Genomic DNA, 144,179 nt, shown 5'->3' on the forward strand with positions numbered 1-144,179 from the left:
ATTAAGTTATTTTAATATTTAATTGATTAAACTAAAGATTTAAAGCTTGAACATAGTAGAACGTTCATGCTTTCAAATAATATTATGTAATGGGTTAATTGTGCAGGGGAAACAGTTTCTCGCAATTTTTTAATTTTTAAAACTGTTTATTGTATCATAGACAGTCATATCCGCGGATAGGAAAATTAAAAATTGTAATCTTAATTTTGTTTCTATTCTATTTTGCATGGAAATTTATCCATGCTTTACATGTATTTCTATTACAGTTCAGAATCAGTGAGAATTAATCGGCCTCGGAGCTGTAATGGGAAAAAAATTAAATAATTTACAGTAGTTTGAATTCACCAACGCGTTTGACGAACAATAATATACTGTCAAATGGATATAGGATATACGTGGATAAATTGACAGATAAAAATTTGTCGTCAATTTAGCTTTATGGACCTTATTTATTTGATAGTTCGCTCATCCAGTAGGAGGGGAGGGGAGGGGAGGGGCTAAAGATAAAGGGTGTACGCTTTATCTTAGCTAGCTACAAATTTTACTTTATGTTTAATTTTTTTTTTTGGGGGGGGGGGGGGGTAGTCGACCCCACTATTTTAATTTTAGTTTGAAAAAAAAAATTGGGGGGGGGGGTAATTTTCATTTTTTGGGTGGGGTTAGGGGTGTCCCATCCCCCAAGAAAATAGTTATAAACCTTCCCAGGACCTATGAGAAGCTACCCTGTAAAGGAGAACCCGATCGGTTCAGTGGTTAGCGAGATCCTTCGCTACAAACAGACAAACAAACAGACAGACAGACAGACAATATGTTTATATTTTTTCTGGTGTAAAATCCAAGTAATAATAAATCCATTTATAACATACTGTCAATAAACTGGTATAACATGTAGGACAATTATAATAATTTAAAAGGTTCATGTAGTAAGATTTTATTCTATCCGTTGAGAACACGTTAACTCTGGGCTGATTTAGTTCTTCATTTTAGAGTAGCTTCACTTGGGTCTGGGGATTGATTTGGTCTTATTTATTATTGCACTCTTTAAGTAAAAATAAAATCCGATTTTTGTGTGTAAGTACTATGTAGACAGTCTAGTAAAATACGCCACTTTATCCCTCAAATAAAGCAATGAACCCTTTGCATTTATTAATTTGAATGTAGCATTGTTAACACAAAATATGCATGACTATGCCCAACGCCTTTGTTAAACCTTGGAATATTTTGTTGACATTCACTTTCAATTTCGACAAAACTTATGAAAGCGGGAATAACATATTATCACCTATGGTGCACTTCCCTCTTATGTTGTTTATAAATAAATTTAAAAATATAGGGAGGGATGGATGGTATCTTTTCAACTCTGCCTATTCAATAAGTGCGGGGTTACCTAATACCCAGTACATTATATAATCTAACCTAACCTGACTTCAAGTAATAAACAAATTAACTAAAAGCTACTACCAACCCCCTTATTTTCACTTTATTTCTAAAATAAGAGACCGGGGATTAATTGTGCTCAACAAGGAACATTAAGGGAAAACGCCCGCCATTTAATAGAACATTTTTCACCACCTTTAAAGCGTTTTATTCAATGTTAACCTATTTTAAAAGTATTACAAAAAAACTGATACACCAATAGCAGGAAAAGTTTAACATGATGATGTCGGCATGCAAAATATTATTAATTACATGGTAAGCAAGGAAGGGAAGCTGACTGAGGCACAGAATTGCTAAATTTCCTTGCATTTATCCAAGTTTGCTGTACTAATAGTTCAGAAAACAAGGATGACAACATCCATAAGTAGCGAAGCACAAAAAATTGTGGATGGGAATACGTAGAAGTAGATTTAAAGTGTATTTATTAAAATCAAGAATAGATTTATTGGAGAAAATAAACACGAAACCTTGTTTTATTTTGTATGATGAAGACGGTTAAAGTAAATTACATACTAGATGCACATAACAATGGGGGAAAAAATTTGAAACTGTTAATGCAAAAAAGTTTCAAAATTGGACCAAAATTACCAAAGATATGGGGAAATATGTCAAACATATAAAAATAGCCAAAAACCTGCTAAAAGGCAGTTTGGCCGCCATTGTTTCTTTTCTTAAAACACCAGAAATTTAATGTTAGTATCTTTAACTGAAAAATGTTTGAAAATTGGACTATAAACACCAAAGATGTGGGTAAAAATGTGATAAATACAAAAATAGCCAAAAACCTGCAAAAAGGCAGTCTGACAGTCATTGTTGTTTTCTTCAAATGACAGGAAATTTAATTTTGATATCTTTAACTGAAAAAATTTCGAAAATCGGACCATAAACACCAAAGATATGGGGAAAAATGTTAAAAATATAAAAATAGCCAAAAAACCTGCAAAAAGGCAGTCTGACCGTCATTGTTGTTTTCTTCAAATTACGGGAAATTTAATTTTGATATCTTTAACTGAAAAAATTTTGAAAATCGGACCATAAACACCAAAGATATGGGGAAAATTTGGAAAATATAAAAAATAGCCTAAAACCTGCAAAAAAGCAGTCCGACCGCCATTGATGTTTTATAGTTAATTGTGCTCCTTAATGATGGGAATGTTGTCAAAAAATTTCAGCTCTCTATCTTTTATAGGAGCCGAGAAAATCACGTTTCCCCCAATTCATTAATTACGGACGGACGGACAGACGGACGGACGGACAGACGGACAGACGGACGGACGGACGGACAGACGGACAGACGGACGGATGGACGGACATTGTGAATTATAGAGTAGCTTCGCTACTAAAAAACAGGTTTATTTAACCCTTTACAGTCGGGCCCCTTGCCGCACCTTAATCAGTCGGGGGGGGGGGGGGGGGGCGTTCAACGCCCCCCCTTATTATCTCAGTTCCTATTAGAGCTAGAGGGCTAATTTTTTTTGTGCAAGTCCCCTGTTTGATAATGAATTTCCGACCTTTTATAAGTCTAAGTCAATTTTCGCTTCCTTCACCCTTTTATTTAACAACCTTTGTTTTTAGGTCCTTTTTTACTTAAAAATTTCAAACGGCTGTAATTTTTTTATTTTTAAAGCTAGAAGAAAATCTTTTTGCAGAAAATGTTTATTTTTGTGTAAATTTTACATTAGAAATATCAAAATATAAATTTCAGCGGCCGCAGCTGTACTTGGCAGCTGCCAGCCGCCGCAGTCGGCGGTCGGCGGGAAAACGGCGGCGGATCTTCATGAAATTTTAATACGTTATGTAGACATGTAAGAAAAGCTTAAGTTTAAAATTTGAAGTCTCTAAGTCAAAAATTGCAGCCACAGGAGCCTTTTAAAGATTTCTGGAGACCTGGAGGATCAGGACCTGCAGGATCATACCTGGAACCTGAAAGTTACTTGAACACCTGTAAGGATGTACTACTAGAGGATTTTTTAGTATTTTGGTATGATAAAATGCTTTGTTTTAGTCAAAAAAATATTTTTGCTCTTTACCTGGATGACCCTGCCAGGTTTGCTGGCATCCTGTGCCCGCCAGGATGGAGATATTCAAAAAATTCCAACTCTCAGTTATGTGTCATACCCATACTTTAAAATTCAAGCAGTTTGGGCTCTTTATCTTTCACACACAGAAAATGAGATAGAAAAAACCGGAAGGGGGGGCGTTCAACGCCCCCCCCCCCCCCCCCCCGACCGTTAAGGGTTAAAACAATTACATAGATATTGTTCTTTGAAGACTTTGATTTTTTTTACATGTGATAGAATAGTCGTATTAATTTTCAACCTTTGAAAAATTACCTCAGAAATTAATACTTGTCGTTCTTTATTTGCTTTTCAAACTTTAACATTAGTAGTAATATAAATTCTGGATAAATTTATTGAAGATGTCTTAAAAATAACAATTGTGTGGGCTATTTTTTTCTCTTGCCAACATTTCTTTGTGCTAACATTCACAAAATTTTAAAAATGTTTTGTGATTAAAACTATTATAGCTTAAACATTAATGGAAGGCTTAGATATTCTTTAATTAAGCAAAATATGTTAGTTTGATATTATATTCCTTTCAATAACTAGATAAACCTTTTCTAAATCCGTATATGAATTATAATTTTTAGATGTTTAAAAGAATAATTATCTGTGCTCCTGTTTAAAGTTTCTACCTCTACAATTCAATGAGAAATCTAAAGTTTTGGCGTTTTTGCAATCAAACTAAAAGTATTCCCTACGAGACTATCAAATGAACACAAAATCAATTTATAGTTTTAGAAAAATAACATTCGTCTTGATGAAAATTTATGGATTAAAAACAACTATAGCAATAGGCTAAATTTCTTTTTTGACATTAAAACTTTCTATTAGTACATCAAACAAATATCACTTTGGAGCCAAAAATATATAAAAAACTTTCTGCAAACGACTATAGAGTTGCTACGTTTCCTATATTGTAACTAACTGTTATAAGAATCATAATGTAAAGTTTGAAATCGATTGGTCATGTCTAAATTACAATAGAAGAGCTAACAGTTGCGGACGGCCTTACGGATGGACGGAACGACCCTGATTATATAAAAGCTACACTCATTAAATAGAACAATCATCCTAAATGGAATTTTGTAATAAACAACGTTAATGTGTACTAAAAATCTACCAAATTTTATGAACACCAAAGTTTATGTTTATATTATAAATCTATGGAAGGGGGGGGGGGGATTGAATATACAGTAGTTATTCAAGTTCTAGTTCAAGCAACCACAAAGTTCGAGCCCCTTCAACTTAAAAAAAAATATGTGTATCCTATGCTAACAAGTAGGTAATCGTGTGTTCTCACAAACGGCTCGACTGCTCGTTTAACAATTTATACTCAGTTCATTTTTAAATCTATCCTTTTTAACAATATTAAAGAAACTGAGAAGACCACTTAGAACATGACCCAACTGAAAATCAAAGTTTTGCCCTAATTGATATTCCACACATATTTTATTTTTTGGCATCAAAGGATGGGTAGGTAAAGATACATATAGATATACATTAGTTATACTGTATCAAGGATGACAACATCCATAAAAGCGAAGCTTTAAAATTAGAAGGAAGGGCAAACGAACAAACACTCTTGTAGATTGTCAAACTTAGGTAGCAGGACAATTTGTATGCCAAATAAAAGATTGTAGTAAAATTTCTAAATACAGGATACAGTAAAAAGAAATACTTTCATTTTAATATTTGATTATAAAGATGCCTCTCTTGTTCTAGTCATCATTATTCTAAATAAATATCGATTGAATAGGATGATTGTTGTCAAAATAAATTGAGAAGCATAATGAATTAAATGAACATACGGACTTTCTGGTAATGATTTTAGAGTTCTTCGGCTTCTTAAATAATACCTAAATGTTTTAGGAATCGCCATGCAAATGTTACAATCGAAAGGACATTTCTAACATGCCTAAAATAACGAAAACATCTAATTGTTACGGACGGACCAACCACAGAAAAGCTTTGCTTTTAACGAGACAGTAATATCAATAAGTAACTGAGCAAGATAATACTTAAAGTCGATTGATAAACACTGCAGACAAAACCAATAATATATTATGTATATTCAGAAACCTATTTTATATAGTAGTTATGCAAATTACACGTACGGACAACCCATTCTAAAGAGTTGCTGCACTGCTGTTATAAAAAGTGGGTTATGCAGTACGTAATACATCACACCACTAGATTAGTTTATATATTATTCAATTTTTATATGCATGCCACATTCTGCCAGAAGTTTGAAACCGTTTTATGGATTGGCAGATTGTAATAACCCTTTTAACCCAAACATACTAGAAATGATTAAAAAACTGTTCTCTGTTTTTATTTGTGTTTTTTTCTTGGAAAATGGGCAAAAATTTAGACTACAGATAAGGACATCAAGACACAATTCATGCAACGGAAATAATAGTGTATTTCAGTTAAAGTGTGATCCTGGCCATTAAAGCATACAATACCTTGCATTATTTTTGGCAAGAGGTGTGATAAAAGAAGGCTTAACAACAAGGACAAGCAAATTAAAAGTCGGGAAAGCTTGAAACAAAAGCTACATGTTACCATTATCTTTTGACTTATCAAAAACATTAAGATTAAATCAAATTTTAGATTAAAATGTATTAAATCAATGCACATTAAATCTTACATATCGCTATATACATATGAACATAAAATTGACGTTGTAAAACACTTTACTGTGGTTAAGCTGTCGTTAAATTCTATTTTATTCTTTATTAATCGATATTTTATTTCTTGGATATTGCACCAGATTTGTTTGTACTCTAATAAAGTGATGCTCACAGCTGGCTAAATGAATTTAACTCCACCCTTCTTTACCCCATCCTCTTCACTTTTATTGTATGAACAAACAAACCAATAAATGAGTTCCATATTAGCAATGTAAATTGACGAAAATTTGGCCTGTCGAATCGATATATCCACGTATATCCAATATCCATTATTCTAATACTAATTAAAAAATTACTTTTTTCCAGATAAAGATATATTGTTGAATGATGTTATCAGATGGTAATGGTGAAAATTGATAAATATCTGTGAAAACTTTTCCATAAAGTTGTAGAGTTATATTTGTTGTGAGTAAGAGTGGTTCCTAAAACTATTAAGTGATTATAATATCACAGTTCGATTACCTGCTTATTCAGACAGAGAAAACTTCGGTGATAAATTGGTTGCAAATTGCTATAAAAACTATTTAATATAAGTGATAAGTCACAACCATACCATTAATATCCAGGCAGAATTTCATCTGTGACAGCTGTGTTATTGGGCGTTTCTAGAACCGTGTGAAGATTATTTACGATGTTGTATCAACTTTTACTTGTGGTGGCCCTACTACAGATACAAAAACTAGGTAACAAATGGTTCAGGGATCAAATGATTTATTTTTAATATTTGTACCATATATTCTATATTTAATAGCAAGAAAATTGGTATTGAAATGCTATTGAATGTAGGCAGCTGAAATTTTCAGTGAAGATTCCTATGACACATTTTTAAAGATTTCATGATTTTCTTTGAGTTTTTACATATTCTCTCTCTTTCTTTCTTTTTATAACAACTAGATATGTTTTATTATTGTCTGTAATAAGATAGGATAAAACTTGTTTTAATTATGGCTCACGACCAGCTATAATCCAGTGGAAATATATCAAAGTCAAAGAAACACTAAAAAATTCTTTACAAAAAATGTCATTTCCTTATTTTGTGAACTTTTACTAACACACAGCGAAAACAGCTTATTAAGACTTCTCAGACAACTATACTGTCTTTTTACTAAGCTTCTAGAAAACTTTCTTTAACTTATAAATGATCTTATTTATATACGCAAAATTTATCTGCAAATAAGTCAAAAACAATCAATGCATAAAATTAACCAAACATACTTTTCACATAGGTGGCTTTATGGCTTTTGGCTATTATTAAATAAAATATCATAATAAAAATCTATTTATTTACCTTAATTTTGGAGTTTGGTGGATTTATTAAAATTTTAAATTTTCACTTTCTAATGTTATGATCGTTTACTGTATAAATTAATGAAAAATAAACATAATTTAAAATATATTTTCCCCCGCCAAAAAAAAACTAGTAAGTGTTGGGTCCAAATTTTTATTTATTGTCAAGGAGAAAGGGATCGGTAATACATTAGAAATTTATGCAAATATTTCGATATATTTATTATTTTAATGATTTATATCAACAATAATGTGCACATCTAAAAAAGGCTGACATGGGCTTGATATTAAAAAAATAGTTTGTCAGTATTAGGGCCTCTAGGTGGGAAAGGGGAAGTCGTCTCCCCCCCCCCCCAAAAAAAAAACCCATAAACCTTCCCAAGATCTATGAGAAGTTACACTGTAAAGGAGAACCGTATCGGTTTTGTGGATAGTTAGATCCTTCGATACACAAAGACACAGATCCTGTTTCGTTAATATATGGATTCTAAATTTATTATTTTTTTAATAAACACAGTTTTACGTCTATTGACCTATCCGCATGTGACTGAGCGTTAAGGTTGTAGTAGAACCTTAATCAACTCTAATGGAATAAGTTGGTAAGGACAGGAAGAAAATCACTGATAGAAGGGAAAAGAAATAATAAATGATATAGGATATGTGTGGATATATTGAAAGAGGATAATTTATCGTCAATTTAGCTTGCTAATATGGACCTCATTTATTGGTCAGCTCGTTCACTTAGAAGAAGGGGAGTGGTTGGGATAAAGTGGGTGGATGGGGAAATAGTTGATTTAGCCAGCTGCAAATATTATTTTATCAGAGTTTTTGAAAATCTGGTGCAAAATCATAGTAATAATATATCAATTGCAATAAGATTCAATAACATTTCATAACATGAATATCTTTCTCTCAAAAAAGGGTCTAACAAAAAACTTATTTTCTGAAGTATTATTAAAAATGCTTTACTTATCTTTGCAATTTTTTGGTATAAACTATGGTTCTGAAGAGTGATACCTTTAATTTCGGTAAAAATATTAACACAAGGTTCACTTTATTCAAAGTTTGAAAATTATTAAACATCTGAAACAAACTTGTTTATAGTAACACTTTAAAAGTATAATTATGTCATTCAAGTACTAAAAAACTGCCTCATAAACAGGGGCTAACTTTACATTTGAAAATAAAACAACAATAACGATAAATTGTTGAAAATAAAGTTGTTTTGAAAAGATTTAGAGTAGCTTCATTCGAATTAACTTTCCTAACAATTTTGTATTCTACCTATGAAGAAAAAGTTTATGGAAAAAATTGCTAGTAATGACAATACTCAACATAAAACAGACAAAGTTATTCATTATTTTGTTACTAAAACTTTATTTTGAAAGTAAAAAAATATATGTTAATTCAGGGCTGCGGCGGCGGCTAAGGTGGCTGAGCTGTATATTAAATTTAGGTGGCTATTTGGAGTGTCTATGGCTGGCTGAGACTTAATTTAAATTTGATGACTAACTCCTCCAAACTGCTTTGCTTTCTTAAATTAAAGCTGTTATTTGCTGTTGTTGCTTGAATTTTGTCTAAGCTGTTTTATAGCGGGTACAGCTGCTTGGTCAGGAGGTTGCAGCCGAGGCTGAAAAAGACTTTGGTTGGCTGAAGCTTCCAGGGGGATGTAATTTCGAGTAACTTATTATTTATTTTAGCCGCTGTGAAAATCGCACAGCTGATGGTTGCTGTTGCTGCCGAACCCAGTTTTTTTTTAATATCAGATGATGAAAATATTATTATCTTGCGTTAGAGAATAGATATAATGTTGATAGGAAGGGTTTAGTTCGCTAAATAAAAAAGAATAATAAAATATATAATCCAAGTCTACTTTTTTCTTTTGAAAAATCAAACATTCTTGAAACAATATAATAATTGTACTGTAAAAGCAAACAAATAAAATATAAATACTGACATTCCTTTTTGACATTTTTCCTTTATACTAAAATTAATCTATATTTTCACACTTATTACTAGACTGGTACATTTTTTTAAACCATTAGTAGACTGGTTTTGTTTTTATTTATAATGAAATAATCTATTCTTAAAACTTATTGTTATTTGACTAGACTAGAACAAATTTAATAAAGTTAGACTGGTTCTCATTTTATATATAGTCACAGTAATCAATATTTTACACTTAATATTAGACTGGTAAAATTTCGGGCTCTGAGTTCTTATCTACTAAAGTTTGAAAGGGGTGGGGGGGGGGGGTTGAATTTGACTCACCTTCTTAGTTTATCGTTTAAAAAGAAAATGTAAATTGTTGGGAACAGGATAGTTTTTCTTAAAAGGGTTGAATTATTTATAAGAAGCTTCCCTGGGGTCAGAAACAATAAAAATCAAGAATCATAAAAAGTAACCATAGATTCTGCAAATTATTATTTGATTTTTTGGGACAGTCTATTTTGTGTATTAGCCTCATAAAAAAAAGAAAACCAATACCCCGACAGCAGCAAGCCACCAAATGAATTAGAAAACACGGAGCCAAACCATTCAATATTAATGCTAACGACACGTTTAATGTTTATTGGCTCGAGTCCTTGGCGTCAGTTTATGAGCATTATGGCAATAAAATCATAATTTTGTGGTTGAAAGAAATCATACAGACTTTCATTACAATCAATTTAGAAATATATTTAATATTTATATTATTATTTGTTTTATATATCATTAACAAAAAATGTTTAAATTTATCACGGTACATTTAATTTTAATATATAAAGTAGTTACTTGTCTGTAGATTAAGATTTTGATAAATACTGACCCGATTGCGTACTCCATTTTAGGGAAGCTTCATGTAGATCCCAGGATGATTTTAGGCTATTCAATCTTTATATTTAAGTCTTAGAATGATTTTATCCAATTTTTTTCCCTCCCTAACGTTTCAAATCCCTCAGATGCTAGGGTCGCAGCTTTCAAATTAATTTTGTCGACAAAAACATCTTGGAAAATTGACAATAGATTATTTCCCCCTTCCCCCTCTGATTTTTTATATTAAAATTCTTCTTTGAAAATTACAATAATATTTCAACTATGATTTTATTTTAATTGTCTTGTGTAAAACTGAAAGTACCAAATTAGAAGTTTTTCTTTATTTTTAATTGTACAATTTATGTAGCACTGTACTAATTTGTACTAAGAAAATTGGATTAATTGAAAATGGTTAAATAAATTAACTCTTTCATTTTTGTGGAGTTGGATTTAACAAATATAAGTGCATTTACAGGAATAGGATGGTAGATGCATTCTGTAAAAATAGCACATCAGCGTCTTAAGGTCTTAGGCCATACTCATTTAATAGCAAATTTGTCAAAACTAGTAGCGAGATTGTAGAATGTTATGTAAACAAGGTTACGCAATATTTTACGTTATTGTATTTTGAAGAATGACCGACAAACAACACCAATAAAATTAAATGTTATGTGAATTTACACAAAAAATTCCAGCGCAGCTACTATACAATCATAATTAACCTTTAACAGCCTTAATGTTATAATTGCAGAATCATAAAATTTGGTATTTTCGTGATTTCACCTATTTGTAGTAAATGTTGAAAAAACGTAGTTTAATTTTAATTGTTTGGGAATTGATTAAATAATTTGTTTCGTATAGCACTACATACTACATACATATATTGTCTTTTTCCAGTAAATAACCATACCTTTCATTTCTGAATCTATCCAAAAGAATTGATAAATAAATTCACTTCATACATTTTCATTGTATTTTTATTTATGTTATTCCATATTTTACTTTTCTTTCTAACAAAAATTCCCTCACAACTTTTAATGTCGATTTTTCTTTTAAATAAATCCTAGGTTCAAAGACAAAATTGTATGATATATGTAGGTAAGTTTCTAAATTAAACAGATTTTTTTCTTTTGTTTATAAAAATAAAAAAAAATATATTGTACAATATTTAATCCTTTTGGTTATAAAACAACTGAAATATAATTTTTGTAACTTTTTATCATGGTTTTAGGGTTTTCACAATGTTATAAAGTACTACAGTTTTGGCGAGATTCTGTCTAAGAAAAATAAATATTTCTCAGCTGCTATAAAAAATAATAGTTGGTGCGCCCCTAGCATTTAGGAGCTCTGAATTCGAAGAATAAACATAGCCTAAAAGCATCCCAAGAATTAAAATCTAAAAATAAAATAGCCTAAAACAATCACAGAGCCAATGTATAACAGTAACAAGCCCTTTTCACTCCACAGGGGGAGCATAGGCCGCTGACAATTTGTCAGTGTTTCTGTAACAATGTGGCTTTTTATGGACATGGGATAGGGTTGTCAGCCTTAAGCCCTATGATTGCGGTGTAAAGCATCAATTTGCCCAATGTATAGCTTCTCTAAAATGGATAACACAATCAGTTCATTGATTAATGAAATCTTAAGCAACAGACAAAACAACCTTACCAATTTATATAGTACTAGCGCCTGTGCTCCTTGCAAGGGAGAAAGGCAGAAAAATTGCCTAAAACACTCTAATGCAAAAATTCATAACTAAAATAGCTTAAAACTATCCTGAATCCTAATAATATAATAAACCTTACTCCTTTATATTATAAGATGATAAATCCGTCATTTCTTGTAACAATTCCTTTGACAAATGAGCATAAAAAAAGTTTGTCTAAAAATTATTATATCGTTAAGATTAAACTAGAAAATCGTTTACTTTTCTGTTAACCCCTGAGTATATTGTTGTTCTAATCCAATCATAACTGTGTGAGAGGAGTAAAAAGGATTTATCCTAATAATCCCAGGCTTTTCAAACCTTTTTAAACATTTCGGTCATTTTACATTTTTATTTTGCTTGTCATTTTACATTTAACTGGAAAAGGTTTCGTAGAATAATTATAAATTGAAACAAAATATTTTTCATTTATTAAGCTTCTTTTTTTATAAAAACAATGATGACAACATCCATGAAAGCGAAATCAAACAGTTGAAGAAACAAACATGAAAACTTAATAAGCAGAATGATAATTTAAGTATGGATCAAGTGAAGTTCACGGTAAAATGTTCCTGGTAACACCAAAAATCTATGACTTTAAAGGCTGCTGGCTTTAAAGGGGCATAACGTACTTGTCATTCTCGCACACCTTGTTAAGCAGCATAAGGAGTCATATAAACAATCTGGAATACCTAAGATCCAATGATGTTCAGGCAAAGCTTCACTAAAGAAAATATGCTTCAATTATCTCTTGGGGCAAGGAGCAAGTTTCTTAAATATAATAACATTATGAAGAACCAAATTTTGACAATTTTGGTATTTTAATGTTATACCTGCTGTTATAAAGCACACTGCTTTCGCCTTAACTATCAAATGCAAGACATAAACTGTAAAATTGTGTGATGCGACAAAAAGGTAAACATGATAAATGGCTTCTCAAGTGGACACAAGGCGGCAAACTTTTCCGGATTATAGACCATGCATAGATCTTATTATAGACCAAGAAAAGATCATATCATAGAACATAAATAGATCATATTATAAACCATAAACAGATCATATTATAGACCATAAATAGATCATATTATAGACCATAAATAGATCATATTATAGACCATAAATAGATCATATTAAAGACCATAAATAGATCTTATTATAGACCAAGACAAGATCATATTATAGACCAAGACTAGATCATATTTTTACCTCACATTTCTGTTATTATGTTTAAGATTTTTACAACCATTTAAAGTATTATCGATACCCCCGAAAATTTTTAAAACAATGGGTACTTGAGGTGGTACCTTACCATAAAACTTCTTTCCATGACCTATGAGAAGCTACATCATAACGGAAAACATCCTGTTACTTTATCAAAATATAAAAGAATAAATTACATTTGCTAAAATAAAGTCATTCAGTCTACAATGTATTTGTGATGTGTTGAAAAAGGGAAACAATGTCCAATCTTGTGTAAATATCCGACGGGCATAATTGACAATATAGAAAAAGAGTAATAGTATAGTTAATTCACTTTAATGTCCACTTTTGTTAATTTTCAAGTAAAATTTGGATTGTCAGAAAATCAAATTAAATAAATCAATACCTAATATTTTTTTGATTAAAAAGAAGGAAACTTTCACATAATTTATTAGAAACATTAGAAATTTTTTTAACATTTTTTAACTTTTGACCATTTATCTTACCGTATATTCTATTACTCATCCATAAAGTCAGCCTGTCTAGTAAAAGTTTATTTTAACAAATATTATCATTTGTATTTTCCCATTAATTATCATAGAATAATAGAACGTTAAAGGTATAGAATAAAACATAGTTAGGAGTGTTGTCAATTTATGTTGTTAAATATATACTCCAAAATACTCTTACATGGTCATATTATTAGACTTTTTTATGTTTTCGTTATATTTAATAAAAATAAAATAAATTTCCTATTATTTTATTTTCTTATCTATGATTATAACTTTGTGTAAACTTAAATTACTTACAACTGGTTTTCTGCATATTCATTATATTTGAATTTAGAAATACATTAAGTACTAGTTTTCAACATAATAGCATATTTTAGAAGATTTTTTTTCTCTAATTAGATGTAAAAAGAACTAAAGGAGACTTACATCAATTTAAAATTGCTATTTTACCAAAAAATTTATAAAAATTTAACCATAAAACTATGATTTGGTTTAGTTCCCTAACACTCTTTCTTTTTCGAATTTTACAAAATCCAAATAAGCTAAAGAAAATATTATACTATGCAATTAAACATAAAACATTTTGATGTTTATCTAATGTTGGCAACTTAAAATCCAACCGTATCCTTTCTTCTTTAGATTATGCCGGGAAGATTAAAATAATTAATTTTTTATCTTTAAAATATAATAATTACACAAAATATGTCCCTGACTGTAATTATATTGAAACAAGGATGACACCGTCACCATCCACAGCATCCATAAAAGCGAAGCTCTAATATCAAAAGGAAGAACAAACAGACAATAACTCTTGTAGAGTGTCAGAAATTAATAAGCAGAAAATTAATTTGTAAGTGTATAAAACAGTAAAATGCTAAGAATTTTAGAATCTGATTAGAGAGATGCATTGCTTATGACATTGTACCTTGTTGTTCTAGGAATCAGAATAAAATCAGATGAACTAATTATATTATACAAAAAAGTGAAAAATCAAAATGCTTCCTAAATCGTACCTGAATGTTACAGAAGTCATTATTACGAAAAAAGCTAACCGTTACAGACGGACGGACCTATCCTAAATATTTAAAAACTTTTAATAAGTTCTGTGAATTTTTAATCAAACGCTATGATAATGTCAAACTAACATTAATTAATTAGTTTTACTCACAAAAATAGACATTCATGCAAAAAAATTTTATTTTGACATGATTTTTAAAATATTTGATAACGCACAAACATCCAACTACCAGGATATAAGTTTATTAAGAATTTTAATAAAAGAAATTAAATTCTTAGTTTGTTTATAAAATTATTTAGTATTTCGTTTATCTTTTGTTTATCTTCGCAAAATTTCTGAGAAAACAAAGATTTTCTTTAGATGCAAAATTTTGATTTATTTTTTTCTGAAAATCTCTGAAAAGAATTAGATTATTCCATTCTTTATTAAATAAAAATTAATTATTTTTGAAATGAAATAATTAAAATACAAGTACATGATTATATTAAGTAAAATTAAAAAAAAATATAGAGACTTAAAGTACAAAGGTACAGTTATAATAACAATTTTACTGATCTAAATCTAAAAAAATATCATAATAAGGACGCTTAGTGTTTTAGTACTATTCAGGTAATTATTCTTTTCTAAGTATTAACGTTTTTCTACTATTCCATGTTAATATCAAATAATAAAATAGTGTTTCTTAGAATTGTAATATTAACTGCGGTACTTTCTACGCATGGATTAAATTACAAGAAAATATTCACATCTTAAAAGTTTGCTCTTTCTTACAATATTTGATTTGCCAATAGCCTTATGGAGAGAGGGTGAAAGGTCAGGAAAAAGCGAAAACCCATGGCAGTTGTAAAGCTTCCCTGAAAACTACCTATTTGGACAAACAATTTTTGAAATCTTTAGCTTCAGACATAAAAAGGTTAGAAGACAAATCAAAGTAAAAGCAAAATGTATTGAAAACTGAATAAAAGCAATTATCAAAGCTGTTTGAGATACAGCATAGTAATGCTGATCTATTTCAAATACTTTCACAATGATAAATGATAAAATTATTTATCCATGATTACGTTCTTACTCCCTTTATTATCCTACAGTATTCCTAAAGTTTTGTTAAATCTAATAATAACGCATTACTATTGTCTTAATTAGCATAAAACCGTTATGTTATTCTAGTAAAACTTAAAAACTAAAGGCATCACTATTGTATTATCCAAGGCTGTTTCTAAATATGTTAGCAACATTAATATAACACTTGCATTTTAAGCTTACTTATAGTAAATCCTACAGTTATGGTAATATAAATGCAACTATAGAAACCGCGTGTATCTGGCACTAGTATGCATTATATTATGTTAATATATTACACCATAATCTTTCTATAATTAGGTGGTGTCCAGTTAGGAGTAGAGATAGCGGATAAACATTCCTACAGACAAAACTTCAATAAACATTAAAATAAAAAAAAAAGATATTGTATTAGATCCTAACTTAGTAACTTGGACCAATAAAAACGCAGAGAAAGAATAATACAGCCTTATTATTGGTTACGACATGAAAATATTTTAATAATTAAGTCGGCTAGAAATATTTAGTTGTAGAGCAAGCTTTTACAGGGTTATAAAAGTATTAAAAAATTTCGCTTGCTAGAAATGTATGTTTAAGTTGGGCTAAGAATTTTGTCTGACAGTTTTACATGATTTACCAACAGTTTTTCTTAATAATTGTCCATAGTTCTGGTTAGAAACAGAATAGATTTAGCCTCAGAGATAAAGGATGTTACTGTTATCCAAATAATATCCTTTTTTCATGTTTGATTTTAAAGTAATTTAGCTTATTAAAGTTTTTAAAACAATTTTATGAAGCTTATTTTAGCTAAGGTTAGGTTAAGTGTTGTTTCGAATGGTATTATTTTTCACCAAGTTTGTATGGCAAACCAAAATTTTGCCATTGATTAATAATAATAAGATTTAAATAAAAAAAATACCTTTCTTTGAACTAGTAAAAGTTAAACTTAGATGAAAAGTTTACTTCCAACTTTATACCTGGTTCTTCCTACTTTTACAAGATATCTGAGTTGCTACTGCATAGATAAAACTCGGGGCAGACACATATTTTTTGTCTGAGGTTTTTCATTTTAAAACTAATTAGTCTAGTTTACTCTAGGGTTAGGCCGGTTATCCGGCCGGATATCCGGTCATTTTCAATATCCGGCCGGATACCGGATATTAAAACTATCCGGTTACAGGTTATCCGGCTGATTTTTGACGCCAGATATCGGTTATCCGACAGGATAACCGGTAAATTGCCATATATCCGGCCGGAACCAGATATCCGGCATTAGAAATCTGCCGGATATCCGGTATTCGATATCCGTCCAAAAAAGTATCCGGCCCAACCCTAGTTTACTCAACCTAAGGAATTTATCACGATTATTAATATTATCATTTAAATTGTAAAGTAGAACCTAAATAGTCCAGTTGTTGTTTATTAGTTTTAATGTCTAACCAAGGCTTGACAGTCGAAAACTTTGCTGTATCCAGCGGCACAGCTTACATAAGCCACTAAATATGCTTCGAAAAAAAAATAATAAACCTCAGCCTGGTCAGCTATCCATATCTGCAAACAGCTGCAATAGTTCAAGGAAGCTTACAGTCTTATATAAGCCACGCCTGACCAAACCTAAGCAAACTCTAAATAATCTACCATTTAACTTTCATTGACTCTATATAATAAAACTGTAATACATTGAACACATTTTCGTTCGTATTGCTAACAGAATATAATTCAATGGTATCTACCATTTACCTATCATTAACTGTATATTAGTGCTGTGCAGCTGCCTGTGAGCCGCCTGTAAGAGAAAGGAAATCAACATTTTACAATTAAAAAAAAAACAGCTGGAAGTCTAAATCTGACCCAAATATGGCAATTCCGCTTTTCAAGCTAATTTCTAAGCTTCCAATTGGGTTTAAATTCTAGGCTTAGCTGCAGCTGACGAGCTCTGCTATATACAATAAAAGTGTCATACATGAACACATTTTTGGACGTATTGCTAGCGGAATATAATTCAATGGTATGGAAGAAAATGCATCTTAACTTCATGGATCAAGGGATATATATAAATTGGGTATCATTTCATTCACCCCGTGGACCCTGTGCCGACTTTCAATTGGTTCTTTGAATATCAGCTAACAGCGTCGTGAATATTAACACAGCCAAGTCGCTACAAACGAGTAGAAAGCAATTTGCTTGAAAAACAAAATATTTTGGGACTAAAACTTCCTTTTATTTGTTTGTTCAAATACACCTTTGTCTTTGATAAACCTAAATTGAAAAGAATATACTGAGATGCTACAATAGATTTTAAAATCGTGGATATAGTCTTTTAATCACAATAAGTTTATATTTATATTTGTCTTTTTGTGTTGTTTTAGTTTTTTTTCCTATAAATAGGTATATTCAATAAAAAATACTGTTTCCACATTTTCTTTAAATCCATTATTAAAATTTACATAGTAACATTTGTACATGTGGGTTTATTATTCATAAACATAAGCATTATTTATATTCGTAACAGCTGCAAAATAAACTAGTTTAATTTCAATTTATGTTACCGTCTCTTGGTAATATAAGTTACATAACAATCAGGGGTGGGACAGTATACATTCCCGCAATTTAACATATTCTATTTGTTTTAAAATTAAGGTTTAGGGGGGGGGGGGGTGGTAGAGGTCCTTTTCGGAGCCATATGCCTAAAGAGGAAATGATACTTTTCTTGCTATATTTTGAAAGACCAGTTCAACCGTTCACGACATCTTCATAATTACAACAAAAACAACAATCTAATCTCAGTTTATAATAAAATAAGTTAACATTCGGGTCTTTTACAACCTTAAAAAGACCCTTTAAAATTGTCCTTCATTATTCTTAGTTTAATTACAAACCTTTATGTATAAAATTCAGGACATTTGTGAGGGGTTGAATGTCCATTTTGTTTATTATTTATGTCATATATACATGAAAATGTATGTTTTTATTCATGTCTTTTTTTGGGGTTGAATTAAATATATTTATTTATATATCTTTTTACAATTATAACACATAAGTTGAATTTTAAAAAAGTACACCAAAAGTTGAATAATAATGCCTTTTTTTGTACTTCAGCAAATAACTGTATAAGTATAGATGTATAACCAAGACAACTTTGTCAGTACTAAAAGCTTATTAATAAAATATATAAAAAAAAATTAAACGCTATTTTCTAGTCAAACTGTTCGAAATCTATATTTAATCTTGACTATTTCTTAAGTGTTAATGTTCGTTTGTCCTACCGACTTATTTTTTAAGTCGTTAAAATGAATGTTGTCATCCTTGCTTAATGAAAATTTATCTACGCAATAACCTATTCTTCGTAAAAATAAATAATAAGATTTCATAAAGATATATAACTAATCTGTTTATTTCTTAATTCTTAATTGAAATTCAACAAAAAAAAGATTTGGTTGTCTGGTTTAACTTTTGCAAATATGGTGTTAACCGTCGTATTTTTTGCAGAATAGTATCCTGTATTAGAAAAAGCTACACAAATAAAAAAATATAGGATATTAATCAAAGTCTACGTTATTTATCCTATTATACAAAAAGTAAAGTTTTTTTTTGTCTGAAGCATAAGATTTCGATTGGTTTATACTTTTTAGGGAAGCTTCAAAGAGGTCTAGGAATAGTTTAAGGCTATTTTATACCCCATTCTTATTCCTTATTTTCATATCATATAAACTAAAGTGGTTTGTTTTGTTTAAAGAATACGTGTTCTTGTCTCGGAGAACCAGAGATGAAAAATTAAAATTTGAATAATAATGCCTCCATTAGCTTAATGGTTGGGTCCAATTCAGGGGTGCAGAGATAGATAAACAGAACAGTAATACATAGATTAGTTAGCTTAATAGTTGTGTACAATTTTATAATATTCAGGGGTACAGAGATAGATAAACAGAACAGTAATACATAGATTAGTTAGCTTAATAGTTGTGTACAATTTTATAATATTCAGGTTTGCAGAGATAGATAAACAGAACAGCAATACATGGATTAGTAAGCTTAATAGTTATGTACAATTTTATAATATTCAGGGGTGTAGAGATAGATAAACAGAACAGTAATACATAGATTAGTTAGCTTAATGGTTGTATACAATTTTATAATATTCAGGGGTGCAGAGATAGATAAACAGAACAGTAATATATAGATTAGTTAGCTTAATAGTTGTGTACAATTTTATAATATTCAGGGGTGCAGAGATAGATAAACAGAACAGTAATACATAGATTAGTTAGCTTAATAGTTGTGTACAATTTTATAATATTCAGGGGTGCAGAGATAGATAAATAGAATAGTAATATATAGATTAGTTAGCTTAATAGTTGTGTACAATTTTATAATATTCAGGGGTACAGAGATAGATAAATAGAATAGTAATATATAGATTAGTTAGCTTAATAGTTGTGTACAATTTTATAATATTCAGGGGTTCAGAGATAGATAAATAGAATAGTAATATATAGATTAGTTAGCTCAATGGTTGGGTCCAATTTTATAATACTCAGGGATGAAAAGATGAGTAAATATGATAATACATTTTAAATTCAAAGAAAGCGGAAGAGAGAGAAAGAAAAGAGAGAGAGAGAGAAAGAATGAGAGACATACAGAGAGAGAGACAGATGTAGAGCACAGTAATCATTATTATTTCAAATTAACCAAATGATTTACATATTCCTAAATTCCTACTAATCCCTTTAAAATCTGACAGTTTTATTTTTCTAACAAATTGCAAATTTGTCCAACCTTTACACTAAAAAATAAACCAGAAACTGAATCATTTTAACATATGTATGATAATTTTATATATAAAAAAATACAAAAAATTCAACATCTTTTTATTTTAAGAATCATGAAAAGCATCGTATTATAGACAATTTTCTCGATAATTAAAATAAAAATAATAAAATTAAGGCCCAGACTAACAAAACTGGTTTTACTTTTTTAATTTTCAATTTTAATATCCGCGGAAAGCTGTCTATAATACGAAACAATAAATAACTATTAAGCCATCGATCACTCTCTATTAATCGTAAGCGGAGGGTGTTTATCATAATGACGGGTATGATTATTAAATTTATATTCTCCTGATATAAAGTTTCTGTGGTACTAAGATGTTCTAAATATTTCATAAATAAAGCAACATTAAACTCATAATTTTAATGAGATAAAATTAAATATTCATATTTTTTTTGTGTTACATAAGTTTTGAAATTATCTACTTTTAAACTTATTTTTATTAACAAAAATAGGATGTCAAATTTTAAAAAGACAATTAGGAGCTAATAATAATTCCTCCCTATGAAAAAAATAACTTCTAAGAAAATATCTAAAAATGCAAACTTAATGAAAACACATTAAGCCTATTTTATTTTAGATTATTTTTTTTGTGAAGAAACTTTTTTAAACTTTTAAATAACCATTCAGTTTTTAAAAAATTACCATTATAGATAACATAGTAACAAAACAAAGTATATTAATGATTGGTTTTGAAAAAGGAATAAGTTTAATAAGAAAGTTAGGGTATAGTCCCTTTCGTGGGAACGCCCCTTAAGAGGCGTTTCTTCGTATTTTCACAGTAGCTTTTCTCCTATTTCTAGCCCCTGCGGGACAATCACCTAACCCAACATATCCTAACCTAACCTAAAATAACCTATCAAAAGCCATTTTGAAAATACGACAAATCGCCCTTTAAGGGGCGTTGCCACGAAAGGGACTAAAACCAAAAATTATTCATAAATCGACTTGAAATGACAACAACAAAATATAAAAAACAAACATGATATGACTATTTAATAGAATGCTTTTTTTTTATATAAAGTAGTAAGCTTTCCTTGTCTTTATCTAACGATTTTGATAACTAATGAAACGATCTAGTTCTCCAATCTATGAATACTTCAAATGGGTTTAGTCTCCTCAAGTTTTAGACATAAGTCTTAGGATGGTTTTAGGCTATTTTTTTGCTTTCTCTACCCCGTCAAATATATAGCAACTAAATGATGAAGGTGAAACTATTAGTATTCTGTACAGTCATAAGTATAAATATAAAGAATAACTTTTCTGTATCAGATATAATAAAAAAACTAGTTATAAAAGTTGTGAGATGTATCAAAGAAGATAATAATAATTTAATGGAAATAATAAGTTTTCCTCATAAGTTTGAGGAATGAATATAAACTCTTAGAAACAGTTAGATTAAATATTTTGATCTCCATCTGATTACAATCCAATATAATTTAAGTTTTTTTAATTGATTATTATTTTATTATAGGTAAGTTTAAAAAGGGTTAATGAAGCTTAGATGAAGCTATATTTTTTTTTTAAATGAGAAATTGTTATTATCTGGCCAACTTATTTTAGTATATTTTTCTCATGTGAATTAAACTATTTTTTCTAATTTGTTTTCTTTAGGTACAAATTCTTTTTCTTATATGTTGCAAAAGTTATTTATAGAGCAATTATTAACTTTTTCTTACAGTATCCGGGTGAGTTTATAATTTTACTATGAATAGACGGACAATACATTTATTAGATAATCATTGTTTCTGGGATACAATTGGCAGCTTAGTCAATCTTATTTCCTTTAAAAGGAAAGTTAGAAAGTGCAAGCAAATATATGAATCAAAATCTTGATTAAAAGACTGTTGTATTTATAGAAAATATGAACATATATTTTAAAAGTTTTTTTTAACAGCTTTAGAACATTTTCAAGTTACCCCTTATATGTCTTAAATTTGTGTTTGCAATTACAACCTAAACTTGAACAAGTTTTTTAGTTGCGTTGCTTCTCTAAAATTGTCTGTCTGAGGGTCAAACCCCAAACTAATCTACTTGACCTTGGACTCACAAAGTTGGGTCTGTGCAAGGAGAGAGACAAATTTACAGAAAATATAAATGTTTTTTTTCTATTTAAGACTTCATATATTCTTCAAAATTAATAATTTGCAGTAAAGTTACTATACAATTAAGGCTTTTACGTAAATGTCCGACTACACATATCCAATAAAATCTTCGGTTAAATGTCTATCGCATTTACATTTTTTGATTAATTAAACAATTTTTAAAAATCATATACATTGATCTATGATTTTCTAATAAAATAAAACTCTCTTATTTAATCTTATATAAATAGTTCTTGTTGCGCACGTATTTTAGAGATTACTTGTTTTTCTGTCAGTCCTATTCTACTACTTGTACTCCAGACAACGTATCACTATCCCTGCATTAGAGTTGCTTGAAAACTTTGGTAAAGTGCGCAAATATTGAAATACAGTTTCACTGCACTTGGCCACGTTACCTCAGGGATACACAGAGACAACTACAGTAGAAAATGTTAACTAGTTTAACACAGACAATTGTTCAAGATTTGTAATGATATATGTACTTAACTAGCGGCACTTAAAATGTGTTCTTAGAAAATATCTAAGTTGAGAAAATATTTTCTATGTTAAGATCAGCTGTTTTTATTGCGTCCCTTTCAATTTTTATTATTTTCGTAATTTTTTTCCTCTTTTCGGAGGGTGGCAGTGCCCTCTCCAAAATTTATATAAAACTTCCCAGGACCTATGAAACCAAAAGAACCATATCGGTTCATCAGTTAGCGAGATCCTTTGTCACAGACAGACACACACAGAACCTGTTACAATATTGTAAGGATAACCTTAAACCATACCTGGATTTAACTGGACGCCAGAAAGAATATAGAAAAAAATAATGAATTAACAAAAGTTGATATTTTTAATCCTTAACATCCTTGGATGTATTTATTTTATATAACCCAAACTAACACTAAGTATATGTACATAACAAATACCTACACACACACACACACACACACACACACATTGGTAAAAACAAACATACACACAAAGCCCATAGTAATTGTTGTTAAAATGATTTATTCTTTAAGAAAAAAAATCATACAAAATGAAATAAGTAAATTACGATAAATAGATATGTGTTAGTAGGTTAAGGGTTAGCTGTTATACATATAAAATATAAATAACTAACATAATAAACTAAATACACAATTAAAATAATAATGTTTCAATTGGTTTGGTGTTTGAGTTTCAGTTTGTTGGTTGGTTTGTTTGTTTGATAGCAAGCATTTTGGGCAGGAGTAGATTATGGAGTTGGAGGTTTCCCAGTTTCAGCTTACTGGGCTCTTTTGGGGTCTTACAAAATTGATGAAAAGTCAAAATTGTAAGGTAGTCTTATAGTAAAAAAGACTACAAAGGTTCTTGTCAAAGATTTCTTAAAATTCACAATAAGTGATCCGCTCCTTGACATATGCGGATAAAGATAACCCCATGATATGGGGGAGAAGGCACCAGAATAAAAGGGAAATATATTTCCCTTTTTCACACATTAAATAGAATAGTAATGAATAGAACACAGAAATCAGGCGGGAAGACATTCAATCCAAAAGGGGTAGAACAGGTGCAGCAGAAAGGGGTGGAGGAAGGGATGGTGGCAGAAGTTGGAGGGGAGGGAGGTAGGTCAGACTGTTGTTGATAAGGCGGGTTTCTTAGCGTCATCTCGACTCAGCTTGGTTTCAGATTTCAAAACAATATTTGCAGCACAAAAACTGGATATATAATAACCGAAAAAAACTTGAAGCAGGAAAAAAATAAAGGCAGACAGAAAACTGATTCTTCTCCAGTGATGGTAGAAATCGTCTGTGACCGATTACCAACATTATCTTCAAAGCACCTAGCGGAAAACAACGAAGATTTTGTTATAGAACAAATAACAAAGAATGTTGACACAAATAATGTGTGCAGCGGTTAGAGTAGCACACATGATGCGTGTTACCCGCCCCGCGTCCTAGCGCAAACTGACAAAGCCCATAGTAATAAACTTTAATATATATTAAGAAAAGTGTTTCGAGCATTTTTATTGGTAAATTGTTTAATCAACGGCTATTTAGTTTAAAATGAAAGAGAAAAAGTTAATTCGAGTTCCTTACGTTTTACGTTATTTGAACTTTTCATTTTTTTTACTACAGACCAAAATTTATGGTTCCCGATAAATTAGTCGTGTAAAAATAAATCTATAAGTATAGATGTATGACCTTGACAACTACCTGACCCAAGTGTTGGGGACCTTTTTCGTCTGCTAGCAAATTGCTCTCTGTTCTTTTGAAGCGACTCGATTGTGTTTATATTTCCAACGCTTTTTGCTATTATACAAAGACCCAATTGAAAGTCGGTAACCCCTCGGATAGGGTTGCCTATATCTTGTGCTCCCTCAATTATTTTACTTTCATGAATTTAAAAAATATTTTTGTTTAGCTTGTATTTTACGGTTTATTTCTTCAAAACATAGCACAATAATGAAAAAAAATTACATGCACACTACCACACACACACATACATACACACACACACACACACACACACACACACACACACACACACACACACACACACACACATACCTACAGGTTGCTTGTGTATGAAAAGCCAATACTATCGGAAATTATTAAATTATGTTTGACTTAATTGAATGTCAAGTTTACATAAACAACACTTGATGTCTAAATTGACGCAATTTTTGTTAAAAAAAACGGTGTTTTTACTGGTTGATTGAATTTGTATGTTTGTCTGTGAAGTTGTCAACTCAGAGGCTAGACTCTTGGTCTTTCACCTCATACCCGTGGTACAGAACATATCAGACAACTAACCCTTTGATTACACGATCTTTGTCTAAGGATCTTCGATGTGCATAGTAATGTTTTTTTTGGGCTTATGCATTCCCCATGCTCACACTTTTTTATGTCTTGTGCCGAGCAAAGCATAGTTCCCGTTAGTTGTTAGTGGTTTTACGCAGACATAAGTTATCATACACTGTAATTAATTAATTATATTTTTGTTCTTGTTTAATAGGGAAAACACTAAAACAATTAAAAATGGTAAAAAAAACTATTTGAATTCCATAATCCATTATCTATTATTCTATTATCTGGTGAATTTGTGAATTTAAAAAAGGGATATTAAACTTGCATTTAAACCAATTTTTTTCTAGTATTAGTGCCAAAAAATATATAAAATAACAAGAATGACGCTATCCAAAACAATGATAATCTTACTTTAAAATTACTACTTTACACAAATTTATTCTTCATATTGAATATAATATTCTTAGTTTTTTAGTTAATTAACCTATATAGAGCTTCCCCTAGAAATGACTATGCTGTTTTATGATCTTAATTAAACCATAGACAATGCCCGATGGTAAAATAATCCTCTTTTTATATATATTCATTTCTTAAATACACTTTTTTTTGTATAGGTACTTTTAATTTCCATTTAACGTGACATACGGACAGTGCAAATTTTAAAGCAGCCTCGCTTATCCAAAAAGAAATAGTAAAATAATGAAAATGTGCATCGACTGGTCCAGAATGATGGCTCGGCAACCGCGCCTCAGCCTTTTTTAAGCCATAGGAAAATCATCATATTAATACTTTAAAATTCAGCAGGATGTCGAAACCTTTTCCAAAACAGAAAATCCATCTTTTCAGAATTACATTTTTTTGCACACAAGTTGGATTAAACTTGAGGCTTATGCGCGGCTGCCGAGCCCTTGGGTCCAGAATTGTTTTTCTGATGCACTTTCAGGGATCAACTCCTGCCACATAGAATGAAAGCTTCAAATACCGACGGGCCCACAAAACAGTAAATTTTAGGAATACATTTTCAATTGAACAAAACAACAAATGGCCAGTACATGCAAAATGAAAGAATTGATAGTATATGCTTAATACTAGTGATCTAAAACCAATATCAAAACAATCTTAATTTTGCATAACAAAAACCTATTTACAAATACTTATACTTTTCATAGTTGTGTAAAATAGGACAAAATAAACACATTTGAAATATTTAACTAAAACTCACGGAATAAATCTAACTATTATATTAACATGGTGACAAAACATAGCTTAGAACACGTTTCGCATATCCTTGTATGAAAGAAAGAGGAGTTTTGTCTGTCTTTAGCTTATAATCTTATTAGCTGATGAAAATTATTCCCCCTCCCCAAAAAAAAATAAAATTAAGTGGAGGGTCGACCACTTAAATATATCATAATTTTAATAAATTTTTAAAAATAAGTTCATGATAGTCTTCATTGGTGAATTGTTCGAATATTCATAAAAAGTATTACTTCACATTTAACTTGGGGACAAATTTTATTTTTTTTATATAGTTATTCTTAGGTGTTTTGTTGTCACACCAAAAAGCTTGATAAAGAGTTATGGAAGCAGGGTTATAGATAGATACGCACATAAAATTGGGGGAAAAAAGAGGTGTAGCAGAGATAGATAGTTGAACACGGGGCAGGGAAAATGAGGTTGCAGTTGAGTTCAATCACAAGGATGTAGGGATGGGTAATGGGTGAAAAGTTTTGTAGAAAATATGAATTAGTGACAAAATTATTTGCAACAGATAAAACTTGATTTTCTTTGATTTCATAATAATTCTTGTAGAGTGTCAGTTAAATGAATGTATGGACTTTCTTGTAACGGTATTAGCGTTGTTATGCTTCCTAAACTGTAAGTGATTGTTCTAAAAATCATCATACAAAGTTTAAAATGTATAGCGCAAACAAATTAAGAGGAATCAATTAAGAAAATATAGTCTTAAATAAAGTCTCTATTAATCAAAAAAAAAATTTAGCAACACAAATGCATTTATTTTTATCCTTTACCCCTGATTTTGTTTGAAGAAGCAAGGAAATGATTTCTCATTATGTCAATATTGATGAAACTAATCATGCCACAATCATGGTGCTAATCACCTCTAAATGTCATATTGTCACAGTACAATTTAAACTTTTGCAACACCGTCATCGTATTGTTTTCTTTTATTATCAATGAGTATGTAATTAATGATCATAATTGTCTTTTATCATGATAATTAGTAAGCTATTAAAGCTTAAAAATCTGAAGTCACGTTTACAGGATATGTTGTTATAGAATCCTCCTCTAATAATGGTTTAGCCCAAATATCTAAATTCTATTAAACTTGTTGTTGCACCAGAAATATGAAAAAAAAGTCTTGTCTTTTCTTGTAACTGCATTTTACGATGAAAGAGAAATATTCTTTTCATTTAGTTTTTCTTTAGAAGTAATATAGGTAATGTTCTAGTTTCTTCATTTAGAAAATGTTCAAAAAAGCTTTAAAAAACTCCATCTATAATATGTCTGCCCAACTCAATATGAGTCAATAGATGAGTAACTGTATCCTTTTTTTGTGTACTTAATGATTTTTTAAAAGCGGAGTTTTTCTACAAATTTGTTCCGTCAGTGACGTATAGTTCTATTCGTTTTTTATACATTGCATTATGATTCATATAACAGTTAGTTACGATTTAGAAAGCGTATCAAGTTTGGACACTATACAAGTGTTATTCTTCGTTTGACCTTCAATCTTATTTTAGAGCTTTGCTTTTATGGATGTTGTCATCCTTGTTTTGTTAAATATAAATATATCAATTTTACTACAATAAAATACACAAATAGACAAAATTTTTATTTCAATTATTAATTTTGACTTTGTAAAGTATGTATACATACATACATAATGTATATGTTTTATCAATTTAAAGCCAGAAAAAATGTGTGTGTGTGTGTGTGGTTTTCATAAATAAAAGGAAAGTTTTTAAGTATAGTGGCGTGTACAGGGCTTTTTTACACTGCAATAAAGTTTGTAGGGGGTGTTTTAACTTGTAAAATGTTTTGCCATGGGTGGATACACCTCTTCTCTTTCCGCTGTTGGACTAATTTGTATAAAAATAATTCATTCATAATACCATTTATGTTGAGGAAGTTTGTACAATTAATGTAAGTTTGACTGAAACAAAGTGTTCTTATGAAACTAGCATCTACAAAAACAAGTTTTTTTTCTAAACATTTATTTATCTATTTCTTTGAGCCAAAGTTTGCATTTGAAAATATTTTATATCTATATTCCATCTGTTACAGTTGATTCCCAATCTATTAAATGCTTAAACTCTATTGTAATTTAGTTGTAGTAAACATGCTAAAACTCGGTATGAATGGTTTTTCTGTGGTCGGTCTTTTAATGAAAATTAATAATTCATCCATTTTGAAATAGAGTCGCACTGAAAAAAGTTTTCAATACAAAGAAAAAATTAATTTTTTTTTTGATTTTGTTTCAGACTATAGACAGGATCTGTTATACTGAAAAAATAGGAGATATTATTAATGAAAATACTTTACAATTTTATTAAAGTCTATGCTTAAAAAGGATTTAATGATTCTGTTTCTCTAAATCTAAATTTAATTACAATATTATTATGAAAAAAAAACATTTAATTTTAGATCTATTAAAAAGATTAGTTTCATGAAATTCAATATTCAAGTTTTAACCATAATATGGGTATGAATAGAGTTTTACCTGTTTACACTTTCCTAAAAAATAGTAAAATGTATGGCAAAATATTTTTTTCTAATCTATTGCAACAATCATGGTTTGTATGTTTGAATTATTTATTATCAATTTAAAAAATCAAGCTTATGCCAAATTTCTATATAGTTTGCTCTCCTTACATATATTTACAATTAATTAAAAGGACAATCTTAAACTATTTTGATCTAACAAAAAAAATATGTATGGAAAAATTATGTTGCCTACTTACATATTTTTTTCTAATGAAACTATAGTTTCTAAATATGTTCTTTGGAATTTATAAATAGGACACTGTATAATTATAGAAATTATATTAATAGTGCAGATACTTTAAAACTATGTCTGTTTGTCCGTCCGTCATTTGATGTTAATTTAAAATGACTATCCATAATATTTTGTTCTTATTTGATTTATCACAAACAATTAAATTTAATTAAACATTCAATAGCTTAATTCATTTACGGTTTTTATTGTGTGTTTGTAGTAGCCCACTAAAATAAAGATAGAAAATACAAGAAATATTTAACCATATTCTATGTTTAGAGTTTCTCTTAATGAGAGATTAGCATTTTGCAAATTATAATCGGATGTTTATGTTTGGCAAAAAAACTTGATGGACAATTTTTCTAACAAACAACTAGAATAAAATAACAGAAAATTTAAATTATCAAAATTCATAAAAAATTTTACAATCCTTTAACATAAAGTAGTAAGTTGTATGTATGTTCCAATCTCGGAAACGGTGGTTCCAAAATTTTTATGAAAGTCTAACAACGGTCCAAGGTTTTCGGCCAATTATTGTTGGGCCAATAGCCCCTACTCTTTTCCCTGTAAACAGTTATTAAAAAAACACTATGTTTATCTTCAATCTCCTCTTGGGGCGAAGCCTCTAGTAGTTTGGTATATGTAATATTGGAATTTAAATAATCAATGTTTTAAACTTAAAAATGTCACTATGAAAACTTTGAAATTATAAAGTTAATTTAGCACTATATAGTCCCCAAATATCACGATGCTTTTGGGTTAAATATAAATTTTTTGCCGTTTTCATAAGGGATCTAAAGGGTTAAGACAATGGTCAATAAATTAGTATACATCCCCAATGATAATACACAAAAAAACCTTCTGTAAATTAAAATTAGTGATTGAAACGTTTGGATAATCAACCAATCCAAATTCAATAAAAAGTCCCCAAAGGTGTTAACCAAAGGTAAAAAAATGTTAATATTAAACTTTGGGGACTAATGCAATAAACAGCCCAGTGCTTCTACCTCCCTTGGTTTTCATTATACTTGTCTGTGCACCCTTATCCTATTAGCCTAGATTTTTGTTAACTTTATAATAACAATTATAAATCTAGCTGTTAAAAAGCTTAATATTATTGTATGGCTTCCTTAATACATTTCACGTTTTATAGCATGGCTCGGCGACAGCATCGCCTCGGCCTCAAATTTAAACCCGCTTGTGTGCAAAAACTAAAAATTCTCAAAAAAATGGATTTTTTTTGTATAGGAACAGGTTTAGACATCCAGCTGAATTTTAAAGTTATGATATGACGATTTCATAGAGTCTTCTACGCGGCTGCCAAACCCTGTTTTATAGTAACAATATGTAGTAGTGGTTAAATGAGAAAAAATAATTAAAACTTTAATTAGTCATAGATATTAAATATCCATATGTTGTTTTCAAGGACGTCCAAGGGGGAAAATTCCCCCCCCCCCCAAGCAAATTTTACCCTAAGGGTAAAGATTTTTTTGGGGGGTAAAAAAATTTGTGGCGCGCCATTCACACCCCTCCCAAAAAAAGCAAATTACCCCCTCCTTAAAAAAATTTTTACCCCCCCCCCCCAAACAAAAAAGTTTGGTCGCCCCTGGCCGTTTTTGTAATGACATTATCAAAATTAACCAATAGCATACATTTTGGTCAAGTTTCAATTGAACGAATAATTGTCATGGAATCATCTTGCATTCATTTATTCATAAAATTTTGTTTGATATGAATAGAAAACAAATTTTGATATTAAAATTAAACAAAAGGTATACTGTGTATGAAATAATATACTAAGGTTCAAAACACAAATTTTATTAAATGAAAATTAATGAAAATACGTGCGGTAGGGGAGTGTCTTCGCCCCCTTAATATCTACATTTAGCAGTCATGCCCTTACTTATTTATCCCCTCAGGGGATCACAACCCTCCGTGGTAAACCCTGTTTTAGATTAACCCTTTACAGTCGGGCCCCTTGCCGCACCTGAATCGGTCGGGAGGGGGAGGGGCGTTCAACGCCCCCCCCCCTTATTATCTCAGTTTCTATTACAGCTAGAGGGCTAATTTTTTTTGTGCAAGTACCCTGTTTGATAATGAATTTCCGACCTTTTATAAGTCAAAATCAATTTTTGCTTCCTTCACCCTTTTATTTAACAACCTTTGTTTTTAGGTCCTTTTTTACTTAAAAATTTCAAATGGCTGTAATTTTCTTATTTTTGAAACAGAAATAATTTCAAAACTCAAACATCATATTATATAGTGGTAAAATTTTTTGTCTATAGCGGAGGATCTCATTTGGTTTTTCTTTAAAGAGAAGCCTTTCATTTGTCCTGGAAAGGTTTTTATAACTATTTTTCGGGAGGATATATCCACCCAATAAGAACCCACCTCATATAAAAAAAGATTCTTTGTAAAACTTAAATTGAAAATGTAGGAGGCATTCTTGCTCCCCCCTCCCCACCCACCCATCAAACCTTAAGTGCCCCTAGAGGCTTGAATACATGAATAACTTAACTATTTCCTACATTAAAAAATGTAAATATTGGACTTCCCTAAAAGGAATACATATAAAACATGGAATTTTAAAATTTAAAAAATAAAGCAAAAAAATGTAACATTTTAGAATTTGTTCCTAATTAATTTTACAGAAATGATAGCGAGGCAAATCATTAATGATCGTGTCTAAAATAAATACTTAGTATTTTGTATTTGAATCTTTCCTTTATAAAATTCGTATCATTGAAGACACACCAGGAGCTAAAATAGATTTATGGTATGTTTGATCAGTATAATGCTTTCAAAACATTGCCAAAACTTTCATATTTATCATAGGTATAGAAATATTTCAAACTTTTTCTCATCTATCTCCCCTCCCCTGTTCACTGGGTTTCGCCTAACTCGAATTTTCTTTTCTTTTTATATTAGAGATTTCGTTGGTGAAAATTATTGAAAATCAAGGATAAAGTTTTACCAAGGTTGATTTTGGGAAAAAAAATCTCAAAAATAAATAGAAACCTGTGACAGGGAAAATTTTAAAAAATGAATAGTGCTGTAATAGTTAGAATAAAACACTGCACATCAAAGTATAATACAGCAAGTAAGCAAGACTTGAAGTTCTTTTTCGCAGTTATTGTCAATAGTTTCCCTAGTGATACTCTTTCTACATAATTCTTCACTATAAAGTACAATTTAGGTACATACAATTCTTGAAATAGTTATTAAACGCATTGTATTATGGTCAGCTTTTCGCGGTTATAAAAATGTATAATCATAAGATTATTAAGTTTTGTTTGCCATTTGCAGCGGAGTGGTACCAGGGGGGGGGGCGATAAAAAGTTGTAGATATAATTGTAATCTTTAAGTGAGCAAGAGAATTATAGTTTATAGAGATACAACATATTTACAAAATAAATAGGTTATGTAAGAAAATAAGATAAACAAAAATATATCACACTAGAAAAAAAAGATAGAGAAGTGCATTTTACCACTTTTTGTTTTAGATATAAAACAAAATAAACAAGTATTAATATTTTTTTTATTAACTTTCTCTCGGGTTGAAACAAACTTTTACATTTTCATAAGCGCAGCTACTCGATAATGAGAGTTTTCAGTAAATTATAACTTCTTTTTTATAGATAAAAGGTCAGCAAATATGATTGTATTATAAATCATTAATGTTTATTAAAGGATTTTCAGTATGACTTAGAAACCGAATAATATCCACAGGATTAGAAGCGATTCTCAGCCATACTGAAAAATCATGTATAGCATCATATTACAGAATTTTTTTTTAAATATCCGCGGAAAGCTTTTATTAATACGATGGAATAAATAACTATTGAAATATAATTAGATCTACTTAAATGAAGTTTCATGGTAAATGAATTACCTGCCAAACTTACTGCAATTAACATGTTTCTTTGCTTCTTTTGGACATTATTTAGCTTGCAATTACCAATTTCATAGATTTGAAAATTATTTTATTTCAGATTGTTGGGAGACAAAGTTGCGGCACCAGCGCAAGCATATCAACGACGACTTTTACCACGACGAAGAGAGTGAAGCAACTGGCGGCCACAGGTCGCAAACTGATACCAGGTAACAGTTGTAGCTAAAAAAATGTGATATCCATAAAAACATTGCAAATACCAGTAACTTTAGTGGATAATGTTTTTTGATCCACTTGTTTAATAAGCATCCTGTTTTTTTACATCAAAACTCAAATCTGAACAAAGTCTTTGTGGTCTTTATGCCTTAGAATTGAGAATAGTTTTTTATCGCATCGTATTATAGACAGGTTTCCGCGGACATTAAAATATAACAAGGCCTTGGGCCCCTCGACTCTAACAAACTGGTTTTGATTCAATAATTTTTCATTTTATTTTTCGTGTAAATTTCTGTAATACATTGATATACATGATTTTTCTGTACGTATGGCTGATAACCAGTTATAATCCAACTATCATTTTATTTTTACAGGAAGCTTGTCCGAGGTCATCGACAGGACAGAGGGGGACATCATAAACAGCAGCTAGAGGATAATAGGGTCAGAACCAAAGAGGATGAAAATAAAAATATGTCCATATTTAGGTAAGAATGATTTTTTTTTAATGTAGGATTTACAATTGGACTATTTATATTTACTCGATTACAGCATATTAATCAGTTACAAGAATTAGTTATTTTAAATATTTAACCAAAGAGTATGACCTTCTAATGATTTATGTTATGTCCAATTAATCAAGGATGACAGCATCCATAAAGGTGAAGCTCTAAAGGTCAAACGAACTATAACTCTTGTAGAAAATCAGAACTTTATAAGCAGAACATTAATATGATAGTCTAAACAAAATTTAACATAAATACAGGATTTGTATACGGACATACATTTTTTATTATTTATTATAGAAATGCTTCGTTTATCTGAGTTGACCTTAAACGAAAAGCACGTTTTAAGTAGACGTACGGACTTTCTGGTAACTATTATATATTACCTACGCTTTCTAAATTGTACCTAAGTGTTCTAGGAATTATCATTCAATGATTCAAAGTTTTATAGTTATAGGACAATTCTAAAATGTATTTTTCTTTGCGGAAGTACTGACGGACCGATCTTAATTAAAGATAAGCCTCGCTTTTAAAAAGTATTTAAGACACATTAGTATATTACTGTTTAAAGTAATAAATCATTTTTATGGAAAGAATTTTACCTACGACTTTCATTTAACTTTTATGTTTTTTTAACTTCCTAATTAGGTCAGATATTAAAATGTGCTCTCTAAATTATACAAAGTTATAAATTGAAGGATTTATAATATATATTGCATGGTATTCTAGACAGCTTTCCGCAGATATCAATTAGATTTCGTGGAAAATTATCTTTGATACAATGCTATACATGATTTTCAAGTAGTAAGAAATGAATAAAATTGGTCCATAGACGCCCAAGGGGGGGTGTAATGGGGTGATTACCCCCCCCCCCAAAATTTTTTTTTTTTTAATACTAAATATTTAATAAAATTTAATTACCCCCCCCAAAAAAAAATTTTACCCCGGGGGTAAATTTTGTGGGGGATAAACAAAATTTACCCCTGCCAACAGATTTCAGGGGGGGGGTAATTACCCCCCCCCCCTCAAGCAAATTTTACCCCCGATGTAAAAATTTTGGGGAGGGTAAAAAAAAATTTCCCCCCCCAAAAAAAAACGAATTACCCCTCCCATTACAAAATTTTTACCCCCCCAAATAAAAAGCTTGTACGCCCCTGAATTGATCGGTTTCAATGCCATTTTGAAAATTTAATTTTTTTATTAAAACCGTCCAAAGTTTTATTGAAACTGGTATTTGAAACACTATGAGTATGTACAAAATTGTTGTAGAACGAAAGCATGACTTATCTAACTATGATCGATGTCATCCTATTTGTATATATACTATGAATTAATCAGAATATGTTATATAAATGAAAGTTTATCTAATATCACTTTCCTCGAATGTTCAGTGTCATAGAAAAACTTTTGCCCATCAACAACACCAAATAATAACACCATAATTTCAATGTGTACTTTTATTATATGTAGTGTGATTAATGCTTTTATAGTAACTGGCTATAGAAACAGCCTTAGTGGCACATAAAAGTTTTTAGGTATAGAGCATTAAATATTACATATGTGGGTCACCTTGCATCAGTGTTATTATATGGATACATTATATAAATTTATATAAATCGATATATTATTATTTGGATGTTGCACCACTTTTTAATGTACTCTGACAAAGTGATTTTTGCAGCTGGCTAAAATAATGAAACCTACCATCCCTTCCACTCCTACTGAATGAACCAATTGACCAATATATATGGTCTATATTAGCAACTATATTGATGTCAAATTTCCCCTGTCAATATATCTACGTATTTTATATCCATTGATACATTGTACAGTTGCACTGCATGCATATATTAGCAAACACTTTAAGGGGGAAAAATATGCAAATTGGTATTTTTGATTTGAAATAAAAGAACATACTGTAATAAAATCTTATGTCCCCCCACACCAAACGAAGTACAACTTTTTTCAATAGTTTAAATTTTAAAGGCAAGCATTTATAGATACAAATATAAAGAATTACGATCCCTATCAAATCAAAAGCTGTATTTATTTAAATGTTTGTATAATTTTCTAGTTAAATTAATCTAAGACAGTCATGGGCCTTGGTTCAGCAAATTATTTTAGACAGTAAGTTCATTTTATGGATACATAACATCATAGGGGGGGGGGGTAAAGGGGTGTTTACCCCCCCCCCCAAATAAAAAAAATGCCTCTATGAAATAAATATTACCCCCTCAAAATTCTTATTTTCAAAATTTCCCCCCCCCCCCAAATAAAAAAGCTTGGACGCCCCTGCTTAACATATTTTCAAACCAATTTAAACATAACTAACATATCCCGAACTTCCTGATCATTGGCACAATCATTCATAATTCAATTAGTTTGTTTCAACCACCCAATCAAAATTAACTTTCAAATACAAACACATACAAATTCAATGTATTTGTGATAGGTCAATAGCGAGTAAATAAATAAAACAAAAATATAAATATTTTTTTTGGTAAGCTTGATTTTTTAAAGTATCTTGATAGTAAATCTTACTCTGAGTTGATATATTAGTTGTTTTTTTAATAATCAATATTACTTGGATGTTGCACCAGATTTTCATGTACTCTGATAAGTTAAAACCGCAGTTGGCTAAAATAACAATACCCCCTATCCCCTCCTCATGATGTCGATGTTAGCGACCTAAATTGACGACTATTATTCTCTGTCATAATATCTACCTATATTCTACATTCATTGTTGACTGATGAGTTGTTTTTTTAACCCTTTGTCAGTACTGTTATATAATTCTTTTCTGAGTGACTTTATCTGTTCTTTCAAATACATAGTGACTTGCAATAAAGGTACTAAGAAAGAGAGGGAATGTCTGATTGAGCCAATAGGAGAATCGCATCGGTACATAAATTTAATTTCATTGGTTGAAATTTTGTACACATCTTGTCACGAATGCATGTTTTTTTTCATTTCATACATAGTTAAAAGTCAGCTGAAAACAGTATATTTTCTTAGTAGAAAGCTTTGCGGAATCAGAATTAATTGCCCAAAAATTTCGTTTAAATTTGAAAGCTTCGAAACGAGGTGGATTCTTAAAAAACAAGTTAGGCTGGCTACTCGCTGGTGAGGCAAAATTATTTTTGTGAAAAATCCTCCAAAATCGTATAAAAAAATTTACAAAAATTAAATAAAATATTAAAGGGTTATTAACATATGATTTTGTTTAATTTTTATAGATTTTTAATGTGCTTTTGGATGATTTTTCACAACAATAATTTTGCCTCACTATCGAGTAGCGAGTCTATAATTTTTTAAGAATCCACATTAGCTTGAGTCGAAAGTAAACAATACTTTGGTCTGCTAGAAATGTTCCTTCTTAGATTTGACGAAAAAGGGGTTCAGAATATGCTTCTATTCTTCTATTTCTATTTGACTTGCATACCTTACTCCTTTAATGTTAAATAATAATGTTAAAATTAGACTAAATTTGATATAATTTTAAATGAGACTTCTGACAGACGTATCAAGTTAACAGAAACATTAGTCAGGGAGGGAGGGGACATTGGGATGATTAATACTCTAGTCTACATAGTTTTGAATAATGTTTTCTTATTCGTAAGATTAACAACTTTTATTGAATTTTGATTTGTTGGTTGATTAGGTTGAGTGTCTAAACATTTCAACAACTTATTGTAATCTACAGAAGTGGTAATTTTGTGTATCATAAGTGACTATGTACATAAATTTGTCAGCCATTGTCTTATCCCTTTAGATCCCAGGACATTAGTTCATGTCAAAAACCTAACATAACCCAAAAACTTTTAAATCCACTTATCCGACTTTTAAATTGAACATATGCACAAATTTTAATCTTTATTTATTACTTTCGCGCATGTATTAAGAAACCGAGGAACATTGAACCGTAAATTACATTGATATTGGTACCCAAAGTTTTATAAATATTAGTTACAGAATAGCAATGGCATGGTTTAAGGAATATGAAACATACATATTTAACTTTAACTATAACAACATACCGAAAAAGCAGTTACTTTTAAATACTGTATCATTTATTTCTATTAAAATTATGCCTTCCCCCTGGCTATTGTATATTCAAGTCAAATACTTTTAGAGTACTTTTATCAAAATTAAATCTGTTTAACTTAATTTAATTTTAAATTTTCCTTACATATTTCCCCCTATTTTGAGTAAAATATCCCCGTTATTTATTGGTTATAAATGCGAGACATTTATTTTATTTTATTCGCCAGTACAAAGTTGAAAGTATTTGGGCAGGGAGATAGTCAGGGAGGAAGGAGGGGACATTAGGCTGTTTATTAATATAGTCTCCAAAGTTTTATAACAACCTTTTCTTATTCGATGGCTTAACAACTTTGGAGATTTTTTTATTGAATTTTGATAGGTTGGTTCATATTAATGTCTAAACGTTTTAACCACGAATTGTAATATACAGATGGGGTAATTTTGTGTTTTATCATTGATGATTTACATCAAATTATCGGCCATTATCTTATCCCTGATAATTTTCTGGAGATATTACAACTGAAGGAAAACTATGTTGCCAGAAATTTACTATAGTTTATGATAAATGATGCTATTTTACACGAACATTCTGATTGCAAAATTAAAGCTATTTTTAATATCTACTATCCTATTATATAAAGTAGTAAGCGTTTTTTGTTTGTCCCGAAGGATCTCGCTAACCGCTGAACCGATAGTGTTCTCCTTTACAGTGAAGCTTCTTATAGGTCCTGGGAAGGTTTTAAACTATTTTTGAGGAGTGTGTCTTCACCCCCTCCCCCCCAAAAAATATTTTTGTTTACTCTTTTGAAACTCAAATTTAAAAGAGGACGAGGTCCACTTTTCCCCTCCTACCTTAAGTGCCCCTAGAGCTCTAGGGGCGTAGCCGCTAGTAAGTAAATATATGAATACATATTTCAATAAGATGGAAACATGCAATCAACAAAAGAAAGCAAATTTTTAACGTTATTAAGATAATAAATATGAATAAGCAATGTTTTGATGTTTTCAATAGTTTTTTTTTATTTTTCATTATTTATAGAAATTGATAAATTTGATCAAGACTGACATTGTGTCGACATAATGGCATAAGAATCGATATATTGTTACTTAGATGTTGCAACAAATTTTCGTCTACTCTGATAAAGTGATGCTCGCAGCTTGCAAAAAAAAAACGATAACCCCCCATCCACCATTTTACCCCATCCCTGTCTCCCTTACTGAATGAACGAACTGTTCAATAAATTAAGTCTATATTAGCAAGCTAAATTGACGAAAAATTTTCTCATTTAAATATATCAATGTACATTCTTATCCATTGCATTGGTTTAAGAGGCATAAACATAATTGTTAAATACATGTCTATAACCATAGATTTCACCCGTATCACTACTAAGTTTGAATAGTAGAAAGAAAGAAAAGTTTCACAGAGTTTGAAGGATTTTTCTCTGTTCTGTTATTTCAGGGGGCAATGTCCCTAGCAACAAATACTGTTTGGGTTTAGGCAGGGCTCGGCACCCGCGCCTCGACCGCCTGTAAGCCTCTGGGGAATCATCCTTTTACAATTGAAAAAAACAAGCTGATAATAATTATAACATTTTAAACATCCGAAAGGGCTTAAATTTGAGGCTAAGTCGCGGCTGACGCTTGGCTGCTGAGCCCTGAGCTTAGGTTCAATATCAATGCTAGTAGGAAAACCAAGATTGGCAACATTCTTAAATAGCAGAGCAAATATTTATAATTATATTACTGAATCAAGAACAGCAACATATATTGATGGATAATAGTTATTTGTAGATTGCATCGTAATACAGCTTTTCGCGGATATTAGAATAAAAAAATTAAAACAGTTTTGTTAGTTTTAATTTTTTATTTTCATTCTAATATTCGTGGAAAATTGTCTGTAATACGATGTCATAGATAATTTTCAGTATGGCTGAGAACCTATTTTAATCCAACGAATATTGGAACAGAGTAAACGATTGGAACTCACTAAACATGACTTATCTAAATTATTTTAATATTTATCTTAAATGTTAAACTCAAAGAAATATAAAATTAAATTCAAAATAAGCACTTAATGTCTTGATTTGCTCTTGAATATAATTTTGAAATGATTAATCAAATTAACATATCTACTTCAATAATGGATATATTATTTCTGGGATGTTGCATCAGTTATTTCTTATAATATGGATAAAATAATACAATACATCACATCCCTTTTCCTTTCCCTCTTACTGAATGAACAAATTGACAAATAAATGAGATCCATATTAGCAAGCTAAATTGACGACAGATTTTCCCCTGTCAATATATCCACGTATATCCTATATCCATATCTACTTCAAGACTATAACAGGGATGCAGGGTCATGATACATAGGAAAACTTTGACTATTGTAGTTTATAAATTTGTTGGAAAGATTGGAACTTTATTATTTTTAAAGCTAAAATTGTCTAAAATAAGGGTTCGGTCCATTTGTCCAACTGTTTCAATCTTTTAGGACAACAATATTTCAAACGTATCATCTCTAAAATAAAATTCTTAAATATATGTATGTACTTGAAAAGTATCCTGTAATTACGCAATTTTGCAGCTTTATACAAATTTTGTTTATACAACTAAATAAGTATTACGCTTATTAAGTTATAATAAGCTCTCTAAAATTTGTAATGTTCGTTTACCACTTCACTTTTATGGATGCTGATTATCTTGTTTTTTAACTTCCTAAGAAAAGAATATAGTTTTGAATTTACATACATAAATAAAATTGATTCTGGCTTTTTGGGGCTATTTTCAAATCCCTAAGTTTCTAAATCTAAACCATACCTATATTCACCTTAAAGTTTTGAATAGGATTTATAAATATTACATTCGAAAGTTAATAAATCATATTAGTTTAACAGTACAGTATCAAACTATCACAAGCTGATACATTAGTGTGATTTCAACCCAATTGCTACCTATGTGCCTGAGATAAAGTATGATCTATGCAGAAGAATCTAAAGTGTATAAGCCAGTCTAGACGTTAAGTAGAAGGTATACACAACATATAAACTTTAAAGATACTCATTATACTACTAGATATTTTCAAAATTCACAGATAAATCGTTTCCGTACTCTCTTAACTTATTTACTAATTGAATTTTAACAAACTACTGATGGCTGTAGGAGCTTTTTGCCAAAAATGAGTCAGTATTTACTAAATTATACAAAATATATTTTCAAAATTCTAATTTATCAGAAGTTTTTCAAAGAACCTCAAAATCTGATTAAATACTAAATAGGTGTAAATTACAAAAAAAATGTAAGTGCCATTCCATTAATATTTTTAAATTGTTAAAATTAATTTTACTCAAAAAAGGTATCAAAATCTGTTTCCAATAGATAATCATAAAATCTTTGACCTCTTTTCCAACCTATTCAATGTGTAAAACCTCTTTGTATTAGCCGAGAAAATAAAATAAAATTCCTTGAAAAAAAGAGAGAAAAAAAACTGAATATAAAAGAACTGCATTTGTATTTTCTTCAATACAATTTTGTGCAGGAGATAGAAATTAAAGATTCTTTAGACATGTGATGTCAAAGAATTACTGTAGCAATTATGCCCTGACTTGCCTGATAAGGTACTGTTATACTGGTATGACAATGTGACTTTAAGAACAAGACTACACATTGTCAGCATATGCCACTAGACATGAAGCAAAATCAATTTAACCAACATAAAAACACAAACCCACACACACAAACATACAAATAGGACAATTATATCTACAAAAATGTGCATTAATAGCATAGTAACTGCATTTAAGATAGAACGAATGAAAAAAAGTTCTTTCCTTTTTCCATTCTCAAAGAAAGACAGACGAACAAACAATCATAAGTATATAAATTGTGAGACAACAAGGATGACAACATCCATAAAAGCGAAGCACTGAAACGGTAGGACAAACGGACATTAACACTTGTATGGTATCTGAACATTTTTAGACTTGATTATAGAGTTGCTTCGCTTATAATATTGTTCGTTGTTGTCCCAGGAATCAATATACCAAAAATCAGATCAAACGGATAATTAGAACACTTGAAAATTTGTTGTTAAAAAAGTAGAAAAATCAACATTTTTAAAATGGACGTACGGACATTCTGGTAATGATTATAGAGTTGCTACGCTTTCTAAATCGTGCCAAACTACTACAGGAATCATCATGCAAAGTTTGAAATCGATAGGACAATTCTAACATGCCTAAATTAACGAATAAAAGCTATCTATCTCGGACGGACGTACGGACGGACGGACGTACGGACGGACCGACCCTAATTATAGAAAAGCTTCGCTTTTAAAAAGAATAAAAACAACACTGACTGACGACACTTACATAAACACACACACTCATACTCATACTTTGTCATAAAATGATGGCAATACAAAAACACATACAATTGCAAAACATATTTCACTTGGGACAGAAATTTATGTTTTAAATTATAAATGGAACAAAAAATCTTGTTTAACTTATGTTCTGTGGTTAACAAAAGAAGACTGTACAATTCCTACATTATGAAAAGCAGAAGGATTTCACTCTATGACCATATCATTGACATTTTATAAACGTGGAAATAGCTTTAATTTTACTATCAGCTACACCTCTAGCATATAAGGGCTCTGTATTCTTAAGGGTATGGAGGGTCAGAAAAAAAACGCCTAAACCATCCAGGGATCTATGTGAACATCCCTTTAAATGGATTATCTAATCGGTTCAGTATTTATCCAAATTTTAACCTACAGAAAGAAAAACCTTAGAAAAAGGTTAGAAATTCCATCAAAATCACTGATTTGCTTATTCCTAATATTTACGTTCACAGTATAACTCTGCATAAGTGAACCAATATAACGCTAATCTAATAATGTATTCATGACCCATACTTATGTGGATATAATAACAACACGACATGAAAATTTATTTTTTGGGTTGTATTATAGATAGCTTTCCGCGGACATTAAAATGAAAAATTATAAGTTTGGTTTGAAAACCCAAGGGACGGAAAGCCCGAGCCAACAAAACTTGTATTTAGTTCATAATTTTATTCAATATTTGTAGAAAATTGTCTGTAATACGATATTATACATAATTTTTTTTCTATGGCAGATAATGGGTTCTAATCCAGCGGATATTAATCATATTCGAATCCATATTGGAAATATCTATCCGTGTGCAAGATATTCTGAAAGACAGAACTCGCATTACAATTTTTTGTAAACCATTTCTAATGCAAAACTTTGTTACTAGGCACAGAGTTACGGTTTAAAACAAGGATGATAACATCCATAAATAAACAAATCCGTAGAAAGAAGGACAAAATACAATAACTCTTACGATAGGTTAACCAAAGATTTTATTAAAATAAAAATATAAAATGGACCAAACTTAAATGTAGAAAATCTTCGACTTTAAAACAATAAAAGAAGAAAATAAACTTCTCTGTTTAAATTTTTTTTTATAATTATAGCTTTTTAATTTCAGGAATTGAATGATTTAATGAAATAAATGATACTTGTTTAGGTCTGCAAACAATACAATAGTGATGGCCCATGCTGGGAGTCGAACCAGTCTACCCTGTCAAATATTCAAGGATTCGCAACATGGAGTGGTAAGCTAATTTTTGCTTTAATCATATTATAAAACTAATGTTTTTTTTCAGTAATAATCTCTTTTTATCAATATATTAATGTTTAAATGGCATTTACGGTGGCGCTCTGTAATTAACTTACAGAGTTAATGATTTATTAGACTAAAAATTGTTTTTAAAAAAACATGGCTCAACCTAGTGTATATCACTGAAATTATTTATAGAAAACAACTATAAAATATTTGAATCATTCAAAATATTTATAGCACATATTCTATACTTTCTTATTTTTAATAATTCAATACTAAAATTTATTTTAAAATTAAGTATTTATAAAAATAAATTACATATAAAATTAAAATTTATATTACCTAAAAATATATCACAATAAAATTAATCAAATTAATTGAAAGCCCTAAACAGCAAACAAGTTTGCATAAAAAGAGTTCACATAAAGGAAAATTTTTCAAATAAACAAATATTTTCTTTTCACAAAAAATAGTAAAGAATAATTTATAACAGACATACAAAGTTTACCAAGCATATTTAAACACTCTTTAAGCAGGAATATTTTTTATATCATATTAGCTATGCTAATATATTTAGATGATGTTTTTTTTGTTAATTTGGATGTAAAATAGTGATCTTTATCTTGAATGCCAATTCTGAAAATGAGTTGAATGTTTTCAAGCTTTAAATGAAATTATATTAAGTACCTAACTACTCACCTATATTTTAAAAGATTTTTAAAATTTCTACGAGAACAGACCCCCTGTCCATACAGACATAACCCTATAAAGTTTAACAAAGATAGGATTGAAGGCTTAAAGAAATTATAATGTTCTAAATTCCTTTCAGTTCTTATTCAAGTGGGTGTGTGTGTGTGTATGGAAAAAATTGGATTGTGAATGAATTGTAAAATTGATGCTCTGGAAATTTTGTGCAGGCATAATAAACACATCAAACAATAGAGTGTTAAATTGGATTTTAAAAAGTGTATCTACCTCCCCTCCCTCTTACATGAAAAAACTTTGTGTAACCTCAATTACTTTTGGAGTTTTAAGGTTAATTTACTTACTAGTTGAATGTCAACACATTTTTAAAAAAAATCCAAGCTTAAAAACTTATATTAATTCTCTATCAAATAAAGGGTGTTAAAAAACCAATTGCTTACATTTTTTCAATTTATAAACCCTTAAGTTTTAGTGAAAAACAAACAAGAATTGACCCTATTCATGTTGAAGCAATGACAATAAGAAAACAATATTGAATTTTGAATCTACTCACCACTCCAAGTCCAACTCCAGAGTACTACAACTCGAGACCTTTTATCTCCAAAAATAAACTCTTTTTTATATACAAAGTACCAACCCTCTCTTTGTGCATTACTCTACTGTACTATCCCTCTATTTTAATGTATCTATTTGTTATGAATTTATGTTTTAAAGATTGATATCCACTGCGTTTATAGATTAATAATATGTATTATCTCAATACTTAGTAATGTATGTATTGCTACATTCATATAATTCAATGTCTAAATAGAAGCAGTTGTCTCCAATGTCTGTCAATGCATATCATGTGCTATCCCTCTATTTATTTAATATATCTATTGGTTACAAATTTATGGTAGAAAGGATATCTACTATACTTTGCAGATGGTTGAGAAAACTTTCAGCACAAATTATTTTTTTATTTAAAAAATGAGTTGGTAACTATTTTTGACAGGGAAGGCTTCATTGAAAGAAACACATTATAGCAGTAACTACGACATTAATAACAAACAACATTATTTTTGTTGTTGATATTTCCAAAGTGTTTCTTTATTAAACATGAATGCACTGATTGATTTCGAAGCCCTTTCTTTGAATTCAAATTATAAGAAATAGTCTTTTAAGTTCACAGAACCTCTAATTAAATTAAAATAAGATAAAGTTTTCCTGTAGAAATTTATGAGAATTTGATGAATATTATCCTTTATCTTTCTGATGGAGATATCTGAGATAGGAAATATGTTTCAAATCAGATTCAATAGGAAAATCAAAGAATAAGTAATAGGTGAAAGGGTAAGATAGCTAGGAGCGAGCTTAGCTATGTTAAGATGTTAACAAAAAAAAACAGGAGGATTTTAACACCACCCTAAAAGATAATTTTGGAAAGTTGTATCTATCAACTCAAAGCTCACATTCTTCTAAAATGTACCATATTCTCATGCTAAAAATAGATTTAAGAAGTTATATATTAGCTTTTAAAACAATTCACTTACAGATTTTTCTGAATAAAAAGTTTTAGAACCCTGCCATTTTTGTCTTTAAAACTAACCTTTTATCCATGAGAACGGAAACATATGCCCTTTGTTCAATATCTTTGTTTTCAATGACACAAGATTTGAGGAGATGAAGATTTGATTATTTTGCTAACCTATTGTCCTTCCTACTAAAATGCATTACAGTACAATTATATTCACACACGCCCACACACACACCATCACGCACTCACACACGCACTCACACACATAAAATACTTTTGGTAAGTTACATTTTTTGCCATGTCTTTGAATCTCAACTATTCAACCTAATTGAAAGAAATATAAAAATAAAAGTTTTATTATTTACATATAGCTGATTATTAAATCATTTGATGGTTGATAATGTTACTCACACAAGAAATGTAATTATAAATCTACTGGCTATTTTCATCATAAATTAAACAGACATACAATTCCTAGCTTGAGATTGCAAAGATTTTAATAATATGAACAATATGATTAACTAGAAATAACTTTAGCTTTTTTTATTTGTCTTATCTCTTAAGAAACAGGATGTAAAATCTATTATGTTTATTTGTTATAATTATATTTTAATTGTCTTTCACATAAACCAATAATTGGTAAATATAAGATTATTAAATTGAAATATGGCGGAACAGAAAATTTTGCAAAACTGACCATCTATTTATTCTAATTTCACCAAGAATAAGTTTGAGAACACAAAGTACAAATTCAAACTATATCTTTAGTTCATCAGTTCTAATAAGTTTATATTAGGCAAATATTTCCTTATTGGTTTTTAATTAATAATTTTCCATTTTGATTAAAGTTAAGAAGGAGGAAATAGAATGCAAAAATACCCAGATTGCCATTTTAACAATTTTATGGATTGGCAATACAAATATATTTTTTTAATAAAACCTTAATAGAGTTATGCTACACAATAAGTAAACATATCCAAGTGGTAATTTTATTTAAACAATTGTATAAAATGTTGTATATATGACTTTTTCATTCTATAAAAAAAACTAAAACAAATAGGATTAATCATCATAATAAAGAACAAATCATCAATGTAATTGAAAACTTGAAGGCATTTCTTAAAATGTTTAGATTTAGAATTAGTTTTAGGTTTACATTTGTGAAGCCTAATTCAAAAGTGAAGATAAAAATTAGTGTGAATACATTTCATTTAAAAATATTACAGTTTACATTTAATATATAATCATCATAAATATAAAAGTGTCATGTATTAAATTTACAATCCAACCTAATCTCAAGCACAAAAACTTTTTGTATTTTTGAATTTACAAACACTTGTAAAACTGAGAATCTGGAAAGGACAACCTTGGATACATCTGAAATATTTTGCATGCAAATTGCTGTTTTCGCACAACTTGAAGCCTGTCAAAAAGTTGTATTGGGGAAAAGTGTGATCGAGTCCAATATACATTTCACCAGCATCAAGCATCAACCAGTCATACGCCTGTCAATAAAATTCAACTTGTTCAATTTTTATTCATCATCATCCATTCAACATGAAATTCAAATTTTCACCTTGAAAAATTGATCTTTTTACATAACTTTATTTTCAATAATGTCAAAAATAAATATTGGATCTATTATGCAAGTTTGAAATAATATAAATTATTTTCTTTTTGGAATGAAAAATACAAGGAAAAAAATGAGAAAATATAATTTGCATACCCGCTATAACGTTGCAATAAAATCTAAGTATATTGCATTTACAGAAACATTAGGTACTTCTTTATTTTATAAAATTTATGATTTTCTAATTGGTTTTGCTAGTTCTTAAAATTAATCAAGGAACATTATTAAAATATTTTGTGCGTAAAATGATTATTTTCTAATCAACTGTATGAAAAGAATAATAAATTAATGAAAATTACATATTACCAAAGTTGCGCAAAAAATGGTAGTTTCCCTCAAAGTGTCTAGTTGATAACAGAAACCCCCTTTTTCAATTTTATTCAAGATTGTTTTTTACATCAGGTTATGGGTACTGGGTACTTAGCCTTGGAAGGTTAGTGCACCGCATGTATAGGCCCAGCAGGGTAACGAGGCCCCCAGAGTGGTAAGGCGGGGAAAAAAATAACTTCATCCCTCCCCTAAACTTAAATTTGTTAAAAAAGGGGGGGGGGGGGTAAAATGCTTGATAGCCACTTTAAGGGAAATCATCTATAACGAAAATCAAATTCTCATTATAAGGATTTTTTTAACAAAATAATGTGCAGAAAAAAATATAATTTCGGTTTAAAATTTTTAAAAATTTTATTAGCAAAGTAACTCATCTTTTTCAAACACGAGGGGTCGAAGGCCTGGGCTAAAACATATATACAATACAAATTTTAATATTGTATTTAAATATTCGTGGAAAATTATCTGTGATACGATGCTATACATAATTTTTCAACATGACTGAGAAATGGTTCTAATCCAGCAGATATTATTTGGTTTGGAAACCATACTGAAAGTATCATTACTGTTTGGTATTTACATATTTCACAAGGCTAAAGTCGATTTAATTAATACTTTTTTCCGTGAAAATATTTTGAAAAAAATTACAGCAAGTTTGAATTTAGAAACACATTTGATGTGTACTCGTACTAAATTATACAAGCTAATGTATTTAGTAATATTATTTCTTTTAAAATAGTCTTAAGTTTACCAATAAAGTTAAAGAATAGAGGGGGCATTAGCCAGGGGCGCCCAAGCTTTTTTTTTGGGGGGGGGGGTAAAAAATTTTAGGGGGGGGGGGTAATTCGTGTTTGGGGGGGGGGTAAAATTTTTTTTTACCCCCCCTCGAAATTTTTACCCCGGGGGTAAAATTTGATTGGGGGGGTAATTTAATTATGTAAAAAAAGCACCTACCTAATCTATTAAGTTAATAAGTACTATCCTATAACATAAAGTAGTAAGTAAGGTTTATTTGACTATAGCTTCAGATTTCATTACTTTTAATACTGAGTTTTCCTTTTTAGGAAAGCTTCACATAGATCCCATGATGGTTCCACACTATTATAGGTCAATCCTTTGAGTGGTTTTAGGCTATTTTTCTCCTCCCTTTTTACCCTTTAGAAAACACGAGTTCTTAGATGCTAAGGGCGCCACTACTATTCAAATATATAGTAGTATCTCATTCTTTTGAACATAAAAATACAATAATTAACTCACTAACCAATGAACCAATATGATTATACTTTAAAGTGAAGCGTCTTATAGGTCCTGGTAAGTTTTATAACTAGTTTTGAGACATCCTGACATCCTCCCAAAAGAAATCGCCTTTAGAAATTCTTTTTCATTATTTAATGAAATATTTAATTTAGTTAGGTATCTATTTTATGGAATCTTCAGTGCTTTACAATTACATCATAGATCCCCGGGATGGTTTTAGCCCTTATAAAGGCCCAAGCAAATAAAACATGATCAAACTATTAAATTTTTTGTTATTATGGTTAACCCTTACAGATCGGGGGGGGGGTCATATTGACCCCCCCCTCTATTTTTTCAATGTCATTTTTTTTGTAGGTAAGATAGAGAGTTGTGACTTCATGACTTTTTAAGTTTAGTAATTACACGTCGGCAAGAGTTGATTTTATTAGGATATCTGGTCTGTGTCGGTCGTGGTGTCCGGTCAAAGTCGGTTGGGTAGCACCAAAATTAAAAAAAATTCTAAATAAATCTTAATTTCTACATTATGACTTTGTATATAAGGTAGAAACCTAAAATTTTTTTGGTGAATATCAATGACCTTATGAGAAAAGTGGTGTTATGACCGTTTGACCGCACCCTGACTGACTTTATGACCGATTTTTGTCCGGCTTTTACTACAGACATATATCATGAATATCGTGGCTTCTATTACAGCTAGAGACCTATAATTTTTTTTGGTAAATCCTTGAGCAATAATAAACAGATAAAAATATTAATTGGCGCCGCCAACCGCCGTTTTACCGCCGTAACCGCCGAAAATGGCGGTTTCCGTTATTTTCCGTTTTTTGGCGATGATCAGAAAAAGTAATTTTTTTGTTATGAAAAATAAAAGTTCGTCCTAGAATTTGGTCATCCTAGCTGCAAAATTGGCCGCTCTACAGCTGTTTTAAAATTTAGCGGCTGGCCGCTCAAAAGCGGCTAAGGAGCGGCCTGGCCGCTATGACTAGAAAAAGTAATTTTCTCTAAAAATACACATGAACCACCAGAAAAAATTTTTACATCTTTATCTATAACAGAAGCCGAGATAGAGGGGGGGGTCAATATGACCCCCCCCCCGATCTATTAAGGTGGGAATAGGGGCCCGATCTGTAAGGGTTAAGAACTGTTTTAACTGGTTGGACTATATTGGGGTATAGTCCCTTTTGTGGCAACGCTCTTAAAGGGGCGTTTCTTCGTTTTTTTTCACACAAGCTTCTCTCCTATTTCTAGCCCCTGCGGGGGGCCAATTGCTTAACCATGTGGGGCAATCACCTAAACCAATATAACCTATCCTAAAATAAACTATCAAAAGCCATTTAGGATATACTTAACTATTAGAAGACCAAACGAGGAACATAAAATATATTACACCTCAAGGCTCTAGTCACACTATGACTTTTTTTAGGGGGGGGGGGCTGGGATTACTTCCTTCCCCCCCCCCAAAAACAAATTTTCAGTAAAATTTTTTTTTAAGAACATTCAATTTGGGGAGGGTAAATACCCCCCCCCAAAATTTTTTTTTTAAAAACATTTATTTTGGGGGGAGTAATTACCCCCCCCCAAAATGGAGGAACATAAAATATATTACACCTCAAGGCTCGAGTCACACTATGATTTTTTTAGGGGGGGGGGCTGGGATTACTCCCTCCCCCCCCCCCAAAACAAATTTTCAGTAAAATTTTTTTATAAGAACATTCAATTTGGGGGGGGGGGGTAAATACCCCCCCCAAAAAATTTTTTTTAAAGAACATTTATTTTGGGGGGGGGGGTAATTACTCCCCCCCAAAATGGTTTGGGGGGGGGTAAATACCCCCCCCAAAATCGTTGGGGGTGCCTACGGCACTCCCAAGGTAGGGGTAATTTTTTTTGGGGGGGGGGTATTGTTCACAAAATTTTGGGGGTGCCAAATGGCCCATTACCCCCCCCCCCCTTGGACGCCTATGGCATTAGCTATATGTAACTCTGCCCAAAGGATGGGGTGGGGACCCTGTCCATATTTTGTATTATGTCTTTGAAATCAGCTAATAGCGTCGGAATATAAACACAGCGGAGTTCCTACAAATAAAAACAGAAAGCAATTTGCTTGCAGGCAAAAAGGGTCTCCACAACTGGATTATAAATTTACACATATGTATGTATACATTTATTGGTTTACTATCATACACTGTTATGATTACAAGATAGTTTTATTATTGATACAAATAACATTTCTTAATTGAAAAAACAAATTTTAGAATTTTTATAATATTAAACATTGCAATATTTATTATATAATTTTCCAAGCATAACAGTCTTCTATATATATATATATATTCAAATTTGTATAAAATAATAAGTAGTATTAGCATATATCCTTCATATGATTACCTCTTACATATTACATCAAATCAATATGGCACCTAATGAGGGCGGAATGGTTGAGATGGGTAGAGTACTGAGTATCAGCCAATAATAATGATAATAAATTAAGTCAACCATTAATCCCATACAAACTACATTACAAATATTTCAGCGATGGAGATAATATTTAAAAAATATTTTTTAAAAGGATATATAACTTTGATGGACCAATGGAAGGCCTTCTTCGCGTAATAAGGATGAACAAATCCATAAAAGTGAAGCTCTGAAACGTTAGTACAAAACGAACAGTAACACTTGTAGAATATTAGAACTGAATAAGCAGAATCTAAATGTATAAGTCTATAAATCAGATGAATACATCAAACATAAGATTAGTCACAATTTAAAAAAGAAATTGAAAATGTTTTTCTGTGTTTGAACGTGTAAAAGGTTTGTATGCCTTGATAATTCAATATTCATGAGAGAGGATTCTTAAGAATTTACAACATTTTACATTTTTCTTTTTCATTTGAAAGAAACAGAAAGACATAACTTTTTAAAGAAGAAAACCCTTAATAAGCATATTTTTCAGTTAGGTGTTAGAATATACCTTTAATTCTATTATTTTTACAGTATGGCCCCTTTATGGATAACACAACTTATTTTAATCTTATGTTATTTCTTTTAACATTTGCAGAGAGTTATCTATAATACATGCAAAATAAATTACTATTCTTAATAAGAGAAATAAACATTATGGTTATGAAATAAAAATAAAAACCCAGACAAATTGAATTAATATCTAAATCAACAAAAAGAAAATAGAGTTAGTTACGTAAAACAAACTTTAAAACAGTAGGTTAAACTTCTAAATTAGGTATATTACATTTATTCAAATATAGCAAAGTATGTTGCATTAAAAGTTAAATTATAGTTTATTCCAAATAACAAATATAAGCTTATTATTAAAATATAGTTAGAAATGTTACCAATTAAGATGAAAATGATGAAGTAATAACATAGTAATATTAGCTCAGTCTCAGCCACTTTGATTTGATATAACATACAATAAAAATCGACACAACGATTTTCTGTTTTACCCCAAATAAAAAAAAATGATGTATTCTTGCCATTTTAAAACATTGATGGTCAGTTTTACTTGAAGAATAATTTAAGAATCAGACTGAGATGAGACCAATCGTGGGTAAAAGTATGCTTTTATGATATTCATAATAAATCACAACCTAGGCACAGTGAGCCCAGGAATCCAACTTTGTGGAAAAAATTATTTATGCCCAAAATCGAACTTTAGAAAATCAATTATTTTAAAAGTCCATATTAAAATTCATCATATTAGAGGAGGTTTGCCATTTTAAATTAATGAAAAATTTAAAAAATTAAAGTTTTTATGGCCTTCTGAAGTTGTTACCCTGGAATTCACGAAATTTAGATACAAAAATCTCCCCCAAAAAATATTTTTAAATTTTTTTTTGTTTTACTTGCCATTTAATCAAATATTAACTTAGGACGTAATGTAATAACATTTTAGAAAGGTTGTGCAATTATCTAACGCTGGATAACAAGAAACTAAATGGTTTTGTATAAAAAAACCTCTTGAATCCATATCAAAGAAAGTTGGTGAAAATGCAAAAAAAAGCACGTTGTATATTTTTTTAAGCTCTGATTCAAATACCTTGATCTTTTTAGCAACGAGGTGAAAATTTTTAGGATGAAGTTCTAGCATTAATTAGGCAATATATAAGAGGATCCCATTGGTCTTATCAACTTTCACTTAGTTGCTTAACCTCTATAGATATTTTTGTAAAGGTCGTTTTAAGCTATTTTTAGTGTATAATCCTTATATAATTTGTTGCCGGATTTCATTATAGAGAAAAATCCTTTTACAGGGTAAAAATCTGGCAAAATGCCTTTCCGAAAAATCATGGCATAAAATTTTCCCACCAGTGGTGGAAAAGTTAGAGCACCTCAAAATAAAATTTTACTATGCCCTTGTGTATTGGACCCTGAGGGCCTCCTGGAGGGGCTACCAGAAATCTAAAGGTATCTTTAGAACCACAATGGCCGGCTCTAACTGCACTCAGAAGAAGTCAGAGATAATTGCCGGCCGCCTTCCGTCCTTTAATTGGCGGCAAAGTTAGAACACCAAAAAATGACAATTTTTTGTTGTGTTTTTTGCACACAGGGCGGCGTGTGTTTGTGGCGCAGCCACGTGAATTACCACTTTTTTGTAGGTCATTCCAAGCCGGATTGGCGGGTGTGTGGCCAGAGGTCGTCTGACCGGCCGTTTGGCCGACAGCCGCAGTTAAAGGTCGCAAAAATTGTCAAAAATTGAGGTTTTTGAGGTTTTTTGGCATGCCAGTGCAGCCAGACTGCTTGGCTGACAGGCCTGGGACACATGCCACCTGACACACTGGGCCATTGTCCATCTTTGCTATTTTGCACAATTTTTTTCCCATCACTTCCCTGGCCGTGATGGCCATTCAAAGTGGCCTGGGTCAAAATCGACCAAAAACCAATTTTTGGGGGTGATATTTTGACCCCCAAATCATCTAGAGAGGGAGGAAGGGATAATCTTGTTAATTCTGTAAAAGGTACTATAAAAACCTTTCAATTAAAAAAAAAATTGTTTGATTTGGTTGAAAAATAAGGAAGTTATTAATTTTTTCCACAAAATTGGATTCCTGGGCTCACTGTGCTAGGGCATGAATAATATATACATTACATACACAAAAACATTTATTCTTTTCCGACCAGATAGAGATATCATAATATACAGGGTGTTTGCAAATCAAAAAAGTTGTAAAATTTTTTTTGTAAACATTTGATCTTATATTACAAATGACCAAATAAAGATAAATGAAATCATTATTTTTTGTTTTGAAATATTGTTATTATAATATTAAATACTAGTGGCTGCTCCCCTAGCATTTAGAGGCTTTGTACTCAAAGGTGTAAGATGGGGGCAGAAAAATAGCCTAAAACCATCCCAGGACCTATTCCTGAAAAGTACTCAATTAGTAAAGTAGTTATTGAAATCTTAAGCTTCAGACCAAAAAAACCTTACTACTTTATATAATAGGATAACATTACAAGTAAAAGCATAATATTTTTGAATATTTATTATTTTCTAAGAACTACCCTGTATAAACGAAGACAAAGTATTGTGAATATTGTATGATTAATTATATATATCATCAAGCTTTAGCTTTGTAAACTTATCATTCGGATACAAACATTCATTTGATATTTAATTTTTTTTATGGAAAGATTTTTAAGCCCTGGAAAGTGACATACTTGACGTCATAAAAATACGTCTAAATTCAACTGTTTTCGGGGGTTTCCTTTCTCATTTCTCTTCTCATCCCTCTTTTATAGACGTATTTTTGACGTCACAAATAACACTTTCCCGCGTTTCAATGATGTTTCGCTAATGAAAAACTGCCTAACCCTCATCCATACAAGTCAAAAATAATCAGTATTTAGTAAAACTGTAATGATTTTCTGCATTTTACTCACATTGGTGAATTATCTAGATAACATGGGGCCTGCTACCAGAAGGAGATCGACCCTACACCCTCTTGACTGTCGGAGACTCCCTGTATACGGACAATCTCAGGTTTTCCATCGAGAAGCCGATAAGACATGACGTAAGTACTTTGTTGTCTAGAAGCTACATTGTAACTTTTCAAATCAAAGTTATTCTTTAATTAGGTAGGTCCGTCCTAGAGAATAGCTCTTTTCATTAACAACACATGTTAAAATTTTCTTCTATGATTCATATAACAGTAAGTACGATTTAATATAGTACTTATCTTTTAATTTTACAGCTTCCCTTTTATGGATGTTATCATGTTTGTTTTGTTTATCATAGTTTTCAAATAAGGATACTATTTCCATATATGAAATTATTTCACGGGTATTTGGGTATTTTATAGTAATCATTTAAGTGATGTTATTATTAAGTATTGTCGATATAAATTTATGAAATTATGAGTCAAAAATTTTGTTTCCATGTTTAAAAGTTATCAGTGACATATTTTGACATTAAACTATGGTTTCAAAGTAAAATAGTCACATTATGATTACAGCTAGCTTTGGCATAATAAATATTGTAACAGTAAGGTTCTTCAAATTTCTAAAATTATCATCAAAAAGTTTTACTAATAACTGTTTACTTTGATAAACAAAAATAAATGATTCATACGCCAGAAAACATTATAATAGAGGATAAAACATTTTTAATCATAGCTATTTTTGAATAGATTGGTTAAAGTGAACGACAACTACCCAGCTGTAGACAAACCATTGAACCGTAATTAATAACATTAGCAGAATTATATTTGACATATTGTATATGATATATTATGTATATTATATATATTCAGGAGGGGACGGGATATTGGGCAGTTTATCACACTAATCCCCAAAGTTTTTTAACAACTTTAAGGACTTTAGTGAATTTTGATTTGTTGGTTCATTAGTTTCAACCACTAATTGTAATCTACATAAGGTGTAATTTTGATTATCATCATTGGAGAATGTGATGTACATGAATTAATCGGCAATTGGCGTATCCCTTTTGATTCCTGATGTATAAGGCCTAACAGAGCATTAAGAATCGCTTTGTGCTGTAGGTATTATATATAGGAGTAAACTTTTACCAAAGTTTCCATTTCAAATTTTCAATTATTTCCCAATCAAAGTCTAAGTTGAGGACAGTGATATAGTATCTGAAGAAAACTTATTTTGCTCCAATATTAGATAAACCTAGGGTCGTCCAGGCTTTTCATTTTTAGGGAAGTACAATAAGATTTGAGGTGGGTAATCTTATGTTTTTTTCTTCAAATATTGTGGTAGAAAAAAAGAGGGGTTTCAGAGTTTTAGGGACGTGTATACGCCTAGGCAACGCCAGGGTAGATATATTTTAATAATTTTTTTCAACTTTAGAAAAGGTATAAGAAGAAAACTAATGAAGTCATTATGGAAGAATAAAATATAAAAAAATAAATACTTTTTAAAGATACAAAATATAATATGAAAGGAAGGGAAAAACATGAAAAATTTATATTTCATTAAATATTAGTAAATTGTTTTTAAATTTTTAATGTTTCACAAACAAAGAAAGGTGATTAGTATTCTGTTTTAAAATCTGCAAAATTATCAGAAAGAAATTAAAGTTATCAATGTGTTCTATTACATAACGAAGTGGGCTTATTTTGTCTGTGGTGAAGGTTCTCGCTTACAGCTAAACCTAAATGGGTCTAAAGCACCCCTGGAAAAATTATCCCCCCAAAAACAAAAATTTATTTTTCTTTTAAAAAATAATATTGAAAGTGAAGCGTAGACTTCTCCAAGTGTTCCCTAGAGGCCGCTAGTTCATTAATAAGGCAAAAACGTCTATAAATGTCACGACTCTGACAAAGCAGCAGAAACAACTAAAAAATAGTCCTTCAGCCCAAAGAGTGAGAGGGTATTTGGCTGTTTTGCAATAGTCCCCAAAGCTTTATAATAACGATTTCTTATTCGTTGGCTTACATCATTTAATACCTTTGGCTTGTGAGTTTGATTTATAGAAAATGTATTCCAGTCTTATTAAATATTTCGGAAACTCGTGATTTAAATATTTTTGCAATGCTTTGACATTTTCATAGGAAACTAAAGTTTTTAACAAGGATTTATCATTGTGAGGCTGGAAATTAGTTACATATTATTTCATTTCAGGCTTTGTATTTAAAAGGGCAAAGGATGGATAAAAATAGCCTTAAACGACCCAAGGACCCAAACATAAAAATAAAATGGCCAAAAACCATCCTGAAACTCACGTGATTGAACTCAATCGGTTTTGTAGTTACAGAAATCTTACACTACAAACAGAAAAACCTTACTGCATTATACAATAGGATAATTATATAAAACATATTTTGCCCAAAGAAATAAAGTCGTATGCAGTTTTTCTTTAGGTTAATTAATTTTATTATTATTTGCTCTTATACTTGTAAATCTTACTGAAAAATCATGTAAATTTCAAGATTTTTATTACGCAAAGCGTGTTCTATACAGTTTATCTTCAACAAGGGGTTGAAAAAAGGGGGTGAGTAAGTGACGTTATAACTTTAAAAGATATCATTTAAATTTATAGAATTTTAGTAAATATTACATGGTTGTATTCTCTCAGAGGATATAATTTGTAAAGGACAAATATATATATTTATACATATATCATTACATGAAGTAATTTCAATAATTCTAAAACTTAAAATTTAGTATTTAGATAGATAGATAATTACCAGGGATGGAGGAACAAGGTTTAAACCACGTTAACTCATTCATTGGCTAAAAAACTTAGGATACTTTTTATGTTTTGATTGGTTGGTTTCAAATCATTTATGTGTTTTAATTTATCGTATATTGTCTCATCTTTTAAGATACCTGGCAATTACTTAAATTTGAGAAGGTTCAAAAACAATAATAATCATAAAATAAAGTTTTTTTTGATACAATAAAACATCCTAAAAAAGATTTTTCCATTTTTATGCATTTAATGTATATGTATTATATTAAATGCATATTTCATGTAAGTGTTATGCATGTCTCGTACTAGGTGGATATAGTCACACTTCATTTTTGTATTTGCCTTACATATTTCAATTAAAACTTATTGATAACTTCATTGCTCATCCCCAATTATAAAAAACAAAGTTACTCCTTCTGTAGATTTAATTTATTACTTGTAAAGATTGTTCACTGTTAGTTTGAACCAACCAATATTCAATACATTTATTTTACTTCAATATAAATTATGCCAGAATCATTTGTTTACATTTATTGGCTAGTAGAATAGCTCCAAACCATCCGAAACCTTAAATTTAAAAATGAAAAGCCTAAAATACATACCAGGACATATGTGACGCTTTCCTATAAAGGCAAAATAAATTGGTTAGTAGGATGTTATAGGATATGATATATGTAGTAATCGATATATTATTAATTGGATTATGCACCAGATTTTTATGCACTCTAATAAAGTGATGCTCGCAGCTGGGTAAATGAACGATACCCCCATCCATCCCTTTATTCCACCTCCCCCACCCACATACTAAATGAATTAACTGACCAATAAATGAGGTTCATATAAGCAAGCAATTATGAAAAATTTTCTCCTGTCAATATATCCACGTATTTCCTATATCCATTGATATAAAAGTAAAGTTTGTTTTTGCATTCTGGTCACAAAACAAATACACTTATGAATATTAATATGGTTATATTGAATTTTGCTGAATTATCAATTTAAAAAAAATAGTTTTAAAGGTTATTCAAGCGACTTTTTGCAATTCTTTAAAATCATAAATCTGACAAATATTAGTGTTGTTATATTAAAAACAGACTTCTTTTCGCATCTAAAATCGGCCATGTATCTGCCCAGCAATATATTTTTTATTACTTGGATGTTACACCAGTTTATCATGTATTCTAATAAAGCGAAACTTGTAGCCGGCTAAAAAAAACAGTTATCCCCATCATCCCCTCTACCCAATTTCCTACACTCCTACTGGATGAGTCAACTGACCAATAAGTGATGTCTATGTTAGCAACCTAAATTAACGACAATGGTTCCTCTGTCATCATATCCACGTATATTATATATCCATTATTTCAGCACTGGAACTTGTTGATAAACCCTGTGACACTAGCGGACAGCGGGGAATACGAGTGCCAAGCAACTATACATCCGCCTCAGTCTATCATTGTCAAGCTTGTTGTACAAGGTAAATATATATGGATGGAGATAGATAGAGATATTATTGTGTTGACTATAGTGATGTCATATATTTTGTATGGGCTCAATGCTCTTTTTTCATATAAAAGGGGATGCGACCCTAGCATCTAGGGGCTCAAAGGAAAGATAAATAGCTAAAAACTCCTTCCTAAGACTCAAATATATATAAAATATCATAAAACCATGCAGGGACCTTTATGAAGTTTCCTAAAATGAGAAACTCAAATCAGTTCAGTAGATATCTTGATAATGAACATTTGCAGATATTGGAAATAAACCTTTACTTTTGAAAACTCAAATACCGGACACCGTCGGCGTCGAATATTAAAACTTGTAGGGTAGCTTTGTCATTCTGAAACTGCGATTCTACCTGGAAGTACCAATTTGCAGCAATTATTGCCGTTTACTTGAAATAAAATTTAACACTTTAATTAAGTTGTTTTTGGTAATATTCAGCAATTGTGATAGATTTTCAGTTTATACAGATTTTATTCGTTATTTTTTTATGTTATAATACCTAAAAAGAGTTATAAACAATTAAATTTTTGGATGATAATATGATAAAATGCCCAAAACATGTGTAGATCGAGTGCAGTTCACGGTAAAATGTTCCTAAGAACGATTCCAAAAATCTATTAACTTTAAAAGATACTATCTACTAAACGAAAAAATGTATAGATTAAGCCGTTATGCCGCTGGTAGCTCATATATTTTTGTAAATAATTGATCCAAGAACATTTTACCGTAACTGCACTAGATCCAAATATCTCATGATTCAACGAAAGTATTCGCTGAATAACTTTCTCTGTTCGTAAAATATCCAGAAACATAAATTGCGTACCAAAGCTAAAAAAGGTAAAATTCGTCATATATCTAAAATACAAATTACAGGATAGAAACGATTAAAAATCACCGTTTCTCTTTTTAATTTCTTTTTTATATGACCACTTTACATCTGTTGTATAACTGACTTTTCCGCTTGTCCAGTCCAACCATTATTTTTTAATGGATTTAATATTACTCGGATCTTACACCAGATTATCATGTAATAAAAGTGTAACTTGTAGATAGCTAAATAACAACCCTTCACCCCCATCCACCCATTTACCCCATCCCCTCCCCTCATACTGGATGAACGAAATTACCAATAAATGATGTTAATGTTAGCGAGCCAAATTGACGACAATTTACCCGTGAACACGTATATAATTCTATATCCATTCGTGTTTTTGTCATCTTTGTTTTAATTACATTCTAAGAAATATTTAACTTTTTTCAGAGGCATATGCAGAAATAATTGGAACAAAGGAGAAGGTGTTCAAAAGTGAGTCAAAACTCCAGTTAGTGTGTGCGCTCAAGCAGGCAACCTCCAAACCTGAGTTCATTTTCTGGTAAGTTATAGTAGATTGATAAATTACATGGAGATGGGGGGACATTGGGCTTTTTTTCACTAGTCCCCAAAGTTATGATAACGTATTCTAATTTGTTGGCTGAACAACTTTGGGAACTTTCTTTGAATTTTGATTGGTTGGTTAATTAAGGTGAGTGTCCAAGCGTTTCAACCACTAATTGTAATCTACAAAAAGGGTAATTTTGTTTATCTTAATTTTATTTTCTAGTAAACAGATAAATGAATGGATAAATTGATAGATAATCACAAGATAGCTGGATAGATATAAAGCTAGTAATTGCTACAGAAAGGTAGATGGTAGAATAGCAAAGAAAACACGGTGAACCATTTGGAAATGGATATAGGATATACATAGATATATTAAAAGAAGAAAATTGTTCGTCAATTGAGGTTGACGAATATGAACTTCATTTATTGGTCAGATCGTTCATCCAGTGCAGTGGGAGGGAGGAGATAGAGAAAATGGTGTGGATGGTTGGTATCGTTATTTTAGCCAGCTGAGAGCATTACTTTATCTGTGCAAATAAAAATCTGGTGCAACAGTTATAATATATCGATTTCGCCTAAGCATGCTTTTTTTGTTGAGTAAACAATTAGTTGGATAGATAGATAAATTGATAGATAGATATATCTAGATAGCTCGACTTGTCTACGTGTCTTGCAATACAGTTAATATGTTACTAATACGCTATTGGTGGCTCTGGCTATATATGACCTTGTAAAATGAAAAATGCTTTTCTGAGTAGATTATAATAATGTGTACAGTTATAATAGGATAAATTGCATGACATGTTTTTACTTCTATAATATTATGATATGATAAGCATAACTATTATTCATTGTATTATTAGCAAGCAGGAATAGTATTTTGTTTTAGTTTCTTTATTATGTATTACTTACCATTGAACCACATATTTCAGAGGTGGATTCTTAAAAAAAAGTTTGCCCTACTAATCGTTTAGTGGGGCAAAATTGTTTTCGTGATAAATCCACCAAAATCACATTAAAAATCTACGAAAAATAAACAAAATCATAGAAGGGTTATGAACATAAGATTTTATTCAATTTTTGTCGATTTTTTATGTGATTTTGGATGATTTTTCACGTAAACAATTTTGCCCCACTAATCGATTAGTGGGGCAAATTTTTTTTAAGAATCCACCTCTGCACAGGTGCACCACATGTCACTCCTAATTGTTTTTGTTTAAAAAAATTAGAGGGTCAGTCATTCCTTTGTGCTGGTGTCCCATCCCTCCAAGTAATTATCTTACAACCATCGCAGGACCAGTATGCATGAGAAGCACAACGTTGTCGGACTAGCGGATACCGAGATTTTAATCTTCAAACAGACATCTTACTACTTTGTATTATAGATTATTTAGTTTTTATTGGACAATTGACTTTGGCTTATCGGGGCTAACAAAACTGACATTGATGTTATAATTCTCATATTAATATCTGCGGAATAAGAAGCAATGTATATCTATTAAACTTCTATGAATTTTAACTTTTTTGATGTTTTCAAAGTGTTTGGTGTTTAATAATAGTGAAACCTCCCTATTAATTATTTCATCCTTGTTTCTATTATAATATGAGACTAATACTGCTTATCTTAGATAAGAAATATCACTAATATTCTCTTTTTTCCCCCATTTGTACTAGACATATATAAATATATTAGGCATTTGTTAAACGGTCATTTACTGCTAAATGTAGAAATATTCTTTAAAAAAACTATAAAAATATAAAATGTTGGCAAATATTTGGATAAAAGAAGTATAGTGGATATCTTTATCATAATTTATAATATCTACAACATATCTACCTTTGCAATTTTTATGACTTTTTCCACAAAACAAGAATGAATGAGTTTAAAGAAATTAAATTTTCTGTATGGCTTCGAAACTGATTAATATCCGCTGGATTAGAACAGGTTCTAAGCCATACTAAAAAAATCATGTATAGCATCGTATTACAGACAATTTTCCACGAATATTAAGATAAAAATCATAAAACTAATACCAGTTGTAATCTTATATTTTTTCCTTATTTCATATATCTTAAGTTTTGGATTGAATATTCGGTAAAATGTTCCCGGGATCAATTATCTACAAAAATCGATCAGCTTTAAAGACTGCTAGCGGCCAAACTACTAAACCAATAAATTATATTAGTTTAAATTTTAACCGACCATAAGAAGGCCTGCAAAAAATCGTCAATTATTATTCCTTAATAATTATTTTTTCTTCAGTCAAGATTCCTGTGAACCTTTGGATCTTGGCTACTACAGATTATTTGTAGGCCTTTTCATGCAGCTCATAACGATGTGCGACAATAAAATGTGCATTCAGCCGTATGGCAGTTGGTAACCTTAAAAGTTCATATATTTTGGTATATAATTGTTTTTAAATTTTACCGTGCACTACCCTAAATCCGATATATTCTATTACTTTATCCTTTTTTTATGTTTTCCGTAGAATATTGCGTCCATTGCACATAAACTTTCTTGTTTTTTCTTCAAAATCTCAGCTCACAATAAAAGTTTATAAACTGTAATTCTAGAAAGTAGATTTTATGCTTAGATATTCTCAATGAAGATTGGTAATTTAGGATAAAGTGGTAGTTTCACGAAATGCATTTGAACTTAATTTAGTGAACCGCATATTTTTTCCACCAGTTAGTTACCACGTAGTTTTTAAAATATCAAGACTACAAGGTAGAAAATTGAAATTCTTTCAAATATATGCCATATAAATATAGTTTAACCCATTAACTAGCAAAAAAATATGCGGTTCATTAAATTAAGTTCAAATGCATTTCGTGAAACTACCTCTTTAAAAGAAATAAGGATCATCTTTCATGTAACAACCTGTTCATCTTTTTATAGAGTAGTGTTGCTTACAAAAAGTAAAACATCCTACGTACTCGCATTCACAACAAACACAATAAATGTTCTTTTTATGTTGGCGTAGTGCAATTCATAAATATTAGAGTGGTTAATATACTTACACTTTACTTCTAATAACTCTTCTTGTAAGAGCTGCGCTCTTAGGATCTAGAGCTCTGTATTCTATGTAGTAAGGAAATAAAAATTAGACTAAGATCAAACGTAAATTTAAAAAACAATTATTCTAAAACTAGGACCTACAAGAAAAAATGAAAAACTCAATAGTTCAATAGTTATCGAAATCTTAAGATAAAACTTCCTATAAAAAAAAACAGACAAAAAACTTTATTCTTTATATGATAAGATTTCTTTTAAAACTTCATTTCGTTGTCAGCAAAATAGGTTTTGAATTTTATATTTTACACCATATATAATGATTTATATATTTTTCATCACTTTAGAGTCAATCGTTTTTTGTGTGTATTTTATTTGCAAATTAAATATATATTAGTAAATTCTTTGCATATCATTCAGCGATCGCTATCTCTAAATACTTATAAGTTAATTTCATTAATCTGCCCTAAGTCAATTTTTTTTGGTTTGTTAAATAAAAAGTAAGACAAATAAGTAAGGTCTTAATTTGTCCATCTGAAGTCCATTGGTTTTGGTTATGTATACTAGGGTGGGTTCATATCGGAATTAGACAAAGCGGGGATATGCAACAGATAAAATTAACCTTAAAAACATTTCTGACCGAAAAAGAATTTTAAAAAATTGAGTTTTAGAACACGACCACTTAAAAATATAATTCATTACTTATTAGTATGCAAAGACGACATTCAAAATTTTTTTTGAATCAGAACTATGGCTTCATGGTGCTCCCTGGAAAGGCCTTGAGGAGCTGAATCAGGAACTTTTGTCCGTTTCAAAATATCTCGTTCCTAGCCTTAGAAATCACTAAAAAACCAAAAAAATTTAAGGTTTATTGAGAATTGTCCAATTTGTAGAGGTTTTTTAGATTTTCTCAGGCTAGAAACGAGATTTTTTTGTAACGGACAAAAGTTCCTGACTCAGCTCCTCAAGGCCTTTCCAGGGAGCACCATGAAGCCATAGTTCTGATTCAATAAATTTTTGACTCCCATTTACAAATAGCTATACAATTGAATGTCTGGTCGTCAGCGGTTTTAAGACTTAAGATAAATTTTAAATCATCCAGAGGTGTATTATATCTATATAAATTGAGTGCAGATCCCCGCTTTGGCCTCAGAAAAAAAATGTCCAAAATCGACCCACCCTAATGTATACATCTTCATATCTCATTGTTCTGATTAAGTATGGTGTGTATTACAAATAAGTAAAGTATTTCTATATCCATATAAAGTCCATTGTTTTGTGTGTGTATACTTTTATTGACATATTCCAACTTAAATAACTTTCTTCACAGAATATAAGTTTTATAACATAACATACATTTTACAAAAATAAACAGATAAGAAAGCTTATGCCGTTAAAAATTATTTATTCTTTAAATATAGAAAATAATTTCAAAACTTGAATCAAAAAATAAAATAGCCTCAAACCATTCCAGGACCTACGATAAACTTAAAATGGAGAACTAAATCAGTTCTGTATTGATTTCTTAAGCTACTTACAAAAAAAACCTTACTACTTTTTAGAATAGAATGACTCGACTATCCTTTAACCCCCTGTTAAACGTGACCACACACACACACCATAGAACGCACTGTGACAAGTAATAAAAAATATTAATGCATTGGTGTTGCTATTTAAACTGGAAAACTTGATTCTTTCCTAAATGTTGTGTAATAACCTAAAAATTAACCTTAAGAAAAGTCCAATGGGAATTGATTATTTTTAGCTTACCAATGGATATAGAGAATAAGACATATTGACAAGTAAAATGTGTCACATTTTAACTTGCTAATATGCATCTAATATGCATGTTCATCCAGTAGGAGAGGAGGGGATTGGGTAAAAGGGGTAGATGGAAATATCGTTATTTTAGCCAGCTGGGACCATTATTTTATCACGGTACTTGAAATTCTGGTGCAACATCGAAGTAATAATAAGTCAATTAGCGAACCTTAAAATTATTGTTAGCAATTTTTTGTCACTCAATTTTTTTTAATAGCTTTATTAGCGAGGTTTTATGGGTCATCTTAGAAACATCTTACCTGCACTTTTGTAATCCTGTTTATTTTATTATTTTTTAGTGAAATTGTCCTTGAATTTTAGTGAGTAATAAAACAAGAACTTTTTAACTTATTCACTAACAAATTAACAGTTTAACTGCAGTTGCTTGTGCACTTTTATCCAGGATCTTAAGGCATAAGACAATGAGCGTTAAAATAGTGTACAATAATGAAATAAAGATGAACAAACTTACCACTTTTGTGCTTTATTTGTTGAAATTTTTGACACTTCTAGTTTGTACCCAATTGAAAATTAACTAAAGTATCAAAAGTTTTTAAGCCACCGAACAAGATTACGTTGTTTTAAAACTATTAGTACTAGTGTAATTTACAAACTTTAAATTTCAATCAAAATTTTTGTAATTGAGAATATAAGTGGATATTATGACAGAGGAAAAATTATTGTAAATTTAGGTTGGTCAGTTCGTTCATCCAGTATCAGGGGGAGGGGTATCCCATTTAGCCCACTGCGAGTTTCACTATATTAAAAAACATAAAAATCTGGTGTAACATCCAAATAGTAATAAATCCATTATTTTTGTTTAGGTATCACAATGACAGGATGATTAATTACGATCACAATGAGGGTATCTCAGTGGCAGAGGTAACATTTTGTTTATTGATAGAATCATACCACAGATTTCAAACTTTGTATCAAGATTAAAAATTATTTTCCCTTATAATGCTTTGTTGAAATATAATTAGAAATATGGGATAGGGGTAGTTTGGTATGTTTGTTTATTATTTTAGGTCGTTATGTTATGTTAAGTTATATTGATTAATACTTTTAATTTATCTTGAAAATATGAGGATGAGGTTTCAGTGTTGGACATTTACTTAGAGGGAAAGTACAAATAGATTTTATATAAATATATTTCAAAGCATTTGTTATAACTTTTAGACTTTATCTAAGTTAAGTGTAAGTGCCATAATCTTTTTCAAAATACGTTTGGAATGTTATGATGAATTAAATTTAAAATATTAAAAACAAAAGTTTGCAAAAGGAAATGCTAAGAAATTTAGTTTTAAAAACGTAAGATCGCATGATTAATAAAATGTCACAACAAATAAAAAGACAAGAGATATTGAATTTTTCAAACTTTTTCAATTATTCCTAGTTTTATTTTTTAAGCGTAAAGCCACTAAAAGATATAGTTTGAAATATATAACTTCAAAGCTAAATAATAAATTTACGACTTTATTACCTAAACTTGGTTTATCATTTATTATCTTATGTAAAAAACAAGGTTTTATTTCCGAAAATTTATTTGCTAAGGTTATTACATTTTAAAAACCTAAATTGTTACAATGATAAGATTTATGTCTTGGGTACCGTTAAAAAGTGTCGCAAAAATCAGCCATGGGACATCATAAAAATGAGGGATTATCCATCTCTTTTTAAGAGATTTTCTTCCGCACTCCTCCTCGCATATCCCTCATTTTTATGACGTCACATGGCTGATTTTAAGACACTTTTTCCCGCTATTGTCTTTGTCTTTATTTTTCATAATGTTTTATGCAGATATATTTAAGTTAGTTTTTGCTTTATTCGAAAAATAACACTTCTGAAGTTATGTTGGGGTTAGGTAATGATTAAGTGATAAAAATTTATTCATTTATTCATAGAAAACAAAAGCAAAATTATTGACTTATGAACTTATGGCTTCACTTAAAGCTCCTTGTAAAATAATAAGGAGTAAATATCTTCGGAGGATTACTTATACCTTTAAAAGAATAAAACCTATGTTTGAGTTTGAAATTGCAGAGGCAACCAGGGAGAAAGGGGGCATTGGACTGTTTATTATACTAGTCCCTAAAGCTTTTAATCAGGTTTTCTTATTTGTTGACCTAACAAATTTGGGGAATTTTGTTTAACTTTGATTAGTTAGTTCTTTAAGTTGGATGTCAAAACGTTTCATCCACTAATTTTAATCTACAAAAGGGGTAATTTTGTGTAGCATTATTGTGGATGAACATCACTTAATTACATCATTATTCTCTCTCATCCTTTTTTTCCTTTGTTATATATATTTTGTTTTCTCCTCACAGGTTCCTTATAATTAATTTTCTTTATCTCTCTCTCTTTCTTTTCTATTTTCTTCTATTTCTTACCTTCTCTCTCTTTCTCTTTCAAATACTCTTCAATTCGTGTCATGTCTTTTCCTAAATATCTCCATGGTTAAAGATAGAATCTTCAACATCCAGTTATAGCCATTGAAAACATGAATTAATTTGATGAAAGTCTTTGGGTATAGTCCCTTTCGTGGCAACGCCTCTTAAGGGACGTTTCGTCGTATTTTCACAGTAGCTTTTCTCCTATTTATACTCCCTGCGGGGGGCTCTAACCCCAACTTAATTTAACCTAACCTAAAATAACCTATCAAAAGCTAATGTGAAAATACGGCGAAACTCCCCTTAAGAGGCTTTGTCACTAAAATGACTTTACCCAAATCTTAATATTTTCTAAGGAATCACATAAGATAGAAACATCATGTCGTACAATTATTTCTGACTTTCTGTTAAAAGAGTTATAACTAGTGTGTTATTTGCAATTAAGAAAATTGTTTAAATATTATTTTCAACCTTTTTTTTAAATTGTAAATTCAATTTGCAAAGTGTCCTTTTAAGTAAGTATAGGATGGTCACCTAGCAGCCCAGCTCTTTCATTTTAATATCTTCAGTATAAATTTGCAAGAATTATACAACAAATTTTCTTCCATTGCTAGTTGTGATCTTATAGCTTATGACAATTTCACATGTAGTATTTAATGAAAATGTTCAAGTTTGAATACTTAAGCTTCATGTAGGTCTAGAATGGTTTTAGGCTATTTCATATTTAAGATAATTGCACTTTTTCTGCCTGTTCCCTCCCTCTTCGAATGCAAAGCCACAGACGCTTGTCTAATTTAAAATATTATTTTAAAACAGTCTTAATTATAAATCGTCACAACATAAAAATCTTCAACTATGTTTGAAAACGTACAAATCTTTGACTTTACAATTGGCGACAATATTTGGTTATTTGAAAAGTGGTTTCTAGGAAATTTTAAATACCAAAATATAACAATTAGATATCCATATTGGCTTGTATTGCACTTTGATGTGATTATATCAGTAAAGAGTTTATAAATACCATTTGAAAGGTTGTTGAATATTGTATAGACAGACAATACTGAAAGCTTTGTTAAATTCAGGCCATCTATTCTTGGAAAAAAACTAAATATCGTACATTTAACATTCATGTGATGATAATGATGACAAACGTCAGTGCTGTTATCAATCATATCAACAAAATATTTAGCACCATAACTCATTAGATTTGTAGTGGCAATATCAAAATAGGCCTATTCAGTAATAAATGTATAAGTATAGACTTATGACCCAGAAAACTACCTGGTCCCTTTGGTAGGGATCTTTTTTGTCTACTAGAAAATAGCTTTCTGCTCTTTTGTAGCGACTTGGCAGTGTTAATATTTTCGACGCTATTGGCCGAAATTCAAAGACTGAATTGAAAGTCACAAGTTCACCACACCCGTGAACATACAATTATTTAACCCCTGTCCCCTCTATTCTTTTACTTTAATTTTTCAGTAACTTTATTATGAACACAAACCAGTTTAAATTTGCAGCTTGTGATTGTTTTAAGCGCGGCTACCGAAAAAAGTATAAAGTCGACCATTTTTAAATGAAAATAATATAATAAAAAATGCTTTATTTGTTTTACAAGAATTAATTCCCTAGGATAAGTAAGTAAAACCTTTTCCTAGGTTAAACAAATATTTTGAATCAAGCAAATATAGATTATATACATTTATATAGATTATATAGATTTTTAAACAAAAATTGGAAATCATGAATTGGAAAGTTGTCTAGTGAAATTTGAATGTCTAGTTTGTATTTATCTCTCTTTTTTAATCCCTCGGTTTTCATTTTCTTTTTATTACTCTTTTAACCTTAATTGCCCCGACAAATGGATTTAGAGTATATGTGAATATATTGAGAAGGGAAAGTTTGTCGTCAATTTAAGTTGCTAATATGGACCTCATTTATTGGTCAGTTCGTTTATCCACTAGAAGGGAAGGGGATAGATCAAAGGGGGGAATAAGGGGTATTGTTATTTTAGCCAGCTAAGAGTATCAATTTTTTAAAGTACATGAAAATCTGTTACAACATTCAAGTAATGATATATCGATTCCTTTAGGTCATTTTCCCTTAACTAATATAATTATCTCAATAATAATCAAATGCTGTTCTAAAGTCAAACCGTAATACCCGCAGATATGGCTTAGTGGTTTAACGTCCGCTTATCTGTTGGGGAGGTGTCGGGTTCGAGTCCCCAGACCGCATCAATACTAAAGATGTAAAATAAGTACCTACTGCTGCTCTTTCAGGCGTTAGAGATTTGGAGTAAGAGTAGGGGGGAAGCCTTAGCTCTAAATCAGGTATGCTTGGGTGGTCCTTGGCATGGTGCACTAGTGATCGAAAAACGCTGTAAGGTCATAGGTTGATTGAAAAGTCCTTGTGGACTAGCATTGTGTAGTAACTCACATGTGTATTAGTGGCGTTTGTTAGTTCAACGACTAGGAGTCATGCTTGGATCCTAGGTTGTATTGAAAAGTCCCTAGGATTTGATGTGGCTTCAGTCATTGCTGATACAGCGTCATGTTCATGCTTGGGTTGCATTAATTGTCGCAATAATACCGTGACCGAAAAATCACGAAACCTTAACTCTCCACCCATAAGGTTGAAGTGTAAATTACCCACAAGTCCTAATTAAAGTGCCAAGGAAATTGATGGGAAGGATGCAACTCGAATCCGCGTCATACCAAAGACGTTAAAAATGGTACCTACCTGCTCTGTTCGGCACAGGAAATCAAAGAGTTAGAGTAGGGGGAATGCCTTGGCCCCAAACAGGCGCAACCCATTACCATGCACAGTTAGGATCTCCAGACAAAGATCGTGCAATCAAAGGGTTGGTTGTCTGTAATGTACTGTACCACGGGTATGAGGTGAAGGACCAAGAGTCTGGCCTTGAGTTGACAAGTTGACTGTTCAGTCCAGGTGCAACTCACCCACACGACATTAACATTAACATTCAAAGTCAAACCGTATGTAATTACATTTGTAAAAACTGTTATCCCCAAATATAAAACTTTTGCTTGACCAAAATATTTTGAATTCTCTGAAAATCCTCGTTTTGGTACTTGACATGTTTTATGCTATTTAGAGTGGTAAAAAAGGTTTATTCTATTATATAAAGTAGTAAGGTCCTTGGATTTTTTTTGGCTATTTATTTTTTATATATAAGTTTGGTTTTGAGCTATTTTCCTCATTTCTTACTTTCCTAACTCCCAAATACAGAGCTCCTATATGCAAGGAAAGCAGCGGTTAGTATATTTATTGATAACTGTTATTTCAGGATATGTCTGGGTCAACGCTGACAATCTCCTCCGTGTCTGTCCGTCAGTCTGGCAACTATACCTGCCAGCCAAGTAATATGAAGTCGGATTCAGTTATTGTCACCATCCTGGCGGAAAATAAGTCTCCAAACGCGCTACAGGTAACGTGATTCATCAAAAACTACTATACAACAATCATTACATTATTTTTCGTTTGGACAGTAATTATTTTTTTTCTATATAACCAATACATCCGTAATGCAACACACTACAGACCAACAGACAACCAACCCGTTGATTGTTCCAGCTTGGTTAGGACAATGTGTTCCCTAATGTTCAAACGGCAGACAACTTGAATTTTAAACAGTTAAGTCTAGGAGACTAATTTAATAGCTTTTATTATGGCTTCTAAACTAATTTATATTCGCTGGATTAGAACCGAATCTCAGCCATAATACGATGTGATAAATAACTTTCATTACAATACAAAAAAAAAACAATCTGTAATTTTTGCAAGAGTGACTGTTTGTAAAACAAAATGCAACCGAGAGTCATCTGGAACCTAATTTTATATAATTAATTTTTATGTAACTTTTATGTTCTAATTGAACTACATAACCACAAATTGCACAATGTTAGTGCAGAAATTAGAAGATTTATGAACAACTTTTTTGGTTTGTAAACATTACAGGGACCAAGGGTGTGCAACTGTCTGATTGGTAATTAAATTAACATAAATTGAAAAGTTGGTACTGCTTTTCAGGAAGTTTGCATGTTCGAATTTTATTTTGTACTATTACTGTATTATGTATTAATAACCAAGTACAAGAATTGCATACAGAACGATTTTAAGAAATTATATGATTTAAATATCTTTAAACATAATTTAGTATTTGAAGAAAAAAAGTTTAAATAGTAAAAAGTAAAAATTTTACTCATATTTACCTATCCTTACAATAAAGTACCAATTTGTGTCTGTCTGTCTGTAACGAAGGATCTTGCTAACCGGTGAACTAAACCTTTACTTTACATTGGTTTTGGGAAGGTTTTTATTTATTTTGGGGAGGATACTATTACATCCCAAAGAAATCGCTAATAGAAAAAAATTCTTGTTAAGAGCTAGTTTTATAAATACTTCTTCTATTTAATTTTCTGCTCCATGTTCATTAGCAGTGTTTAAAACTATTTAAACTTTTTTTCAAGTTCGTGTGTCTTATAGAACTTAAACTTCACATTTTTCTACTTCTTACATAAACAATTGAGGAAAGATTTTATGGAAAGGAAATAATTATATTTTTTGGGAGGGGGGTGGGATTTGGGATTTTGATCAAATATGACAAATATCAATGATCTATTATGCGCTAATCCTATTTATTTTAGAAATATATGAAATATCCTAATATATACCAATTGCTTTCAGTATGACTTGGAAACCGATGAAAATTACAACCTGTTCTCAGCCATACTATAAAATCATGTATAACATCGTATCACAGACAATTTTTAACAATTATAAAAATAAAAATCATAGAATTATCACTAGTTTTGTCGCGGAAAGCTGTCTATAATACGATGATAAATAATTATTATAACATGAAGAAATTATTTCATTCTTGGAAAAAAATCAAATAACTTTTCTTTGCCAAGGTTAAAGATTGGAATCTTGAATTATTCAAAATTTTAAACAATTTCAAATTTGTTATACTATAACATGAAAAAGAAATGGATAATTACTAATTATTAAAGTTAGTAAAATGGATTTATTATTATTTGGATTTTACACCAGTTAATTGTGTTCTCTTATTAAGTATAACTTGTAGCTGGCTAAAATAACGAACCCCCAATCTACCCCATTTACCAAATTCCCTCCCTCCTTATACATTATTTATTCAGTATGGCTGAGAACCGGTTATAAGCTAACGGTTATTAATCGGTTTCGAAGCAATACTGGAAAGGTTCATACTTTTGGGGGACTATTCAATGAGTATAGTATCACAAAGAAAACATATTTCATCTAAATTATTTCTTGTCAGGTTGCTTCTGAATCAATATCTCTGTTCTCTAATCTTTAAGATTTGTTGAATATTTCATGTTTTTCTAAGATTTCCTTTTTTTTGCAAATCTTGTATTAACAAAATTCAAAGCTTTTTCAGACATTTACTTTACATTTAAATTCTATTTAAATTTTTCTTGTAATTTTATTATCAGAGAGCAGTAATGAACTTTCCTCTTTTAGCATTTAAATATTCAAATTTATTGAACATTTAAAATTATTTATTGTATCATATTATAGACAGCTTTTCGCAGATAGTAAAGTAAAAAAATATGAGGTTAATTACAGCCAAAGGCTCGAGCTAACAAAACGGGTATTGATGTTGTGATTTTTTTTGTAGAAAATTTTCTATTGTACAATACAATACATAATTTTTTAGTATGGCTCAGAAACAGTCATGATCCAGCAGGTATCAATCAGAAATAGTCATAATCCAGCAGGAATCAATCATTTTCTAAGCTATACGGGAAAACATTTAATCGATATTAATTAAAATGATTATTTCGACTGACATTAACATTTTTCTATTTCAGGATAAAGCGTCTGGAAACACAGTAGTGATTCCACAGGTAGCTGCTGGCGGCAACATGATCCTGCCAGGATACAGTTTGGTCCTTATTGTTGTAGTGTACCTGGTGCCACTGGCAGTACGGCCCAGCTCTACATGAGTTCACACATTACAAAGGCATATTTTCATTTCAAATAAAACAAAATATTATGAATACAATAAGCGTGCGGATGGTTGGTGTCAATTCCCGCCCCCCGCCCCCCCCCCCCCCCACCTGTAAATAAAATTTTAATTTCCTATCTATCCATTCTTCTACCCCCTGATAAAAAAAAACCTCCCTGGCAAAAATGGAAAAGTGAGGGATAGGCACGTGTATATTAACCCTTAACGGTCAGAGGTTAATATCCAGGGTTTTTTTTATCTCATTTTCTGTGTGTGAAAGATAGAGCGCCATAACTCAGTGACTTTTTAAGTATGGGTATGACACATAACTAAGAGTTTTTTTATAATAGCTTCATCCTTGCGGGCACAGGATGTCAGCAAACCTGGCAGGGTCATCCAGGTAAAGAGTAAAATATTTCTTTGACTTAAACAAAGCATTTTATTATACCAAAATACTAAAATATCCTCTAGAAGTAAACCCCCGACTGATAAAGGTGCTGCAAGGGGCCCGAATGTTAAGGGTTAAACTAGCCAAATCCACATTGCCTTTATAACCAAAGCCTTAACTTTAGCCAAAAGAACCCAAATTATCTTTCTTTTCAAATATCAAACTTTTTCAATTAATTTGAAGTCTTGTTTTCTTTTAGCAGAAAAAAGTTACTTAATCGGCTGACAAGGATAAGCAATCTGTAAAACAATTTATAGAACAAAAGAGACAAGAATTTTACTTATTTACAGTTTAGAACATATAGTCTAAATATAGAGTAGCTGTGATACTAAAATTAACTTTTAATCAATCAAAAAAGCAAATCTTAGCATAATATTTATTATTCTAACTTTTGGTCAACAAAAATCTCATTCCGGCTCTGTGTTCTCATCCTTGAGCTTAATCTTGAATGACAAAGTTTCACCGCAGTAAAAGTTGTAAATTGGTGTTTCAAGTACAACATTAAGTAAATACCACCATTTCAATATTTTTACTGCATTCACAGAATTCGTTATTTTAAGATTTAAATACCACAGCTTTTTTTGCATTACTCTTGGGATAGAGGTGGTATTCTTTCCCAAACAGTTATAAAACTTCGCTTCATAATAAGTAGCTTCACTGTATAGATAAACCTTAACCATATCGGTTAGCTACAGACTTATAAGGCTTGGTCGGTAAAAATGTATTTATTTGCCAAGTGTTCATTTCAATATTTAATTTATCTTAGAATATTAAGATTCTTCATCCTTATATAAATGAGGAACGCTAACCAATAAATTGATAAACCTATCTTTTACATGGAATGTTATTTTTTTTATCTATTTTGGAGAAAGCTTTTCGTTTTAAAATTGTTTAGGGGAACTGTACACCACATCCAGTCTGTAATAAGGTGATCTAGAGTGCACCTAATTGTTACAAGAATCTTCATTGTTTTTTTAGGCCATACCAAGATTCTGACTTAAACTTACAAAATATTAAGTGGGAGGATGGACATACTAATTTAATTGTAGAAAAGTTTGCTTCAGACAATATTACTAGCTCAATCAATAATTGTTTGAAATGATAATATTTTATAAAAATTCAGAACAACCTACACAGTACCTGGCGCCGGCATTCAACCAGTTAAATAATTTTATAAAAATTATAAAGAGACTCTTTAACAATTATATTCCCGTAAAATTATAATCAACATTTAGCTGTGAAGACGGTGAAAATTATTGAATCCTATTGTACATACAAACATTATTAGGGATATAAATAAGTATTCAAAAAAGTAAAAAAAAATCAAGAGTTATTATTTAAAATTACTTTTTTGAATGTCTGTTACTGTCCCTTCAAACATACATTCAGAACCAGAGACAAACAATTAATAGAATGTTATTGATGTTAGTAGACTTTATAAATATAGTTGTTTTTAGCAGTGACAAAAATGGCATTTAGCAAAAAAACTTATAGTTAAATAAAGGGTTATTTAATAACTAGGGCTATGTCCTTGCGTGTGTCCTTACAGTAATTCATTTCTTTGCTTATTCGCGGATTTAAAAAAATAATAATTCTTAAAAGTAAATGAACCTCGAACAGAAATCATCTAAAAAATGTATTCTAATTGTACAATACTTCCTAATTTTGAAGAAAAAACTCTCCTAGTTAAGCATTAAGCGCTTTATTTATTCTTAAGGACTAATGTTTTTTTTACTATTTCTTAAACTATAGGTTTTTGCTAAATGCTGTTTGATATGAAAAACATCATTAAAAGATTCTGTGAATCAAAATACTTATGATCAAATTAAGTGAAAAATTTTATAAGAATAAAAATTTGTTAATTAACTCTAAATATAAATTATATAATTCTTATTACAACATAATTTTTAAAAATTATTACTTAATTCATAACTTAAAAATATTTCTTAAACAGATCTTTATCGCATTGTATTATACACATCTTTCCGCGAATATTAAAATGTAAAATTGTAAGATTATAACCAGTTTTGTTTTGATATTCGTGGATAATTGTCTGTAATACGATTCTATACATGATTTTCAATTGGTTATAATCCATCGGATATGATTCTGTTTCTTAGCCACACTGGAATTTTTTTTGGGACCGGTCAGAAAAAAATTCAATTTAAAAAACTTTGATTAAAGAAATAAAAATATCAATTAAATTTCCAGTCATGGTATGTTCTTCAAAACATAAATATTTGTTCCTAGATCTGGTTATTGATATTTAAAATAATTTGCATTTTAAAGAAGCATAAATTCATCTTTGTAAATTAATTAATTCATTTGAACTAATTTATATTTTCATTTATTATTATATGATTAAATTGAAACAATTTATTATGAATAAAATCTTTAAGATTAGTATTTTGTATTTTTTAAACTACAGGCCAAAACTCAAAGATGCTGAATCAATTAAGTTGAAACAGAAATCTATTCCAAATAGTTTTTCTCAAAATAAATACTATCAAAGTGTCTATTTTATCTTATTTGTCTATTTTAAGAAAATTAAAAGAGGAGTGTCAAGCCAAGCACAGGCTTGTAAGCAACGAGTTAGGAAACCGCATTAAACATCTGTTATAGTTGATCTATTTTGTTTTCCGAATACTTCCATGAATATTTGGTTGATTTTTTTTGATTTCGGAGATTTTTTTATAGACTTGGAAGAATTTTTTAGTATTGTTTAAAATGGGAGTAAAAAATACTACAGCAGACATTTTTAAGACAAATCAAACATCAAATATCCCTGACAGATGTTCAAACTGGTATAGGTACAAATAAATGCTCTGGAACGTTTTAAGTATCCTACTAAAAGTGTCTAGATAATAAGCCGCAGCCACGCGGCTGCCGAGCCCTGATGATTCTACTCAATGTTGAACTAAAACTTTTCCCCTGATTGATAAGCAAATAGGCTATTACTTGGACCTACATCTCTGGGATGTCTGCAGTATTCTGTCAAATATGTCTAGATAGTTTCAACAACTTAACTTTCGATTAACTGATTGTAAACAGCCTAAGAAAGTACACATGTTTAAAATAACCACTAAGATACTGCTTTTTAAAGATTAGTATTCAGTATAAACTATTTTCATTTAGTTTATCTCAATAAAAAATTTTCTATTTGTAAAGCTTGACCAAAATTCAATGAACAAAAAACTGTACATGTAGTCTGTTCAGTTCAAATATCTCTAACGTACCTAACTTTCTTATCAAGGTGGGAGGATATTGGGATGTTTATTACACTAGTCCCCAAAGTTGGTTCATAATGTGTTCTTATTCGTTGAATCAACATCTTTGGGGACTATAATTAAATTTTGATTGGTTGGTCCTTTATGTTGAGTGTACAAAAGTTGCAGCCACTAATTGTAATCTACAAAAGGGATAATTTTGGAAGCAAGAAAAAGTGGCTCCACATATATTATGACGTCATTCGATAGAATAACCAATGAGAGGCCAACATAAATTTTACCATTGGTGTATACTTGTCTCTCATTGGCTATTCTATCGTATGACGTCATAATCTGTGGAGCCACTTTTTCTTGCTTCATAATTTTGTATATCATTTTTGGGGATGTACATTTAATCGGCCATTTTTTATACTCAAGGTATAGGTGCAGGTGGGGAGGTAATCTAACAAGTAAACAGAAGTTGATAACAAATAAAAATCATTGATTGCTGTTTTTTAAGGAGAGACGTCAAGAAATAAATAATTAGGAAATAAAGAATAACTGGTTCTAATCCAGAGGGTATTAATTGATAATGAAAGAGAAAAAAAAACATAGAAAGAAATAAAGAAATGAATAAAAGTAAAGAAAAGAAATTAACACAGGAAATAGAAAAACAAATACCATTTATTGGCCAGAATGTTAATCCAGTAGGAGGGTATGGGATGGGATAAAGCGTATCGTTGTTTTAGCAAACCTGGGTATTTCTTTGGCAGAGTATGTGAAAATATGGGCCAACATCCAGGTAATAAAATATCGATTTCCAGGGCAAACCTAAAATTACCAACAGACAGACAGATACGGAGACTTGCAAAAATTCGTGGGTAAATATTAAAACAGAAAAAATATCAAGGCATTTTCATAGTCCCTGACCCTTTCTGATGATATGTAAAGTCCATCTTTTACTCTGATATTACAATATATGTAAAAAAAATTATTTAAACAGTGTTGTGCTATTACTTCATTTTTTTTAGAAAATAAAGAGTAAGAAACAACAATTTGATAAACATAACTACAAAACATATTTTTTCAAACTATAACAACCTATTTGTTAGATTAATTATTTCCTAAGAATAATTATCTAAATGGAGAATATTTATTTTACGTAACCGTATTTTAACCAAAGATGATTAAGTATAGAATAAGGGAAGTAGCGTGTAACTGTAGAGGGCTGTTATAAGTCCCCAAAGTCCCCATAATAAAGTTTTCTTATTCGTTGGCCCAACAACTTTTGGGACTTTTGCATTGAGTTGAGTGTCCAAACGTCTCAAACTCTAATTGTTATCTAAAGAAGGGGTAATTTTGTGTATCATTATTGGGGATAAAGATAAATTTTCCGGTCAATTTCTATCTTTTAAGATTCCTGACAGTATGCGGCTTTTGGGGTTATTGTTCGCAAAGTCAGTATTTGTAAGAGTTTCTGGTATAATTATGAACTTTTAAATTTTTAAAACATTTTCAATATAGTTTTCTATTTTTACTTATTATTCTGTGATATTGAATTATATTCAATTCTTTTTTCTATAGATTAGCTTTTCATAATTGTACTAAAACAAAAGGTCCAGGGATTTAACTGTAGGAAATAAAAGAAAAAAAAGTTTTTAAACGAAATATAGTGCAACTTTTATATTCCATTACTATTCCATCTTATCCCTGAAGAAAATATTACGTAGAGCGGATATAGTGCAAATTTTTATATTCCATTACTATTACATCTTATCCCTGAAGAAAATATTACGTAGAGCGGATATAGTGCAAATTTTTATATTCTATTACTATTCCATCTTATGCCTGAAGAAAATATTACGTAGAGCGGATATAGTGCAAATTTTTATATTCCATTACTATTCCATCTTATCCCTGAAGAAAATATTACGTAGAGCGGATATATAGTGCAAATTTTTATATTCCATTACTATTCCATCTTATCCCTGAAGGAAATATTATGTAGAGCGGATATAGTGCAAATTTTTATATTCCATTACTATTCCATCTTATCTCTGAAGAAAATATTACGTAGAGCGGATATAGTGCAAATTTTATATTCCATTATTATTCCATCTTATCTCTGAAGAAAATATTACGTAGAGCGGATATAGTGCAAATTTTTATATTCCATTACTAGTCCATCTTATCCCTGAAGAAAATATTACGTAGAGCGGATATAGTGCAAATTTCATATTCCATTACTAGTCCATCTTATCCCTGAAGAAAATATTACGTAGAGCGGATATAGTGCAAATTTTATATTCCATTATTATTCCATCTTATCTCTGAAGAAAATATTACGTAGAGCGGATATAGTGCAAATTTTTATATTCCATTACTAGTCCATCTTATCCCTGAAGAAAATATTACGTAGAGCGGATATAGTGCAAATTTTTGTTCTTTACAAAATAATTGAAACAGCATTCAAAGGCAAAAAACAGAAACAATCCTTGACATTAATTTTTTGTACAACTTATTTGTTAATTCTTAAATCGGTAGGTTATTTGTTGTTCATTTTCATATATATTAATATAAGCAATGTTATATTCATGAGCAGGTTTTCATCTATTTTGAAGAGGGTAGTCAACCCATGTTAAGAAAAAAATAATCTAACCCAATGGATTTATTATTACTTGGATCTTACACCAGGTTATCATGTATTCAATTAAAGTGAAACTTGTAGCTGGCAAAAGCTGGCCATCAACCCCCTTTTACCCCACCCCCTTCCCTCCTACTGCACGAAGAAAAAATCCTACTTCCCAGTAAAAGACAAACAAAATAAGATACAAAGTTAAAGATGGTATATCTTAATTAGTAGCCAAGTAATATCCTGATATAACATACAAAATGTATACAAAGTTAAAGCTTACCCTCAATCACCATGTAAACCTAAATACAAAGAAAATGTTTCGTAAGGGAAATAAACGTCTTGTCATCAAGAAACTTTTTCCTCGGCTTCTAAACTTTGTTTTACATAACTCTAAATTTTTAAACTTAACAGCGAATATTTTTGAATTTTAAAAGGAAAATATTTTTCATTGTATTCTCCACATTAAAAGGTTTAAAATAATAGATTAAGCGTAGCATTTGTTAAATAATTTTTGTCCGATTGGCTTATACGTAGAGCGTCTCTTTGAGGATGTTTATATTTTTGGTTTTATTGAATTTCATGGGAAGTTAGAAATTAAAGCTAAACATTTTCGTATCTTTACAGCTTTCTGAGGATGGTAAATTGTTATTTACGATTCATGATTTTATAGTAATGCAGTGGGTATTAATTAGTTTTGAACCCATACTGAAAGTCAATTGTTGTAAGTTGTAGTAGATAACTATAAACGAAAAAAATTTAGATTTTTTTTTTGATCATTTAAATATTTTTAAAAGTTAGTATGTTTTTCAACCTTTATAGAAAATACTCTATTCTAAGACATGAAGATATATTTCAGTTTTAGCAATCATTTTCAATTATTTTTTTTTTAAAATAAAGGTATGAAACATGATTAATACCAATATAAATATATCCTTGACTATGAGAATAAATTTCAATTTTATGATCGATAATAATTGAAATATAAATAACTTATAGTTTGAAGATTACTAAAATAAATATGTGTTTATCATAACCAGAGAAACAGACTTTTCTTATAAAATTTAATATTTATTAGAAAGCAGTGGAATGAACATGCATTTACCTTCGTGGTGTAACCAAATTTATAGTTTGGAAAAAGGGATAGATTGTAATTTTAAATATCGAATTTGGGGGGTTTTGACATCACCCTTTAACCCCCATCCTCAGCCTCACGCCACTGCACTGGTTCATAGTTTGTTATTAACTATGGTTTCTTGTTACCAAGGAAGTACAAGATTTGAGGGTTCCAGGACAAACGCAGGAGTCCTAAACGTCGGAGTGGACAAACGCAGGAGTGTTAAAATATTAATTTTATTAAGTATTTCTATGCAGATTAGGTTAGGTTAAGATATGAATGAACAAATAAGCCCCCCGCAGGGGTTAGGCATTTAAAAAAGATGGTCTAAAATAGGTTAGGTTAGGTTAAGTGTCCACTCCGACATTTGGGACTCCTGCGTTTGTCGTAGGACTCAGTTTTTAATACAAATTAATACTTCTCATGCTTTACCAATTGCTTACCCATATGGTTTTAGGTTATTTTTCTCTCTCCCTAAAAGTCCCTTTTAGCATAATATGGAGGATTTGACTAAACGTCAATTCAAGAACTTGACCTAAATATAAGCAAGATAAATTTCTTATCAAAGTTCTTTAATAACACATTTATAATTTAGAAAAGTTAAATTAGAGCACCAACTGGCTTAAAATTGATATTTGAAAGATTTAAATGCTTGTGATATCAGTCTCTTTTACTGATAAAACTAGTTTTCAAGGTTCCTATCTAACCTTTATGTTGTGCCTTTCAAACTATTTATTATTCAAATATTCAACTTTTATCAACATCCACACAATTTACAGATAATATAATTTTTTTTTAAATTTTCAAATTCAAATGTATCATTCACTATTAAAAATAAACAAGGATGACAAAATGAATAAGTAGCGAAGCACAAATAAATCTACAAATTGACAAACAGACTAAGTTATTTATAGAGCAGAATGTCAGTTCTCATAAAAATTATAAAAAGAGTGAGAGAATATTCATAAACCCTAAAAAAAATTACAAAACCTTAAGAAATTAGATTTTTTAAGCATGAACGACAGACAGACGGATAAAACAATGTATAGATTAGAGGTTCCATGACAAACGCAGGAGTCCCGAACGTAGGAGTGGACAAGCGCAGGAGTGTTAAAATATTAATTTTATTACGTATTTATATACAGATTAGGTTAGGATAAGATATGAATGTACAAATAAGCCCCCCGCAGGGGCTAGGCATTAAAAAAAACTAAAAGAAGGTCTTAAATAGGTTAGGTTAGGTTAAGTGTCCACTCCTGCGTTTAGTACTCCTGCGTTTGCCATAAGACCTAGATTAGATGTATACCTCAATAACAACTGATAAAATTACATTACAGCGTTACGGACTGACTGCAAGTGGAGGGTAAATTGTAGGGATCAGCTGCCTATGCTGCATTCAGCACTGCGGCTTATAGAAGACTCACCATAAGCCGCTTTTCTCCAGCTGCGGAGCTTACATAATATATTTTGTAAGCTTTAGCAAATAACCACTCAATAAACTGTGCAGCTTCGAGAAAATTTAGCAGCTTTTAAGACATTATTAGGAACCATAGATGTAGCCATCCTGCCAACCTCAGCCGTAACCACCTGTAGCCGCACTTTGCCTGCGCTATCCACAGCCAGTCCACACACTATATCTTTGGTATAAAATTGTATAGTGGTGATTGGTAACATCTTTTGTTTATGCAAAGTCAATTTTGTATTTGTGTTAGGTGAAAATATTCAACAAATATTATATAATTCTGTCTGTTACTATACTATTTATAAAACTAGCGGCTACGCCACTAGAGGCCTCTTTGGGTCCTTGAAATGGGGTGGAAGACGACTCCCTCACTTTAAATTGTAGTTTAAAAAGATTTTGAAAAAGTGGGGGGGGGGGGCATTTATATTAAGAAATATACTTTTCATAGCCTATTTTGACACATGCTAAAAAAGACGTATACGCTTATAGCGATTGTAATGATATTTGTAGTTGAAATTTCTAAAAATTTAATTTGGATACTTTTTTTATTATCTTATCTTTTTTTTATATGTTTAGCTTATCTTTGCTGTGCTACATATGTACATAATTTGTCTTGGTAATATTTAATTCTTTATTTTAAAAAAGGTTATTAAAAGCAGTATAAATTGTGCAAGGGATCGGCATCTAAAGCCACATTCAGCCGCACGGCTTTTATCAAAGCTTCGCAATCATCTGCGCAGTTTAAATAATCCACTCGCAGCTGAGGCTACCCACACACAGCGACCCGCCGCATCCGCAAAATTAGAATTCAACCAAAAATATTAAACCATTCAACTATTAACATTAATATTAACAGTATTAATATTGACAGACCACATTATTCGTGTGACTATAAAGAGTAGCTGCACTCCTAAGAATTGTAATGATTGTCGAAGTATGAATAAAGTATTCAATATTCACTTACCAGTGAAACCTTACTAAAGGTTTACTAAGAATTTTACTTAAAATTTAGAAAGTTACAAGTTTTAATCTCAAAGACTGGATATTATATAATTAGTGTTGGTCCTTCCGTCCGTTCGTCTGTAACTGTTAATCTAGACATGTTATCTATTAGTTATGCAGTAAGTTTAATTTAAGAATAGAAATGTAATTGGTGTAGCCACAAATATTTAGTATATGAAGATAAGAAGGCATGGATTAGGATCGACGATAAGGTACTGTTGTATAGCTACTATACCAGTTCAAGGTTATTGTGTCTTGACTTGATAAGGGACTGTTGTATAGCCACTATACCAGTTCAAGGTTATTGTGTCTTGACTTGATAATGGACTGTTGTATAGCCACTATACCAGTTCAAGGTTATTGTGACTTGACTTGATAAGGGACTGTTGTATAGCCACTATACCAGTTCAAGGTTATTGTGTCTTGACTTGATAAGGGACTGTTGTATAGCCACTATACCAGTTCAAGGTTATTGTGTCTTGACTTGATAATGGACTGTTGTATAGCCACTATACCAGTTCAAGGTTATTGTGACTTGACTTGATAAGGGACTGTTGTATAGCCACTATACCAGTTCAAGGTTATTGTGTCTTGACTTGCTATATCATGGAACTGTTGTATAGCCACTATACCAGTTCAAGGTTATTGTGACTTGACTTGATAAGGGACTGTTGTATAGCCACTATACCAGTTCAAGGTTATTGATATGATATGATATTTAATCCTGTGCAACTGCGCGCCTCTTGCACGGCAGCTTGCAGGCCTACATGACCATTTGCACCAACATACATTACATTAATGGCCTTAATAATAACCTTATTAATTACAAAATTTTAAGCTAGGGGCGCTAACTCGCTACTGGTGCCAGTACAGCGAGTTAGCAACAAATATGTTTATTAAAAATTATAATAATAAATCAATGTAGGCTGCAGCTGCTGGACAGTTACACTTGACCCATTCTTTCTGGTTCCTCCTTAGCCAAAAACTGGTCGGCTCTTAGAGGTCCTGCGGGCGTGCAGGACCCTTCTGGGGTTCCAATGGGGGCTTGGCTGTCCATGGGTATGGCCGCTGTTCGGCGGTGGTGTGTGTGTGTGTGTGTGTACTTCAACTTCGTTTCGCTATCAGTCGGGGGGTGTGTAAGCCGTCAAAATGCCTCCGGTTGCGTCAGGGTGCGTCAGGTTGTTTCAGGTGGTTCAGGTACGTCAGTGTGCTATTTACCCTGCTCTCCCAACCTCAATGTTCAGGTGACTAAAAATACAATAGTTAACTTGTCCCATAGGGGACAAGGAGAGAAATTTTTTAGATATCTTTGAGGCAGTCCTAACAGATGTGAGGATATCATTAATTTTGAACTGTGTAGAGCTTAGTTGAGAAAAAAGTTAATATACTGAAGTTAAGATAAAATAAAATAAAAATTAAAAAAAAAAGGAAAGTATATTTATATATTAGCGTACGAAAAAATAATAATTGCGTAGGTTTAGATACGCAATTTATTGCGTACATATATACGCTGTGTAGAGTACGCAGAAAGTGAGAGTGAATGAACAGAAAATGGAAGTGGGTTATTTATGGAGTGTGTTTGGTCTTTATTAAGACTACAATGATAAAATAAAGATAAACTAGGAATGTAAAATAAAAATAAGTCTTTTCATGTAAAATAAACAAAAATCTCCTTAAAGAAAGAGAGATATTTTGCAAGTTTACATAATACATATATAAGGGGGGGGGGGAGATTAAAGGGGTCTGTGGAGTAGGGTTAAAAATAAATGTATGGATATTTTTGACTTACAACTTGGGGATTATATTGCTCGCAAGTTATGTTCTACATGGATTGTCTGCAGTATTCCGAATTACACCTAAATTACAGAAAATATTCATTAGTTAAAATAAATTAAGAAAAGAGGGTAATTTATTCAATATTGTTTAACAAATGATTAAATAGTTTTTTATGGAATATTTTTTCATTTTGAATGTTTTTTATGTTTGCTGGTAATTCATTAAAGATACGTGGGAAGCGGAAAAGTGGAGTGTTCATAATAAATGAATTTGAATTTGTTCTTGTAGCAAAATTGTTATTATTACGTGTGGGGTATCCATGTATATCATAATTAAATTGCCAGCAATCATCAAACATACGAGGTGTTAAGTTATTTTTAAATTTATGCATAAATTTGCATATGTTGAATTTCATTAGTTCACTATAAGGAAGAATTTGATATTGTTTAAATAAGGGTTTAGTATGTTCCCTGTTATTTTTCGATTTAGCTATTATTCTAATGCAATTTTTTTGAATTATTTTTATGGGATGGAGGGTTTCTTTATTAACACCAGTGAAAAGAATGTTACTATAATCCATGAGGGATTTGCAGTAAGCATTGTATAAAATCTTTAAATGCCTACGATCAAGAATATTTTTCATTATTCTTAATGAAAAACAAGCGCGCTGCAATCTTTGGTGAAGGTTGTCAAAGTGGAAACGATAGGACATTTTTTCATCAAGCTCTACTCCAAGGTGACGAGCATGTTTATCGTTCTTGTTTTGATTGTCATTACTTACAAGAGAAAGTTTTGTTATTTTATTTGGGTCATTTTGATTAAAATCATTGGTGTTTATATAGACAGGAAAAGAAAATTTTAATTGCAATTCATCAGGAGAGAAATTTTGTCGTGGTGTGGTGAAGATTAATATTTTAGTCTTTTTTGCATTTATAATAAGGCGATTTGCTGAGTACCACTGGACAATGTGAGGTAAAGTTGTTTGTAGTCCATCAATAAGTTCTGTCAGGTTCTCACGAGCAAGAAAAGTCAAAGAGTCATCTGCAAATAGATTGAAAATAGCATTTGCAATGGCATTTTCAATATCATTTACAAAGATTAAAAATAATAACGGACCAAGTACTGATCCCTGGAGGATTCCTAAGACAATATCACGTAATGAACTTATTTTTCCTTTAAAGTAAATGTACTGTTTTCTGCCATTAAAGTAGCTTTTTATTAGCTCTAAAACTTGTCCCCTAATTCCATAGTGGCTTAATTTGCTAAACAAAATATTTCGGTCAATAGTGTCAAAACACTTTTTTATATCTATTAACACAGCACCACAGACCTTGCTCTCTGCTTGAGTGTTGGCAATGAGGTTACTCAAGTTCAGTAGGTTGTGTACTGTGCTAATAGATTTCCTAAAGCCAAATTGTCTGTCAGAAAAGAAGTTTCTCTCTTCTAAAAAATTATGAATATGTTTATAAAGTATTTTTTCTAGAGGCTTACTAAAATTATCTATAAGGCTTAGACAGCGATAATCTTCTGCAGCTGATATATCCCCCCCTTTAAATAAAGTAATACATTTGCTAATTTTCATCCCTTCTGGAAAGGTACCAGAACTTATTGCAAGATTATAAATTGCGTTAAGGGGTACAGATAGGGGCGCAGCACAATTAATAATTGTTTTCATTGCAATGCCATTAGAATCTGTAGAAGTTTTTGGAAAGCAGCTAGTAATTGTATTAAATGTTGAAAGTTCATCTAATGGGGGGATGTAAATTGTATCATTTATTCTATTTGGTAAATAATTCATAAAACTTTGATTTGTTATTGGAATTTGATCAAGTAAGCTAGTACCTAATGAAGTAAAGAAAAAATTGAAATGATTTGCTATTTCAGTGGGATCTGTAATTTTAATGTTATTTACAATTAAATGATCAGTGCATTCATTAGATTTTTCAATGTGCATGGCTTCTCTGAGGACTTGCCAGATTTTGCGGCTGTCAGTACCAGCTTTTATAATAGAAGATTGAAAATAATTTGTTTTGGCTCTTGCAAAACTACGCCTTAATTCATTTCTATACTTTTTGTACTTGTTTATGTTTTCATCTGATTTGTCTTTATGTTGTTTACTGTAAAGCATATGCTTAAAATTTCTACAGTTAAGTAAGTGGTTATTTGCATATTTTTGTTGGGGGGTGATTTTATGGTTTGATTTGAATGTTTTTTTAGGACAGTAAACATCATAATGACTCATAAATATTTGAATAAATGAATTATATGCAACATTTACATCAACTGCTTGAATTACATCATTCCAATTTTGATTTTGAAGAGCTTCATTTAAGTTAAGTAAATTTTCTTCATGTGTTAGACGACGTTCATAATTATCAGATTTGTTATCAGTTTTTTTTAATTTGATATCAAAGGAATTACAGACAATGTAGTGATCAGAAATATCACTGACAATGATTAATGATTTTTCATGATTGGGTACAAAATTTTTCATAAAAAAGACGTCAATTAGAGAGTAGGAATGGGGGGTTATGCGTGTAGCACGCAAGGTGGTATTTAAGAATCCGTTATACGTCATTAAATCGACTAACCGTGTGGCATGACTTGTAGAGTAGGTTTCGAAAATATTCAAATCACCACAAACAAAGGTGGGTGCATTAATCTCGCTAAGTTGGTTCATTAGTTCAGAGAAAATTTCAAAAAATAATTCTAATTGATCAGGGCTACTATGGGGCGGACGATAACAATTAATAATGAAAAATTTGAAATTATTTTGGCTAACTTTAAGACATATGCTCTCATGAATACCTTCACGATAATAATTTGGATAAATTTCTTCAAATTTAAAGTTGTTATTTATGTAAAAACCGACGCCTCCGCCTCTAGCAGTGGTTCGGTTTCTACCAATCCAGTTATAATCATTTAATTTTAAATGGCCAAGGTTAATTTTTTCTGTTATCCAAGTTTCTTGTAAGGCTAGAATACTTGGAAAGACATTATTTTTGTTTAAGTTATACAAAAAACAGGATAGGTCAGTAAATTTTGCAAATAAAGATTGAGTATTTAATGAAAAGATGCTAAGCTTGTTATCATTGCTACTAAGCCCTTGAGCAGCATTTAGCTCAGAAACAAAATTGCTTTTAATATTCATTTCTGCGCTATATTCTGCCCAATCACCATACAAAATTGAATCCAGACAATAATTTGGATTGCTCTCAAAGATATCAATGTCTACCTGGTTAGTCATAGAGAACAAGAGGGGGAGGATCACAGGGGGGCATAGCAACACTATCAGAACCATCGGCACCATAGACACCTTCAGCAAAACCATCAGCACCATTAGCATAATCAGACAAACACATCCCGAAATTAAGTTCAACTAGGTCTGGTACAACACACACACAAACTACAAAAAAAGAACATATAAATATTGGGAGATAAATATCAGAAAACGAACATAAAGATATTGTGTGACACATATAGAGGTTACTAGGGTATAGTTATTAGGGTGGCTCAAACCCTTACCAATGACGTAAACTGTTATTTTTATTAAAAGATAGTAAGGTACATTAGGGTTAAAATGATAAAATGCATTAAATGCATAGAGACATAAAAATTAAACAAACAAAGGGCCGTTGGGGCTAATAAATTGTAATTTTAAATAATACAATAATGAGTAGTGTAGTAGTGTCTTGACTTGCTATATCATGGAACTGTTGTATAGCCACTATACCAGTTCAAGGTTATTGTGTCTTGACTTGATAAGGTATACTGTTGTATAGCCACTATACCAGTTCAAGGTTATTGTGTCTTGACTTGCTATCTCATGGAACTGTTGTATAGCCACTATACCAGTTCAAGGTTATTGTGACTTGACTTGGTGTCTCGTGGTACTGTTGTATAGCCACTATACCAGTTCAAGGTTATTGTGACTTGACTTGGTGTCTCGTGGTACTGTTGTATAGCCACTATACCAGTTCAAGGTTATTGTGACTTGACTTGCTGTATCATGGAACCTCACTTTATTACTCTCCCAGTTAACACTGCAACTGTAGATCGATGCCCCCCGAGTACTAATAAATCATAAACTATCCTAACCTGAAGATACAATGGAATAGATTTAACTTATAACGGTAGAAGGAGCAGGGGTTGTGGATGATGCAAGCAAAATATACCTTTGACTGACTTATAGTATAATGTGCGGAAGGGGGTCCGACTTTTAATCTAGTTAACGTAAAAAAAAAGAATTGTAACCATCATTTGCCAACCTTTAGGTATATACTGTTAGGAAAAAAAAACAAGTTGTTTTATAATTTTTAATAGGATTTACTTCATGTTTCTTCAGGATTAAAGATATTTAAATCTTATATTTTATAATATAAAGACTTTATATGAATCAAAAACGCCTATTTTCATTATTCTTTTATACATGTTTATTATTGATACATATATTGGAAAGAAGAACCCTGTCTGTCTGTCTATCCATCTGTCAGATCGTTTGTCCATATTTCTGTCTGAAGCTTAAGATCTCAGAAAGAGGTTGAATAAATATTAAGTAGATTATAACAAAAAAAATAATAGGGGGTCCTGTGGCGAAGCCACAAAGTACACACAATTTTTAGCTAGGTTAAGATTTGTGAAGTGGAAATATTATGAAAGTATCGAATGATTTTTTTACTGATACTTGTTGTAGAAAAGCTATGCTGATTGAATTATATTCTTTTAAAATTAGGTTATATCATAGCGCATTATAAAGATTAAAACCGTTTTAATCTTTAATCCTAAAGATTAAAACATACCCCTTACTATTTAACCCCTTAATTAAATCTGTATTTTTAACTTAATTAAATCTAAATTTATGGTTTGAAATCAAGTATTTAGATATTACATAAATATTTAGCTTTTCAAATGTATGTTTTATCCTTATCAAAAATAAATAGGATGTCTTTGTGTCTGTATCTTAAGATCCTCCTAACCGCAGTAAAGCTTATTAGTTGTCCTAGGAAAACTTATAACTATTACAAGCATCTACGGTCTCAGAAATTAAAGGGAAAGAATTTTTTTAGAAAATAGCCTAAAACCATCCCTAGACTTAAATCTTGAAAATAAAATATCTAAAACCATCCAGTGGTCTATGTGAGGATTCCCTGAAATCTTTAACTAATACGGTTCAGTAATTATTCAACTCTTTTTTTAAAAAACCTTACTACTTTATTTAATAGGATAAAATTCAAGTACAAACCTTTCGACAAATTTTTGTTTGTTTTGTGAATGAATATTGATAACATGACATTTACAGGATTATATACTTAAATGTATAATTTAAGGTGAATAAGAAAACGAAGTAGCAGGTTTGGCTGTATTTTCAAAATAGCTTTTCTCCTATTTCTAGTCCATGCCAGGGACTGTAACCATGCGGGGCCTACTTTCTAACCCTGTGGGGCAATTATTAACATTTACTTAACCTAACCTAAAATAACCTATCAAAAGCTACTGTGAAAATACGACGAAACCTGCTACTTCGTTTTCTTTCCATGATCCAAATCTTCATATTTGTCCTATATAATAAAGAATTAAATATAAGATTATATTTTGAATATTGTGTAAATGCTAATAGTTATATATCGTATCGTATTACAGACAGCTTTTCATGGATATGAAACTAAAAAAATATAAGATTAAAACTATTGGGGCTAACCAAAAGTAATTTATTTAATTTATATTTTAATATTTTATATTAATAAAATTTTATGCTATATGTACATGATTTTTCAGTATGGCTGAAAGCTGGTTCTATTCCAACAGATGATTTCAGTTTCGAAGCTATTCTCACTCTATTGGCATTTCGGAGCCACACAGAAAACCATTTTTTGTAAAATTAATTTTCATCTGTCTAGTATGGTCTCCTTGTGACAAGTTTGCAAATAATTGTCAAATATTGCAAAAATGTCAATGGGTATCGTAGAATCTATACACATCGTTCCAAAATTCCTTCCATGCCAGTAAATTACATCAAGTTAGCAGTCTTAACAAAGTAGAATTTGAACTGTAATGCCGCTAATAAAAGCAGCGTTAAACCCAGCCCATACCGTAGAATCTATATGCAAATAACCTTCAAGTAATTCCATGAAATAATAATACATTTTTACAATTGTTTTATCAAATGATAAATAAAATTAGTTATTTTATAATAAAATAGCGGCTTCGCCCGTAGCCTCTAGGGGCTTTGCCCCAAGAGGTAATTTCAAAAAAATTAAAAAATTAAAAATAAGTATTTCTGGTGCTGCCATTTATTTTGAAATAGTTTCCCAGAAAACAATTTGTTTTGGGGGGGAGGGGAATTTTCATTTTTTGGGGGGTTGAGGGTGTCCCACCCTCCAAGAAAATAGCTTAAAACCACCACAGGACCAATAGGTATATACCCTGAAGAGTAGAATCTGATCGGTTCAGTGGTTACCGAGATCTTAAGGGACGGACGGACAGACAGACATAATTCTACTTTGTATTATAAATACCTTGCTTTGTACTTTACCTTTAATTTTTTTTCAGTCTTATTTTTTTCCATTGCTAGCAGTATTGCGCCAGGAATAATTAGTATAACCAACGAGCGAAATAAATCTAAAATAAAATTGTCCCTTGTGAAAGATCAGAGGTGAATTCTTTTTTAAAAATTTGAAACACTAAAATCAGTTTGCCTCACTGATTCACTGAATCAGTGAGGCAAACTAAAAATTTAAAGGGGGTAATTTTGCCTGATTTTAGTGAGGCAAAAGTTTTTTTAAGAATTCACCTCAGGTCTCTACTCCATACCAAATTAATCTTCTTTAAGAAGAAGCCGCCATGAAAAGAGGAATTGAAGTATGTTTTGCGATATATTTCATTACACATGCATAAAAACACAGATATCTTAACTAAATACGCCCCAAGCATTAAGTACCTCTGTATTCGAAGAGGTTTATAGACCAAAACCGTAAATAAGAGAAATCGCTTGAGAAAACCAAAAAGATATTTATAAATAAAAAAACAAAACCATTATTGGTAAGCAAAATCTTATCGGAAATACAAAAAGTAACTTACATAATAGGATAAATAATATTATATTACATGCATGGCCATATATGATAAGAGTGAAGCAACAGATATATGTATAGAATAGTGTAAAGAATAAAACAATAAGGATAAAGAAAATAGGATATATAAATGAAACGCCTGGTCTAGTTTTTTCTCAGAGAGTTAGGGAATGGTAAGGAAAATAAAATTATTGGAGAAAAAAACATTAGCAGTCCAAGTATGATTACCAAGGTATATTATGATTTATAACATCAGAAGAACATCTAGAGGAGGGAAGTGGCAGTAAAATAGCCTAAAACCATCATGGGATATACATTCTATTTTTCTATGGTAAGCTGTTTTTAAAGGAATTTTTTTATATTTTTTGTAATAGAGAAGCCTTAATGCAATTAAGCTTTATAATTTTTTTAATTTCTATTTCCCTTTATACCTGAAATCTAATGAATTGTTGTGTATCTTTGATATGAGCTAATTTACAAAGATTAATTGTATACGAATATACAAGATTATTTTATCTATACCTCCATTCGATATAGGACCAATACAGAGCACTTATATTTCATACATTATATACGAATAAAAAACCTGATTATTTTACCTAAATACCTCCATTACTGATGACCCATCCAAAGTTTTAGACATATGTTCTTAATTATATCTTTTGGAACAAAGAAGCCTAATTATTAAGAATTTGAGTTTACTTATAGAGTATAAATGATAAGTTTCAATGTCTGGTCATTCAACAGCTTACCCATTACACTATGGATTTACAAAATTTAGGTCATATTACTTTCAGCAATATAATATGTTTTTCAATTATATTTAAAGTGAAAAAAAAAGATTGAAACTCAAAAGGAAATTTCAAATACCCCAATAACTTTTTGACCTTAAAATACTGTACATGTAATTAAGAAATAATACGAAGAACTTGTTTATCCTTTTTTTTCTCAAGAACTACTCTAGGTTTTATGCTCTTTTATTTACTTTATTCAAGTCTTAGCATGGTTTAAAGCTATTTTTCCCTACCATTCGCCTTCAAATACAGTCCCTAGATGCTATTGGTGCAACTGCTTGTAAAATTAATGGAAGTTTAGAGAAAAATATATCTTTATGTAATTGTATTTTTTGTAATTTTGTATCACTCACTGCATTGATATATTTGTATAAAAATACAATACTATGGATAATTAGATTTTCAAAACAGTAAACATGTTTTTGTCTTTTATATTAAGTATGTCTCTCTGTAATACTATCAATACTAGAACATTTTTATATACATAACAAGGTCGATTGTATCCAAAAGCAACAAAGCTAAAGGGTGAGCAAAAAAATGCATACCTTTTTAAAATTCAAACTGTGCGGCTTGTGTTAATAGTAGAAAAACGTTATGCATACTGTTAGAACCGGTATAAAGTCTATTTTCTGGATATATAAAAACGATTCCTGTGCTACGCATAGTTAAAACTTGACTTGCGAGTAAATCATTTAAGATTAAAGTAAAGGTTGTGAGAAAAAAATACGTACCTTTTTAAAATTCAAATTGCGCGGCTTGTGTTAATAGTTGAAAAATGTTATGCATACCGTTAGAACCACCTATTTTTTTAAAAAAATATAATATCCATTCATATGCTATGTTCATGAGCTATGTTCTAGAATGTCCTAACTAAATTAAAACGCAACAGATTCATTTTTCAAATTTTCTCACATTTTACAATATAGCCCAATAACTACAAATAGCACAAAAATAGTACTTACATTTCCAAAAAATAGAGTATATGACGGTTGAACGGTTCTAACGATATCAATAACATTTTTCTACTTTTAACACAAGCTGAGCAGTTTGAAATTTTAAAATGTACACGTTTTTGCACACCCTATACTTTAAACTTTAATGATTTACTTGCAAGTCCAGTATTAAGTCATTTGGGACATTCTACCACGTAGCTCTTAGACTATATGTAGCACATGAAACGTTTGTATATTTCCAGAAATTATACTTCATACTAGTTCTAACAGTATGCATAACGTTTTTCTACTATTAACACAAGCCGAACAATTTGAATTTTAAAAAATTACATATTTTTTGTATACTTTAATCATTAATGATTTACTCACAAGTCAGGTTTTAAGCCAGTTGGGACATTTTAACACGTAGCTCATAAACTATGCGTAGCACAGGATTCGTTTTTATATTTCCAAAAAATAGAGTTCATAACGGTTCTAACAGTATGCATAACATTATTCTATTATTAACACAAGCCACGCAATTTTAATTTTAAGAAGGTACGCATTTTTTTTGCTTACCCTTTATATGAAATCAAAGTAAAGATATAGAGCCGATAATAAATATCTAAGTATAGATGTATAATCCAGACAACTACGTGGCCCAAGTGATGGAGGCCCTTTTTCTGTTTGTAAATTGCTTTCTGTTCTTTTGTAGAGACTTGGCTGTGTTTATATTTCCACTGCTATTAGCCGATTTCAAAGACCCGGTACTAATCCGGTGGTTTCTAAACCATACTTTAAAAAAAAAACGTTAAATTCCTGCAAGTTGCACCAAAAACAGATCCTATATTTCACCTTTGTTTAGAGATTACTACCACCTACGCCCCAAGAGGCCTCTAGAGGCCTTGAGGTGGTGGGAGTGAACCCCTGGATTTTTTATTTTAGTTTCATAAAGAAAAAGAAAAAAGATATTTTAGAGGGGTGTGATATCCACTCCAAAAATAGCTGTAAACCTTATCATGACCTTTGGGAAGCTATAATGTAACGGAGAACTGTATCAGTCCAGCAAATAACGAGATCCTTCAATACAAACAGACACAGATCCTGTTATTTTTTAAAATAAGAATTATTCAACGTTTACACTATGACCAAAATTTGTGGGGGGGAAGAGAAAAGAGTTTTTGAAAGTTGGCGAATTCTTAGAAATATTTGTTTTGGATTAATAGTGATAAAGTCAGGGAGGGAGGGAGGGGACAATGGGTTGTTTATTACACTAGTACCCTAGTTTCATATAACTTTTCTTATTCGTTGGTTTTTAGAAACTTTTATTGAATTTTGATTGGTTGGTTCATTAAGTTGAGTACCCAAACGTTTTAATCACCAATTTTAATCTATAGAAAGGCTAATTATCTGCACTATCATTGGGGATGTATATAATTTTATAGGCCATAGTATCATCCCTTTAATCCCTAGATGAAGTATTCATGAAAATTTCAACAGGAAGAAAAATTTCGTTGAATAGTTATAAGATTAATTTATTTGCGAGACTACCTCTGAAAGTGTCTTTTGATTGTCTGCCATTTCAAAATATAAAAAACTACTACCAAGTAAAATCGGTGCTTTTATACAACGTACCAGATAGCACTGAAAACATTGGTATTTTTTTAAAAGTTTTTTCAAGACTTATTTTAAAATCAAATTGAAAATAACTAGGCGGTTGGATATTTTGTCTAATATTTTGTTGAGGGTTCTAACCCAGCGAGGCCTATACCTTATTAAAACTTGGCTTCCCAGTACCCAATATAAAGGGTGTTAAAAAAACCGATCGCTTCACTCTTTTCAATATAAACCCTACAGTTTTGGTTAGAAACTAACAAAAAATTACCTAAATCATGACCAAGCAATGACAATTAGAAAACATTATTGATTTTGATTTCTACTTACCTCTCCTGAGCACTACAGCTCGAGTCCTAGCCCTTGTGGAGAATTTTTCCTTACATGGAGATTAAAAATCAACAAATCTTCTTAAATACTATCAAGTATTTTAGACAACTAATTATTTTTTTTAAAAGACAAAACTGTAAAAATTTGTAATAAAATATGCACTCTCCATGTAAGGAAAAATTCTCCACAAGGGCTAGGACTCGAGCTGTAATGCTCAGGAGAGGTGAGTAGAAATCAAAATTTAATAGTGTTTTCTCATTGTCATTGCTTGGACATGAAATGGGTCATTTTTTGTTAGTTTTTCACCAAAACTGTAGGGTTTGTATTGAAAAGAGTAAAGCGATCGTTTTTTTTAACACCCTTTAACCTAACCTAACCTGACCTTCATTTCAAATAAGTGGGATGGGTGGGGGGGGGGGGGGGGGGAGGGAGAATCTGTGCTCGACTAACCGCCCAAAAATTAAAATTTGTCGAAGCTGATATGAATCGTGTGTATATTTATTTCTTGGAAAACATGCAGAAAAACTTTTACATTTACAACGAAGGCTCAAATGATTCCATGAAGTTGAAAGTCTCTAGTTTAAAGCAAAGCTAATCGTGAAGTGTGTGATGTTGGGCTGTCTGATAAAAAAGATTTAAAAAAGAGAATAAACAGAAACTATTCAAAGATAACGGAGAAAGGAAAATAAAAATCTTTCAAAGTCCTTTTTTGTACTTACTACAAAATTATTTTCTCCTTTTCTTGCTTTGTCAATTTAAACTTTTTTTTCGCCTATCCCGTATTCCCCCCCCCCCCTCCCTGTCTCTCTTCTTTTCCTTATTATATTTCTCTCATCTTTAATATCACTCTTTTATTTTATTTTTCATAATAACAAAAAGTATTTGTTCCCATAGCAAAACAGGAAACTCCAAAGCTGTTTTAATAATGTATTGTTTAGATCTTACACCAGAGTATCATATACTCTAATAAAATGAAACTTGCAGCTGGCTAAAATAACGATATCACCATCCACTCCCTTTACCCTATCCCCCCACTCCTATTAGTTGAACGCACTGGCCAACAAATGAGTTCCATGTTAGCAAGCTTTATTGACGAATATTTTCCTCTGTCATAATATTCATGTATATTCTACAACAATTGTTCTACTCAATTTTAGACATTTTCCTACTTGAATCTATTAGAGTTACGTAAACCAGCTTCGAAGAACAAGATGTAGGGTAGCTAAGGGTTTTAATTTTTCTAAACTTTATAATTCAAAGTTTACTCGATTGTATATTTCATACCTTATATAAGGGGGGGGGGGTAAAATGATTGAGCCCAAACTGTGTGACTTTTTAAGTATTGGTATGACACATAACTGAGAGTTGGAATTTTTTAAATATCTTCATCATGGCGGGCACAGGATTCCAGCAAATCTGGCAGGGTCATCCAGGTAAAGAGAATTTTTTTTTGACTTAAACAAAGCATTTTATCATACCAAAATACTAAAATATCCTCTAGTAGTACATTCTCATATTAAACACAGGTGTTAAAGTCAATTTCAGGTGCCAGGTATGTTCCTGCAGGTCCGGATCCTTCTGGTCTCCAGAAATCTTTAAAAGGCTACTGTGGCCGCAATTTTCGACTAAGAGACTTCAAATTTTAAACTTAAGCTGTTTGAAATTTATATATAAAAAAGGACTTAAAAACAAAGGTTGTTAAATAAAAGGGTGAAGGAAGCGAAAATTATTGACTTACTTAAGGTAGGAAATTCATTAACAAAATTAACAAACAGGAGAATTGCACAAAAAAAATTTTGCCCTATAGCTCTAATAGGATTAGGAACTGAGATAATAGGGGGGACGCCCCCCCCCCCCCCCCCCCCCGACCAATTAAGGTGCGGCAAGGGGCCCGACCGTTAAGGGCTATCTCCACATAATACTTTTTGTCGCTCAAAAACCTTATAAAATGGTTCTAGCCGGTAGCTGTTGGTACTAGAAAAATAAAAAATGGTTATTGCTATCATTTAACATGAATTAAACCAAAAATATGTTTTAAAAAGTTAATTCCTTTATGTAATTAATGATGAATTTGCCCTGAAAATAGGCCAAAAAAACAGCTAAACGGCTGATTTAATTATTGATTACGAGATGGTTGCATTACCCCCCCCCCCCCCCCCTTAGATCTGACAAATATTAATCGACTTAGTTTTACTTGGATGTTGCAACAAGATTTTTATGTACTTTGATAAAGTGATGCTTGGGGTTAGCTAAAATAACGATATCGACATAAACCCCATTTACCGCATCCCCTCCCCTCCTATTGGTCAAACGAACATACCAGTAAATAAGGTCCATATTAGCAAGCCTATTTGACGACAAATTTTCCCCTTGCCAATATATCGCCGTATATTTTATATCTACTTAAAAGAATTTTTTTTTGACAGTTTTCAGGTGGAAAAATACTTTGAAAAATTACCAAAAATTCTAGGAAGAGAGACAAACTTCTAAACAATAAAATTAGGACAGGACAACGGATATAGGTTATACGTGGATATTATGACAGGGGAAAGTTGTCGTCAATTTAGCTTGCAAATATGAAGCTTATCTAAAAGTCAGTTAGTTCATCCAGTAGGGGATTTGGGAAAGGGGGCAGATTTAGTTATTTTAGTAAACAGCTTCGAGTATAGCTTTATTAAAGTTCATAAAAATCTGGTGCAGCATCCAAGTAATCTTATATCGATTCATAGGACATACATTTAATTCTAACTAATTTTCATGTTTTTACAGGAACTTTATATCATTTCATGTTTTAATTTCAACATGTATATCAACATTCCTGTTCTTGTAAAAACATTTTATAATAATTTTTAGTCAATTGTTTTTCTTATTTTCTTATTTTGTTTGATAAAATTTGCATTTAATAGCGTGCAGAATGACAGGGCTCGGCAGCCGCGCATCAGAAGCGACGAAGCCTTAACTTCTTGAAGCTTCGAAATGGTCGAAAACCAGATGTTTAAAATTAAATTTTAAAATGTTGATTTTCGTAAGGCTTATAAGCGGCTGACGCCGGGATGGAATTGACAACGCCCCTTAAAATAATAAATTTTTAAAGACTATCTTACCTTATCCCCCCCCCCCCCAATTCAAGACTCATCCCCTCCCTCATACATGACTGTGCACGCCACTGGTGACAAATAATAGAATTATTTACGATACTTTGAGTGACAAATTTGAATAAAAACAAACAGGTATGCCAGTGACAGGATCCTTGCAATGGCGGGGAAACACTTTCTGAAAAATTAAATGTAAGAACAATGGATATAGAATATACGTAAATATTATGATAGAGGAAAATTGTCGTCATTTAGGTTGCTAACATGGACATCACTTATTGGTCAGTTCGTTCTTCCAGTAGAAGGGGAGGGGATGGGGAAAAGGCGGTGGATGGATGGGATCGTTATTTAGCCAGATACAATATTTTCTTTATTAGAGAACATGATAATCTGGTGTAAGATCAAATTAATAATAAATCCATTATAAGAACAGACCAGAAATTTGTTTCAATTAATATAGATGAAAATTCTTAAAAATCAAAATCAAAATATTGTTCAAAACCAAGTTTATCATTTTCTATCTACAAATATTTGGCAATAAAAGTAAACTTAGTGGTATAATTTAACAAATATATATGTCCTTTTAATTAACTTATGAATCTTAGAAGACATGTACGCCATGATTAGTAATTAGTAATAAACACTAAAAAGTTTCTAAATTATTTGCTGAATAATAAAGTAAATAGTCTTAATCATAATGATTTTATGAATACGTATATCAATTCTTTGCAAAATTACTATTCAGTCATACTTCATGATGTATACAATGTAATAAATCAATAAAAAAATTAAAAAGAAAAGAATAATAATAAATTTTAAAAATGGAGAATAGGAGTTTTATTTTAGAAAATAGAATTTAAATTTAGAATCTACAGGAATAAATTAATGCTAGTTATTCTTCGCTTCGTATTATAGACAGCTTTCCGCGAAGAATTATAAATTAAAACCAGTTTTATTAGACCGGAGGGTCTATAAGGCCCGGTTAAACAAAACTGGTTTTGATTTAAGATTTTAATTTTATTATTCGTGGAAATTTGTCTGTAATATGATGCAACCAATGATTTTTCAGTATGGCTGAGAACATTGTCTAATCCAGGGGATATTAAACGGTTTCGAAGTCATACTGGATTACACGATCCAGTAGCCACAGTAATGGATAGCCAACCAATTGCTTCCTTTAGCAAATTCAACTCGCAAACTAAGCACCAACGCTATTTCTAAAAATATTTGCTTGTTATTGTTATAAATAGAAACATATTTCTGAAGCAATATAAAACAGTATTGAATTACAACGTATTTACTAGTAAATTTTAAGGTAACTGGACAAAGTGTCTCAAAAATCAGCCATGTGACGTCATAAATATAAGGGATTATCCATCTCTTTTTTAGGTGTTATCTTTCCTACTTCTCCTCTCATCTCCCTCATTTTTATGCCGTCACATGGCAGATTTTTGAGACACTTTGTCCAGTTACATTTTAAGGAAAAATGAGATTATAAAAATCAAATTCATAAATTTCAACATTTTTCATTTTCTTTTTAAAAAAGTAAATTGGAAAAGGCGGTAAAAAGTGTTTGTTGTATATTATTGGTTGGCAAGCAAATATATTGCTGGGTAAACACAGGGAAAGGCGCAGATATTCCAATATGGCTTTGAAACCGATTAATATCAACAGGATCAGAACCGGTTCTCAAGCCATAGTAAATCATGTATAGAATCGCACTACTGATAATTTTCCTCGAATGTTAGCCCGGGCAACAAAACTGGTTTTAATCCTTTAATTTTTCATTCTAATAACCGCGGGAAGCTGTTTAAAAAACGATACGATAAATAATTATTCTTAAAATAAAATTAAGATCTGGTGCTGATATAATTAAGAGTCTAGAGCCTACGCCCCTCTAGGCTACTAGAGACACTTTAAACATGGGGGAGGGGGTAAATAGTCCATCTTTTATCTTTGGTTTCCTTCCTAAAAATAGTTTAATGTAACTATAAGAAGCTTCCCTTTATAAGAGATCCATACCGGTTCCACGTTTGCGAGTTCATTCAGGAAAATACACAGTCCGACGAACATCGTGTTATTTTTAAATATAAATGATGATAATTTTGCATAGGAATTGCACGGACACAATGTCGATTTAAATTTTAGATAATCTAGCTAAACAAATCCTATTACCCTAAAGTAGTAGGTTTTATTTTGTCTGAAGCTTAAGATCCCAATAAATACTGAAAGGATTAAGCTCTCCTATTTAGGAAAGCTTAAAAAAGTTCCCTGGAAGGTTTTAGACTATTTTCCTGCCCCCCTTTACACCCTTTGAAGACTGAGCCCCTAGATGCTAAGTGCGCAACCGCTAGTAATAAAATAATCTGTCTAAAATCTTTGTAATCCCTGCTGTTTTTTTTTAGTTTCCAGAATATAAATCCGTGTTTGGTAAACATTCTTGCATAAATTTGTTATTCTGCCCCCCCTATAGTTGTTCCCCCCAAGTCACCAGATGGCGAGAATTTCCTCGGCTTAAATAAAATTGGTTTCCATCAATCAAAATGTTAAAAGCAACAACAATAACTTGGCCACCATATGTGTGGACACAGGGTGGCCATCATATGTGTGGACACAGGGTGGACAACAAAAATAGGTACAGGGTATTTCAAAATTATAGAGAAAAATTTAATATTAATAAGGTATACATAGATAATGTAAAGGTAAGATCATCATAGTCATAATATGGAAATAGAATATCCGTAGATATTTTTACAAATATTTGGCAATAAAAGTAAACTTAGTGGTATAATTTAACAAATATATATGTCCTTTTAATTAACTTATGAATCTTAGAAGACATGTACGCCATGATTAGTAATTAGTAATAAACACTAAAAAGTTTCTAAATTATTTGCTGAATAATAAAGTAAATAGTCTTAATCATAATGATTTTATGAATACGTATATCAATTCTTTGCAAAATTACTATTCAGTCATACTTCATGATGTATACAATGTAATAAATCAATAAAAAAATTAAAAAGAAAAGAATAATAATAAATTTTAAAAATGGAGAATAGGAGTTTTATTTTAGAAAATAGAATTTAAATTTAGAATCTACAGGAATAAATTAATGCTAGTTATTCTTCGCTTCGTATTATAGACAGCTTTCCGCGAAGAATTATAAATTAAAACCAGTTTTATTAGACCGGAGGGTCTATAAGGCCCGGTTAAACAAAACTGGTTTTGATTTAAGATTTTAATTTTATTATTCGTGGAAATTTGTCTGTAATATGATGCAACCAATGATTTTTCAGTATGGCTGAGAACATTGTCTAATCCAGGGGATATTAAACGGTTTCGAAGTCATACTGGATTACACGATCCAGTAGCCACAGTAATGGATAGCCAACCAATTGCTTCCTTTAGCAAATTCAACTCGCAAACTAAGCACCAACGCTATTTCTAAAAATATTTGCTTGTTATTGTTATAAATAGAAACATATTTCTGAAGCAATATAAAACAGTATTGAATTACAACGTATTTACTAGTAAATTTTAAGGTAACTGGACAAAGTGTCTCAAAAATCAGCCATGTGACGTCATAAATATAAGGGATTATCCATCTCTTTTTTAGGTGTTATCTTTCCTACTTCTCCTCTCATCTCCCTCATTTTTATGCCGTCACATGGCAGATTTTTGAGACACTTTGTCCAGTTACATTTTAAGGAAAAATGAGATTATAAAAATCAAATTCATAAATTTCAACATTTTTCATTTTCTTTTTAAAAAAGTAAATTGGAAAAGGCGGTAAAAAGTGTTTGTTGTATATTATTGGTTGGCAAGCAAATATATTGCTGGGTAAACACAGGGAAAGGCGCAGATATTCCAATATGGCTTTGAAACCGATTAATATCAACAGGATCAGAACCGGTTCTCAAGCCATAGTAAATCATGTATAGAATCGCACTACTGATAATTTTCCTCGAATGTTAGCCCGGGCAACAAAACTGGTTTTAATCCTTTAATTTTTCATTCTAATAACCGCGGGAAGCTGTTTAAAAAACGATACGATAAATAATTATTCTTAAAATAAAATTAAGATCTGGTGCTGATATAATTAAGAGTCTAGAGCCTACGCCCCTCTAGGCTACTAGAGACACTTTAAACATGGGGGAGGGGGTAAATAGTCCATCTTTTATCTTTGGTTTCCTTCCTAAAAATAGTTTAATGTAACTATAAGAAGCTTCCCTTTATAAGAGATCCATACCGGTTCCACGTTTGCGAGTTCATTCAGGAAAATACACAGTCCGACGAACATCGTGTTATTTTTAAATATAAATGATGATAATTTTGCATAGGAATTGCACGGACACAATGTCGATTTAAATTTTAGATAATCTAGCTAAACAAATCCTATTACCCTAAAGTAGTAGGTTTTATTTTGTCTGAAGCTTAAGATCCCAATAAATACTGAAAGGATTAAGCTCTCCTATTTAGGAAAGCTTAAAAAAGTTCCCTGGAAGGTTTTAGACTATTTTCCTGCCCCCCTTTACACCCTTTGAAGACTGAGCCCCTAGATGCTAAGTGCGCAACCGCTAGTAATAAAATAATCTGTCTAAAATCTTTGTAATCCCTGCTGTTTTTTTTTAGTTTCCAGAATATAAATCCGTGTTTGGTAAACATTCTTGCATAAATTTGTTATTCTGCCCCCCCTATAGTTGTTCCCCCCAAGTCACCAGATGGCGAGAATTTCCTCGGCTTAAATAAAATTGGTTTCCATCAATCAAAATGTTAAAAGCAACAACAATAACTTGGCCACCATATGTGTGGACACAGGGTGGCCATCATATGTGTGGACACAGGGTGGACAACAAAAATAGGTACAGGGTATTTCAAAATTATAGAGAAAAATTTAATATTAATAAGGTATACATAGATAATGTAAAGGTAAGATCATCATAGTCATAATATGGAAATAGAATATCCGTAGATATTTTTACAAATATTTGGCAATAAAAGTAAACTTAGTGGTATAATTTAACAAATATATATGTCCTTTTAATTAACTTATGAATCTTAGAAGACATGTACGCCATGATTAGTAATTAGTAATAAACACTAAAAAGTTTCTAAATTATTTGCTGAATAATAAAGTAAATAGTCTTAATCATAATGATTTTATGAATACGTATATCAATTCTTTGCAAAATTACTATTCAGTCATACTTCATGATGTATACAATGTAATAAATCAATAAAAAAATTAAAAAGAAAAGAATAATAATAAATTTTAAAAATGGAGAATAGGAGTTTTATTTTAGAAAATAGAATTTAAATTTAGAATCTACAGGAATAAATTAATGCTAGTTATTCTTCGCTTCGTATTATAGACAGCTTTCCGCGAAGAATTATAAATTAAAACCAGTTTTATTAGACCGGAGGGTCTATAAGGCCCGGTTAAACAAAACTGGTTTTGATTTAAGATTTTAATTTTATTATTCGTGGAAATTTGTCTGTAATATGATGCAACCAATGATTTTTCAGTATGGCTGAGAACATTGTCTAATCCAGGGGATATTAAACGGTTTCGAAGTCATACTGGATTACACGATCCAGTAGCCACAGTAATGGATAGCCAACCAATTGCTTCCTTTAGCAAATTCAACTCGCAAACTAAGCACCAACGCTATTTCTAAAAATATTTGCTTGTTATTGTTATAAATAGAAACATATTTCTGAAGCAATATAAAACAGTATTGAATTACAACGTATTTACTAGTAAATTTTAAGGTAACTGGACAAAGTGTCTCAAAAATCAGCCATGTGACGTCATAAATATAAGGGATTATCCATCTCTTTTTTAGGTGTTATCTTTCCTACTTCTCCTCTCATCTCCCTCATTTTTATGCCGTCACATGGCAGATTTTTGAGACACTTTGTCCAGTTACATTTTAAGGAAAAATGAGATTATAAAAATCAAATTCATAAATTTCAACATTTTTCATTTTCTTTTTAAAAAAGTAAATTGGAAAAGGCGGTAAAAAGTGTTTGTTGTATATTATTGGTTGGCAAGCAAATATATTGCTGGGTAAACACAGGGAAAGGCGCAGATATTCCAATATGGCTTTGAAACCGATTAATATCAACAGGATCAGAACCGGTTCTCAAGCCATAGTAAATCATGTATAGAATCGCACTACTGATAATTTTCCTCGAATGTTAGCCCGGGCAACAAAACTGGTTTTAATCCTTTAATTTTTCATTCTAATAACCGCGGGAAGCTGTTTAAAAAACGATACGATAAATAATTATTCTTAAAATAAAATTAAGATCTGGTGCTGATATAATTAAGAGTCTAGAGCCTACGCCCCTCTAGGCTACTAGAGACACTTTAAACATGGGGGAGGGGGTAAATAGTCCATCTTTTATCTTTGGTTTCCTTCCTAAAAATAGTTTAATGTAACTATAAGAAGCTTCCCTTTATAAGAGATCCATACCGGTTCCACGTTTGCGAGTTCATTCAGGAAAATACACAGTCCGACGAACATCGTGTTATTTTTAAATATAAATGATGATAATTTTGCATAGGAATTGCACGGACACAATGTCGATTTAAATTTTAGATAATCTAGCTAAACAAATCCTATTACCCTAAAGTAGTAGGTTTTATTTTGTCTGAAGCTTAAGATCCCAATAAATACTGAAAGGATTAAGCTCTCCTATTTAGGAAAGCTTAAAAAAGTTCCCTGGAAGGTTTTAGACTATTTTCCTGCCCCCCTTTACACCCTTTGAAGACTGAGCCCCTAGATGCTAAGTGCGCAACCGCTAGTAATAAAATAATCTGTCTAAAATCTTTGTAATCCCTGCTGTTTTTTTTTAGTTTCCAGAATATAAATCCGTGTTTGGTAAACATTCTTGCATAAATTTGTTATTCTGCCCCCCCTATAGTTGTTCCCCCCAAGTCACCAGATGGCGAGAATTTCCTCGGCTTAAATAAAATTGGTTTCCATCAATCAAAATGTTAAAAGCAACAACAATAACTTGGCCACCATATGTGTGGACACAGGGTGGCCATCATATGTGTGGACACAGGGTGGACAACAAAAATAGGTACAGGGTATTTCAAAATTATAGAGAAAAATTTAATATTAATAAGGTATACATAGATAATGTAAAGGTAAGATCATCATAGTCATAATATGGAAATAGAATATCCGTAGATATTATTACTTTTTGTATACAGTAGGTGTTCCATGAAATAAAATTATGAAAACAAGGTAACCCTTAATTTTGTAAAAACAACGAAGGTTCTTTAAAAACAAATATTAACAGAGAGCAAAGTATTTATACAAATAGAGTTCGTCTGTCTGTAACAGAGAGCCCTGAATTTTGATTCTTGCAAAAGCCCAAACTGCTTGACTTTTTAAGTATGGGTATGACACATAACTGAGAGTTGGAATTTTTTGAATATCTCCATCCTGGCGGGCACAGGATGCCAGCAAACCTGGCAGGGTCATCCAGGTAAATGGCAAAAATATTTTTTTGACTAAAACAAAGCATTTTATCATACCAAAATACTAAGATATCCTCTAGTAGTACATCCTTATATAAAATACAGGTGTTCAAGTCACTTTCAGGTTCCAGGTATGATCCTGCAGGTCCTGATCCTCCAGGTCTCCAGAAATCTTTAAAAGGCTCCTGTGGCCGCAATTTTTGACTTAGAGACTTCAAATTTTAAACTTAAGCTTAAGCTTACATGTCTACATGACGTATTAAAATTTCATGAAGATCCGCCGCCGTTTTCCCGCCGACCGCGGCGGCTGGCAGCTGCCAAGTACAGATACGGCCGCTGAAATTTATATTTTGATATTCTAATGTAAAATTTACAAAAAGATAAACATTTTCTGGAAAAAAAATTTTCTTCTAGCTTCAAAAATAAGAAAATTACAGCCGTTTGAAAATTTTAAGTAAAAAAAGACCTAAAAACAAAGGTTGTTAAATAAAAGGGTGAAGGAAGCTAAAATTGACTTAGACTTATAAAAGGTCGGAAATTCATTATCAAACAGGGGACTTGCACAAAAAAATTTAGCCCTCTAGCTCTAATAGGAACTGAGATAATAAGGGGGGGCGTTGAACCGATTAAGGTGCGGCAAGGGGCCCGACTGTAAAAGGTTATTAATCATTACAAGAAACCTCTACAATATGATTTAAAATACTAAAAATACAAAATTGAGTCAATATGTTACATGATTTCATATTCTTTTAAATTAAATTTTACCATACATGAAAGAGAAGTATAATTTTATGTCATTTAGGGAAAAATTTGTAAATTTATGACATTTTGTACTTTAAAAATAAAATATTTTAATAGTTATTTATCGCATCGTATTATAAACAGCTTTCCGCGGATATAAAATGTACAATTAGAAGATTCAAACCAGTATTTTTAGCCCCTAGAGGACGAAGGCACAGGCTAAAAAAAACTGGGTTTAATCTTATGATTATACATTTTTATATTCGTAGAAAACTGGAATTAATATGATGCTAGACATGATTTTTCAGTATGGCTAAGAACCGGTCTACTTCACCGGATATTAATCGGTTTCGAAGCGATACAGGAAATCCACCTATACTGCTAGGATTGGTTTACTGGCATTATCCTCTTAGAAAATTTTTTATCGCTCTCCAATTCTAACTTATGAGGGTGCCAGAATAAGAGTGGCTGTTATTGGTTGGATTTTATTAGCGAATACCAGAGCAGAATGTTCGACAGGAAGGGAGGGAGGGGTGGGAGGGAGGGTATATAAACGCGTAGTGACAGTTTGTAACGTTAGTCTACCTCTGACTGGCTTGTAGTGCGGAACTGAGTTTCTTAACTGTTTGCCATGGTAGACTAAGGAGGCAAGGCTCATGTCTTGCTCGCTATATACCCTCCCTCCCTCCCTTCCTTCCTGTCCAACCTAATAATAGTTTACTTAAATTATTATTTTGTTGTCGGGGGGGGGGGGGGTACTCAAAATTTCGAAATCGCTAAAAATTATACTAAGAGGAAAATACCGGTTTACTTTTTTAACATTCCAAAAATAGGTTACTTTTGGATGTCGGTGCATTTTTTTGTGAGTTAAATATTTTTAAAGCAAAGCTTTTCTAGGATTAGGGTCTTGCGTAACGAAAAGGTGTTATCGTAAGTTTAGGCATGTTGAAATAGTCCTATATAATTCAAACGTGGCATGATGATTCCTACAACAGTTAGAAACAGTTAAAAAATCCCAGTAACGTTATAATCAATACCAGAAAGTCCGAATATTCATTTTAAACTTGTCTAATTTAACTTTATGGTCAAAATGTTCAATGTGACATAATTATACTATTTATCTGAATTTTGGAATAATTATTCCTATGAGCGAAATATCTATAATTAAGTCAAGAAAATGTTAGCTAAAACAGTATTTAAAAATTTTATTCTGCTTTCTGAATACTAATAATCTACATGTTTTAATGTTCTACTGTCTAATTTCAGATCTTTGCTTAATAGATGGATGTTTGTGGTAATACGACAACCAGACGTACGGGCAGTTTACAGAATTGCTACGCTGTGACTTATCATAACAAACCCTCTGCACTAATCTTATTATATCACCATTTATCTCATGACCGATGTTGACCCCGCTATCCAGCGGTCAAACTGGCCTGCCTAAATGTGGGGAGGGGCTCAAACACGCAGCTATCACGCGCCCCTCACGCGATTATACAACCGGGAGGCGCTGCCTCCCCTTTTACCACAGCTGCCCCCACAGCCTGTCTACCGCCGGGAGCTAAGCCCTTGCGTCCCACACCCCCTTCAAACCTAACCATTGTTATAATCTGTTGTATATATATAGTAAACATTCATTGTAAATATTATTCAGTTAAATATATAATTTCTGTATGACTAAATCCTGCTAGTTTGTTTTGGTAGAATAATTCAAGGCTAAGGCTCGTTGGACTCGAACTCGCAACCCTGTGAGCTGAAACGTTCGGCTTACCACATCTTGGTGTCAGCGTGTTTCAATCGAGCCTTACAGAAATTAGCCTATTCTACCTCTGATTGGACCCTTTGGCAAGTAAGGGGACAATCAGCCGCCAACTGAGAAGCCAACTGACCCGTGAGACGGCCTTTTTAGGTCGAATTTCCATCATTTTGAACGCAATATGTGGGCCTTTGGCCTACGGCAAGCAGATTTAGCCTGCTAAAAGCACCAGTTAAGACGCTTTTTCCGTACCGTGTAGGAGTAGCGCTAGGTGCGCAGCCACGGTAATCGGATAATTTAGCTCGAACAGCTACAGAACTGAGTCTAAATTGGCAAGTGTAGCTGGGACAAGCCCCAGGACACCCAGGCCAAACCTACGAGACAGACAGCTAGGTGCTGGTCTCCCTGAGAAGGCAATGTGTGGCTGCGAAGCTTCAGCACACAAGTAAGGCCTACCACTGCGACGGATAGCAGAATTTGAGCCACAGGCACGGCAGGACGGGACATTCCCTGCCGCTGCCTTCCAGGATTCGAACCCGAGGCGCTGTAGGACGGGCCATTCCCTGCCGCCATCTTTCGGGATTCGAACCAGCGGCGCTGCAGGACGGGACATTCCCTGCCGCCGTCACCCCTCTGAACCTTGCAGGACGGACATTCCCTGCTGCCAGTGCTTCCAGAATCACACCTAGAGCTCCTAGTGATAACAACACATAAGTGTGTATAAATGTCAACCAAGTGATAAAAGAAATATAAAATTGTTGACCCAGTGATAATTGATAAGCTCTAGTGATTCAAAGCTACAGTCTAAGCCACCATGGTAAGCGATACCACCATAGCTGCGGTTCGGCCACCACCGAAGTTTCTGCCAACCCCAGCCGAACGGGAGGCCCCCTTGTCTCAAGGGCAGGACCTCCACTTCCCCTGCCATATCAGGGTGAGGTTTCCCACTCCTGACCCTGCCCAGCATGTACAGGTTGATGCCATGGTCGATTCTGGCAACCGTGTACCAGGGTCTGCTGTAATTTCTGAACACCTCATGCACGCAATGGGCGTGCAACGCATGTTGATTCCAGACAACACCCAAATCCTGACTGCTAACGAGGAAGGCCAGCCCCTCCAGGTAATAGGAAAATTGAAAGAATTATATATGGCAGTCTCACACACCCTTATACTCCATCTGTACCACATGACTGTGGTACGGAATCTCTCACACCCTCTGAACCTAGGAGGGTATTTTCTCAAGGAGTTCGGAACTAGGCTCTGTTTCGACATGCAACCCCCCTGCTTGTGGGTGCGTGGGGAGTTCATCCCACTCCGTGGCGTCCCCATCAAACGGGAGACAGCCGAGAGAGAGTTGAGTTACGAGGGGCCTCTGCCAGGCCCACTGCCAGAGCAGCCGCGTGTGGTCGAGAAAGGCACGCACTGGGTGGACACTGCACTCAACGCCCATAGGGGGACCAACCTGCTAGCCATGGGGTTGCCCCCAGTGCCCAAGGTGCCGCTGGAGAACCTGCCAACGACGTTTCCTGAGATTGCCAGCCCTCCAGAACCGATCTTCTCCGCCGACACCTTTATCAACGGCCAGCCGTGTCCACCTGGCCCCCTCTACCTGGGGCCCCCAGCCATTCAGCCAGCCGAGTCCGAGTCCAGACCCGTCAAGTCGCGGTCTGATGCACCCGGAGCCACACTCGACTCCCAGGAATCAGCCTCTCCCGGCGCCGTGCCCGTCAAGTCGTGGCCGGCCGCCCCCGGAGCCACGCATGGCTCCGCTGCCTCAGCCTCTCCTAGCGCCGAGCCCGTCAAGTCGCGGCCGGACGCCCACGGAGCCCAGGCTGGTCCCAGCGCCCCGGCCTCTCCCAGCGCCGAGCCCTTCCAATCGTGGCCGGACGCCCTCGGAGCCACACCTGGCTCCGACACGCTAGCCCCTCCCGAGGCCGAGCCCATCAAGTCGCGGCCGGTGGGTCCCGGAGCCGAAGCTGACCCCGCGCCAGCCACGTATAGGCTAAGCGCTGTCACTCCCACTGATGGCCAACCACCCCAACTCCGCACGGCCAAGCGGGTGGTCTTGCCTGGCCGCGGCGTCATGGCTGTCCCTGTTGAATTAGTGGGGCACCGTACTAAGGATGCCATCCAACTAGCTGCCCCAGAACAGAGGTTTGGGGAGGATCTTGTCCTCCCAGAAGGCCTGTATGCCCACAGGCCTGGCTCCGCCAGCGTGTTCCGAGTGCTGGTGGTAAATGAAGGGGAGACGCCCCTCCTGCTGGACGCTGGCCTCCCCATGGCTGGAGAGCTGGTCAAGCCTGACATTTTAGAGGTTTCTGATAAGCCTCCCCCTCGTATCCACTCGTTCCAAGAGCCTGTTGAGCCCCCAGATATGCAGGAGCTGTGGGAGGCCCTTGAGATGGAGGAGAACGAGTTCCTGCGAAAGGACCCCCTGCTCAAGAAGGAGGTCTGGACCATGTTATCAGAGTACAGGGACGTCTTCTCCAACTCTACCCCCGGCTGCACTGACGTAGTAGAGCTGCAGCTGCGCCTCAAGCCAGGGACCCAGCCGATCCGCCAGAGATTTAGGGATCTGAACCCGCGGCAGGAGGCTGAGCTGGAGAAGCAACTGGACACCTGGCTACAAGAGGGAGTCATAGAGCCTTCAGACTCAGCCTGGAGTAGCCCCCTGGTGCCCATCAAGAAGAAGGACGGGAGCACCCGCTGGGCCGTCGACTACAGAGCCCTCAACAAGTGCCTGGAACTGGACAGCTACCCCTTGCCCAGGATCCAGCAGCTGGTAGAATGAGCGGGAGGACACCGCGTCTATAGTGCCTTAGACGCGGTGGCAGCGTACTACACCATCCGTGTGTCCGAGGACAGCCGGCCCTACACCGCCTTCACCACCCCCAGGGGCTTGTACCAATGGAAACGGATGCCCTTTGGCCTTGCTACAGCACCGTCTGTCTACTCCAGATTTATTGCAGGGGTCCTAAACCCATTAGGTACGGCCAACCTCCAGTCATATCTTGACGACGTCCTGACCTTTCACCAGGATACCTGGGCCCACCTGGCGAGGCTCCGGGAAGTCTTGGAAGCCCACCGCAGGGGAGGAATCCGCCTCAAGCCAGCCAAGACCAAGCTGTTTCGAGCCAAGGTGGATTATCTGGGCCACACCCTCAGCCGTGAGGGGATAGCCATGCAAGAGGATTATGTTGACCGTATCCTGGACTGGCCGGCCCCCAGCACCCCCAAGGAATTGCTGGCGCTCCTGGGGTTCTTTGGATACTACCGCGTGTTCATCCCAGAGTATGCCGACCTCACCTACGAGATGAATCGGCAGAAAACGGCCAAGACCCTGGCCTGGACGCCTGAGATGGAAGCCCAGCTGCTACAGCTCAAGGACAAGTTCCGCCAAGCCCCCATCCGAGCGCCGCCTAGGTTTGACTTGCCAGCGGTGTTCCAGCTCACCACAGATTTCAGCAGCCGCGCCATCTCTGCCATCCTGAGTCAATGCCAGGACGGCAAGGAGAGGCTGATTGCCGCCGTGGGGCGCAAGACAACCGACCCCGAGACTCGCTACCCGTCCTGGAAGGGAGAGATGGCCGCCATTATGTATGGAATTCGGAAATTTCACGGCATCTTGTCCTACCGCAGCTTCCAGATCAACACTGATTCCTCAGCCTTGCTACAGATGAAGTCGCTGAACACATCCACAGGGATGGTGGCTCGCTGGCAGGAGGAGCTAGCGGCCCTAGATTTCACTGTCTGCCACCGTCCTGGCACCCAGAACACCAACGCCGACGCCCTCAGCCGCCGGGAGGACGACAACATGCCGACAGCTACCGCTGAAGAATTAGCAGAGCAAGCTGAGTACATCCACACCCTCTGCCAGCTAGGGGAGTCCGCAGCTGGCCGGCCCCCTGCCGCACGACTGGACCCGGCTAGAGTGTTAGAAGCCCAGACACAGGACCCTCTCCTGCTCCGTGTCCGCCAGTGGGTGGCTGATGGCAGAGCCCCAACTAAGGCTGAGCTGCGCGGCAAGGAACGAGACGAGCAGCAGTACGCCAGCCGCTTCACAGCCCTGGGACTTGACGAGCATGGCTGCCTCACCACCACTGACCAGACCCTGACAGGGGAAAGAACAAGATACCTGCTGCCTTCGGCCCTCCAGCAGGACGCGTTCTTTTTAGCCCATGGGACCCCCATGGCCGGGCACTTTGGAATGGACGCTACTATTGCCCGCGTCGCCATGCATTTCTGGTGGCCCAACCTGTCCCGTGACGTCCGCCTGATGGTTCAGACTTGTCCTGAGTGTGTCCAGAAGGTTACCAAGGAAAGGTTGAAGCTAGGAATACATGTGCCCTCCCGCCAGGGGTATCCACAGCAAGTCCTGTTTATTGACCTGGTGGGGCCGCTGCCAGAGACCCCAGCTGGAAACCGCTATATCCTCACCTGTCAAGATGGGTTCAGCCGGTTTTCAGCCTCTACGCCATCCCCAACAAGCGCACCCTCACGGTGGCTGAAGCCCTGCTACACCGCCACCTGGCCACGTTCGGATGCCCCCTGAAGATCCACTCCGACAACGGGATGGAGTTCACCGGCCAGGTATTCAAGGAGCTGGCCTCCAAGCTTGAGATTGGCCTGACACATCCACTGCCCTACAACCCGCAGTCCAACCGAGTGGAGAGGTTCCATCGGACGCTCAACACAGGCATGCGTCTGTTCCTAGACAGAGACGACAACAACTGGGAGCCACACTTGCCTGCCATTGCCTTCGCCTACAACACCAAGGCCTGCAGATCCACCGGCGTGACCCTGTTCCTGGCCTACTTTGGGAGAGAGGCCAAACTTCCGGTGGACATGGTGCTCCGGCTGCCAGACACAGAGTATGCCTCGGTTCCAGCCAACGTCCAAGCTCTCCTGCAACGCTACCATGCAGTGTATGACGCCATCCAGCAGCGAGAGGAGGGAACTATCCGGAGGAGCGCGGCAGCCTACGAAGGCACGGCCAAGTACGAGGTTGGAGACTTGGTCTGGTACCTGGCCCCCCGCCTGGTGCCAGGGAAGGCAGCCAAGATTACCAAGAGATGGACTGGCCCCTGGAAGGTAGTGCGGCAAGCTACAGACGTCCATTATGTCATCAAACCTGCCTCTCCAACCGCCAGGATCTCGGAAGTCACCGCGCATGTAGGCCGACTGCGCAAATACACTGGAGATTCCAACAGACATTCAAGGCGACCTGGACGGCGACGAGGATGCCACCGAGCTGCCGGCCGGAGCTGCGGCGCCGCCAGCTAGTGACCCAGGACAGTTCCCAGTGTACCAGCCAGCCGCAGCCGCCCTACAGCCTAGCGGCCAGGATCGTGACCCGGTAGAAGAGAACCTGCAGCATCAACCCAACGAACCACCGCCGCCAGCTCCAGAGCCACCCAGAGATGCCATCTGGAACCCTGATACTGACATGGAGAACCTGCCGGCCAGCAGCGAGCCTGCAGGAGGAGAGGCGGCCACTGCGATGGAAGAGGCGGCCCCAGAGGACGAAGCTGAAGCAATGTGCCCCCTGCTGATGACAGCCATCCCCATCCGAGTAGGAGCTAGGAGGCCCAGCAACCTTGACCAAGCAGGCGCCCCCATGGAATTTTATGCGCCTTCCTCCATCGTTATTCCCCCCTTGGGAGCCTCCAGAGTTAGCCTAGGCCTCCGTGTCCAGTTACCCGCCGAGACAGAGTTAGTTCTGCAGACGAGGCAAAACTTCCAACGACGGGGCTTGGCCGTCGCTAACCCACGGCTGGAAGCCAACCGGGAGTTGACAATGCTGATATCCAACCACAGCCAGACAGAGCAACGAGTGTCCCGCGGAGCCTGTATAGCCAGAGCTGTCCTCCACCGAGCTGTGCCCCAGGAAGAGCCTGTCCTGCGCAGACATAGGTTGTCGTATCCCCAGGTTCAAGGCCTGGTGGCTCGAGAGCCCCGCAACCCTTGAAGGGGAGGTTGTGGTAATACGACAACCAGACGGACGGGCAGTTTACAGAATTGCTACGCTGTGACTTATCATAACAAACCCTCTGCACTAATCTTATTATATCACCATTTATCTCATGACCGATGTTGACCCCGCTATCCAGCGGTCAAACTGGCCTGCCTAAATGTGGGGAGGGGCTCAAACACGCAGCTATCACGCGCCCCTCACGCGATTATACAACCGGGAGGCGCTGCCTCCCCTTTTACCACAGCTGCCCCCACAGCCTGTCTACCGCCGGGAGCTAAGCCCTTGCGTCCCACACCCCCTTCAAACCTAACCATTGTTATAATCTGTTGTATATATATAGTAAACATTCATTGTAAATATTATTCAGTTAAATATATAATTTCTGTATGACTAAATCCTGCTAGTTTGTTTTGGTAGAATAATTCAAGGCTAAGGCTCGTTGGACTCGAACTCGCAACCCTGTGAGCTGAAACGTTCGGCTTACCACATGTTGTCATCCTTGTTACTTAATGAAAAAAACTCAATTCTACCCATGATAAATTGATGATGTATATATCATATATTCATTAAGTAGAATAGAACTTCTTTTAGGGCTTGACTACATCTTACTTAATTTGTTTAAACAATTTTAAAATAAAATTAATTATTAATCGAGTTTTAATAGTTTTATTGATAACCCCAATAATTTTCACTTTGTTTATTTATTCATACAATTTTGTACACCAATTTTGTTAAAAGTTTTGTTATATTTAATTTCCTCAATTTTAGCAGCAAATATACTCATTAACTCAAATGCACGTCTGTACATTAAGTTTGCTATTAATTGCTAGATTCTTCTGTAAAGATTTATATAATAAAAGGACTCAATAAATTGATTTAGTCTGTCCGAATGTCCATTTTTAAAATTCTATGGAAAAAGTTCTTTTGTTTTGCAAGTTTGTTTTAAAGTAACCTGCCTTAATTTGATATAAATTGGTTTCGCTACTTATGAATGTTGTCATCCTTGTTTTAATTAAAATTGTGGTTATATATTTATTCATTTATTGTCTAGTGTCTAATGTGTAATATTTTTGATGAAATGAATAACCTAGAAAAGCCTACGCAATAAAATGTACAAAATTGATTGAATAACTGTTTTAAAGTAATTTTGTTAGTCTTTGCAATCCAAATTTTTTCTTTTTAAACTTAACTAGCAGCTACGACGTTAACATCTAGAGGCTCTATATTGGAAAGGACAGAGTGACAATAGAAAAAAAGAAAAAATAACCTTTCAAATTAGTAGTTATTGATATCTAAAACTTAAGACAAAACATTTACTACTTTATATAATAGGATTAAATACGCTTTGAGGCCATTTAAATTATTGCTGATGCATTAATTTTTTACAAAAATCTCCTTTGGTTATGAAATCCCCAAAATTTCCAACAAATACAAAAATTTTCATACAGAGATCCATTTGGATACAGTTAAAGAGTTTGTATGAATTATTACAAATTGTCGGACATTTGTCAACTGAAGAATTGTGGTTCGCACACTTTCCTTTGTGAGCCCTTTCAGCACACACAATATTACAAATTATACCACTTTACACGGCTACTAATTACTTAAATTTGTTTCATGTTTGCAAACAAAGTGTTTGTCCACAGGGAGGGGGAGGGTAATGACAGAGAATTTGCAACGACCCAACCATGCCTCTTATATCTAAAATTTACCATTTTATAAATTTAATTTTGGGGTAATTACAATTTTTTCTCTATTGTTCTATCTAAGTATTCCTGGTTTGTAATGCACTTGGTCCAACAAATAAACTACAACTCACCATTTATAGAAAAAATTATATAATGATTTATAAATGCACCATTTAATAAGTTATAAGTATAAATTCTTAATTAGGTAATGATATGGACATTAATTTTTTTTTTTAGTTGCAATTCAAAAATTTAAAGTATTTTTCCAAATATGGCTTCGATTAGGACCGGTTCTCAGGCATACTGAAAAATCATACATAGTATCATATTACAGACAATTATTCACAAATATTAAAATGAAATTAAAAAGTTAATACCAGTTCTGTTGAACCAGATCTTCGGTCCCTCGTGGCTAACTAGACTGGATTTAATCTTATACCTTTTATTTTAATATGCACGGTAATTAATATTTTCTGGTAGAAAGAAGGGGCTCATCAGCAATCGTATATAAAAGTAAACAGATAATAATAATTGTTTCTTAACTTTCTCTCTTTCAACCTTCAATTTAGATTTTCAAAGTCTTTCCTCAATTTAGAAATTTTATCCCAGTCTTTGAAGTATAAATTAGATGCAGTGATTGGAAAATAATTTAAAACTATATTTGCTCTATTAGATGAAATAGTCAGGAAAGGCACTTTTAGCTTTGGATACCAAAGTTAATAACAAGGATGACAAATCAACAAAAAGCGAGGCATAGAATTTAATATCCAAATACGGACAAACTGGATATAGGTATAAAAATCTTCAAATGAAATTTCGAAATCTCATTGAGAGGGAAATTAAATATACACTACAACCTATAAATTCCCATTTTAGAATAATGAACGCACGAACGTGTATACAAATTTTTGTTAAAGAGGAGATATGTTTTAAATCAGGGCAATTTTTTAATAAGATCTATAGTAGAAAAAAATTCTTCTTGAGCAAAAGTAATTTTTATGCAGTTTTTAGTATGTAAACACATCCCAGAAACTTTATGTATTGGTAAACATCAAAACTATCCAGGTTTGCACCCTGAATATAAAAATTTAATTAATATTTATGTTTGTTGGTGAAAGGCTGGTAGTTGGCTGAATATTGCCTCAGGGAGATTATCTTCAAATTTCTATAATTTTTAAAGGATATAGTGATACGTAAGATATATATTTTTTTTATTTTGATGCCGGTATCTAAGCCCCAAGAGGCCTCTCTTAAAGTGTTCTTTTCCTCCACCTTTGAAGTTTAGTTTTAAAAAGAAAAAGTTCACAAAAATTTGATCGTGGATCATTTTTCAAAGTGCGGTTTATAAGATCAGAGGAAAATAATATAAACCCTTAACTACCTTTTTTAAAATATAAAGAAATTATATCTTTCTTCTTTTCAATTTAAAATAAAAATACAATTCTTCTTCATAATATCGTTAAACATGTATTAAAGTCTAAAATGTAATAATTATTAATTAATGCTCATTAGACTTAAGAATAGCATTTACCTAATAATTTTACAATTTAGTCTGTCCATCTTCTTAATTTATTCGACTGTTTGTTTCACTTTCCTTCATATTTTTAAATTTTGATCAGAGACTTGATATACCCCCTACAAGCTAAAAATATTTCCTTTAAAGGGGGTTGTGAAAAAAATTTATTAATCAAAGACCGCTTTTTTGACTTTAGTCATGTAGGGAGGGGTTGGCATCTGGGGATGTATTCACTCCCCTAACCTTAAAATACCACCCTCTTATTGTCTGTATTATACCCTACTAAAGCTCTTACAAGAGGTGTGTCAAAAATTTCGGGTACACTTTACTTTCCCCCCCACCTCTCCCCATCCACCGGCAAACCCAGTGTACGCAACAGAATACAATCATAAATAATAACATTTAAAAGAAAATATTTGCTTTTCCTTAAATCCCTAGTAAACTCTTCAATATATTAATTCAGCATCTTCTATGGATTTGATAGGGAAAGTGAATTTTAATTTAATTTTTTTGATTTTTCTTACACAGACAGAAACTGAAATGTTTTTTCTTTAATTATAGCAGCTTCGCCTCCATACGTGAAGATCTAAACGTGCCAACACAGGAGACGGGAGGGGGTAGAGACGTCCAAGCTTTTTATTTCGAGGGGAAAAATGAGAGATTTCAAAGTATTTAGAAATTTTCGGGGGGGTAAAATGAGGGGTTTTAAATGTCGGAGTGGAAACTTAACCTAACCTAACCTATTTTAAACTAACTTATAGGTTTTAAATGCCTAACCCCTGCGGGGGGCTTATTTATATATTCATGTCTTAACCTAACCTGTATAGAAATACTTAACTAAATTTATATTTTAACACTCCTGCTTTTGTCCACTCCGAAGTAAGGGACTCCTGCGTTTGTCCTGAAACCTTTATTAAAAATAACTTTTATTTTATGTAAGCATTTTAATAAAAAAAATATATTGCATTTTTATATCACTTAAATTCAATATATGTTGCTTTTCTTTAAAGTCAAGTTTATCAAAGAACAAAAAAGCATTCCAATGGCATTTTTTAAAATTGTTTTGACAGAGAGTTTTTAATATTACATTAAATACATCTTTTTGCAAGATGCGCCTTTAGAAGTAAAACAATTAACCTATATCTTAACTAAAAGGTAAAATTGTAATATAATTTTATTTCCACTTATCTTTACTATTTAATAAATAAATACAGAAATATTTGTTTTTACTTAAATTTTTAAAATTTTGTTATCCGAATAAAATCTTGTTTATCTTTTATGTTAAAAAGCTGTGCTGAGTAAAATGAGATGAAACAGATGGTCAGATATTGATAAAAGTGAATCTTTTCAAATATTTGGATTTTACATTGGTTAATCATAATAGATGGCCAACTTTTAGAGTTGGGAATACCCGCGGCATTAGCTTAAATGTTGTCGGATTAGAATATGATCCACACCGCGTCATGCTAGAGACGTTGAAAATGGTATCTACTGCTGCTATATCTAGCGCGTGACAATAATAGATAATGTAGGAGAAATGCTTTGGCCCAAAACAGGCGCAACTTATTACCACGCACAGTTAGGACTTCTAGACAAAGGTCGTGCAATCAAAGGGTTGGTTGTCTAAAGGGCGTTTGACCATATAAGCAAACATCCGTCATCATAGGCTAACTTCAGTTTTGGGGATAAACTTTTGTAATTTTTTCCATAGAAATTACAAAGCATAGAATTTGTTTGGGTCAGCTAATGTAGTCCATATTAGTCAATATCTTAAGCTTCTCTCGTAGGGATGTGATTATCCTTTGTTTCCAAAGTATGCATTATATAAAATCTAAAAGTAAATAAAATAAAATAGAAATGATTTTATTGGTAAACCACTCAACTATCAACCAAGTATGGTCAGTCAGATGTACCAAGGATATTAATTTACAAAGCTAGGTTTTTTGGGAAGTAAGACGTCCAAATTGGGGTAACATGGTATTTACCTCCCTTAAAATTAAAAAAAAAAATACGTTACATTACCCCAAACCTATGACACCCCCATTTTACCTCCCTCAAAATAAAAAAAACTTGGATGTCCCTGGAGGGAAGGTCTTGAGAATTTTATTAGATACATACTACAAAAAAGGCTTGATCCTAATTTTAAATAAAATTAGATGTTTTGCAATATTTGTACCACAAAAAGATTTATTTTTATGTGCACATTTCAATAAATTTAAAAAGCTTACCACTTAAAGATTTATAATTATTATTGATATTGCCAATTGGCTTATTCATTTTGCTCAGCCTACATATTTATTCATCAACTTTCTAGTGAGCAATCCTTGAAAAGTTTTATTCATACTTATATCATTGAATGATGGACGTTTAGGTTTGTGGAAATTTCTAAGACTACTTTCTAAATGTGGTATTACAATAGAAATCTAACTCTTGTTGGTCTTGTTCCTGTGCTGTGCCAATTATGTTGTTCTTTACACTTGAGAATCAATTTTTATTTATGTGCATATACCAAATATTATTTATGTAAGCAAGAAATTGTATTTAACAGGTATCTTAGGGATAAGATAATGGCCGATAAATTGAAGCCATATTCCCAATTATAATACACTAATTTACCCTTTCTGTAGATTACAATTTGTGGTTGAAATGTTGGAACACTCAACACTCAAGTCCCCCAAGTTGGGGAACAGTGTAATAAACAGCCCCTTATTTCCTGATATTAACCAAGGAAGGGTAAGACAAAAATTATTATAGCTTAGGGTTTAACTTAAAATGAAGAAACTATTTTGCTTGAGGTAAGATGTTTACAACAAACAATGTTTAGTGTATGAAAGATTCATGTTAAAATGCTAGAAAAAATAAGTTTAATTTTTTCTTTATTATAGTTGTTGGTATGATATTGTAGTATAGATTTAACAGAATATTAACATTCCGAAAGTACATTGCTTTTCCTTAATTATTCACATTAAATATGTAATTTTAATATAAAAAAATGAAGAAATTGTGGCAATTTAGGTGAGGGGTATAAGCAGTTGCGTGTGATAGGGGAGTGTCAACATCTCCCTTAGATTTGAAATTTGGAATGCCTGCTTTCCCTACTTTTACCAATAGTTTCACACCCCCTCGGTGAATTAATGAAATTTTCTTAATATATTTAATATTTATCTATAAGCTAACCCGAAGCTTCAAAGTCTAATGCTCTGAACTATATTTCACTTATATTGTAGGTGGAAAGATATAGACAAGTATGATATGAAGACTTTCATAACAATGATCATCTTATTTTACATGTAGTTGGGATAAAATATGCAAAAAAATACTTTGCTTTTTAATTTTTTGATTACTTGATTTCTTTCTATTGACAATGTTTATTAAACTTTTGTTTGATTTTCTTCAGAGAGAGATATAGGGAATAGTGGGCCTGAAAACTTACTGCCCCCCCCCCCCAAAAAAAAAAATATATATATATATAAACTTGCACTACTATCTTATCCTTCTTTGTTAGAATAAATGTCCCAGTGAGAGATGACTTGTAAAAGGGATGTTTATTAATTAGGTTAATCTATAACATCAAATTCAAGGTTATTCTGAACTTAATTCCAAAATTAAAAGAGAAATCTGCTGCGACTTAAAACCATACACCGCTAAGCCTTACAGTCAATGGTAGTGCAATCAAGCCCAGTAAGTCAAAGAGTAGTGCCGCTATAGCGGCACTTTAAAATATACTTTATTTAGGGGCGATTTCTCTTGGGAAGGTAGTGATACCCTCTCCGAAAATAATAAAACCTTCCCAGGACCTATGAAAAGCTAAATTGAAAAATAGAACCATATTGGTTCAGCGGTTAGCGGAACACAAAGGCACACACACACAAAGATCCTGTTACTTGTATATAAGAGTTATATTGAAATGAAAATGTGTCAACTGAATTAAATTTCATCACTGGTAAATTGATGAAAATGAAATGTGGTTTAACTTATGTGTGTGTATTTTGGTTGCAATAAATTCAGGTTTTGTATTGGAGTATTAGTTTCTGAGCTTAAAATATTTTTTTCTATGGTTCCTTAAATTTTAAAAATATGCAATTCTCTTTAAAATTTTGTATATAATTTATGTCACATAAATATAAAGGAAAGCATACATATATAAGTCAGAGAACTAAAGGGATAAGGAAATGGTCGATAAATTTATGTATATCTTAAATTATTCTAAACACAAAATTACCCCTTCTGTAGATCACAATTAGTAGTTGAAACATTTGTACACTTAACTTAATTACCCAACCAAACAAAATTCAATAAAAGTCCACAAAGTTTTTATGCCAAATCTAAAATCTTATCAGAAAACTTTGGGGACTTGTATGATAAACATAACATGAAATAATTACAACACAATAAAATTGTATTGTTATAAATAATAACAATTTAATAATATTCACAAAAAGAAGTGTCAATCCAATTAAAAAAGATAATTTAATTGGATAATTTTTCTTGAAATAAAAATACTTTTTTACGAATGAAAAGGTAAGAAAGTAGCCATTATTAATTCTAAATTTAAAAGAAATAGTTTAAATTATTTTTTTAAGACATATTTCATTTATTATCAATTTATTACAAGCATTCTAGGATTGTACAAATCTATACATGAAACAATATGTAATGCAAAATATTTATTTAAATACTTGTATATACATATTAAAATAAATGTAGTTTCTTTACTAATACTACTTCATATTCTGAATTATCATGTTTTTGGATGCATTTGAACAATTTTGGAATATATAATTTTTAATTGCATCTATTACAGTTAAGATCAGTATCTCTCTGAAAATGAGGAACAATGAAAACATTGCAAATACTAAATGAAAAATTGTACATCTATAATAAATATCTATTGTTTATTGCAGCTATTACATTTCAAAATAGTGTCTCCCAAATTATTTCAGTAATTATGACATGGCATACATCAAAGGTAGTTTCTATAGACAATAAACTCAATAATATAACTGTACAATATGGGGTTACCTAAGTAGTGAATCCTACAAAAATACAAAGATTTCAGGTAAATACATCAAAAGGTAGACCCTGACATATATCAATAGACAGAGACAAATTATGTGATTCTGCAGTTGACCCATACATATAACTTTTAAAAATTTTTATCTTGGCTGTAAAATTTTTGTTGGGGGAGGGGGGCAATAAACCCTGTAAGAATTAATTAAATGATTAAATTCAAACTGATTTTCATATAAAATAAAAAATATGTTTTGTAAAGAAATGCCCCTCTCGAACATTTTCAAACTTTTTTGTAAATTAACATCTGACTAGCCTACCCAATTCTAAAATTAGATTTGTGGCAGATCTTATTAGTGTTAAGTTACTACACTAATGTTACATATACATCAAGTTGAATCATAATTATTTATTGCATCAAAGACAATCAAAGGCACATTTCCGTTGATATTAAAATAAAAAATTATAAGATTAAAACCAGTTTTGTTAGCCCCTAAAGGCCGAAGAATATTATTTTCAGTAATTGTATATTTTCATGTAAATCTTATTTTAGTATTCTTAAATATAAATAAATGGCAGAGGTTTTCCATACATATTTAATTTGTAAAGAAGACTTGTTAGAAAAGCTTAAGTTTAATTTTATAGTCAAAAATTGCAGTCAAAGGAGCAATTTAAAGATTGCTGGAGACCTAGAGGATCAGGACTTGCAGAATCATACCTGAAAACTGAAATTGATTGAATTCCTATATTTCATATTAGAATGTAGTACTATAGGATATCTGATTTCAGAAACAATTAAACATCTACAAGCTAAGACAGATAGACTAGTCAAATACGCAGGACAAGTCGGGCTCTTTGTTAATGTCAAGAAGACTGAAATTATGAATATACCTACAAACCCTGATCAAACTATAACAATAAATGGTGAACAATTGAAACAAAGCAACAAATTCACCTATTTGGGGAGTGTTATCAGCAGTGAAAATGGCTCAAAAGCTGATATTAAAACCAGGATTGATAAGGCTAGGGTTGCTTTCAACAGTCTACACAACGTTTGGAATTCAAAGAAACTTGCTTTGAAAACAAAAATCAGACTTTACAACAGCAATGTGAAATCAGTTCTTCTTTATGGAGCTGAATGCTGGAGAACTGTGAAAACTGAAACAAATCAACTTAATGCATTTCACAATAGCTGCCTAAGAAGAATTTGCAAAATATTCTGGCCAAACAAAATATCAAACATTGAGCTGTATGCTAAGACCAAGTGCAATAGTATTGAAGCAGAAGTGCAATTTAAACGACTAAGGTGGCTAGGACATGTGCTTAGAATGGAACAAAATAGGTTTCCAAAAAAGTGCTTAAAATGGAACCCCACCACTGGTAAACGTAAACGGGGACAACCAAAAAAGACCTGGAGGCGGAGGACTGAAAAGGACCTCTTTAATTTGGAATTAACATGGGGAGAAGCTGAAGCACTTGCCAAAAAAAGGAATTCATGGAGGAGCAGGGTGGCCGTATTCTCTGGACTCCACAGTCCAAAAGAGAGACGCGCCTGAACTGAACTGAACTATAGGATATTTTTGTAACGTTAAATGTTTTGTTTAAGTCCAAAAAATTTTTGCTATTTACCTTGATGACCCTAAAATTAAAAAAATGCAACTCACAGTTATGTGTAATACCCATCTTTTAAATGTCACTTAGTTATAAGTTATCCGACCACTTGTTGTTTACTGAAATTTTAAAAAGTATAAAAAATGAAGAAAAAGATACAAATTAAAAAAAGTTGTTAAGATTTAAATTTACAAACTAAAAGAAAGAAAGAAAAGTAAATGTAATAAAAAGTTGAAATTACCTTATTTGTATTCAATTATAGTAACTGGAAACATACTCTAAAATTATCTCTTATCTTCAGGGATATAGTTATATTTGTTTGTATTTTATTATAGTAACTGGAAACATACTCTAAAATTATCTCTTATCTTAAGGGATATAGGTATATTTGTATGTATTTGATTATAGTAACTTGAAATATACTCTAAAATTATCTTTTATCTTCAAGGATATATGTATGTATTTCATTATAGTAACTCGAAATAAACTCTCAAATTATCTTTTATCTTCAAAGATAAAAAAATTTGTAATTAATCATAGTAAATGGAAACATTGTGTACAATTTTTAAACCTTTACTTATCTTTGAACCTCTGATATTATCTTATTTAATAATAAAAACTGAACAAAGCCAATAGTTTTCATGCACTGTTGCTTTTATGCTTTACAATTTAATAAAAAAAAAATGGAAAACTGGGAATTTATGAAGAAAAAAACTTTTGAAAAGTACAAGTAAAAGGGAAAAAGTAAAGTACATTTCAATATAGTTTTTACTTATTATCCTAATATATAAAGTAGTAAGCTTTTTTTGTCTGTATCAAAGGATCTTGCTAACCGCTGAACCGATATGGTCCTCCTTTACAGTAAAGCTACTCATAGGTCTCGGGGTGGTTTTAGGCTATTTTATTTTTATTAATAGCCTGAGTAGGTATGGTTTTAGGCTATTTTTATTTCCTTACACATTTCTTAGAATATAGATACCCTAGGTGCTAGGGGCGCAGCCGCTAGTGTATTATATTGGACGAAAATAAGTATTTATAATGTTTCCTTTTAAGATTGTAAGACCTTCCAAGAAAGTTTTAACTGATGAAAAAAAACTGTTTTAAATGCCATTAAGCTTTCTCTGTTTTTGTTTATTTTTCTATGTATCCTATGTCTGACATATTATAAACAAGAAACATGTAAATATTATTTAATTATTAGTTTATTGCTGAGTCTCGAACTAATAACCTACCAAATATATAAAAGATATTTGAATAAGTATTACTGTTTTTTTTTTCTTTTATAAAACTAACTTATAGATAGTCCACTCTCTTGTTAGTATCCAAATTTTTATCAAAAATTTGAAATGTTAGCTTTCAAGAGTGAAGTTTATTAAAAAAAACTTAAGATGCAACTGTTTTCATCTTTTTGTGTGTAGCTTCTGATTTAACCTAATTTATTATAATTGTGTAGATAATAGGACCTAAATACAAATGGCGATGGCTGACATATTATCGACTTAACAATATCCTTATGATACATTTGTCATTAAGTGGTAAAGTTGATGTTCTTTATAGGATGGTAGGGTATTAAAACCCAAATTATGGTATAAATTATTTTTGTTTGTAAAAATAAGTGCTTTCAATCTAGGCATGGGGGTCGTGTATTACCTAATATTTTTGCATCTTTTAGTAAACAGTCCCTATCTCATAGTTGGTCCGTGCATTTATTTTTCAGATGGAATTTCAGATTTAACTTTAAACTTCTAAAAAACTGAAAAATTTTGAAGTGCATTCAAGTTTTCATGTTTTCTTAATAGCATAGCTACTCTGTAATTTATTTCGTGTTGTATTAGCTCTATGTGAATACGAATGTGGTTTGCAATGTCCATTGACATGTTATTGTAATGGATGCCTACTCTTAGCTTTAGTTTACCTTAAAGTTATTTTGCAGTATGGCTTCTAAACCGATTAATATCCGCTGGATCAGAACCGGCTCTAAAAAGTGTCTCAAAAATCAGCCATGTGACGTCGTAAAAATGATGGATTATCCATCTCTTTTTTAGGGCTTTTCTTTCCCACTACTCCTCTCATCTTCCTCATTTTATGACGTCATGTGGCTGATTTTTTAGACACTTTGTCCAGTTACGTATGTCTTATAGCCAGTTCTTATTGTACATTTGTATATCTGCGGATAGCTGTTAGAATACGATGTGATAAATAACCATTCTCACTTTATATTTACCCAATTTAATTGTTTTATTCGTTTTTATTTAAATAAGATATTTTGCTTACATTGGAATTTACCATCCTTTTTATTTTCTGAGTATAAACATTACAAACATAACTTCATTCTAAGTACATTCAATGTTTGGTTTCCTTGCACTATGTACAGATAGCCAGGGATCATAAGGGATAAGACAATGGTCGATAAATTAATGTAAGTACATCCCCAATGATTATACACAAAATTGCCTCCTCTTTACAATTACATGAAAATTAGTGGTTGAAACGCTTGGAAACTTAATCTAATAATCCAACCAATAAGATCAATAAAAGTTACCAAAGTTGCTAATAAAACAAATGAACAACGTTATTGTAAAAGTTTGGGGACTATTAGATAGTAGTTAGTTACATTCCACCTTAGTTACAGAACATTCATGATCAATATCATAAAATATATTTTAATAATTGAAGATTGTTTTTGCATGTGTTAAAGAATGTTAATAAATCCGTAGAGTGATGTAGATGTTTGTTTAATCTATATCACCCTAGACAAAGTAAGTTGTAGAGCAACTCTAATACTAACAATACTAACAACTACAGATTAGATAAGATAGAACCAGGAAAAATGCATTGTTTTGCTTTCCTTGGATATTTAGCAAATAATTGAAATAATATAATACAATTTGGTTTTTTTCCTTTTAATTTAGATGTAGATGTTATATATAAAAAAGAAAATGCAAATACTGTACTACTGTGTTCCTATGTTTAGAACCTAGTAAAAGTGTCTGACTCTGATTATGACGTAAAAAAAGTAGCCAATGAGAGGCCACTATAAATTTTAACATTGGTCAATTTCAGTGTATACTGGCCTCTCATTGGCTAATTTTTTTACGTCATAATTAGAGTCAGACACTTTTACTAGGTTCTTATGTTTACCTTGTCTTTTTAAAAATCGTAGAGTCTATTGGGTTTATTTTGTTCTTTAACCCTTACAGATCGGGGGGGGGGGGTGGCTCCAAGAGCCCCCCTCTAGTTTTTTCAATCTCATTTTTTTTTGTAGGTAAGATGGAGAGCTGTAACTTCATGACTTTTTAAGTTTAGTAATTATACGTCGGCCAGAGTTGATTTTATTAGGATATCTGGTCTGTGTCGGTCGTGTTGTCCGGTCAAAGTCGGTTGGGTAGCAAAAAAAATTCGAAAAAATTCTAAATAAATCTTAATTTCTACATTATGACTTTTGTGTATAAGGTAGAAACCTAAATTTTTTTTGGTGAATACTTAGATATCAATGACCTTCTGAGAAAAGTGGTGTTATGACCGCGTGACCGCTCCCTGGCCGACTTTATGACCGATTTTTGTCCGGCTTTTACTACAGACATATATCATAAATATCGTGACTTCTATAACAGCTAGAGACTTAAACTTTTTTTTGGTAAATCCTTGAGCAATAATAAACAAACGTAAATATTAATTTGCGCCGCCAACCGCCGTTTTACCGCCGTAACCGCCGAAAATGTTTTTCGGCGATGATCAGAAAAAGTAATTTTTTTGTTATGAAAAATAAAAGTTCGTCCTAAATTTTGGTCATCCTAGCTGCAAAATTGGCCGCTCTACAGCTGTTATAAAATTTAGCGGCTGGCCGATAAAAAGCGGCTAAGGAGCGGTCTGACCGCTATGACTAGAAAACGTAATTTTCTCTAAAATTACACATGAACCACGAAGCCCCCCCCCCCCCCCGATCTATTAAGGTGGGAATTGGGGCCCGATCTGTAAGGGTTAAATAATGTTTTTGTGCTACTAATTATTGTTTTGATAATTTTCAATTATTATTATAAAATATATATAATGTATGCCACAATAATAGTAACCGTTGATAACAGAAATAGGTTTTTTTTTAAAATTAAGATGCAATGTTTAAAATTCTTAAAGAAACTTTCCATAGTATAAAAAGAGACAAAAAATGTTTACTTTATTATTTTCTTTTGTTTTATTTCTAATCTCAATGTTTAAATTCTTTTAAAATTCTGCCTTTCAATTTTTAATCATTTTCCTTTCTTTCTTTTATACTTCTTCGCTTTAAAAATTCAGAATGTACATTTGTGTATAAAACAAGACCACAGACGGTCATAACATTCAATGATAAAATTGAAAATATCTAACTGTAGTCATAATGGTAATCTATAGTAATGTCATACAATTAATCGAAATAAAAGGTAGGTGAAGTTTATCTTGAAATTGAAACAGTGTATAGGGTCCAATAAAAAATTACGTCTTACAATGCATGACAAATAATAGGCCAGATAGATCCTAATAATATGATTTCATAATGTTTTTTTTGTGCATTTTAAAAAGTAAGACAATTTTGTGATACTTTTCAGTGGGTCTATAAAAAGATGTCAATAAAGGAGATAAAAAAAGCGTATTTATACTTAAATCTTTATTTAAAATGCTTTACTTTAAAACCAACCAACAAGTATTAAAACCAGTTTTGCATACCAAGCGAGGGAAGTTACGAAATGTAGAACACATTATGCATGATACAAATATTGAGTTCTAAGTTCCATATTTATGCATTTTTCTTGTTTATATTTCTTTTTAACTTTTGTATACTTGTGAATTCTCATAGGAATAAAAAGTTTTTCATACAAGTGCCAAAAGTTGACATATCATCAAAACTAGAGTCAGGGATAAATATTCGTATAAAACAATTTAGAAAATCGTTTAAATCAAACTATACCCCTTTCTTTCACATAATAATTTTAATATTGCAGGATTAGAAGATTTTTTTATTCTACATTGTCCTTTCCCAGTATCTCTGGTTTTGTGCATAAACATAAACGTCTGTTATTTATTATGTGAGAAATACATTATTTATCAAATAAAAACTAATTTAAAGTTAGAAAACTAAGAAATTTAAACGAAGAATGAAAGTTAGAAAACAAGACTAAAAATATCAAATTATTTAGTTAGAAGAATTCTTTCCAATAGACGGACGACACACTAACAGAAGAACAGGTACAATCACATTGAGTAGATTGGCTACTAAAATGATACATTATATCTATAATACAAAGTAGCTTGATGTCTGTCTGTCTGTCCGTCTGTCCGTCTGTCCGTCTGTCCGTCTGTCCGTCTGTCCGTCCGTCCGTCCGTCCGTCTGAAGCTTAAGATCAGATTCTACGGGTATAGTCCTTTCTACGACATCCCTCCATAAGGAGCGATTCTTCGTATTTTTCACAGTAGCTTTTCTCCTATTTCTAGCCCCTGCGGGGGGCTCTAACCCTGCGGGGCCAATTACCTAACCCTGTGGGGCAATCACCTAACACAATATAACCTAACCTAATCTAAAATAACCTATAAAAAGCCTTTTTAAAAATACGAAGAATCGCTCCTTATGGAGGGATGTCGTGGAAAGGACTATACCCGATTCTACTCTTCAGGGTATATACCTATTGGTCCTGCGGTGGTTTTAAGCTATTTTCTTGGAGGGTGGGACACCCTTAACCCCCCCAAAAAACAAAAAAATCCTCCCCCCATTTTTTTTACGAATTTTACAAATTCGTTATTTTATCGCTATTTTTTTTTTTTACGAATTTTGCGAATTCGTTATTTAATCGAGAAAATGTGTTCCTGCTGGGTAGGTGCGAAAATTTGTGATCCGTTTTGCTGGGTAAGTAATAGAAGATGTAATTATACCTCTCGGGGCGAAGCCGCTAGTATAAAAGATTTGATATAAGAAATTAAAAAGAGTTACTTTTAATTTTTGGTAAATTCACGTAAAAGTGAAAAAATTTAATTTTGTTCAAATTTATAAAACTTCCAAGAGGAATAATTCTGTTTTTTGTTTAGTTTGCGACAATTTTGAATTCAGGTTTTCATAGCTCTTATCCTTGATTTTATAAAGTCAGAATATTTGGATGTATAAATCCCCTAGGAAATATTTAGGCATTCATTTTCATACAAAAGTCTGAAGCAAGATGAGAAAAAAAGGATTATCACATTTGAAAAACTTTAACTGTAACGTCATGTCAAACAAACAAGGATAACTAAAGGGATCAAAATCTCATTTTCTATCCAAACTTGTTGAGGATTTGGTAGACTACTCAAGAGACAATAAACCCTTTGATTAAACGACCTTTGCTTGAAATTATCTGGGCCTATTTATGAGTTGATGCAATGTTATGGCCCAATGCTTTCTACCTGCTTTTACTAATGAGGTCATGTTCCAAGCATATCAGAAGTAGGCACAATTTTTAACGTCTCTTGTATGACCAAGAGTGGTCTAGACCCAACTCCTCCCCAATATCAAGCCGACAGGTTTCTAATTACGCTAAGGCAAATAGTTTTATTTAATATCAAACCTAATTACTTTTTTTAATTTACCTTTTTGCATACATATTTATGTCTTTATTCGTGTAGTTTCTCGCATAGACTTGGCTATTACACCCAGGGGATTAATTTATCATATAATTGTTCTACAATCGTAAAAATAAACATTCCAGCTGAGAGAGAGGAATTGATTTTATAATTAATAGATAGTATTACGTGGATAGAATATTTAATTTTTTTTACACTTCAATCTCACACAAAGTCACCCAAAGCCACAGGGGGTTGGTGTTAAGTGGGAGTAAACCCGACTGACCAATCAGAGGAGGGGTGTAAGTATTATCCCGAGGAATAGGGGAATAGATGCTGCTAGACCCCCTTCCCCCTTAACCCATTAAGAAATTCCAAAAGGGAGAGAGCTTATCTTCTTAAGATCTTTAAAGAAGTTGAATTCAATGTTATTGACGCTGCCAATATCTTCCAATATCTACACTTATTCCAAATATTTTAAACAAATGATTATTCCTTTACTTGGCTATGCAGACGTCATTACTTATTCAATTATTTTATAAATGAATCAATATTGCATATTTAAAGTCAGATTGACTTTAACAGAGCATTTGATAAATTAACACGAAAAAACATTAATGTAGAGTTTGAGATTAAGTTAATTGAATCAGACTAATTACTAAGCGACCTTTGTCTGAGAGTGGTTATTGTTATTGGTTACGACTATTTACAGGTTACTAACCTATCTTATTATCAAAATAGTATGTTTTTTTGTCTGAAGCTTAAGATCTCAGTAACTACTGAACCAATTGAATTATCTTTCTTAAGTAACTTCTCATAGCTCCTGTGATGGTTGAGACAATTCTATTTTCATATTTATGTCTTTAAATCACAGTTTTATACATAAAAAATCTAAATTAGGATGAGTTATTTTATCCTGGGGCGAAATATCTTGAAAGAGTTGAATTAGAAAATTAAAAATTATACCTTAACCTGAATTTTTAAGGTTAGGGAAAATAAAATCGGCGCAGTGGCTGCCAAGATATTCAGGTACAAACAGACACACACATACATAGACATTACTTTTCTATCAAAAGTTTTAAAATGAATTGAAAATTTGAAAGGGGAAGACTAATTTGCACTTTGGAAAATAATTTCTTGGACATGGATATGACAAAATTCATCAAAGGGTTAATGGGAAATACTTAATTGAGAAAAAAATTAGCCAAAAGTGTAACGTTCTTTTAAGTAGGTATTCTGTTAAGTGTTGATCGAAGTCTGTTTCTCAGCATCATGTAATGTAACCCTGAAAAGTCTGATCCATTTCTAAACCTTTTATCTTACCTTTTAATTTACGACTATAAGTCAGTCAAAGATATCAAAACTTTCCAAATTTAACTTTGTGGCAGTTGGCGGTCAACATGAAAACGGCGGCGAATTTTCAACCCTCGCCCGACCTCTAAAAGTTAAAAGTTTTCTGATACTACATGTGTGAAACATTAACCTGAATCAGTCAAAATTATTTTTAGTATAATTGTCTAAATACAACAAAATCGCAAGTAAGTCCAATGAAAAATTAGGTATTCAAAAATATTCTAAATTGATTGTAATTGTAAATGTCTTTACATGCAACAATCTAATTCAACTTGATTTTTAGACAACCCCCTCTCTCACCATAGTATTCATTACTGTGGAATATCCATTGTTGTTTTAATTATTACAAACAATCTTATTTTAAATAAAAGTTAATGGAGAAAAAAGAGTGTAGGTATGAAGATAGTTCTTAAACATTTTAATCACACGTCTGACACGGCAGATGTTGTTTATTAGTGCTGTTAGCATAGCAACGAACGAAAGGCAACTTTTAAATTTAACATACAGGAGATATAGTATTATTTTTCAAATATACATACATTTTAGAAAGAAGCTATAAAAAGGGAATATATTTAAAAACTTTTTAAAAATTTTAAAATGTATGCTTAATGGCGTCACATTGGAATAGTCCAATATTCTAACATGGCACTATAAAGAGCTTTTTTATAAGTTCCAATTTATTTGAATTGTAAAACTTCTTTTTAACCTTTTCATTAAAATTTATTTGAAAACAAAAATATTTTTAGGTAATGAAATATAAATACTGTTCGAATTCCAGCTTTTTAAATTTTGAAACAAATTTTGTAATGTCATAGTGATGATTTAAAATATGATAATTGTGTATAATTGCCCACAAATTTGCTTAATAAGTAGAAACACACAAGAACGGCCAAAGTAAGTGATGCTCTATAAAAGAAAACTTAAGATTTAAAAAAGGCTAATATATTTCAACAGCTCCCCCATGGAGCAGTATTAACGGACAGACAGACAACTTACAGATGAATCTTCTCTGAAAAATTAAGTCCTCTAAAAAACAGACAAACATTTCTAATAATAGTTTTGCTACTAAAAAGGATAAACTTAATATTATAAATGTAACATTCTTAAGTTCAGTATGTTTTTAAATTATGAATATAAATACATGCATAGATATCTGATTTAATTATGTTGGGTATTTCAGATATGTTATTCAATAATTCAATATGATGAATTGTGTTCTAAAATCTAAGTGAAATTAAAAGTATTTTGTTTGGAGATGCTTTATTACCGTAAGTTTTGAATTAATCTTTTCTTGTTTTTGGATATTCTCCTTACAAAATTGAAAATGACGTGGAAACCAGGGAGGTAGGGTATTTGAGACTGTAAGTGTCAATTTCTCACAAAATTATTTAAACTTCATAGCTTAATAACTTTATGGAATAAGATTAAATCTTTGTTGGAGTAAAAATTTATCTTCTCTTATCCAATCACGTAAAGTACCTGGTGCTAATACATATGTACATCCCCAATGACAATACACAAAATTACCCCTTCTGTAGATTACGATTAGTGGTTGAAACGTTTGAACAATAAACAATTTATACATAATATATTCAAAATATATTTGAAATTTGAAGCCTTTTTTAGCTAGTAGTAAATATTGAGATAGGATGAGGAAACACCGAGGAAACTGTGTACACATTTGGAAATTAAATTTCAGTTCATCCTACATAGCATTTTACAAAAATAATCAGAAATAAAGGAAAAATCGTTTATCAATGATAAAACCATTTCTACAGTTATACAAGAGAACATTCACTTGGACAATCAAAAATGAACAATTATAGAAAAAAAAAGGGTTTCATTCAGAATTAATAAAGTTCATTTTTAAAACCCATATAATTGTTTCTTATTGACTTAAGAGTCATTATTTAAAATTTTTAGTATGGTAATTAATTCTTTAAAAAATTGATATAAAAACTTGTTAATAATTGATGAATCTACAATTGTTGAGTTGCTACGTAATTGTGAAAATTCTCTGAATGTTTTGAACCCAATATGACTATTGAAGTATATGTATACAAGCGGCAGCACCCCTAGCATCTAGAGGCTATATTCTAAAGGATAAATAAGGGCAGAAAAATAGCCTAAAACCATACCCAGACTTTATCTATTAAATAGAATAGCCTAAAACCACCTCATGACATATAGGAAGCTTCAATGTAAAGGAGAACCATATCGGGTCAGCGGTTAGCAAGATACTTCGCTACAGAAAAAAAAAGCTTACTACTTTATATAATAAGACCAGCAGTTTCGCCCCTAGCCTCTAGGGGCATTGCAACAAGAGGTATAATTATATCTTTTACTAGTGGCTTCGCCCCTAGCCTCTAGGGACTTTGCACCATGAGGTAATTTAAAAAAAAAATTTAAAAATCTGGTGCTGCTGCCAATAATTTATGTGAAGAGTGAATTTTTTTTTTGAGGGGGGGGATTTTTTTTTTTTGGGGGGGGGGGGTGTTAAGGTGTCCCACCCCCCAAGAAAATAGCTTAAAACCACCACAGGACCAATAGGTATATACCCTGAAGAGTAAAGAGTATAATCCGATCGGTTCAGTGGTTACCGAGATCTTAAGGGACAGACAGACGGACAGACAGACGGACAGACAGACGGACAGACAGACGGACAGACAGACGGACAGACGGACAGACAGACGGAAAGACAGACGGACAGACAGACGGACAAACAGACGAAAAGACAGACGGACAGACAGACGGACAGACAGACGAAAAGACAGACGGACAGACAGACGGACAGACAGACATCATTCTACTTTGTACGATCATGAACGTTTACCTATAGACGAACGTTCGAACCGGCACTAAATAAAGACATAAGAATTGCTTTTGTAATAGAACAAATATAATTTTATCTTCAACATTTTATTTCTATATTTTTTTATTGGAAAAATATTTTTTTAAATTAAATGAGATGAATGATTGACTTATCCGTCTATCCCCTAAAATTATTTGCATGTTCTAAATTCACTCTAACTTTTCAAATCTCACTTGCAAAAGTTACTTAAATACAATCCAAGTGGACAGATTAATCTCTAGAACAAATCTATAATGTCCATTTCAGTATGGCTTCAAAACCAATTAATATCCGCAGGATTAGAACCGGTAATTGGCGATACTGAAAAGAAACATGTATAGCATCGTATTAAAGACAATTTAACGAATGTTACAATAAAAGTCATAAAATTAATACTAGTTTTGTTAGGCCTCTCGGGGCTAACAAAACTGGTTTTAACATTATAATTTTTAATTTCTATGGAAAGTTGTCAATAATGTGATGCCATAAATAACTTTTCAGTTTATTTTACTGTACATTTTGAATTAGGTCTATTTTATTGTAAGAATCCTTTTCTTTTATTATTTTTGAACGACTTTTGCATTAGTTGTTAAATTTCTTATATACTGAAACATTAAATCTAAATATAATACCTAGTTCGTTACATAACTTTTATATTTTAAATATTGATCTACAAAGTATTGAGATTGAAATAGAGTTGAGGTAATTTTACCATTACTAATAAAAAAACATTGATAATATCAAATTAACCCAAGGTAAAGACAATCGAATCCACGTGTGCAGCCATTGAAAATAAATTTGAAAAATCATTTCTTTACCTCAAATAGTTTTTGACATATTCAAATTCAAAGTTCTGTTATTAAAATGATATATTCACAACAAAATAAGGATCTCAACATTTTAACCATATCATATGAATTATGATCTGCCTAGTTCTAAGCTTAAAGGATGTTGTCATTCTTGTTTTCTCTACATCATTAAGTGCTTACTCAACTAGTACAATTTGTGTATATATGGAAAAATTAATTAATTTCTTTGCCAATATCTCAAATGTTTTTGACAAGCAAGTCTTAAAAACATTTATTATATATAAACACAAGCGGCTTCGCCCCTTGCCTCTAGGGACTTTGCCCCAAGAGGTAATTAAAAAAAATTGGAGCTGCCCCAGTATCAATTTCAAAATTTTCTTGAAAAAAAAATTCAGCTACTACAGTATCAATTTCAAAATTTTCGGGAAAAAAATTGGATCTGCCCCAGTATCAAATTGAAAATTGAAAAAAATGGGGGGATTTTTTTGTTTTTTGGGGGGTTAGGGGTGTCCCACTTCCCAAGAAAATAGCTTAAAACCACCACAGGACCAATAGGTATATACCCTGAAGAGTAAAATACGATCGGTTTAGCGGGTACCGAGATCTTAAGGGATAGACGGAAGGACGGACAGACAGACTGACGGACGGACGGACAGGACGGACAGACATCAAGCAATTTTGTATTATAGATGTATAAAGGCGAGTAATAAAATATGTATATGCTTTTCTTTAAATATTTTAAGTTCAGTTAGTAATTCCTTTCCATGACATCGCTCCATATGGGGCGATGATTTTAATTGATCGCCTCTTATGACAAGGGGCGATGTATTGGCTCCTTGAAAGGAGCGATTTAATAGCCCCTTATAACAAGAGGCGATGTTATGACTCCTTGAAAGGAGCGATTTGATAGCCCCTTGCCCTAAGAGGCGATTAAATGATCCTTTATCGCTCCTTTATCGCCCCTTCTAAAGAGGAGATGATATGTCCTCTTATCCCAAGGGGCTATTTAATTAAATATCGCCTCTTCATGGCCCCTTCACTATTATATATATCTTAGTCCCTTGATGGCCCCTACATCGCTCCTACATCGCCCCTTCATCGCTCCTCCATCGCTCCTTCTCCAAATTTATATTACATTGTACTTTGATGGCCCCTACATCGCCCCTCCATCGCTCCTACATCACCCCTTCATCGCTCCTTCTTCAAATTTATATTACATTGTACTTTGATGGCCCCTACATCGCCCCTCCATCGCTCCTACATCGCCCCTTCATCGCTCCTTCTTCAAATTTATATTACATTGTACTGTGATGGCCCCTACATCGCTCCTACATCGCTCCTTCATCGCTCCTACATCGCCCCTTCATCGCTCCTTCTCCAAATTTATATTACATTGCAACTTGATGGCCCCTACATCGCTCCTCCATCGCCCCTTCATCGCTCCTTCTCCAAATTTATATAACATTGCAACTTGATGGCCCCTACATCGCTGCTACATCGCTCCTCCATCGCTCCTCCATCGCTCCTACATCGCCCCTTCATCGCTCCTTCCACAAATTTATATTACATTGTACTTTGATGGCCCCTACATCTCTCCTCCATCGCTCCTCCATCGCCCCATCGCCCCTTAATAGCCCCTTACCTTAATTTATATAAAAAAGCCCCTACATAGCCTCTCCATCGCCCCTTAATAGCTCCTTACCTTAATTTTCATAACATAGCCCCTACATAGCCTCTCCATCGCCCCTTAATAGCCCCTTATCTTAATTTATATAACAAAGCCCCTACATAGCCTCTCCATCGCCCCTAATAGCCCCTTACCTTTATTTATATAACAAAGCTCCTACATAGCCTCTCCATTGCCCCTTAATAGTCCCTTACCTTAATTTATATAACATAGCTCCTACATAGCCTCTCCATCGCCCCTTAAAAGCCCATTACCTTAATTTATATAACATAGCCCCTTCATAGCCTCTCCATCGCCCCTTAATAGCCCCTTACCTTAATTTATATAACATAGCCTCTACATAGCCTCTCCATCGCCCCTTAATAGCCCCTTACCTTAATTTATATAACATAGCCCTACATAGCCTCTCCATCGCCCCTTAATAGCCCCTTACCTTAATTTATATAGCACTAGCGGCTTCGCCCCTAGCCTCTAGGGGCTTCGCCCTATATAGTTTTGGGAAGTCAACCCTCCTTAATAGAAATATTCAAAAAATTATTCTTTGTTTAATTACTCTGTGGTAAAATTAAACCCAGGTTGTGCGCTTTAAGCACAAAAATTTTAATTTGTACAAATTAAACCCAGGTTGTTTGCCGTATACACAAAAATTTCAACTCGTAAAAATTAGACCTAGGTTGTTCGCATACACAAAAATTAAAATTAAAAAAAAATATTTTGATTTTTTTTTTTGGGGGGGGGATTCATGGGGGCTTCGCCCCATGTTGCAGTGGGGTTCCCCCACCCCAATTACTGGTTTTTGTTTAAAAAAAATTTAAAAAATAAAAATTTTGGAAGGGGGGATTTTTTATTTTTGGGGGGGTTGGGGTGTCCCACCCCCCAAGAAAATAGCTTAAAACCACCAGAGGACCAGTAGGTATATTCCCAGAAGGGTAGAGCCCAATTTGATCAGCAGTTACTGAGATTTTACAAAAAATGTAAAAAAAAAAAATTTTGGGGGTTGGATTTTTTTATTTTTGGGGGGGTTGGGGGTGTCCCACCCCCCAAGAAAATAGCCTAAAACCATCACAGGACCAGTAGGTATATTCCCTGAAGAGTAGAATCCAATCGGTTCAGTGGTTACCGAGATCTTAAGGGACAGACAGACAGACGGACAGACAGACGGACAGACGGTCAGACGGACAGACGGACAGACATCAAGCTACTTTGTATTATAGATAACCCCTACATAGCCTCTCCATCGCCCCTTAATAGCCTCTTACCTTAATTTATATAATCCTTACCTTAATATATATAACATAGCCCCTACATAGCCTCTCCATCGCCCCTAAATAGCCCCTTACCCTAATTTATATAACATAGCCCCTACATAGCCTCTCCATCGCCCCTTAATAGCTCCTTACCTTAATTTATATAACATAGCCCCTACATAGCCTCTCCATCGCCCCTTAATAGCCCCTTACCTTAATTTATATAACATAGCCCTACATAGCCTCTCCATCGCCCCTTAATAGCCCCTTACCTTAATTTATATAGCATAGCCCCTACATAGCCTCTCCATCGCCCCTTAATAGCCTCTTACCTTAATTTATATAATCCTTACCTTAATATATATAACATAGCCCCTACATAGCCTCTCCATCGCCCCTAAATAGCCCCTTACCCTAATTTATATAACATAGCCCCTACATAGCCTCTCCATCGCCCCTTAATAGCCCCTTACCTTAATTTATATAACATAGCCTCTACATAGCCTCTCCATCGCCCCTTAATAGCCCCTTACCTTAATTTATATAACATAGCCCTACATAGCCACTCCATCGCCCCTTAATAGCCCCTTACCTTAATTTATATAGCATAGCCCCTACATAGCCTCTCCATCGCCCCTTAATAGCCTCTTACCTTAATTTATATAATCCTTACCTTAATATATATAACATAGCCCCTACATAGCCTCTCCATCGCCCCTGAATAGCCCCTTACCCTAATTTATATAACATAGCCCCTACATAGCCTCTCCATCGCCCCTTAATAGCTCCTTACCTTAATTTATATAACATAGCCCCTACATAGCCTCTCCATCGCCCCTTAATAGACCCTTACCTTAATTTATATAACATAGCCTCTACATAGCCTCTCCATCGCCCCTTAATAGCCCCTTACCTTAATTTATATAACATAGCCCTACATAGCCTCTCCATCGCCCCTTAATAGCCCCTTACCTTAATTTATATAGCATAGCCCCTACATAGCCTCTCCATCGCCCCTTAATAGCCTCTTACCTTAATTTATATAATCCTTACCTTAATATATATAACATAGCCCCTACATAGCCTCTCCATCGCCCCTAAATAGCCCCTTACCCTAATTTATATAACATAGCCCCTACATAGCCTCTCCATCACCCCTTAATAGCTCCTTACCTTAATTTATATAACATAGCCCCTACATAGCCTCTCCATCGCCCCTTAATAGCCCCTTACCTTAATTTATATAACATAGCCCTACATAGCCTCTCCATCGCCCCTTAATAGCCCCTTACCTTAATTTATATAGCATAGCCCCTACATAGCCTCTCCATCGCCCCTTAATAGCCTCTTACCTTAATTTATATAATCCTTACCTTAATATATATAACATAGCCCCTACATAGCCTCTCCATCGCCCCTAAATAGCCCCTTACCCTAATTTATATAACATAGCCCCTACATAGCCTCTCCATCGCCCCTTAATAGCCCCTTACCTTAATTTATATAACATAGCCTCTACATAACCTCTCCATCGCCCCTTAATAGCCCCTTACCTTAATTTATATAACATAGCCCTACATAGCCTCTCCATCGCCCCTTAATAGCCCCTTACCTTAATTTATATAGCATAGCCCCTACATAGCCTCTCCATCGCCCCTTAATAGCCTCTTACCTTAATTTATATAATCCTTACCTTAATATATATAACATAGCCCCTACATAGCCTCTCCATCGCCCCTGAATAGCCCCTTACCCTAATTTATATAACATAGCCCCTACATAGCCTCTCCATCGCCCCTTAATAGCTCCTTACCTTAATTTATATAACATATCCCCTACATAGCCTCTCCATCGCCCCTTAATAGCCCCTTACCTTAATTTATATAACATAGCCCTACATAGCCTCTCCATCGCCCCTTAATAGCCCCTTACCTTAATTTATATAGCATAGCCCCTACATAGCCTCTCCATCGCCCCTTAATAGCCTCTTACCTTAATTTATATAATCCTTACCTTAATATATATAACATAGCCCCTACATAGCCTCTCCATCGCCCCTAAATAGCCCCTTACCCTAATTTATATAACATAGCCCCTACATAGCCTCTCCATCGCCCCTTAATAGCCCCTTACCTTAATTTATATAACATAGCCTCTACATAGCCTCTCCATCGCCCCTTAATAGCCCCTTACCTTAATTTATATAACATAGCCCTACATAGCCACTCCATCGCCCCTTAATAGCCCCTTACCTTAATTTATATAGCATAGCCCCTACATAGCCTCTCCATCGCCCCTTAATAGCCTCTTACCTTAATTTATATAATCCTTACCTTAATATATATAACATAGCCCCTACATAGCCTCTCCATCGCCCCTGAATAGCCCCTTACCCTAATTTATATAACATAGCCCCTACATAGCCTCTCCATCGCCCCTTAATAGCTCCTTACCTTAATTTATATAACATAGCCCCTACATAGCCTCTCCATCGCCCCTTAATAGCCCCTTACCTTAATTTATATAACATAGCCTCTACATAGCCTCTCCATCGCCCCTTAATAGCCCCTTACCTTAATTTATATAACATAGCCCTACATAGCCTCTCCATCGCCCCTTAATAGCCCCTTACCTTAATTTATATAGCATAGCCCCTACATAGCCTCTCCATCGCCCCTTAATAGCCTCTTACCTTAATTTATATAATCCTTACCTTAATATATATAACATAGCCCCTACATAGCCTCTCCATCGCCCCTAAATAGCCCCTTACCCTAATTTATATAACATAGCCCCTACATAGCCTCTCCATCGCCCCTTAATAGCCTCTTACCTTAATTTATATAACATAGGCCCTACAAAGCATCTCCATCGCCCCTTAATAGCCCCTTACCTTAATTATATAACATAGCCCCTACATAGCCTCTCCATCGCCCCTTAATAGCCTCTTACCTTAATTTATATAACATAGCCCCTTCATAGCCTCTTCATCGCCCCTTACCTTAATTTATATAACATAGGCCCTTTATGGCTCCTGTACAGCCTCTGTAATTGTATTGCCCCTTCATTATAGAAGGTAGGGCATTAAGGTAAGGAAGGAATGTGACCCTCTACAGTTTTAAATTTAAGTTTTAAAAGGATGACAAGGATGACAACATTTATAAAAGTAAAGCTCTGAAACGGTAGAAAAAAGTTTAAAGGAAGCCTGCAAGAAATACCACGCTTTAACTGCTGAAAGACTGCCACAAGTAGACCAAATACCCCAAATTTGAAGCCTTCAGCTTCTATAACAAAAAAGTTCTAGGCATTTTAAAATGACATTTTATGTACAATGGAAATTTTGAAAGAATTGCAATGCTCATGTTGAAAACTTTAAAATTAAACTACGTGGCCTAGAAACAAAATTATAAGCTTATTTTTTTTGTCATAAATTTAGGTTTCCAGTAACTAATTATATTTTTACAATAAAAATACCCATTTTTATAGTCAAAATCATTAAAAAAAAATAAGTTTTACTTGCGTTGTACCGAATGTACTGTAGCCAATCAGAAGGCTGAATCAGCTTAACAACCAATCACAGCTAAGCTTGTATTAGTTTACCCCTTTGTTTCCGCTATGATTTTTGTTTAAAAATGCAATTTAAATCGATTTTTTTTCATAGATTTTGACTATGAAATGTGGTGTTTTTATTGTAAAAATGTAATCAGTTACAGGCAATCTAAGTTTCTGACAAAGATAAGGTTATAATTTTATGTCTAGGCAACGTAAATTAATATTGTTTTTTCTTTTATGAGCATTGGAAATCTTTCAAAAATTCCATTGTACATAAAATGCTATTTTGAAATGCCTAGAACTTTTTTGTTATTGAAGCTGAAGGCTTATAATTTGGGGTATTGGGTCCTCTTGTGGCAGTCTTTTAGCAGTTAAAGCGTGTTATTTCTTGCAGGCGTCCTTTAATGAACATTAATAATGTAGAGTGTCAGAACTGAATAGTCAGAACATAAATTTAAAATTCGAAACAAAATTGTAAGTAAATTTATTGAGAAATTGCTTACATGCAGGAAAATGCTTAAGGACGTACTCACATTTTTTGGACTTGATTATAGATATGATTCGCTTATAACATTCTATTTTGTTGTCCTAGGAATCAGTATCCCAGAAATCAGATTAATCGGATAATTTTGATACATAAAAATTTGTTGTAAGTTAATAATTAGTATGCTTAAAATGGACGTATGGATATTCTGATAATGATTATAGACTTTCTAAATCGTACCTTTCTACTACAGGAATCACATGCCTAAATTAACGAAAATAGCTAACCGTTACGGACGTACGGACTGATCCTTAATATAGA

The 144,179-nt window shown here is 32.5% G+C and overlaps 1 protein-coding gene and 1 long non-coding RNA gene across 2 annotated transcripts; one reads left to right on the forward strand and one right to left on the reverse strand.

Annotated features, from left to right (window-relative positions):
* The first annotated feature begins 6,681 nt into the window (after positions 1-6,681).
* Positions 6,682-76,893, forward strand: LOC145312712 (zwei Ig domain protein zig-8-like). The gene is made up of 11 exons (XM_080151969.1): positions 6,682-6,876; positions 33,493-33,601; positions 33,983-34,093; positions 43,720-43,807; positions 55,163-55,276; positions 59,290-59,398; positions 60,689-60,800; positions 66,467-66,524; positions 71,340-71,480; positions 73,906-74,057; positions 75,614-76,893. Exons 1-10 carry the CDS (start codon positions 6,825-6,827, stop codon positions 74,038-74,040), a joined length of 1,029 nt encoding a protein of 342 aa, XP_080008095.1. The 5' UTR covers positions 6,682-6,824; the 3' UTR covers positions 74,041-74,057; positions 75,614-76,893.
* A 7,728-nt stretch (positions 76,894-84,621) lies between these two features.
* LOC145304864 (uncharacterized) lies at positions 84,622-89,296 on the reverse strand. The gene is made up of 3 exons (XR_013874310.1): positions 88,921-89,296; positions 85,699-85,765; positions 84,622-85,157 (listed from the first exon to the last, which is right to left on the reverse strand). It is a non-coding gene; the product is annotated as an uncharacterized LOC145304864 (long non-coding RNA).
* Positions 89,297-144,179: the final 54,883 nt, after the last annotated feature.

Source organism: Acartia tonsa, chromosome 2 (genome assembly GCF_053477335.1).
Source record: "Acartia tonsa isolate MP-2025a chromosome 2, ASM5347733v1, whole genome shotgun sequence".
Classification (NCBI taxonomy): Eukaryota; Metazoa; Arthropoda; class Copepoda; order Calanoida; family Acartiidae; genus Acartia; species Acartia tonsa.

Bases quoted from the DNA above. Each gene is read 5' to 3' on its own strand.
- LOC145312712 (XM_080151969.1), top strand. From the start codon at position 6,825: ATGTTGTATCAACTTTTACTTGTGGTGGCCCTACTACAGATACAAAAA. The intron at 60,801-66,466 runs GTAAGTTATAGT...ATTTTTGTTTAG, and splicing joins AAACCTGAGTTCATTTTCTG to GTATCACAATGACAGGATGA. The intron at 66,525-71,339 runs GTAACATTTTGT...CTGTTATTTCAG, and splicing joins AGGGTATCTCAGTGGCAGAG to GATATGTCTGGGTCAACGCT.